The sequence below is a fragment of the Eretmochelys imbricata genome, chromosome 10, assembly GCF_965152235.1.
Source record: "Eretmochelys imbricata isolate rEreImb1 chromosome 10, rEreImb1.hap1, whole genome shotgun sequence".
Taxonomy (NCBI): domain Eukaryota; kingdom Metazoa; phylum Chordata; order Testudines; family Cheloniidae; genus Eretmochelys; species Eretmochelys imbricata.
In genome coordinates this window covers 63,243,527-63,387,705 of record NC_135581.1, presented here as the reverse complement: position 1 = coordinate 63,387,705, position 144,179 = coordinate 63,243,527, and the positions used below count along the sequence as shown (strand labels likewise).

At 39.6% G+C, this 144,179-nt stretch overlaps 1 protein-coding gene across 3 annotated transcripts; it reads left to right on the top strand.

The window, feature by feature from the left end:
- Window positions 1-36,682: 36,682 nt before the first annotated feature.
- DMXL2 (Dmx like 2) lies at window positions 36,683-141,555 on the top strand. Of its 3 annotated transcripts, XM_077829277.1 has the most exons (45): window positions 36,683-36,907; window positions 49,780-49,905; window positions 53,792-53,863; window positions 54,728-54,806; window positions 59,252-59,411; window positions 63,213-63,279; window positions 65,472-65,650; window positions 67,400-67,583; window positions 69,319-69,493; window positions 71,515-71,751; window positions 77,571-77,848; window positions 78,054-78,750; window positions 81,282-81,403; window positions 84,310-84,399; window positions 86,209-86,326; window positions 91,297-91,416; window positions 92,143-92,370; window positions 92,995-94,677; window positions 95,032-95,142; window positions 96,850-97,019; window positions 103,261-103,358; window positions 105,195-105,360; window positions 105,933-106,197; window positions 107,486-108,594; window positions 109,188-109,379; window positions 111,079-111,155; window positions 112,033-112,163; window positions 113,037-113,285; window positions 116,769-116,950; window positions 117,432-117,565; window positions 118,723-118,808; window positions 119,250-119,451; window positions 123,336-123,453; window positions 124,309-124,371; window positions 124,773-124,859; window positions 124,951-125,072; window positions 126,448-126,586; window positions 127,724-127,784; window positions 127,907-128,034; window positions 133,186-133,263; window positions 133,969-134,060; window positions 135,527-135,579; window positions 137,712-137,929; window positions 138,994-139,075; window positions 140,065-140,247. In XM_077829277.1, the coding sequence occupies exons 1-45, from the start codon at window positions 36,821-36,823 to the stop codon at window positions 140,103-140,105; spliced, it is 9,156 nt and encodes a 3,051-aa protein (XP_077685403.1). In that variant the 5' UTR covers window positions 36,683-36,820; the 3' UTR covers window positions 140,106-140,247. The 3 variants fall into 3 exon arrangements, 2 of the variants coding, with proteins under 2 accessions (XP_077685403.1, XP_077685402.1); XM_077829276.1 differs by lacking the exon at window positions 138,994-139,075 and having other exon boundaries at window positions 140,065-141,555; XR_013347409.1 differs by lacking the exons at window positions 116,769-116,950; window positions 119,250-119,451; window positions 123,336-123,453; ... (10 more) ...; window positions 138,994-139,075; window positions 140,065-140,247.
- The last annotated feature ends 2,624 nt before the right edge of the window (window positions 141,556-144,179 follow it).

Genomic DNA, 144,179 nt, shown 5'->3' with positions numbered 1-144,179 from the left:
AGAGCACCTGAAAACCACTGCACTGTAGTCCCAACTCAGCCAAGCCCTGTAAGAACATGCTTAAGTCCCTCCCTAAATTAACAAATCACTTAAGCATGTGTTAAAATGTAAGCACTTGCTCAAGTTCCATTGATGCCTAAAGTTAAGCATATGTTTAAGCACTTTGGTAAATAGGTATGGAAAACTGAGCTGGGCCCTTACAAAAGAACAGCAGTTATGCCGAAATGTGTCTCCATGCCATACAGTTTATGAAGTTCAGCTCACTGAGACCTTTTTCTTCATATGCAGTACACTGTATTCTGCATTCTTAGAATCATAGAATATCAGGGTTGGAAGGGACCTCAGGAGGTCATCTAGTCCAACCCCCTGCTCAAAGCAGGACCAATCCCCAACTAAATCATCCCAGCCAGGGCTTTGTCAAGCCTGACCTTAAAAACTTCTAAGGAAGGAGATTCCACCACCTCCCTAGGTAACGCATTCCAGTGTTTCACCACCCTCCTAGTGAAAAAGTTTTTCCTAATAAGAGTTCTTATCAAAGACTGCCTTGTTTTAGCAATGTGTAAGTTTTTTATTTTACAGCTTTTATGTAAGGATTATTGTGATAATAACTAGACATGCAATGTTATCACAGATCTCCCTTAAAGCATATTTCATTGTAGCTTAATTTGAATTAAGGAACAGCTATCACTGCAATCGATGAAAAGTGCAACTCATTAGACCAGATTATTATGGATGTTAAAAAACAACAACAAAAAACTATAAAACAACCTCTCAACTATTTGATTAAGGTTCAAAGAAAATTACCAAAACAATGATTACTGGTAACAAAAGTGGCAGAGATATATATTGCCATTTCATATGAGCATCAGTGAGGAGTAATATATCTTTTAATTTAAGTCATTCAAAATAATCTTCACGTAGCCTTTTGCACATAGCCTTGCACCACCTAATGCTGCAAACTTGTAGCTCATTACATTTCTCCATCTGTTGGAGAATCTCTCATACTACACAATTCAAAGATGCATAAAGATGATGAAGTATGATTGCAACACACTTTCCTGACTGCTCCTGCTGTGAGGTCAGGACTTTTTAACCTAACCATAGTTGAATGCTTTTATAATGAATGTTGCACTGTCTCAACAGTTTATTAAATTGCTCGTTGGATTGGAGCTTCATTTTTGCAGGTGATTTACAAAATGAAGTCAAGGGATTATAACGGTTACAAGTTGAAATCTCTGAATTGATCCTAATTTTCTAAAGAAGTCAGTTTCGAATGTGTATGCTTCAGATACGTTTTCACGGAGTGCCACATATTTCCCTCCGCTTTATTACGGATGCAATTCTAAAAGATCTCCTGTTTCCTAAATGGGGGGAGAAGGGAAAAGGGGGTCGGGGAAAAGGGATTATCTGCAATTGCTTTGGAAGAACTTCCCAGTTTAGATGACCAATTCTGATTTCTTTTGATACCTGAATGCAGTTAATGCTATCAGAGATACTGAAATTAATGTTCAGGGGTGCACTGATAGCTAGAGCTAGTCGTGAGTACGTTGAATGATGGAGCTAATATTGAGCGAGCTATATGATAGGATTAAGGGCAATAACTGGTGGAATTAGCTGCTTTCTAGCAATATTGCACAGTTTGGGGAGCACACTAATAAAACACATAGACAGTAGAAATCTATCAGTAACATTGCAAAGAAATGACACATAAGAGAGTATGAAAAGGTTGGGCATATACCGATCCAGAGAGAAAGGAGAGTTTTTAGCCACATGGACTATGGTGCTGGACATGTTTACTTCTTAAAACTAATAGACTGTGAAATTATCGACTGATGAATTTGGGTTGGATGCTGATTATGACTTCGACATCTACCCAGTGCTTCTATGGACCAAGACACAGCACCACACTCCAACTATCTTTTCTTTAATTCCTGCTTGCACACCAAAGCAAGTATGCTCATCTTATGCCAAGAACATTTCAAAAGCAAAACATAAATCTGACAGCAAACATTTTCTTACACTCAGTGACCAGCACACAATGGCCACATTATGGGTGGGGGCTGATAGTTTTGGTTTTTTACTTCAGTCATTTTGATTGAAAGACATCATCACTGTTCTCTTCAGACAGAGATTCAAACTGTAATTGATTGTGGCAAAAAAATGGGAACTGTTACTTGAAAATTATACAATAATTTAAAGTGTTATGAAATAGAATGGCAGCACTGTAAAAAATCTAGAGAATTGCTGTCTGAATTAAAGAGGCTCAAATCAGGGATCTCTTGCACTGTGTCCCTTGCTGGGGAAATTATACATTATCTTTGCAACTCTACAGTACTTTATTTAAATTCTGCCGTTTGCCACCTGTATGTGACTGCTATTCAGCCAACTGAGAAAAGGGGCACCATCTGTCAAGCTTGTTGCTGGGAGGTTAAAAGGGCAGGAGCACTTTTTGCTGCAACTTTTCCACTCCTGTGGCCCTGAGAGCAGAAGTCTTTCTGGAACGATACAAACATATATTCCAGAGTCAATTTTTCACTGTGAAGGTCACAGGTCTTTGTTGGGAGCTGGTAAAGAATTCAAGCAGGATAAAGCACAAGTGTTCTTGAAGGTCCAAACAGTATATATCTTGAACAGTGCTACCCACTCAGAAATGCTAATCCAGGTCAAATGTACTTTGAGGACCAATTGCACTGCTGACCTAAGTCGGCTCAACTCTATTGACATCAAAACCAGCCAATCTATTGGTATCAATAGAGTTTCAGAGTTTATGGCAGAGGTGAATTTGGTTCTAGGTGAGAGCAACATCAGTAACGTGATTGGTTGCATGTAAGCACTTCAGGTTGCTGCCAGCTCTCCACCTATTGAAGGGCTTTGAATTTTAGTTGTTGTTTTTTTAACATAGCTATTTACGTTTTTTACGTGACTTCAGTGCTAGCAGCAAGGAACCAAATTGACAGCTCTAGGAAGTGAAGTCCTCTCTTTGCACACTAAAAAGTTACAGCATGGACATTGGTGGAGCTGTGTGGGAAGGCTTGCACCACAAACCTGGAAGGACCACCTGTAGAGTGCAGCCTCCATGCATAGTCACCCATTGACCTCTCTGCTGAAAGCCGTTTAGTGCTAAGCATGGCAGTTTGTATGAGGACACCTGTCCACATAAGACCACTGCATGATAACGTTAGCCTATTCTTGCAACATGCTGATAATGTCAAATGATTTTTTTGTAAAGCAGTATCAGTTCGTAGTGAGTGAAAGTCATCCCTGTAAAGAAAGCTGGCCCACGCAAGGACAATTCACCATGTAAGTCCCACTTAAATTCTATTTTTGTAGGCTTTAGTTGGAGATAGGTGGTGAACGGGACTTGTATGGGCCCTTTGTCCAGTGGCCAATTTCACCCAATATGATTTAGGTACCAAATATACTGGATAGAATATAAATTCTTCTGAAGTTGAAAGAAAAGTGAAACAATGTCTTTGCCATAGCTGCTTACTGATGCTGCTCAAACACTTAAGAATAAAGTTTAATGAAGTCTTTGTTACTTAATGACAACAAATACATGGATTCAAGGATTTACCTGATCCAGCAGAAAAACCCAGTCTGGTATCATGCTAACTTAAATGCTGGAGAAGACTTTAAAGTTACATATATATAATGGGGATGACGTCAACAGAAATGGGCTGGAGAAGCCAAGTCAAGGAGGATGTAAATTCAAAGTATAGTATTGTCCATGTGGTCTTGCATGAATGCCATCTGAGTACTATGATCAGCAGCCCAACCAATAGGAAGGCAAAATATCAGACAATGATGACCTATTGTACTGGCCACAGGGTACTCCTGTGTAACTGTGCTCGGGTTTAGTTTCTTTTTTTTTATTTCAAAAATATAAGTAAAAATTAAAAAAAAAAAAAAAACAAAGTTGGATATTTTCTGTTGCCTGATGTAATCCCAAATCTTTGCTGAAGTTTCTTTTCAAAGCCATCACATTTTACTAACGAACTATTAGAATTATTGCAGCTTTGTTCAAGTTAAGATGTTGTGTAGGGAATCAGAGCTCATTAAACATTTTAAGTACCTGGGTGCTATGAATCAGAGAACTACTGTACATTTCTGGCTAGAATACAGATAAAATCCAATGTGAGAACAAACAAGGAATCTCACTGCAGTATTTGTGACAAAGAAGCTGATTTCTATGAGGTGTCTAGACTCCCCCGTTAAAAATAGTTTAATAGAAAAAGTCTCTCAGCAATATTGATCAATCCATTTTTCAACAAGGAAAAGCAAACTTCTTCAAACTATCAGTATTGGGCTCTTTGCCTTTACATGTTAAGTCCTACATTCTTTCATTTCAATGCCATTCTTTAAGAAAGGCCATCTAGCTTCAGTGGAACGTTCGGGGAGAAGCAGAGTCTGGCCCCTGTGAGATTCTGTATTGTGTTTCATCCTGACCTGGTGGTATTACCTCTAGGCATGAGTGGGAGGAGGGCACCTCAGTCTCCATGCTCAGTTGTGGTGGTTGGCCTCTGCTGAGACTGCCAAGAAGAGAGACCACTAGTGTCTGCTGGATAGCGATTCCCTAGAGCAATATCTCTATTTCTCAGAGGCCATCAGTTATTAACTAACTCTTTCCTGACCAGTTTTAAGCTATATCTAGGCTCTTTATTCTGGACAGTGAGATTCCTTTTAATAGCAGATCTCATTAATAAGCTTGCCATTCCAGTAATTAATACTTGATGCAAATATCTTATGTCAAGTTACAATTTCCATTGAAGTCACTATTGGAGTGTGATGGGGTGAAACCCCATCATGGGCTGGAAAGAGTTAATAGCCAATTATTTATAGCACAGGTGCAACAGATGTTGCTTCTCAGATAGAGGGAAGGGAGGCATCAGGTGACAATATAATGAACACCTGGACCTCATGAAAGGGGAGAGACTTCAGCTTGAAGGGAGGAACAATGGAGAGCAGAAGAAGTCTGCAAGAGAACAGATGCCCAAAGAATCAGTGTTCAATACAGGTCGGAGAGAGGAGAGGATTCTGGAGTATTAGAAAAAAGAGACTGAAGACTAGAGCCTAGAGGGAGGGCTGATTTGTTGAGACATTTTGGACATTAGTTCCAGTAGAAGATTTCATATATATGAATACTTTTTCTACTACTTGGTCCTATAATCCTGAGTTTAACATTTAAAAAAAAAAACTATCCCACTCATATGCAGTTTGGAATTTAATACGGTATTTTGTAAATTTGAACATTTGCTCACAACTCTCCCACCTCCACGCTTTACATTATGTTGCATGTGGATTTTGAGAGAGAGATCGGTGAAAAGAAATATCACCATCCCTAAAAGTGACTGTTACGTTTGCAGCTTCCATTCATCTAGAGCTGGTATTATTTGTAACAAATGTTGTGATTAATTGAATCCTTTCTTCTGTTCATGAATTGTTCTTGCTGATCTTTATGAATGTATTTCCAATTCATAATTGTTCAATAAACAGTTGATACAAATATACTTCAGCACTGGTTATTCGAGAACTGCATGCTTTTCATTTTTCACTTTTGTTTTTCAGTGGCGTGATTGGTCACATAAATCACATATTATGTTTACATTCCCTGACTGGACAAATGGATCATTTTTAAATAGGAGAATGATAAATAGCAAATAACCAAAATGAGCCTGGTGCACAAATTCTCTTTTTCATATGCAAATAGCAATATTCAAATAGCCATTCCCTAAACATCTATATGAACCAAAGCTCGTGTGAGTTGTTTGTGGATAACAAATAAAAAACTGTTCAGAATTCAAATGAACTTTCACAACTAGTGTGGTTTGGTCCTATTGATGGATGTGGTGTTACACAGTGGCAGCTGGCTTTATTTACAACCTCATTTTCACATGTTGACAACTTTCTGAAACATTCACTCCGCGACTGAAATTTTCCAGGCTTCACCTTTTGAAAAGTAAGATTAAAATAGCTTATGTCATTTTTCCCAGTGCAAAGAAATTCCAACTATACTTTAATTTCTTATTTTTCTAAGCAGGGCTGCAGCAAAAATGGGTACTTGGAAACTGAATATGTGTTAGCGCAGCATGGTCCTCACTGAGGGCTAGTGCCTTTGCTTAGTTCATAGTAAAAAATAGTTTAAAAAAAAAAAGTTCTGAATTTTCATTAGGCATCTGTTAAGATTTTTAATGGAGTCTTATGAGTCTTGGTGACCTTATTAGGTTCCCATGAACTCCCCACCAACAGTGCTGAAAAGTGTTTCCGTGTAGAAAGGTGAGTTAGGTGGAGGAACACCTACCTGCCCCAGTTACTGTACTGCTGCGGGGCTCATGAGTCCAGGCATGGGGCTGCAGTGTGCATGTGCGGAGGCAGAAACATGGGCACCAAGGGAACTTTACTGCAAAAATGTAGACTCCAGCCAGGTTTGGCAGCAGCTAAGCAGGGATGTTGTGGGTCAGAGTGGGAGCCTGATTCTAGGATTCAGGCACCTAAAATCAGTCCTTTTGTGACTCTAGCCCTGTGTGTTACAGTGTCTTTTTGTTCTGTGGTTGCACAGTGCTAGCACAATGGGACCCTGGTCTGTGAATGGGGCTGTACTACTATTTATTATAGGGCTGGGCAGGACATGGTTTTCCTATCCCATGAACATTATTCAATTCAGAGAGAATGAAAAAAAGAGAGTCAAAACCTCCAAAATTTTGGCAACGTGAAAAGATTTGTTTGGGTCAATTGCAATGTTACATTTGATTTTAGCCCTCTTAATATTTCCCCTTTATGATATGCTTACATTTTGAAATGAAGAGTCATTTGGAACTGGAAAAACAGCATTGTTTTAAAAACATTTACATAATTTCAAAACTTACTTTTCAATGTTTTCTTGAGTCAAAAAATGCATTGAAATGGATCCTTCCCTGCAAAAAGTTTTGATTTGGATGAAGCACCATTTTCCAATGGAAAACCTGTTTTGTCAGAACAATCCTCGCCCTACTCTAACGCCTAACACACTGGGCTCCTACTCCTGTTTGTTTATCCAGCTTTACAGCTTCACCCAACATAAATGCTTGATACGCTTTGTACTTTAAACTACACGTGTTACACAAGCCACTCTTGCTTAAGGGATACTTTCACTGAACTAATAAACCCCTGAACAGAACTCCCGCCCCAAAAGTGTATCACAAGAAGCTGTCATAGATGCTGACAGATCATTGGACAATCACAAAACTCTATAAATTGCTGAGCTAAGTTAATAAGAACAGATCCTGTTGCATTCCTTGAACATGTTGCCCTTAACACAAATTAAAAATGCAGACTCTGTTTACTCCTCCATAAGTAACTATCAGTCGGACACCTTGTTTCTCAGCATTATTTTTCTTATTCAATCTTGACTGGCACTGTCAGGGCATAGCAATCTGCAGTGCAATCTCCATGCTCATGATTAAATACCTCCTTGTGGTGTTATTCATTTCACTGGCAGATATGATAGATATATTCCTTAGTTAAAGGGATGCATCTGAAAAAAACATGGTATCTGAATATTTCAGCTCATGCCGTGACAAAATAGGACAGATATAAGAAAATCAATCCCACACCAGCCTCATTCTGATTTCATGGATTCTCTTCTGCATTCATAAGTGAGGGGAACAGGCAATCTGATTGGAAATACTGCCTGTCCTAAATTGATTAGTATTACCCAGAAACGGACAGTGCAGATTGTAATGACTACTTGCTGATGCAACAAACTTCGAGGGCAGAGTGCTTATTTTCAGGTTTATGCACTGGTTTGCCATTTCACTTGCTGTTCAATTCCAAGGCACAGACTGGAGTTAACAACGCCATCTACTGTGAAGCTGTGATTGATATAAGGGCAACCATACCCTGCCAAATTACCCTGAACATCTGAAATTACAGCAATCTTGTCTAAGACCAGAAACATGGAAATGCTTTAATTCATTGAACTAAACTAATATTTTGGGAGGTTGGGCAATTCTCTGAGCAGGCCTCTACATGGGACATTGAAACAAGATCACAAAAATCACAGACACACCCTTTATGCTTTGCTTCCAGTGAAAGGGCTGCCAGGAATTGCTGGGTTTTAAGTTAAGTTACATCTTTGAGTGAAGCCCTATAGTCTTTCCACAGGCGAATGACATCAGTAGGAATTTTTCCCAAGCAAGGACTGAGAGCCATGTTTTCTCTGCACAAAGCCCTAGCAAGTGGGTTTTATGCAGAAGACTGAAGAGAGGATTGGCAGGGGGCATAGGAGATCAGGTGTAAGTGTATGAGAGAGAGATTTCTAGGGGGAAGGGCATTGTTCAGGCTTTCAATACATGTATATCTCTTTGGTACTTATCACTGTAGTATCTGAGCATCTCAGAATTTTTAACATATTTATCTTCACAACACCCTGTGAGATAGGGAAGTGCTATTATGCCCATTCTACAGATGGGAATGGACACAGAGATTAAGGGTGGGATCCATGAAGGTACTGAGGCACCCAAACCCCAGACTCAGGCACCTAAGATGTTTAAGTCCCTGTCTTGGCTCCATCATGATCCACAGAACTTCTGCTGTAGGTGCCTAAACTCACTGGGCCCCTGAGTTTCTCCAGAGTAAAAGTTTCCTCAGTGCCTATGTTCCTGCCTCTGAGCACACACACAACTCCCTCGCTCTAGGCAGCCGGATGCCCACCTCCTGTCTAAGTCCCAGAGTGATTCACAAACCAGGGGAAGACAGGCATTTGGCCGCCTAAGTTGCATGCAGGGCCTGATCCAGTAGGCGTGCTCAGAGGGCACCTACCAGATTGAGTCCCATTCAGAATCTGGCCAGAGGAGGAAGAAGTGGTGTTGGTGGTGCCCACCTTACAACTGTTTCGTTAGTGGTTAGAGCACTCACCTGGGATGTGGAAGATGCAGGTTCAATTCCCCCTTGACTGAGGGAAGAACGGATTTGAAGTGGGGGTTTCCCACCTTTAGACTATCCCATAGCTCAGTGGGGCTCCATCAGTCTCACCTAATGAAGCAGTTGCACTCTGGATTGGAGCAGGAGGAGTGGACCCAGGGGCTCCCATGCCAGCAGCTGGGTGCCCTAATCACAGGACTACAGAGTCATTCCCTTTTTCCTCTCTCTCCAGACCAAAAATTGTTTAAGTAATTATCCACAAAGCAACAGTGGTTGACTCTAGGCAGCTCCAGTTCATGGACTGCTAAGCAGAGTTGGCTCCTCTCAGGAGCCAGGATTTAGGGGTCTATCAACCCTGCTCTTGTCAGCACCTCCCACTGGCTAACTTAGACATGCTGTCTTTTGTGATCACATTCTTAGGTGCCTCTCTCTCCCCAGTCATTGTACAGGGAACCTCGGCACCTAACAGCTTTGTGGATCGCAATGTTGTTCTTGTGATTTTCCAGTGCCATGATGCTAAGCATTTCAACATCTAAGACCTGTCATGGATCCCACCATATGTGATTTGCCCAATGTTACACAGGACGTCTGTAACAAAGCAGGGAACTGAACCTGAATCCAAATCTAGCACCCTAACTCCTGGACCATTCTCCCTCACATAATGTAATGCTAGATCCACTGGCCACTCCATGCCCTGTCCCAGCTCTCCCTTCCTTCTCCTCTTATTTGCCACAGAAGGTCACTACAGAGCACAACACCATGCTGCAGCTGGGATACGGATTGCCCCTGCATATCCTTTTCACAGCCTGCCAGCCATGCACTTGCACTTAGGGCCTTATGCACACTTGCTGGAGATGGAGATAGGATTTGGCCCTGAATCAGACTGAAGAATTTGACCATGTATTTTTCTGACACATGCACGTTGCTCAAGCTTCTGGCCAAACAACTCTTAAAAGCACAATTATCAAAAAATCACATTGTTCCTGTGATTTTCTAGGTGCCCAAAAGCTGGGCACCGTGATGCTAAGCATTTCAACATCTAAGACCCTTCGTGGATCCCAGCCTAAGTGACTTGCCCAACGTTAGGCAGTCAGCCACGGGGGGGTGGGGGGGAGGGGTGTGTGAAGGGGGATCATACAATTCCAGAGGTCCTAGATAACCATGGGAGTGCCCAGTCTTGTGAAATGTTAAACCCCACATTCTTGTGATTTATGCTGATCCATTATACCAGTACCAGCCACTCAGGCAACAACTTCTCTAATGCTCATAAACTTACCACTAGGTGGGTGGTAGGACTTGACATTCCCAACAAGCCTCCGTCAGGCTTGCAAGGAAGCACAAATCAGAAGAAAATACACTGTACAACAGAACTATTAACCAAGGGTGAAATTCAGCCCTCCCTGCATGAAGCTGGAGTAAGGGCTTCTTGGGGGAAACAAAGGAAGTGTTGGATAGAATATCTGTTGCAAGGGGGTTCCTAGATCTGCGGGAACGTGGATCCAGTGACTTACCCCTTAGTCCTGCATTCTCACACCTGGTGCATATGGAGTGCAAACAGCCTATTATGGCTGCTCTGCACACAGTCCTCTGCACAGTAAAACATCGGGGCTCAAGTGGTGTGGCCAGAGAGCCTTGAGTAAGCCCTGTGATTTGATGAATTCCATCCAATAATCTAAACAACAACAAAATAACGAAGAGCCAAATCTTGCAGTCCGTATCCAGACAAAACTCCCATTGACTTCACAGGGAGATCTGACTATGTATAAGGACTGCAGGGTTTGACCTGATAAAATTATAAAACAACATTTAGCACTTATCTTCAAAGTAATTTGCAAACGTTAACTAATTAACATGAAATTTGTTCAAAATAAGGAACTAATTCGCTTATTTGTTTACAAGACCAGGGAGTCAATATTGTAGCCAAACTGGTATTAATGAGAGTGAGAGAGATTTGGGGGGGAAAAGAGGGAGGAGAGGGGAAAGGAAGGAAATTACAAAAGAAATCAAAATACTACAATCAGCCTTTTCCCTAGAACTATCTGAGCCAGAGCAGAAAAAAATAAATTATATGCCAATTCACACTTTAAAATGCTACAGTGTAAGAGAAAAATCAAGAGAACAAATGAAGAACATCAACAAAGAAATGAAGAACATCAGTTAGATCACAAGAAAAGCACTTTCCCCATTGTCATTAATTCTAAGACAAACAGAGGAACCGGGAGCTGTTCCAAAACAGTATTTTAGAGTACATTTTTCTTCATTCACTTTAATTAAGCTTGTTCTGACTTGTGAGTCTAAAGAACTAGGAGAATATGTGCCTTACAAAGCCAGTTTGACCTCATGCAGGGTTTCCCAATGTGTTCTTTCATCTCCAATTTTAATAAGAATACAAATCCTAGAATAAATTCCAGGAAAATGTATCTCTGACCATAATCCAAGGTGGCCACTGGATGTCACTGCTGTTCCACACAAAAGATGCAACCCTAGCAGCAGGTTATTAATTCTTTTCTATATATTTTCAGATGAAAGCATTTCTGTACGTTTTTGGCACTCTCAAAGTTTACAATAAATGTCCCCCTAATTTAAGGCCAGTATGAAATGTAAACAGATTAATAAATGTGAGTCCTGAATGTCAAGAGCTCACTGTGTTTCCCCAAGAATCAATACCATGTCTGCCCCAGTTCTGACTGAATGGGATTCGATTTGGCATTCAAGGAAATCTTGCCAAAGAGTAACAATACATGAAAGCAACTGTTTCCATGCAGTCATTCTGAGAACAGACTAACCTAATTAACTGGTGTCAAATGGAACAAAAACCCAATATGCTCTTGTGATAAAAATCAAGAGAATCTTTGTTATCATTTTTGTCAGTGATACTAAAATCCAAAACGTTGACAAGAACTTTTCAATGTGCTTTGTCTATGCATCTGGTTGATATGTAAGTAGAATTTAGAGGCAGGAGTCGATAAACCAGTTCTTTCTTTCTCCAGTAAATTAACTTCCTGTGAACAATATTCTACTTCAGCTTCGGTAACTCAAATGGCTGAAAAGGATTCTTTCCTTAGGTTTTGGGCAGGGTATTGTCAACAACTACAGTCTTCACATGACTGCGTAAAAGGAGATTTACAAACAATATCCAATTCTTCTAAAACTAGACTATTAAAGCACAACCTAAATTTTATATATATAAATAAATGTTATATAATATATATATATATATATATATAATATAAATTTTTATATATAATGTGTGTGTGTGTGTATATATATATATATATATATATAACAGATATAAATATAAGCAAACAGATATAAAGTAACCCCACCTCAGGCCTCCACCCAGATACCCAAGTCATTTATGATGAGGATTAGTGAAAAATCTTATTCATCATATAAAAAAGTTCTACCAATCCCAAAGGATCAGACATATTACTTCTCAGGTTAATGATATTCCAGATCTTACCCAAATACAAGCTTACAGCCAATTCTTATTAACCAAAATAAAATTTATTAAAAAGGAAGAGAGACAGAGTATAAGTTAAAAGATCAGTATACATACAGACATAACTACAATCTTGAGCTTCAGATTCATAGCAGAGATGGTGAGCTTTGTAGATGCAAAGAGTTCTTTCAGAAATAGTTCATAGGTTATAGTCCAATGGTTGTATTCAGGGAGGGCCAGTCAGAACTGGGATCTCAGGCCTTGTGGCTTAGGCTTCCCCTGCATGAAACCTCAAGCGGATCTGAGATGACAGGATCAGGAACCAAGCCATTTTTTATACAGTTTCAGGCCTTCTTTGACAGCTCAGAGTCCCTTGGTGAACAATAGACACTCATGGTAACTTGAAGTGGACCCATTTCCTAAGCATCACCAGTAATTATTCACACAGATCAACATAGGGCAATTGACTGTTTTTCCACCAGTCACAGATGAATTGCTATACATTTCAAAGAGAGATGAATACAGCGATATCCTATGTTCATAGTTCATTTAAATGTTAAGATGTCCCTTTGATCTCTGAATTAACAGAATACAGCATAGGCAGGAACCGTTTGATTACATTGTTAACCTCTACCTATATATATGTAAATACACAAAAGCACAAACATTATCTATCCATGTGTTTTTAAGGGTTGAATTTAAGTAATATATCCTGCAGGATGCTTCACCCTTTCTGGTCATGCGTCACACCTATATTTTCCTATGCAGACTATACCTTTTAATTATTCTCGTATTATAAACCTTACATACATAAATATGGACTACAGCGGATTTGGTCACCTGTAGGCATTTCAGCTAGCGACAGTCAGTCCACACAGCTGCAACTTTGTCCTAACAATGAGTAGAGCTTGTTTTAGCCTGGAGTCTGCTCTCCAGTTTAGTTGGGCAACATAGATGGACACAAACTATGCATTTGCTTTTTCTTCCTTCTTCTCTTTTTCAGCTACCACATCAGACAGCTCTGGGTACCAATACAGTTTCCGCCCCATTCTGCTTTCAGATTGTAAACTTCTAGCAGATGCAGCGAGTGGGGGTGGAGTGGGAAAGGGGTGGGGGTGTAGGCTCTGGGAGGGGATGGGATGGTGCAGAGCTTACCTGGGCTCCGAGGCAGGGCGGGCCAGGGTTCTCCGTGCACTGCTACCCCTAGGCACTGCCCCCGCAGCTTCCTATTGGCCGCAGGAGCACTTGGAGGGAGCAGCACGCATAGACACAGACACAGCCCGACCCCACCTAGGCGCTGCAGGGAGGGGCCAGCAGCCACATGGAGCGAGCAGGCAGGAAGCCGCTCAACTCTGCTACGCTGCCAGTGGTGGGGGAGCGCCCAGGGGCGGAAGGCAGGGCCGAGGGAGAGACCTGGCCTCAAACATTGCTGGAGCCAGGCCCCGGGCCAGGAATATTCTATGGGCAAGGCACCACGGGCCCATAGAACTCACTGCCCATGCTAAGATGATGCAGATTTCGGTAGAGCAGTGCTCCAATCAGCTATTCCTTAACTCCGACCTCACCTCCAGGGTGGAGCTTGGGAGTCACCTGGTTGAAACAGACATGAACAAGCACTCAAAGAGGAAGAAATGGTTATTCACCTTCTCATAACTGTTGTTCTTCGAGATGTGTCATTCACATCCATTCCAATACCCACCGCCTTCCCCTCTGTCGGAGTAGCCAGCCAGAAGAAACTGAAGGGGGATCAGGTCAGCAGAGTCCTATATTGAGTGTCATGAAGGAGCCACTCCAGGGGACTCCACAGCCGACCCCACAGGAGCTGGTAGGGGAAAACTTTCTGATGACCGTGCATGCGGTGAACGCACACCTGATTGGAATGGATGTGAACAACACATCTCGAAGAACGACAATTACGAGAAAGTGAGTAACAGTTTCTTACCACCTATTGTATGCCACAGCAACTGCTCCCCATCCTTAAAAGTTCTAAGTTGCTTTCTTTCTCTATGAACTAGTTTTTCAAGCAGAGTAATATGAACAAAAGTTATTTAGTCATTGCTCCACAGTGACTTTGTGCACTCTTTAAAAATCTGTTTTATTTAGCAAGAAGCCACGTCAGAGTGAGTGAAGCCACTGGTCCTTTGGCCTCATGACTCACACTGCCCCCAAGATATGTATCAAACAAACAGGCTGCTAGTGCAAATCCTCTTGCAGATATTGCTTAACTGCCGATTGGGTTCCTTTCTATATACGCACATAAAGCAGAAGTTGTCAAGATGATTTTCTGGGAAGCTAGAACCAATTTTCAAGAAGTGTAATAGATTGGTTATGTTGACTCCAGGATGAGGAAAGTCTGCCAGTAGTGGAGACCAGTGACTGAGAGGTCTGTTACCATGCCCCCCCACCAGGGAACTCAGAAGCATGTGGCAGTCCCAAATAGATTGCAGAACCGAGCTAGGAGGGGTGAAGGCAGGGCCAAGGTAGATTCTAGATTTTTTTCCAAAACATATTTTAGTGCTGCATTTTCAATGACTAAAATCAGAAGCTGCAGGTGGCCTTTCCGGTATTCCATTATGACATATGAAATGCAGCATCTGCTATGGTGAAGTGACATTCATGTGCGCAGGTTGGCAACTTTCTAGGTGCAAGACCTAACCAACTCCTTTAATTCAGTATTGAAGGAGTAATTGCAAAAAACACCATTTTAATCTAAAAAAATATCATTGAGATCAAAATTAGCTCGGCAATTTAGGGTCTCAAATACTTTCTTAGAATTACTGATAAGAAATGCAATTTTTTTCTGTTTGATATTCTAATTGGTGAGAGGGAGAAGACTCTGTTCTCTTGTTCTTTGGCAATTTTGTTCCTTTTTCACAGTCTTGCTCGGATACGGTTTTCAAGGATAGAGTACAGCCAATGTAATGACACTATTTAAATTACAGTAAAATCTGACTGCAAAGTCCTTGTTTCATACCAATACTGGTACAGCATTTGTTGATAAAGTCCCAAACTTTGTTAAATTTAAAATAGGGGATTTTCTTCATTGCTTGTTCCACCCCAGAGATAATTAAGTCCCTGTTTTCCTTTCCTCTACCACTAATCTAATTTTAGCATCAGCTATCACGTGGTGTGCATTTATATAGGGTCACTCATGTATGCAGTATTGCTGCTTTTCTTTCCCCTATTGCTCTATGACTTTGCTTTATCATCAAGCACCACTTGGCATGCATTCAGCCGAGGAGAGTTGACAGAAAGAAACCAACAACTACAGTCAGGTCAAAATAGTACAGCAATACAAGCAAAATTGTCTGATGAGTTTTCTCCCAAAGTGGGATACTACATCATGTGACTATAACCTTGTAACAAGGGGATGGGCCAGATCCTCTGCTGATGCAAATTGATGTAGCTTCGTTAAAGTCACTGAAGCTATACTTATTTATACCAGCCGAGATCTGGCCCAATATACTTCCAGGATAGGGGCCTTTCTAAATATACTAATAATGACTGTTCTAAAGAAAGGTGTTCTGGGATCAGATTAAGGATCCTTATAGCTGACAGCGCTTTGGAGTCTATCAACTCCCCCAAAACAATAGGCAAAGATTTCAGTAACAAGCATCCACAGAAGCAAGGCTTGAACTGTTCCATGGAAAGGCATGGTAGTGACACTGAGAATCTGAAGCTCTAAGGTTTCATTTACAGTGACAGTTTAGATTTGGATACATAATTCTCATGTTGAGGAAGCTAGAGGTTTTAACCAGCTCTTGTGATCATGGGGGAAGTGAATGACTTCTGAAAATATTCCTGAATGGGTTCCTTTGATTATAGAAGCAGATAATTTGACACTAGCCAGAGTGATGTTAAGGTTGCCCTGTGCCGTTTTTCAATTTGTTGGTTTTTCCCCCTCAACTTCTCTCTGAAGATATTTTCTTTGGTCTGTAATAGATTTTTACATCTGAAAAACTCCAGTTGTGCCTCTTTGGACATCTGTTCTGGCAGTATGTGTCTTTTGTGGCATGCAACATACCTTGAGGATGCTTAGTCATTCCCCCGCCCCTTCCTGGCTTCTAGAAGAATATTCCATGAGGAAGGATAACAAAGGATTTGAGGATATTCCTTCTAACTGGCCATGGGAGACAGATGTGAACTTGGGGGCACTAAATGGAAATTGAAACTGAATGGTAAATCGGTGTTCATTAGTTAAGAAATGGTGAGAATGAGGGAATAAAATGATGTTAAATTCACATTACCTCGGGCACCATAGGAGGAGAGCTTTGGAACACAGCGTGGCTTTCTTCAGCAGTTTGTGCTCCAGAGGAATCATCCCCACAGCGGGATCCAAGGCCTTCATAGCACCTGGTGTAAAGGGGCCAGAGAGGGTAAGGATCTCACCTCTGACTCATTTTGACCCTCTGTAAAATGTAGAGCTTGTTGTTTTCTCCCCCCAACAACAACAAAAAGGGAGTGGCGGAGAAAAGTATTGTGAAAGGTTTTCATTTAATTTTTTGACCAATATAGAGATGCGGGGGGGAGAGAGAGAGAAAATGAGCTTAAAAAAATATGGAAAGTTTTCTTTATCCCATGTAAAAATTTTGAAGTTTCAGAAAATGTTGACCAATTCTAATGAAAAGGGAAAATCGGACTTTCCTACCTCCCTGAGATAAACCTGCACACCAACTTTGCACTTGGGGAACAAATGCAGAGGCAGAAAATCAGGCCATTAGAGTTCCAATTTTCTTTACATCTAGCCTTGCAGCCAACAGGTAATTTTACCATTGACCACTCTGCATGAAGGATTAAGCTGTCTTAACTGCCCTGATCATCTTTTTATATCATGAGTCATAGGACTTCCATGTAGTTAAAACCTTATGGGAGGGGCTCTCAAACTTCTCCATTGTGTGAACAGCATCTTGATGATATTATTCCATGGACACCACTCCTATCTGCAAACACAGAGACCACCTCTTCCCCGATCGCATTCACATGAGACCCATAGGGCAACTGCAGCCATTGCTTACACATGCATAAGTAACACTAGAAATGTATTTCTGTATTTTTAGCTGCCTTTAGTACAGTAAGTGTTTTGCCCTTTCTGAAAAAAATAGTCACAGTCTGCATTGGCTCATAATTTCATCGCCCACTCCCATCTGTTCTTTATCTCAGCTGAAAACAAGGACAACCAACGCAATACAACCACTCCACTCTCTGGGGGCTGCTCTGTGGTCAACAGACTCACTCTGATTTTGGAACTGGTGTCGTATGGAGTCCAGGCTTTTCTCAATGTGCTGGAGATGTATGTTGACAAACTTGACTTGCCAAATTTAAGCCACATTTTTCTCCAGTATTAGTGCATTGTGTTGACCGTGAATTATAATTCTCTTACCACGCTTTGTTCTATATTGGATAAAGGTTGCAACTTTTATCCCTTAAAGAGGGAAATAAAGCTGGTTAGAAATTTTCCAAATGGATTTTTTTGGGGAGTTGGAAAATGCCAACTTGCCAAAAATCAAAGCATTCTGTGGGAATGTGGTAATTTTAGGGGAATTCTGATAGAAAGTAGGCCGGGTTCTGGCAGAAACGTGCATGATTACCTGCCAGCTTGCCTACCTGGGTCCCTGGCTGCTTGGGAGCCTGGACTTCCGGGCCCCCGGGCTTCCTTGGTCCCTCAGCAGCCTTCTAGGCAGACTGCCCAGGAGCCAGAGTTCCCAGCTCTTCAGCAGTTCCAGCCTTCAGAGTCCCCAAGCTCCCTACCTGGTAGGCCGCCAGGGCTCCAGGCAGCTCAGAGAATCTCAGAAACATTTCCAAAAGGTTGAAGTGAAATATCACCATTCCCATCACATTCCCTCAGAATTTCAGTTTCTTGCCAGCTCTAGAAATGAACTTGAGTGGCTCATATTATCAACAGTTGCACAGATGGAGTTTCTATCCTAGATGTATGAGTAACTATATATCAACTTGAATTTATATATACTGCAATAAGTGATTCTATAGCTACACTGCGTTTAGCAATTTGTAATGCTGGAGCATTTCTTCCAAGCAAGAACCAGCCTAATCTTCACCCTGGCTCCAACAGCTCCAGTGCTCCATCGTGCTACTGGCGAAGCGTGAGAACAATGCAGCCACACACCTGCCAGTCCCCAGCAGGTTCCCCTCCTCCCAGACCTACTAGGGGCAGTTGTAGTATCAACTACACCAGCCAGCAACATAGAACATTTGTCATCACTATTGTGATGGGTTAGACCCCCCTTTTGGAGTGCCTCTGGATGTGCTGGTGTCCAGTGCTTTGGAGCTGTGCTCCGGCTCCATTCCAGCTCCAGGCAAAAACCTGCAGCTCCACTGCTCCGGAGCTGCTGCAGCTCTAGGCTCCGCTCCAAAGCCCTGCTGGGGTCCCACTGAGCCCATCGGTCCTACCAGCCTGGGTTTCCCTTGCACTGGGTTGCCGTGCCAGGCTCTCAAGCCCCTTTCCAGCACACACCCAGGCAAGGCCATACCCAGCTGCAGACAGACTGAAATCAGCTCTGTGTAGGAGGATTCAGCTAGGGGAAAGACCAGCACTCCGGTGCACACATCATCCATAGTGTAAATCCCAAAATAATATTGTCTTGCGCTGTATAGAGAGATCTGTTCAAAACAAGCTCATAAAAAAAACCCAAAACAAAACACACTCCCTCCCTCAATGGGGAGGATGATATGCACAGCTTCTCGTCCCCACCCCCGGCTAGTATGAATTGCACAAACTGGGTTTTAGAACAAACTAGAAAAGTTTATTAACTACAAAAGGTAAATGTTAAGTGATTATAAGGGATAGTAAACAGAACAAAGCAGATTACTGAGCAAATAAAATAAAACATGCAACCTAAGCTTAATTCATTAAACAGGTTACAAAATGTAATTTCTCACCCTAAATATTGTTTTAGGCAGGTTGCAGAGTTTCTGCAGCTTAGAATTCCAGTTACTTTTCTTTACAGACTAGACCCCTTTCTTAGCCTGGGCTGAGCCCTGGCCTTTTCCCCAGTTTAGTTCCTCTGTCTCTTCAGGTGCTTTCAGAGTCTTCCTTCTTGGGCAGGGAGGCAATGGAGAAGAGCCTTATTTGACTTACTTCCCAGCCTTAAATAGAATGTATATAAGGCAGGAATCCTTTTTCCAGTGGAAAAATACCAGCAGTGTCCAAGGTGGTACTCCATACCAGGTGACATCACCTGACCCTGCAGGGTCAAAGCAACATCCCAGGAAATTTCTCAGGAAGGCAGCAGATTAGTATCTTTCAAGTTTTTTCATTCTCCCTAGTGGCCCATTGAGGCTGATTGCCTACTGTCTGATGGGCGTTTCCCAGATACAAACACTTTTGCAATTGATAGAGTTTATATTGCCAACTTAAGATACAGCAACGATACATGCATACAAATATGATAATCACATTCAGTAAATCATAACCTTCCAATGATACCTCACAACCCACCTTGGATAAAATATATCTTAGTTATGCCATATTCATATCATAACAATATTTCTAGGAAGAATATGAGGTGTAACGTCACAACTATCTCCTTGCCAAGTGGAGAGTTGAGGATTTAAAGCATTATTAAATTCACAGATCTCAAGTCATGTTGGGAACAGACAAAATGGGAGGTGTTTTGAGCAGCAGAGTGCCATGATTGACTACAGATCCAACACAAATGTTACCTTTTAATATGGTTCAGTGATGCAGTATCTTTGCAATAGATAGAATAAGGGTTGTGTAGTGGATGCTGAACATGAGACTCTCTGCACATTGGATCATTGTTTTCATCATCACATCAAATGTCATTGTTTTGGGGATAGTTCATGTTTAAGTTCAATTTCCCATAGCTTTTCAAATCCACAGCATACAACATACTGATAGCTGAGTACCTTGAGACTGATGGCCCCAGTGTAACTAGATTGTCACATAACCTTGGTTTTAATTAGTAAGCTCAGGCAGCTCTGGAATTAATAAGTGCTTTTAAAAACCAAGTTATTTGGCTAGATAAAAATTATGGCAAAGACCCATGAATGACAAAGTGTAGTTGTTTTGATTGTATCACTTAATCTGATAATTCCTGTGTGTTCCCACAAGAATCAGGAGATAGACTTTTTGTTAATCAGGACTAAATGGCTATGCTGAAACAAGGCCATTTTGCTAGGTAATCATTTAATTATGGCACTGCCGTATGATCCAAAAAGAGAGACAGCTTGCCCTGCTGTTTTAATTACTGGTGTTATTAGATATACTCTCTGGGAATATAATCTTTAATAAAAAACAACAAACAAAAGCCTGCTTTCTCAGCAGCTAGAGGGTAACTGGATGTTTACACAGAAATGGGCACCTTCACTTAAAAGGTGTTAATATTCATGAGAATTTCAAAATAATGGACTCTGATCAAGTCTTTGTTCAAAAGAAATAAATATCTAGAATAAACCAAATTCTCTGCAAGCTTTAATGGAAACAGAATTACACTACAAGCTTCTCTTTTCAGTGCAGCAGTTCTTTGTGAACAGATGGCGGCAGATCTGTGTGATGCAGTGGGCAGGGTTTCCATATCATGTTTCTGGCAAATATGATCAGTGTTTAACTCATATTACACACACACACACTCTATATGTACACACCTATGCATTTCGGTATTACTGGTCTGATTTTCAGAGATGCTGAGCGCACACCGCTCCAATTAATTCAACTTTAGTTGTGAGTGCTTGGTAAGTCTGAAAATCTGGCCACATATATTCATAGTATGCCTCTTCTTGACTACACACTGTCCAACTGGCTTCCTAACTTTTCTTTTATTATAGCAGAAATAAGTATAAAACAATAGCTCTTATGCAATACTTTTCATCCACAGATCTCAAGGCATTTTACATAGGAAAGTAAAGGGCTTATCTACATGGAGACTTTGGCTTCTGTTTTCCATCTGTTAAATTGGGATCTGATACTTAGAGGGAGTCTACACAGAGATTTAATGTGCCTCAAGCTGTGGTGTCAATCTACAGCCAGCTAGCCACACAATGACTGGTTGTGTGGACCTGTATACGCAGAACTTTTAGTGTGCAATAACAGGGTCCACACAGGCAGTCAGGATTCACAACACACATTAAGTCTCCATGTGGACACCAAGTATCATCATCATCCCAATTTAACAGATGGAAAACTGAATCTCAGAAAAGTCAAGTGACTTGCCTGTGGTCATTCAGCAAGCCAACAGCACTCAGAGAGTGAAATTCTGGCCCCACTGAACTCAATAGCTAGAACTCCCTTTGACTTCAATAGGGCCAGGATGTCACCCTCAATTTCTGGTTCAAATTAAAGATTTTAAATAGATTAGCCAGTGTGCATTTTCCATAAATCCAGTATGTTTAACATGAATAAGGGCAATATTTGCTCCATTTCTCATATCCTTTTTGTGCACATAGCAAGTGCATGTTTCTTTTAACTGTATCTTTATTACAATCTCAAAACTGGGAGCCAGATGAGAACAAAGAGTTCTCTGCCATCCCTGAATAATCCTGCAGAATAATTGTGTCTTTGCAATACTAGAAAGATGCACACAAAATTTCACTTCATCTTGCAGTGCAGAATTTCAGTTAGGCTGGCAGAATTTGATAACATCTAACATGCATCTCACCGAAATGCTAGGCTTGGGAATCAGCATGCCATACCTTTCACTACACTAGGAGGCTCCACATGTCATCAAATGCTGCAGACCTCTCGCATTTTGTTTAAGGAATTCCCAGTCAGTTGCACTCTCCGATGTGTAGTGTTCTGAGACCGTTAGATATGAAAAACAATGTTTTAATGTATTGTGTAATAGTCACTTTCATGGTCTAGAACTTTGATAACTTATTACATACATAACAATAAATGTCACAAATTAATAAACTATGCATGAGACAGAGAACACATTCTATTAATTGATTGAGGAACTGAAAGCTCCTGGAGAATATCACAAGCGGCGGGACAGCATCCTTGACCTTACTTCTGAGGAACCTCTCATGCACGGTTTAGTCTAGCAAATGAATATATGGACAACACTTCGTTCATCAAATATGTTCCTGATACATCAGCTTCAGGCAAAGGTAGGCAAATGACTGATGCATAGGAACTCTAAAACCGCCAATTAATGTCCCTCTTTGTCCATTGTTGCAAAGGCTGAAAAGCTCTTCTGTTGAGCGGATATTAAAACAAAGCACAAAGTCTCCTGCAGGCTCACTGTGGCAGGTGGGGCTCACTAACCCTCCCTGGTGGTCTAGGACAAGTGGAAGTTCCTCTCCCAGAGATGAGCAGGAGGTAGGACGGGGGCAGTCCTGGATGGGGTACAGCTGACACGACGGAGGAAGCATAAGCTGAGGTTTCAGAGTAACAGCCGTGTTAGTCTGTATTCGCAAAAAGAAAAGGAGTACTTGTGGCACCTTAGAGACTAACCAATTTATTTGAGCATAAGCTGAGGGTTATGCTATGCTACTGTTAACGAGTTACCAATAAAGCCAGACTCCAGGAAGAATGCAAGTCTGAACACTAACTCAGACTGAGACCACGACAGGATGGGGTGGTGACTCAGCCCATTCATAGCAATAAAAAAAGCAAAGATGGGCACACTGTTTCCTTCCCTTGTACAGTCACATTTGAAAAAGTAAGCCTCTCCCTTTATTACTTAAGCTATTATTAATCATTATACATATTGCAGTTGCACATAGGAACCCCCAATTACAGACTGGGGCCATTGTGCTAGGTCCTATACTAGGGGTGGGCAAACTATGGGGGCCGCATCCGGCCCTCCAGACATTTTAATTCTGCCCTCAAGCTCCCGCTGGGGGAGCTTGGCCCAGGATGGCGCTCCAGCCGGGGAGCGGGGTAGCGGGCTTTCCCCATTCTGCCTGGCTCCCAGAAGCAGTGGCATGTCCCTCCTCTAGCTCCTATGCATAGAGGCAGCCAGGGGGCTCCACACACTGCCCCTGCCCCAAGCACCACCCCCGCAGCTCCCATTGGCCGGGAACTGTGGCCAATGGGAGCTGCAGGAGCGGTGCCTAAAGACAGGGCAGTGCGCCTCCGCATAGGAGCTGGAGGGGGGACATGCCTCTGCTTCTGGGAGATGCTTGAGGAAAGTGCCCCCCACAGCCTGCATCCCTGACCCCCTCCTGCACCCCAACCTCCTGTTCCACCCTAGAGCCCGCACCCCCAGCAGGTGCCCTCATCCCCTCCTGCACCCCAACCCCCAATTTCATGAGCATTCATGGCCCGCCATACAATTTCCATACCCAGATGTGGTCCTCAGGCCAAAAAGTTTGCCCACCCCTGTCCTATACAAAAGAACTATCCATTCCCGGAGGAGCAACTTATGTCAACTACTTATCTCTGCACTGTGTAATTTCACTACTGAAGTATTCCTGGTGATTTCAAAGCCTCCAAAAATTTGTAAAATGAGAGGCAGCTCAAGCTAACTTTCCAGTACTTTCATTAAATACAAACGTAGCTCATTACTCCAAAAGTTGGTTGGTGGTCATCCACATATTGCCAGTGTTTGTTGTAATAAAGGTTATTACTAGAGCTGGTCAAAAATTTTCCAGTGGAACAATTTTCCCATCAGAAAATGCTGACAACTGACATTTTCCTTGGAAACAAGTTGATTCCATTGAAACTTTCAACTGAAACCTGGCCAGCCAGCCCGACTCCCTGAGATCACCATCTCCTTGGCAGCCTGGCTTACTGGGCACCTGACCCAGAAGTTTTAGAAAAATTCCATTCTAGTTCCTCTGAAATGCGTTTGGGCTTTTTTTTTTTTTAAATTTTCCATTAAGCTCAAAGTTTTGCATTTCTGACTTTTCTTTCCAGTTTGGAATGAATATTCTCAGAAATGCACATTTTCTGTGGGAGGAAAACTCTGATTCATGCACAGCTCTAGTTCTTTCTAAATTTATGCACAGTTCCATTAAAAAAAAAAAAGAGCTTCCATCATACTTTTAAAAATACATCTATTTGGTCATTAGCTAGCATTAGTAATGGGTTCATATTGATTTCTCATACAGAGGCATATTTGTGAGAGGGGACATTGAAATGGATTAATAGAATAGTCAAATTATTCATATTTGCACTGACAGACCCACCGGACCTGTACATGTAAAGTGTTTGTTTCATCAGGAATTCATTAGTTATTAACTCGCTAAAGTTATCCTCCTCGCAGAAAGGCAGTCTGCTTCTTCCACAGAAGCAAAGAACTGACCCCTCAAATGCCACTGAAGCCGCACAGCATGATTAACCGTTTTCTACACTGGAGCTACCGATGTTTTGATTCTTGAATGTTGGCAGGGCCGGAGGGTTAGCACTTCAGTACTTTCACATTAGCAGAGTTAACAATTAGTCCCTCAAAGAATTACCAAAATGAATCAATCTTCTGGCTCAGCAGTTGGCACACAGCATTACTGGTCAGTTAAAAAAATACTGATGTATACTACACATCCTGTGTGCATTACTGGTCACCCCAACTCAGAAACAATACTGAAGAATCAGAGAGGGTTCAGAGAAGGGCAAGGAGAATGAGTTGAGGGGATGGGGAAAAAAAACTCATAAAAAAGAGGGATTGAAACAATTTACATTGCTTAGGGAACATAAGAGAAGCATATAAACTAATGATTGATCTGCAGAAGGTAGATCAGCAGCATCTGCTGTCCCCTTACATGTGGTGTGAGGGAAATTCAATGAAACCAAAAGGCAGCAAATTCAAAATGAATTGAAAACAAACAAACAAACAAACCACAACACTTTCACACAATGAATAACTAGACCATGGAACTCATTGTTACAAGACATCCTTGAGGGCCAAGAATTTACCAAGATTTAAATAGAAATTGGATGTTTATATGAACAAGAATATCCAGAGTTATAATAGTGAACACAAAAAAAAGTATTGGAAAGAATATAAAACCTAATGCTTCAGGGTTTAAACCAAACTAACTACAGTACTAGGGATTAGGAGGAAGCCTTTGTTGGGGGTGTTTATATGTTTACTGGGGGGATTTCTTGTACTTCTGAGCTACTAGCACCGACCTCTACTCCACAATCCTCTCTCTGACAGACAGATCCCAGGTCTGATCCAGTCTGGCAATTCCTATGTTCCACTGTCCAGGAGATGATTCTGAGCCAGCTGCCGGAGTAAGGTTATACCCAGGTAGGGATAAGAAAGGGCATTTTGTTTGACACACACACAAATCCTCACAAGTGCAAGATTGTGTGTGGTCTAACTTTCCAGCCTTTGCTGTTTTTTTAAAATCCTACTTCAAACATGATGACTGAAGAACAAAGAGAAAGGGGGAGGAGGAGGAGGAAAGAATATTTAACACGAGTTAAACAGTATTGTAGAAGTTTTTGTTTAATGAGAGCAAATATTTTTGAAGTGTTGCAAAGCATGTGAGAAACAAATGTAAATATTTGGTAAATGTTGAAGAACACATAATGATCCATTTTTTGGAAATGAAAATAATGGACTCAATCCATAAATACTTTCATACTGGATCTACATCTGTAGCTCACAAAGTGGTAGCAAAAATTAAAGCTAGAGCATAAAACAGGGCTCAGATTTTTTTTTTTTTTTAAATACACTGACAACAGCTTAACGAGCACAGGGCAAAGTTTTCAGAAGTGGCTAAGTAACTGCACGCTCTTAGGGCTTGTCTTTACTTACCAGGGGATCAACACATGTCGATTGATCCCCTGAGGGTTGATTTAGCAGGTCCTGTGAAGACCCACTAAATTGACTGCCGATCGCTCTCCCGTCGACTCCGGTACTTCACCAGAATGAGATGCATAAGGTAAGTTGATCGGAGAGTTTCTGTCAACCTTGCCCTTAGGGGGCTAAGTCACTTTGAAAGGTCACTTAGGGCAGGTCTACACTATGGGGCTAAGTCTACCTAAGTTACGCAACTCCAGCTATGTGAATAACGTAGCTGGAGTAGATGTACCTGAGGTTGACTTATTGTGGTGTCTATACTACTCTGGGTTGACGGGAGAAACTCTCTGATCGACTTCCCTTACTGGGGGATCGACAGGTGAAGCATAAGGTGAGACAAGACCTAAGTCTCATTGACTTTCAATGAGATTTAGGTTCCTAGATGACTAAAATCACTTTTGAAAGTGGTTATGCCTCCAAAGTCATTAGTTGCTTTGTGTGATTTTTAAAGTGTCTAGGTGCCTAAGAAGTTAGGCACCTAAAAACTTTTGAAAGTGCCTCAAAGGAACTATCTACATCTTCGACACCTAAATACCTTCAAAAATGGGCCCATAACTGCTTTTGAAAGTTTTACACCCAGATTTAAAATGCCTAGTTTTTGTCTAAGCTACAAATTCCGCTGTTGCCATCATCAGCAGATCTCCAACAGTGATGAATTGCAGGTCCTAATTTCCTTATACAAGTCCTAGTGTTTGCTGGGTGCCCATTGACTGTTTAGCTAATTTATTCATGGTATAATTTCATGCAAGTGGTACCTGTATATCTAATTAAAATTAGATAAAAAACAAGGGAAGGGGGATGCAGTTACGCTAGTCACGATAAATCACCTGTGAGGAAGATCTACATTATGGGCTAGAGGAGCCCTTTCCCTCTGGGATACCTCCTCCAAAGGAAAATGCCACTGGTTCTGCTTCCCGAATGCAGAGTAGCATTGCCAACTGCAAGTGTTGAAAAATAGAGAGTCAGGGTTCCCTAAAAAAAAAAAAAAAGTCATTAGACAGAGAGTTAAAGTCAGGAGATAAAAATAAATGTGGGTTTTTTGGGGTCTTTTCAGCCTTTTGAACTTGGAGGGTTCACATTTTCAAACTTTTCTCTGCAACCATGAGAAATAAAAACTTTTTTCTTTAAATGAAAGCAGAGATTCTCATGTAATCACAGGACCTCATGAGCTACAGGAAAAACACCAAATATTGCAAGACTTGATAAAATCATTGAGCTGGCAATACAGCTTGATTAGTGCAATCCAAGGCATTCAGCACCCAAAAAGTCAGCTGAATAGGGCAGTAGTACTCAAACTTTTTTTCCCCGTGGACCACTTGAAAATTGCTGAGGGTCTCGGCGAACCATTTTAATGATTTTTCCAAATGTTGTCTGTACCGTTAGCTAACTATTGTAAAGCGCTTTGGATAAAAGTGCTATATTAAAAAAAACCCTAATAATAATAATAAAAAAATGTTGTTCTAGAAATAAAAGCACACAACTCATATTTTAATATCAGTGTCTTACTTTTCTAATGCGATTGATGTGCCCTCTCTCCCCCGCCACGGCAGTCCCCAGGATGGGGCTGGGAAGGCAGGTATGGGGGGTCTCTTCCCCACCACAGAGCTGAGGCTGGGAAGGAGGGCTGTCTCTCCCCAGCTGCTGCAGCCCTGGAGCTGGGGAACATTGTCTCTTTCTCTGACTGCCGCAGCCCTGCATGTCCCAAATTGCCCCCACCCCCTCTTCTCACCCCACTGCCCCCTCCCACCTACCCCTTATTCCCACCCCCAAGGCCACCACCCCACCTTACATGTGCATCTTCTCCAGGGTCCAGGCACCTAATTAGTGGAGCCACAACTGTGCAGTGTCACTAATTAGGTGGGTGGCCCTTCATTTGCTCATGTGCAGCCGCCCAGGCATGCACCCTAGAGGGAATTATCCACAGACCACCTGAATGGAACTTGCGGACCACTGGTGGTCCACGGACAACAGTTTGAGAACTTCTGGCCTAGGGCACTGCCCTCTCTTTGTAACAATTAGTGTCTGGAGGCTGGCACCAGGCAAATCCCTGCTCCTCCTGTAAAATAAAGTGTCTGTCCTGCATATGAGCGTAGTCTCCATGTCATACTTGCTAGGATTCCACTCAGCCTACAGGGCTAATTCTCCAAAGCCTTGTGCTTTGTGCAGTCATTTACACCTGTGCAAAGGAGGAGTAAAGATGATATTTTGTTCTGACCCACCATGCACTGGTGTACATCCATAGTAGGTACAAGGCAAGGAGACCAAGCTGAATATGTGCGGTGCACTTTGCATTCCTCTTATGACATACTCTGGCTAATGTGAAAAAACTCTGAGCTCCAGAAGAAGCAATACGGGACTGGTTACTTCCAATCCAATTTCTTCAGTCATATCATAGGGGACCTCCCTCACTACAGACTAGAATTTCATTTGGACTGTAGAATTTCATTTGCAAATTCACTGGACTGTAATGGAGATATTCCACATTTACACCAGTGCAAATGAGATCAGGATCTAACAATTCTGTGGCAAACAAAGTTTTAAAACCAAGTAATTTGAGAGCTATTTGAAAAGCAGAAACAAGTTTATTCATCAATTTCACCTTTCTAGTGTTTGTCCTCAGCTGAAATGTTAGCCCAGAGTATCTGGCTTCTTATAAGTCTTTGAAAATCGGGGCTTGTGACACAACTGCTTCCTCAACAATCACTACAGTGTTGCTACAGTTACGCTTATAATAGGGCTATCGGGATTGAATATCTAGCCTAGGCCTGAAAACACTGTCATAGTAAGTTGATGACAGGGAGGCTCCTTCTGGTCTCCTTTAGTTCTTGGACATAAGCCTAAGCTATAAATAAACCTGTGTAACAGTTTCTTTATCTCCTAAGGACAGAAGATGCCTGCCTTTCAGAGCTGTAGAATTTAAATCCTTACTACAGCAATGATGAGACAGTTTCATTTTACCCCTTTTAAAAACATACATTCAGTATTTCTTTTAAAAAGATCTTTTTAGGGTCAATTCTTGAAACATTTCCCCCTGTACGTCTAATGTCTCCAAGTCACAGAGTCCCATATGAAATTAAATTATATGCAGAGATTCATTTGTCAGTGAATTATTACTATTTATAACAATGTCATTCCATTAAGTCATAATTCAGAATAGCCAGTCAAGAAAACATAAAAGCAATTTTACTCCGAATCTCTTCACTTATACATCCACTCTATCACATGCATGTATTTCCAGGTTCAAAGTGCTTGACAAAGTTGGATAAGATGAGATGAACAGTGGTCCCAACAAGTACAAAGTAGGATTCTTCCATTTGTGGTTAGACACAGGGGAAATAAAATGAACATTGGTATTAAAACAGTGGCTCTTGCTATTGCACATGGCTCTCTCAGAATCTGTTTGTTTAAAAGTGCACACTCTTTCAGTTTCACTACATTTATGTGCAACACAAGCATGCAATCCAGATAAAGAACACACAGGATCAATCCAGGCAGTAGCATAGGATTAAAAATTAACTAGTCCTATCAAGGTCCAAGGTATTGCTGCATAACACGAAGACTCCAGAATTAGGTTTACTTTGGCCTTGCTCTCTTACCACGCAGATATAGTTACAGCTGGGGAATCACTAAACATCACTAAATGTTAGTGATGTGAGAGAGACAAGGTGGGTGAGGTAATATCTTTGGCTGGACCAACTTCTGTCTTGTCCACCAACCGAAGTTGGTCCAGCCAAAGGTATTACCTCACCCACCTTGTCTCTCTAATATCTTGAGACTGACATGGTTACATCACTGCATACTAATTAGTGATGTCATTCCTTGAAAACACTCCATTGTGGAGTGGCCAAGTGCTGAGATGTTCCATGTGCATTTATGAGAATGAAAGAATATCATCTTCTGCCCAGGAAAATGAAAGCCTCAAGTTCTATGGTGAGGTTGATGTGTGGAGAAAACAAGTGGCACTGGTGGCAACCTACAGGTCCCTCCTTAACTGCACAGAAGGGAAAACACTTTAGTAAATGAAATAGTAATTAAAGCACATTATGCAAACATTCTTTGGATTAAGTGCCTTAAATCCTTTGAGAGAGGAGAACAACCAGTTAGTGCTAAAGATTTAAGCACCCACACCATCCTTCAGTGATGTTTAACTATATGTAATAAAAGAGGGTGAGATAAGGATGAATGCCCACCCAGATTCCTTTGTTTTAACATAGATCTCATAGAACCAATGTTCCCACCCTCCTCAGCTTATTTAATAAAAAACAAGTATCTGCCTCTAAGAATTGAGCATGACATCAAAACCCAACATAGTTTTTTAAATTCTCATAACAATTAGCTTTCTTGCTTTGAAATGAGGAAACTAACATCTAAGGCTATTTACATTATACTACATTTATTTCAAGTGATCAGAAGTATTTCACCAAATACACAGTACAGACTACTGAAAAAAAATGCATGAAAGGTAGGAAATAACCTGAACAGCAAAGTTTTCAGGAGTGTGAAACAAATAACTGTCCCTGCAGGTGTGTATCCTCCTAAGATCGGGGCTGGGTCTTCCTTGGTGAACAGAGAACACTGGCAACACAGAGCAATTATAAAATAACCTTAAAAGGTTGCTTTGACGGCCATCTTTGGTTCTCTGTGTGTACAATGTCTTGCACAACAGGGTCTTGGTTCATGATTTGGGGTCCTCAGTACTACCACAATGCAAATAATTAATTAGAAGAATATCACTGAAGTCAATTTTTGTTTCATTCCCTGCACATTCAGAGATAAAGGGCTAAAATAATTACTGGTGTATCTTCATTGAAGTCAGCTGGGTAACAGCAGTAATGAATGTGGCCCAGAATACTTGTGAATAATTTAAAACATGACAATATCTTGGAAGAATTGTGAACCACAACAAACCTGTAGAATCCTAAGCAGTCTGTCATTTACCTCTTTAAAATAACAGATCTACGCATTTTAGAACAGAGGCATATTCTATTTTTACATGGAAAGGAAAACTGTAGTATAATACCTCAGTTAATTAAATACATATTTGCTAAAGACTGTGTCCATAGTTTCTAGATTTTTTCTGAACAGGTTATGGAAATACCTGTCACTGCTTCACTGTCTTCTTACTGTAGTGATAATTGCTCTCTTTGTGAAAGCTTCTGTTTAAGGGATACTTCCCAGAAGCTCAGGACTAGTGATGTACTGTAGGACACAGTGAATGCAGCTGTCATTTGAATGCATGATGGGACAGAATACTTTCGTGGTTAACAAAGTAAGTTCGCATTTTTTAAAATAAACTTTTTGGGGATTAAGTGGAGTTCCAGAGGAAAGGTCACTAATAATCAATAATAGCACAAAAGTGCTGATAGCCTCTATTTCTTCTCTAGAAGTGAGAGAAGATTATCTTCTGAATCCTGATAAAAGATAAGCAAAACTGGACAAGTAATAACTCAAAAAGGAGGAGTCTGACTGGGAATTGTAACAAAATATACTCTTGGAAACTACTATTGGCAACTAGAATCATGTATTCACTAAGGGAAGGATTTTCAAAAGCATCAACATTGCCCTCTGTTCCTATCAAAATCAATTGACAAATGGTTTTCCTTTAAACATGGGCTTGGCTTCAATAGGAGCAGAGTTAGGCCAACAGTGAGTGCTTCTGAAATCTTGCTGCTACCTTTACTCGGGTGATTAATATTTACTCATGCAAGAAATCTTATCACCCGAGTAAAGGTAGCAGCAAGATTTCAAAAGCACTCACTGTTGGCCTAACTCTGCTCCTATTGACGTTAAAATAGTCTTAATCCAGACTGTAAAACTGGGACCTGACTGTTTAGTGAAGGACAGGCATGCAATGCTCAAAAGCATTTAAACTGTGACAGAAGGGTGGAATGGGGTGAGGAGAAGAGAACATTTTATTTGCAGGTGAAGATACAGAGCAGTCAACAATCTAGATAGACATACTAAAGAATCTGAACATTCCATAGACACATTCACTATATTTCTAGAATAGTTCAGAGTACAGTACTATATAAGTCACCCTAATCCTTGCATAAGCCTTTGAAGTATAGTAAAACTCAGTGCAGTGCTGAAGCCTCTGCAGTATATTTTGGTTTCTTCCTGAATAGGATTTTAACTGTCAGCTACAGTTCTTTTTTCTTCCAACTGGTAATTAGGCCAGGATCCTCCAAGATTAAAGATAAATCCTACAAAACACAAACAGGCACAACAGAAGGACACCTACAGAGATTGACCAGAATCAACCCCTTCCAGATTTCCAAAAGTATTAAGCATAAATGTTCTTAGGATATTAGGTTTAAACCTATTTATAACACAGAGTGTTGGGCTTGTGTATTCTTTCTCAATAAAGATGCAAGATGTTTGGGAGCCATAAATAGATTAATGGAGTCTCAAAGATTTTTGTTTAGGAGTGGACAGCAATATCCATTATCCCCAAGAACATTAAGATGCTAAACTCAGTGGCTGCTCTAACATGAACTAACTGAAACCTTAGGGACATTTCTCAGCTGGTGGCTGCCAGAGTGCATCATACTCCAGCCCCTCCCGTTCAACTCCAGAAGCTGCAAGGTGGGAGGTGTACAGTTGACACTGTGCCGAAGGATATGACGCCCCTGCAGGGATCTTACTGGCAGTTTCCATTCACTTTGTACCACTCATGGGAATGGCACAAGGCAGAGAATCTGTTCCACAATGAGTAGACTAGATTAGAGCTGATTAGGGAGTGGAGGAGAAATTGATCAAGTTGGGAAGAATAAAGATCTTCAGAAAGATGCAAGTCTGCATTATTTAGATGTTTTATTATAACTTTAAAAGCACAAAATAATCACTTGAGTTACTATATATAAATTGGCAGCAGTGGAGTGGCAAAGGACACTGCTCAGAGTTTAGGCTAGTGGCAGAATACTAGCCGAAAGAGACTGTTTTTCAGTCAGGATCTGAATGTTTCAGTCCCTAGATACTTGTGAAAGATTTCTTGTTCATAGAAGAAACTGACACATCTGTACTCTTCCACAGTTACATGCATTTTTGTTTTACTGCAAGGTAACCTAGTTGAAAACAGCACAATACTCCCATCTGTGATTGACCTCACCTAGTTTATCAAGTCTAAAAAGGACTGACCTGAACAAACAGCCTCAAATCAGGATTCCAGAGGAGAAATACCTTAAAGTAGCTGAAAGTCTAGTGGTTTTTTCTCTTTGGATTGTCTTGGAGAAACCACTAGTTATCTTTTCAATCTGGCAGGACATATTTTGTGGATTATTTCAGCCTTATCATTATCCAACTTGGTGGAGGATAGTTTTGAATCATCTATCAAAATCTTGTATATGACAGAAATTACAGAGTAAAGTTCCCAGGAAGGCAAAGATTCAAAGGGGTTCTAGAGTAAGGCTTATTTTACCTTGACTTTTGAGATAATAGAAACTTCTTTAGAAAGCAGAGGAAGGGGTCAGGAACCAGAATGGGTTTTTTTTTTTTTTTAAGTGCCTTTCAAAAAGATGTCATCTAAAAGGATATGTGAAAACTTCAAAAAGATCAAACATTCTCAAGAGTCTGTTTCTCACCATGTTGGCCAATATAACATTTTGAGAGAAGATGAAGCAAAAGTTACATAAGAATGGCCATACTGGGTCAGACCAAAAATCCATCTAGCCTAGTACCCTGATGTCTCTCTCACATTTGGCTTGCGAGCAAGAATTACTGGCAGCCTTAGTATAATAAATAAATTAATAAGTAAGTTGACTAATAGAAGACTGGGCTCCAAACCAAAACTCTCACTGCCTGCATCCAATTGGATAGGATAGTATGACTAACTCTGGAGGTGCTCTCTTAAATTGAAGGATGTTTTCCATCAAAAGCTGCAACTTCTGGCTTTGCTGAATTTCTAGTGTTTTCTGTAGGTTATACTGTTTACATATAATTCCACTTAATGCCATGGCTAAAGTGGTAATTATCCATTCAAGGGTCAGATCCTCATTGGTGTCAGATGACATAGTTCCATTGACTAACAGGTAGAAACACCAGGTAACACCACCAGAGAATCTGGCCCCAAAGATCTAATTTATTTCATAGAATATCAGGGTTGGAAGGGACCTCAGGAGGTCATCTAGTCCAACCCCCTGCTCAAAGCAGGACCAATCCCCAACTAAATCATCCCGGCCAGAGCTTTGTCAAGCCTGATTAGCACTTACCTAAAATGAAGTGCATCAATGTTAATGGCATATATACAGTGGGAGAGTGCCTCAATCAGAGGAAGTACGAATACAACAATGATAGAATCATCTCTGCACCACTGGTAGCAATTGTACATTTGGATAGCATGCTAGGATAGCCAGAGTAGTTATCACACCAAATGTATCCAGCATAGATAAGGGCATGATCCCATTTCCTTTGAAATCTGACAGAACTTTCCTTGACTTCACTAGCAGTAGACTTGGGTCCTGAATACTTGAAGTGCCAAGAGTGATTAATGACAATATTTTTCAATCTGAATTTGCTTTGCTAGAAAGTCACTGGAAACATGAGCTTGATTTATCTATATATTAATATGATTAAGGTTATATGTTCAATTAGGGCAAATAAAATCTTTTTAGAGGAAGCAACAAAGTGCAAGGGTGCAATCCTGAAGTCTTTACTCAGAAAAACGCACATTTACTTATATAGGAATTTTATAAGCACCTCAGGATTGAACAATAATATGGTGGTAAAAAATGTCTGAGCTTTGACTACACTACAGCTCCCACTGTTGTTATCAACGGCTGAGTTGTACTGGCAGTGTAGTGCTGATCTATTTTTGTTGAGTGTAAAAACAACCTTGTAGTGTTTCCTTAAATCTTGGTGGATTATGTAGTGGTTATTTCCCTAAACAGTTTATAGATCTTCGGTGATTATTTTTCCTCTTCTAAGACACAGCATTCTTGACATTCTTACGGTTGTTTCAACATTGACTACTCTGCAAAGTCTTTTGTAAAAAAGACCATCCTCTCAGTCATTACAAATACACTGAATAGAAACATACCTACTAGAGCCTAAGATACCAGTGGAATTCTTGTCTCCGATACCTCGCTGAAATTAATGCAAAACTATTCTTTCTTGTTTAATACAAATTGATTCCCCTCTGATACTCAAAAAAATGCCTCCCCAAAACATTTTCCTCCCTAGTTCCAGTTAATAGAACGATACAGTTTGAGCACTTAAAAGTGAATCATGGAACCCTCTATCCCCCGCTATAGCTACACCATTTTACATGTTTCTCACTGACACAGAAAGCAATGATAATCTTTCCTACTACCACGGGCCCCATTCTTGAGGTCAATAATAGCTAGTTACAATTAAACCACTGAAGGATTAAATGCATGCTGCACATAAGTATTGGAAATCTGAAACTGCTGCTCAGTTTTTCCACACACTCTGTGTAGGTATTCCCACCCCAGGGGTTGAGCACAAACGAGTGCCAATGCACAGATTCCAAGGGACAGTGCAAGGCGCTCACGTCCCATGTGCTCAGTTTCCAGAGGACTGCATACACCTGTGGGGGAAGCTGAGAAGGATGGGGTGGTGCTTGGTGGAAGCAAATTCCCCAAGGCACTATGCACAATATATTTTGGGGGCATCAAAAGCTATATAAGACTTACAGTAGTGCAAATAAACAAGAGACCACAAGCACCTTAAAATCAAAGCTCTGCCCAGGACAGGGCATCACAGTGCGTTTGAGGTTTTAGCTCATGCCCCTTTGTTAAAACCCCCTTTACTAATTCAGCAGCAGATTGTCTCACTTTTCTTCCAGGCTCATGCAGTTTTTCCTTTTAATAAAAAGAAATGGAGTACTTGTGGCACCTTAGAGACTAACCAATTTATTAGAGCATGAGCTTTCGTGAGCTACAGCTCACTTCATCAGTATGCATCTGATGAAGTGAGCTGTAGCTCACGAAAGCTCATGCTCTAATAAATTGGTTAGTCTCTAAGGTGCCACAAGTACTCCATTTCTTTTTGCGAATACAGACTAACACGGCTGTTACTCTGAAACCTTTCCTTTTAATGGAGTCTCAGCACTTCTGATAATTTGCAAAAATATTTTTCTACCACCACTTCCTACTATTTTGAACACTGGGGTGGGGGCGGGGAGCTCAGGCCGTGGTTGCACAGATGTTGCTCCCTAACTCTGCCACTGCCGTTGCAGCCCTACTTTAGGGACCCTGGTGAGAGCCGCTCCATCTGCCCTGGGAGCCAGCAGAGCCTCCACTCCATCCCCTGGGGGCCGGTGCGTGCGTACGAGTGTGCGCGCGCGCACGCGCTCCGACACCCTGCGGAACTCGCTCGGGATCCCAGGCCGCGCCCCGCTGAAGAGGGGAGATCCCCGGCACACGGCCAGCAGAGGGCCTGGTGCACACGCCGCGCGCAGTGCCACGCACACACCTGGGGTGCGGTCCCACGCACTCTGCTGCTCCCCCCACCCAGCGCGCACGCGCGCCGCGGCCCTGTACGCCCACGCCCACCGGCGAGTGCACCGCGCGCGCGCGCGCCAGCTCACCTGGTTCGCGCGCCCCACGGATCACCATTGGCTGCGCTCGCGCGAGCCGGTGACTTCCCGTTCGGTGCGGCGGGAGGGAGGGAACACGGAGCCATCCGGGTCCTGCTCGGTGCTGGCAGCCGCCGCGCCGCGCCGCACTGCCGGCCCCGGGGAGCTTGGCCGGCCGGCCGTCCCCGCCGCAGCCTGTAGGTCTGCGGGGCCGCCATGCATCTGCACCAGGTGCTCACCGGGGCCGTCAACCCCGGGGACAACTGCTACTCGGTGGGCAGCGTCGGGGACACCCCCTTCACGGTGAGGGCGGCGCGGGGGATAGTGGGGCGGGGGTGGCGGGATTGCTGGGAGGGGTTTAGGTGGGGGTAATGAAGGGTGGGGCAGTGGGATGGGATAATGAAGGGTGAGGCAATTAGCTGGGGGTAATGAAGGGTGCGGGTAATTATAGCTGGGGCAGTGGGATGGGATAATGAAGGGTGAGACAATTAGCTGGGGGTAATGAAGGGTGCGGGTAATTATAGCTGGGGCAGTGGGATGGGATAATGAAGGGTGAGACAATTAGCTGGGGGTAATGAAGTGGGCGGGTAATTATAGCTGGGGCAGTGGTGCAGATTAGGTGCATGGTGGTGGGTAGTTATGCTCTCATGGTAGGCTGGGAAACTCATAGTGAGATGCTCCAGTACAGAAAGTGAGTGGGGAGAGAGGGGAAATAACCCATCCATTCAGTCCTTTGGTGTCTGTTTCCCGTGCAACAATCCCTTAGCGCCCACTTGGGGAAGCAAGGGAGGGAGGGATCTGCTGTTTTACTCTCCCAGAACACAGCAGCAGACTGGGGCTGGGATTCAAGGATGCATTTGTCACCTCTAGCTAGTGTTGAGGGCCCACCTGACATTGTGAAAATGAAAGAGGGAGGGAGACCAATCAACTACATGTCCCTGATTTTGTGTTCAAGGAATAAAATAGCTAATAGTATGACTATTTGCGATGAAAAGGAAGATTCAGTTGGAACAATCTTCTTAAATACCCAATCTGCTGTTGGAGAGCAATTGGTCTTCTGTCACTATGAGGCATTGAAAAATTAAATATTTATTCCTTTACTAAAAGCTTCCCTTAATATAAGTGAAAACAGATAAGACACATTTGAAACACTTTGTTAGAGCCTAGTAATTTATATTTTGAGTCTATTTATTTACCATCCATGGGCCTCTCTTTCCCCCATTTTAATGTAAACTTAATTGTCACTGATTTGGGTTATGATGTGACTCTATCTGATTTCAATGAGGGATCAGCTTCTGCAGTGTTTAGCACAATATAATTTAATCAGTGTTTTACTATTTGAGGGGGAATTGTCTTACTAGGTTTTGTGATAACCTTTACCAGCCATCATTCCAGGCCTGAACTAGTTCTTAGCTAAGTGATATAAAGCATCATTTTTATTCTAAAATAACTGTGGGCAGACTAATAGGACATTTTAAACCCTGCTTGGTCTTATCATAACTGTTTTTAATAACAGATGGTTAAAAAGCTACAAGATACAAAGAGAACTAAGACTGAACATTTTCCCTCTTGTGCTGCTATGCAGGGCTATTGACATCTAAGGGCATTGTATGGCTGCTGTTACTTTTGACAGTCATATAAAATCATATTATAGTGTTCTTTCCATTATAATGTCCTGGAGAGTCAGTTTATAACATGCTGTCATTGTGATAAAATTTATTTTTGGTAATACCTGTTAGTTTTACAACACTCACAACGAATTATATCCTTTTGCAGCTTAAGCAATACAGTATTAGGTTATGTCGATTTTCCAAGAATACCAAATACCAAATTTGTTTTAGGCAAATGCAAAATTATATGGTTCACTTTAATTGTAGAATTACATGTAAAGAACCTGAGCCTCTCCTCTGGCTATTGTCTGCAACTTTATTATGTTAAATTAAAAAGGAACTAGCAGGTGATATGTAAGAGAAAACGTATCTCATGATCTTGCTCTGTTGTAACTCTCTGCTTCCCATTCTGTCTTATTTCACTCTTGGCGTATTATTTCTTGTTGTTTTAAGCCCTGAGCCTGCAATAAGCTTTGTGCAAGCATAAAGGTCTTCCTGTGCAGAACTCATTCCAGGCTCAGGGCCTATGGCAGACCTGTTAATGTTGATTTCTTTTGTTAAGCACCATACACACCTATAGTGCTGTATTATTATAGGTAGGGCCTTACCAAATTCACAGCTGTGAAAAATGCATCATGGACCATGAAATCTGATCTCCCCCGTGAAATCTGGCATGCAGTCATGGGCTCCTACCCTGTACAGGGCTCTAGCTGCTATTCCTGTAAATTAGGTCGACATAATTTTGTAGCATAGACATGACCCATGAGTTCCCATTTTAGCTCTTCTGCTGGCTGGTTCTAATAATTCTATGTACCTCATAGCTCCTGATGAAGGAGCTAGTAACAGATGAGGTAACAGGAGAGGTTGGACAGTTACTCCTGCTGGAATTCTGTGCCACTGTGCAATGCAGAATTTGTTCAGAATTCATGTTCTCCACAGAATTTTATTTTTCCCCACACAATTTGTGATTTCCACCAAAATGCTTCTTTTATGGTTTTCCGTGTTTCAGATGTATTAGTTAGGTGTACACGTAATGTCTTTGCGCACACAAGAGTACTCTTCACCCTGAATTCCACTCTGTGCGTGTCTGACCCTAGTTGCACTGCCCTTTCTTTTATTTCCTGCCAGCCTGAAACCACCCCCCCTCCACTTTCATCTATTGCTGCAGCCTTTTCCCAGCACTCTTACCGGCGCCTTGCATGGGTGCGTGCATATGACTTCCAGAGAAGGAGTGTTGGCTGGTGAACCATGTACGCAACCCAACCCACACAAACCCATACTACACTCTACCCTGGGTTTCCCTTCCCCCTGCTAACCACCCTCTACCCTACAGCTAAACTACCGCTAACTCACCAACTCCCCTTCTGCTACAGTGGCGTGACCCAAAAATCTTACAATACACACAGAAGGTTGAACTTGGGTAAGACATGGCAGACAGACACAAAACAGTTCTTAAGGACACTAGTGCCCTCTTAAGCCAAGTCATTACAATATTTTTGTATAATGACTTTGTTTAAATGAAATGTTTTCATTTAATGATTAAAAGATGTCTGCAGACAGTCTGAAACAGAGGAGAGGTGGGAACAGCCTGCTGGCCCACAACTTGTCCCCCCACCAGAGCATACAGATCAAGCAGTGCACTGAGAATTAGTCCTGGGTTACGGGAAAGAATGTCTCCCCTCCTGCCCCTTGACCAACCCCAACATGCTTGGTACTCCTACTCCACTCGTGGAGATAAGAGTAGCCTCTACTCTGTTTGTGATCCTTCCAATTAGGAGGGGAGTTGGCTAGTGGAACCCCTGTCCCCAAATACCTGTTGTATAGTGGTATTCAGAGAGTACCAGTGCAGCTGAGCTCAACAGGTGCTGGGGTAGTGGCTTCCTTGCATAGCCTGCTGAAATCCTGCTTCACATCATCATGTACAGTACAACTGCGGTGGTCCTGCTACAAGAGGCTTCCCCCATCCACACTTCCCATGAAAAAAGGGGCTCTCATATTTGTGTGAACTCTTCTATTCATCTCATGGGGTTGTGAATTCTGAAGTCTGTCTCTTACTCCTCAAACTTCTATATGTATGAGGCCTGTTTACCCAATAATCCTTTGTAGTGTATAGCTATACCAGCAAACCCTCCAAGTGGAGATGCAGCTTGTACCAAGAGTCCTTTTACTTGTATAGCTTGTATCAATTTCCCAAACATGGACTTTTTCCAGTATAACTGTATCTTCACCAGGGCTTTTACTAGCATAGGTTGTCAATTAGTCATGTTCCCCCCCCCACATTCCTAATCCAACATAGCTATGCCAGCAAAGCTTTTAAGTGTAAACCAGGCTTCAAAATACTGGGAAAGTGTCCCATTAATTTGCACCCTCAATTTTGCACAAGCTTCAGACACTGTTGGCAAGTAGATTAAATCTTCTGGCTGCTGTCTAACTGGTCTATAATTCCCTGTGTTATCCTTATTTCCCTTTTATAAAATGGCACTATATCTGCTCCTTTCCCCATTCCTCTAGAATCTCTTGTCTTCCGTGAGTTTTCAAAGATAATCGCTAATGGCTCAGATATCTCCTCAGTCAGCTCCTTGAGTATTCTAGGATGTATTTCATCAGGCCATGGTGACTTATTTTATCTTTCCAGAAACCCTCACTTCTAGACCAGGATATGAGCCCAAACATGTCAAAAACAATTCACTGAAATTTAAATTTTTCAGAAACGTACGTTTTAATACAGCTTTTGTCAAGTTCAGATTGGAATTTCTGGTAAAAAATGAGAGAGAGAGAGAGAGAGATATCATGGGCACTCTGCCTGATTCAGACTATAGTCGCTCTCCTGTTGGCACTGTTTCACTCTGTATAGATAAATATTCATTGGGTCAGAACAAACAAGACACTGGCACTATAGGAAGGTAGTTAGGAAACACTCCTGAGATGTGAAAAATTCAGGTTCAAGTCCCTGCTGGACCTTATTTGGAGCAGTTACTTGAACTTGGGTATTTCCAGCTCAGGTGAGTACCCTCACCAATGGGCTGCTGGCTTTTCTGGGGTAGGTGTCTCTCCAGCTCATATTTCTTCAAGAAATTTTAAAAAGGTCTAATTTTCATTCCTCAGAATGAAAAACAGATTTCAAAACCTAGAAAATATTTGTAAAACAGAATTTGTTTTCTGGCTAGCTGTATTATCGAGAGGATAAGCTTTCATAATAAACAATGAGATGACGACACTTCTGAAAAAATAATAGTTTATCAACTCTGGATATTTAAATTGCAGAACCTAACAGTAAGGCAGCTGAGAGGAAGCGGTTTATGAATGAACACATATACCCTATTCCCTTCCTAATATCTAAGAATGGAGGTAATGGATTAACTGTTTTTAAGTAATTAACTCTTAGTTTGGGTCAGAAATCCTGCTCTGCCAGGGTCAAGTTTGCTGCTATTGAACTCAATTATAGTTCTGTCATCATTCACTTCCATACATTCAGGTCTTGGCCCTTAGCAAGAACATTGGCAAACTGCAGCTTGTTAGTGGCTTGTGGATCTTGAAAGTCATCCTTGCTTCTAAATGGAGTAGCAATTGCCAGAGTTTTCTTTGGAAGATATCAGTGAGACTAGAAATAAAACTGATGTTAGTTTCCTTTTGTGTTTTCTGACACTGTTTGAGGTTTCTTTACTGCTCTCATCATTGTGGATCCGAGCACCTTGTTTTCCCCAGTATTTGTTTTTCATTTTTGTATCCTTTATAGATTTCTCCTCTCTGTCCCTGATGCCACCCTAGTGTATTTTTATTCTGTTCCCAATAGCAATATACTACTGTATTCAAGCTCCTGTGTTGTTGCCACTGCTCTTAGCCAAGGAGGCTTAAACATGACTGACTCAAAGGAGAGACAGTCAACTGTGCTCCTAAATAAGAGGGAGAGGGTACTATTAAATATTACAGGACACTTCCTCTTCTGCAGAGTGAGCTGCTTCTAAGTAATCCAACTCAAGGAGCAAAAGGCCAGAATTAGTTAAAATCTCAGTTGATTGATGGATTTTTTGGGGGGTTGTATTAAGTATAACTAGACTATATTTTAGGAATTTCTAACAGTCAATGTATTGAATGTAGCACAAAATTCAGATATACTTGTGCTCAGATATATGGAATGTGTCTTGCAGTCCAGAAAAGTATGTAACGCTTATTTGAGTGAAAGCTTTTTAATTTTTCAGGTACACCAGCTAAGAAGGGAAGATTGCTTTAAAAGCAAAGGCAGATTTGCTTGATGCTGGGATTTTAATAACAATTGGTGTTAAGTTTACATGTGCTTTAAGAAAGTGTTTTTCAAAACCCAAAAATTGCCGCAAACCAAGTAAAAATGCACCTCATCAAAACCAAGAAAAACAAAGTACTGGCCCCTAAAGAGTTTACAGTATAAGGCCCTGATCCTGCAGTTTAAAGCCCAACTTCAAAAGGGTCATTTAAAAACCAAGGGCCCTCTGCAGATGCAGGTGTCCATCCATGCGGTCATTTGTAGTACTGTTGCCGAAGAAGGGAAGGAGAGAAAAGGGGTGAGAAGATAAGTAACTCAGTAAGAGGTCTTCAACTTGTCAATTCTGTTCAAAAACTGTTTTTGCTTACCTTCCCCTTTCTCCCTACTTCGTCAAAGCATGATGAAATACAATACATCTAGCCCAAAAATATTAGCTTGTTGGCACAGGAAATGAAATAGTGAGAGAGGAAGGCATTTTAAAAAAAAGGAGGTATTTACTTTGGTTAGAATTACAGAGTATGATGGGAGTGCGAGATAATACAAGAGCCAGAAAATCTTAACAAAATGTATAAATGCTGTTAGAGCTACAATAAGCATAATTAAATTAAAATTGAGAAATCTTTACCTAAAGATGCACAGGAACATGGTTTGTATAATACTCTTCACTTGGTTAGGGTTGGTGTAGTGGTACATCAGAACACAGCTTGACTTTCAGATCCCAGGTTAAATTAGCAGAGCTGGCAGTTAGAAAAAACAAACATCCTTGTACATGTAAATAGCAGATTTGAGATGAAGGGCATTGGGAGTACTGCCTGGGAACTCTTCAATGCCAATTTTACAGACTCAAACAGCAGTTTAAGACAAATTCCCTGAAGACATAATTTAAAGGTTGATCATTGGAATGAATTCTAACTGAGCACGGACAAGCCTCTCTCAATATTTTTGTTGTCTAGTAATGTACCAGCACTTCCAAGCAATGAGGCTTCTACCACTTACTTGAAAAGATCAAAACTGTATTGGAAAAAGCACTAGAAAAGGAAGTGCTTCTTTTATTCTTCCTACACTTCCTAACAGGAAGTGTTCTACTCTGTTTTTTCTCCATCCTTCTGCCTGCTGTTTGGGTAAGGGTATGTCTTCTCATCTAGCCCTGTCCAGCCTCTTTTTATGATATCCTCTCAATAAATAGCTCCAGTGTCACTACTTTCTGCTCCTTATAGCTTTGGTAAAACTGCAGTAGACGCACACGAGTTGTGTGCTATTGACTCAGGAACACAACACTATAAGTTTACATTTGGAAGGTTTCAGAGTAACAGCTGTGTTAGTCTGTATTCGCAAAAAGAAAAGGAGTACTTGTGGCACCTTAGAGACTAACCAATTTATTTGAGCATAAGCTTTCATGAGCTACAGCTCACTTCATCGGATGCATACTGTGGAAAATACAGAAAATGTTTTTATACACACAAACCATGAAAAAATGGGTGTTTATCACTACAAAAGGTTTTCTCTCCCCCCCACGCTCCTGGAAATGTGCTGGAAATGGCCCACCTTGATTATCATACACATTGTAAGGAGAGTGATCACTTTAGATAAGCTATTACCAGCAGTAGGGTGGGGGGAGAGAAAACCTTTTGTAGTGATAAACACCCATTTTTTCATGGTTTGTGTGTATAAAAACATTTTCTGTATTTTCCACAGTATGCATCTGATGAAGTGAGCTGTAGCTCATGAAAGCTTATGCTCAAATAAATTGGTTAGTCTCTAAGGTGCTACAAGTACTCCTTTTATTTGGAAGGTTATTGTCATGGGGTCACCACCTCCCAAGCAGCTTCTCTGGCCACTGGTCTGTTCTTTCCCAACCAAGGTATGGTCTAACTCCCAATCTTCCCAACTTGGCATTTTATTTTTTCCAATCAGAGGTATGGGACACAGAACATTCTCCCCACACGTTGGGCTTTGTACAGCTTTATATGCTCTCAAAACAAACAGCCTTTTGCCCACGTGGGCTTGCTACTGTGTTATTCAGGACCCCAATCAGTCTTTCATCTTTGTTCTTACCTCTCTTCCATGGAACCCTTGCAGGAGCCTTCACTATCTCCTGCAATTCCTTCTCCATCCTGTCTTTCAGGGGCTCCTGCAGGAGCCTTTGCTCTCCCTGTGGTTTCTTCTCTCTAGCCTTTCCTGGGTTCCTGCCAGAGTCTTTGCAGGATCACTACTAGCGTTTCCTCTCTATTGAACTTTGCTGCTGGCCTTTAGAGAGGCCAGCTATCCCTCATTGGGCCCGATGAGGTGGTGACTAATTAGTCACAGGTCGCAACAATTACTTTGTAAAGTTTTGAAAATGTACTTTTTGTGCATGTAATTGTATGCCTACTTTGCATATCTAATTATTGCAAAAGGATGCAAATTGGACATTTTTGTGCACCAGTGGATATTTAGCGCCATGTATTTAACCACATCTCTAGTTTGTGTACACAGTTGCAACAGATATACTTACAAAGCAGGAGAGAAGTTGCATGCACAAAAATGTATGCAGACCTTGGTTCTAAGTTTCCTGTAGCTTCACTCATGACATTTTAAATAATTAATACAATTTTTAAGGGTCCAAATTTCTTAGCTAATTAAGAGTCTAGCTTTGTATTTAGGCTAGCAAAACCTACTCATTACCATTTCTGGCTCTTCAAATGTATTGGGTAATTTTCTTGGTTATCTAATGTGCCATTGGCCATCCATTGATATAACAAGTTGTAGATGCACTATCTGGCAACTTGAAGGGAAAGGAGGAGGGAGGCAGGAGTATTCTTTGTTTTGAAATAGAGACAATGGGGAATATATGTCCTTGTATTTTGGTAGCAGAAGGTCTTCTACAGACAGTGGGTCAAATCTTGGCTTCATGGAAGTTAGTGGCAAAACTTCCTGTAATGGTTAGTGTTAGCTAACCAGTGACCCCTCTTAAGTCTCTTTTTGGTGAGGTCTAAGGTTTTACCTCGCTGGGGTGGAAGCCCACAATTCTCCCACTTGCAGACCTGATCCCCAGGGTACGGTACCTCTATTTAAAGTCTATTTTTCCTCACCAGGTTCAACTGGGTTTGGCATCTTCAAGTCTTTTCAAGAATTTTCCTTTCAGGTGCTGTAACCAGGAAGTAAATGTAGTGACTTGTTACAGCTTCTTCAAAACAAAAGTAAATTGTAGTTAACAGGAACATAATTTCAGAGAAGATGGTTAAACAACAAAAGGCCTTCATGCATATGTCTTACCTTAACATATACCTCGAAGTTTGGCTGACCCAACAATCCCAAATACTTTTACTTCTTGGGGCCAGAGTTTGAGTCTGCTTCCGTGCAGACATTACCTCTGTTCATGTTCATTAGGGACTGTGCTTTTAACAGTTTCCAAGTCTTTTGTTTCAGATTTCCCCATCTGAAGACCCTCTTCCAGCCTGGTTACTGGCCTTGACATCTGTATTGTCCCCTTAACTTGACCACCAGTACTTATCTATGGCCATTGTCTGCATTTCTGCAGACATGAGATGAACTCCAGAATCTTCACATTCTTTGCAGTCCCATTGGTGGCAGTGGGGCCATAATTTAATCTGCTTTGAACACCATGAGAACTAACTTGAAATTCATCAGTTGTTGAATTCTAATATGAAAGAAGCAAGAGGAAAGTTAACTTGATAAAACAGTTTAAATCTGGGCTGTAAAATAAGCTATGTTTATAAAGATACAGCTTCAAAAGATACATGTGTAAATACAGACAAATGGTTAGAAAATAACTGATAAGGGCTAGGGCATTGCTAATTTTAAACAAATTGGCTAGATACTGTAGTGGAGTCAATAGCAAACTTTTTTATTTTCAGAAAATAAAAGAAAATGGAACTTGTGGTTAGTTCATGTTTATAAAAGCTATTTAGTTTAAGTGGATGTGAAGAACTGACATTGTGTGACACAGATGCTACGATATGGGTGTTAAGTATAACAGATCATTCAGAGTGACTAGGGCTCACCGGAACACCATAACAGGTAAAAAGCTGGCAGACATAAATATAGTCATTTCCTACCAGAGACAAGCAAGCCATTGTCTGATAACGTTTTCTTGGACAGACCATATGGTATGTGCGTTTTGTACTATAGAAGATGCAATATATTATACATGATCCCTGAAGTAAGCTTTTGTTTGTTGTTTTACACTCTGCTAATAAAGTATACTTATTAGAACCCAGAAAATCCCAAATGTGAGATATTTGGAGTATGTAATCAATAGAAGCTTCACTTTTTAAATAGTAAAAAAAATCTATTCAGTAATAAATAAATCTGAATAAAAAACAATTGTTGGCCTGAGAATCCTTATACATTAAAAAAAATTAAAGGGAGAAATCAATTCAGAATTTAATTCTTGAGGTAATTATTTTGCAGTATTTGTTTTTACTCCATTTTTTTTAATCTAAGGAAATTTACAGCTTTTCAATTAGCTATCCTTTTGTCTGTTCTCCCCCCCACCCCCAACTGTAACGTTCTGAAAAGAATGGAGATCAGCTATACTTTTTAGTGTCTGTTTTTGTTTAAAAATCAGCAGCAGTAGAATTATGTAATGAAGGGTACATTTCATGCCTGTCTTTAGGCACTACTTTCATTTCTAAAAAGAACTGTGGGAAGTCCTATCTACAGTGACCACATTGCCATTTTAGAAACAGAGCACAAATATTTGAATATGGTCTTAGAGGGAAATGGTAAACAATTAATGGAAGCTTCTTTTAAAAAATCATGCAGGAGAAGAATATCATTATTTTCCCTTGAAAACAGAATAGAAAATTCTCCATTTAATAAGATGAACTTTATCCATTTTATATTAGACTTAATTTATACACAGGTATCTGTATTTCACACATACAATACAAAGCTATATAATTCACAGGTGAGAAGGCACTTCCATTTCTCTTACTGACACATTCTGATAATTCACAGGCATGATATCAGGCACATTCTTCTGATAAGAAGCATTCTGGAGCTAGTCCTGCTGGAGAAGTAAAAGACTGATGTAAAATTAAAGACACATTTTGAATTGAGAGAATGTGGGATGGTCTGTAATTTCATCCTAAGGAGTTTGGTGACCACACAAGAGAAAAACTCAAGTGGCTGTTTGTAGTTTGACATCACCAAATCCCTTGATAGAATTGCAATTATACAATTCACAATTAGTTGTTTATGATCATGCATAGCCTATAAAGGGGCCATATTAAATTGTTGAATGCAAATCACTTGTCTATTTTGCCAGTTCTACTTATACAATGTAATCTGTTTATAAAACAATGAACATTGGTTATGAAATGATGTAGCAAGGTACAGAATATTATAGTTCAGTATTCTTGCACTTTTTCTTTTTTTACATCTTTAGTATAGAAGATGCAAAATCATTGGCATAATTGCCAGACAGGAAGTGGTGTATGTATGTCCCTGTTTGGAAACTAAAAATATATTGCTGTTGCTTGTTACTATAGTTGCAGTGAGAAAGGAATTAAGAGGTTTCTATACTATGTTCAGTTCTAATATTTTATTCAGATGCATGTTTAGTTAGTAAACAGGAAGAAAGCAAGAAAGATGTGGAATACTATTAGTTTAATTTACATTTATCATATAGTGTGACTTCATTGGTTGGGTCTGAGAAAGTACTGTTTTAAAAAGTCTGCAGGACTTGATACTGCTTCCATTGAAGTCAGTGGCAAAACTCCCATTGAATTATGTGGTGCAGAATCAGAGCGTAATTGAGCCATCCCAGATGATCCCATCCTACTGAGCTGTACTCAGTTGTAGGTCTGATGGCTCTGATTTACATCTGGCTTTTTTTGCCCACAACCTACTGGACATTCCTGCAGCTGAGGATTACTGAGGTGTAGGCATACCCCAACCACCTCCCTTTCCTCTTCCATGGTTTCTGCACCAGTGTGAAGGGGTTGCATAATAAGTTACTGTGGCTGTACACAACTTTGGCTGAGAGAATATTCAGTGGGCTGGTTGAGCCAGCTGGATCAGCACAAAGCAGCTGTAGTAGGGGTGAGGAGCAAACTGTTACTCCTGGGCGAATTCCGCACCACTGCGCACATGCAGAATTTATGTCCCCCACAGATTTTTGTTTTCCTGCAGAAAAATGACTTTGATGGGGAAGCAAGGGGAAGCCACGAGAGTGGTCATGCGACCCTCCCCACCAGCATGTTTCAGGTGCCCAGGGCAGCTGGCAGAGAGGTAAATAGCTGTGGGTCAGGGGATGGGACTGGGGAACTGGCAGGACTGCATAGCATCCAGGGCCATGTCAGACCCACCCCCAGATTTCTCCCCTAGCTGTAGGAAGCTCTGCAAACTTCCTCCCCCCTCCTTCCCATGCTTACTGCACCCATCACTTCTCAGCTGCAGGGGGAGGGATCCCTGTACAGGGAGCTGCTCCCCCATCCACCTAACCCCCATGCATCCAGACCCTCTCATGCCCTCCCGCCAAGCATCACTCCCCCTCGCACCCAGAATCCCCCATCCCCCCGATGAGCCCAACTCTCCCTGCACCTGGACCACCCCAGTGAGCCACCCGCACCTGGATCCCCACCCTACTGAGCCCCCTACACCCAGACCTGCCTGCCAAGTTCTATTCCTCCATACCCAGACCCCCCCCCACTGAGCCCCAACCACCTTCACTTGGACCTCCCTGCAGAGTCCCATTACTGTTGCACCCAGAACCCTCCAACAAGCCCCTGTGCATCCAGATCCCCCACTGAGCCTCCCGCACCAAGATTGCCCTACATAGAACTCTCTCAACCCACACCTGGATCTCTCCTCCAAATTTGGATCCTGCGTTGCTGAGCCTGCCTGCCCCCACAGGCTGCACCTGGCACAGAGAGGAAGGGCCCTGGTGTGTTTCCGGGGCAGGCCCGGCCCTTGCACTGTGTCAGGGTTGGGTGAAGCCTCACCGCCGAGTCCGTGTCCCAGAGGGAACTGCACAGTGATCTCCCACCTCTCTGCAACCAGTGGCCTGTGCTCCCCAATGCCATGCTGGAGCCTCCCCATTTATTTTACAAATAAAATTTTTAGAATTTTAAAATATTGTGTGCAGAATTTTTAATTTTTTGGTTCAGAATTTAACTTTTTGGTGCAGAATGCTCTCAGGAGTAAACTGTGTGTGTTAAGCTAATGTAATTTACTAGTGTGAATAGAGGTAGAGATTTAAGTGTGTATTCATGATCATAATGCACTTTGAAAAAAAGTAATAATTCTAAAACTAATTTACTAAAATGTAACCATTGTGGATTAACATTAGATTATATATTTATTTAAAACTATTACAGGCATATGGCTCAGGCTGTGATATTGTTATTCTGGCAAACGACTTTGAATGTGTGCAGATTATTCCTGGTGCTAAGCATGGAAACATCCAAGTCAGCTGTGTGGAGTGCTCCCAGCAACAAGGCAGGGTAAGGTCTTTAATGAGTCTGAATAAAGTTTTAAAAATGAAATGTATAAACAGACACTGTTTGACATGTTGATGCTGTTGCTGAGATGGTAATTTCATGCTAGGGACCTATTTTTGGATACATACAACTTTCTAAATAAGTCTTTTTTGGTTAAAAGTAATGATTCTTGTTTTAGCCCAAAGTGTTTTATTTTTGAAAGTTTGATAAAACTGAATTTGGCCCATTTTCAGCTACCTGAATATGTTTCTATTTAAATTTTTTTTCCACTATTTAAAAGTAGAAAAAGCTCTTCATGTTCAGATAATTTATGCCACTTTTAAAAATTTTCATTTGTATGTGTCTGAATATCAGCAAAGGATGCATCAACAGCTAATTCTGAAAGCCACATGCTTTTCTTCGTAGCAAAAAGGTTCAGACCCCATTTTGTAAGGGGTCTCATAAAATGTGAAGAAGTACAGCAAACTTTTCTGAATACAATGTATTCTGGGATGAAGACCATACTCTCTCATTTGCTTGCAGATGGTTCTTGGATACTTTAGACATCAACTAAAAACTTTATATTTTGCTGCATCAAAATGTGTTTCTTTCAACAGCAAGTTAAATGTTACTTAAAACAGAATTAAATGGATTCTAGTTTTCTGTAGTAGTTTACACTACTTTTGTTTTGCAGGGTAACATATAGTATTCCTCTTCTCCTACCTCCCAACACATTATTATTCTGATTATGCCCCTTTTTGGAGTTTGCAGATTTTCTCCATAGAACCAACTTGATGCTGTAAATTGGCATGTCAGTAGATAGTTTTTGTCAAAAGTGGCTGTATTTTTTGGTGCTCAAATCATGAGACCATGTGGCTCAAGGAATTGAAAACGATTAAAAGTAGAATACTGTGTATGCAAGTAATTTTTCCATTAATATTCATTTGCATTGAATACAGTTTCATTTATTTCAGCGTATATAATCACATTCATTTCTCAAACAACACTGAAAAAAAGAACATTTATAAATAATTTCAGTAAATGTGGTTGCAGTGCACCAGATATGTGTATGTCAGCCCTGCTTATGACAGACTACTGCCAAAGAAGCACATTCTAGTAAAAGTTTAGAAATCTAATACAAGAGATCAGAAGCACTTCTCTTGGAAGTGTGCAGTTAAAATAGCATATGCTTTGAAACATTAAAAGAATCACCATGGCTTAGGTTCCCTTTTAATGGCATAGTTTATAATCAGTTGTACTACATTTAAACTATGTACTATTACTGGCTATGCCTCCTGTACTGTCTAAAGTGGCTAAAAGAAAAGCCACATTTCTAGTCAAGGAACAATGAAACCATTTACGCCTGTGTTCTGGGAAGTGGTGCAAGTGTGTGTTTTTTTTAAAAGTACCTAGAAATGCTTAATATGTGTACTAGCATAGTGAATAAATGATGATGATAGTGATAAATGTGCAGACCCAATGTAATTTCCAACAGAGTTACAACTGAGTATTGATCAAGTTTTATGTGGACACAACTGACCATATTACAAATTTGGTTGTAATATAGACAGACAAGGCCTTAGGCCAGGGGTGGGCAAACTTTTTGGTCCGAGGGCCACATCTGGATATGGAAATTGTATGGTGGGCCATGAATGCTCCCAAAACTGGGGTTGGGGTGTAGGAGGGAGTGAGGGCTCTGGCTGGGGGTGCAGACTCTGAGGTGGGGCCAGAAATGAGGAATTCAGGGTGAGGGAGGGGGCTCCAGCTGGGGCAGGGGGTTGGTGTGCAGTCAGGGGTAGGGTGTGAGGTGAGGTCTCCAGCTGGAAATGCAGGCTCTGGGGTGGTGCTGGGGATGAGGGATTTGGGGTACAGGAAGGTGCTCCAGGCTGGGACGAGCTGTTCGGAGGGTGATTAGGGCTGGGGTAGGGGGTTGGGGCACGGGGGTGCTGGCTCTGGCTGGGGGTGCGGGCTCTGGGGTGGGGCCAGAAATGAGGAGTTCAGGTTGTGGGAGGGGGCTCCGGGATGGGGTATGGGGTTGGGGTGTGATGGGAGAGTTGGGGGTGCCAGCTGGGGGTGCTGGCTCTGGGGTGGCGCTGGGGATGAGGTGCTTTGTGTGCAGGAGGGTGCTCCGGGGTTGGGATCAAAGGGTTCGGAGGATCAGGCTGGGGCAGGTCGTTGGGGCACAGGAGGGGCTCGGGTGCAGGCTCTGGGCAGTGCTTACCTCAAGCAGTTCCCAGAAGCAGTAGCATGTCCCCCCTCCAGCTCCTACGCAGAGGCATGGCCAGGCAGCTCTGGGCGCTGCCCTTGGCCTCAGTTCCCAGGCAATGGGAGCTGCGGGGGCAGCGTGCAGAGCCCCCTGGCTGCCCCTCAATGTAGGAGCCAGAGGAGGGACATGCTCCCAGAAGCAGCAGCTGCGTGGAGCTGCACAGAGCGGCCCCCGACCCTAGTTCCTGACTGGAACATGGGAGCGGGGCAAGCCCCAGACCCTGCTCCCCAGCGGAAGCTCGAGGGCCAGATTAAATTGCCTGGCAAGTCAGATGTGACCCGCAGGCCGTTGCCACCCCTGCCTTAGGCAGTGTTGCAGGACAGTTACTGTTAGGGAGTCCCTGACATTGCAGCTCCACTAGAGCCACAGTACCAAGGGGAAGGAAAGATTAAGAATGTTTTTCTGGTGGCCCTGAAATCCATGTGGATCCTGCAGTATTCTAGGTCCATGGGGTTTGAACTCCTTGCTGCCTCTTCTGTGTGCTTTGAGGCAGTGGTTCTCAACCAGGGGTACCTGTACCTCCTGGGGGTACACATCTTTCAGGGGGTATATTATCTAGATATTTGCCTGGTTTTACAATAGGCTACATAAAAAGCACTAACAAAGTCAGTACAAACTAAAATTTCATACAGACAGACAGTGACTTGTGTATATTGCTCTATGTAGTATACACTGAAATATAAGTACAATAGTTATATTCCAATTGATTTATTTTATAGTTGGATGGTAAAAATGAGAAAGTATGCGATTTTTCAGTAGTGTGCTGTGACACTTTTGTATTTTTATGTCTGATTTTGTAGTTTAAGTGAGATGAAACTTTGGGGTTTGATAGGAGTTTTTAGGAAAATGGGTTAAAACTTGCAGATTTCTGTGCAGGAGAGACTAGAGTCCTAAATTGGAAGTATTTAAACAACTCCTAATGTATCTTCTTAAGTAAAATTTAGACTTTAAAAAAACAGTCCAGCCATTTTTGAAGTGCAGATAAGCACAATGATCAGACATATTCCCAACCAAAAAGTCTTTTGCAGATGTTGTTCTTCTGTGAAAGAAATAGATTGGAGAAACTAGGGAGTCCTACTTGAAGTATGCTAATAAGTTTCCAATAGTATGTTCAGTATTCTGTTTCCATATACCAGGCTTTTCCTCAAAATTGACTGAACCTAGCAGCAAAAGAATAACATTTGCTCCTGTATTCTTGTATTTAATATTTAGTGATAGGAAATGGAACTTGGAATCACACTGAGGACCCAAACATTGATTATTAATTTACTAGTTTTCTGTGAAGTAGAGCAAGAGCAGAAAGAGCAAAGGCAGCAGCTTTCCATTGTGCATTAACAGTAGCTACTCTGAAGTAATAGCAGATTAACAGGAGTTAGCACATGTCCTTTTGTACTCAGGGTCTCTCGTTTACTTTAGATCTTTAACATGGGATTACTCAAAACAAACAAATTATGTATTTTTCAATGTTTTTTAAAAGCAATCAATTATACATACAACACCACTAAGTAATGCTTGTATGAATGTTGCTTTCCTTTAGCACCTACACTTATAAGTTATTGAAAATTCAGTGAGTATCTGAATTCTAGAGAGTTCTATTATACTTTTTTCCTGAGTTTAACATTTTACTCATTCAATCTGTTCCAGATTGCAGCATCATATGGAAATGCTATTTGTATTTTTGAACCTCTTGGTATAAATTCTCACAAAAGAAATTGTGTAAGTATGTATTACATGATTAAACTATGTCTTGTTTTGTTGGAGCAGATAAAAATATGCCTACCACTTGTTAAAGCCCCATTAGAATGGAACAGGGGAGATTAACTGAGGAATGTGTTAGTTAGAAACACATAGTTCAGAAAATTGTATAGTGAGAAATCAGAATTAATTTTATTCTAAACAATGCTATCTAGCAAATATTCCTTAAAATAAAAAGCTCTCATTTGAAAATGAAGGTTAGAAAATATAATTTTCCTTAGTTTTCACCTATTCTGTAGGAGTATTTTATTTAGTGAAACATGGCTGATTCTTTTGTTTATATTCCTCCTTCCCTAATCAGGGATATGGTATTTAGCGAGTCCATAGTATTTTGGATAATGCTAGTACATACTTGTTTGGAACGTCATACCAAGATGGTGAATGTTCAGTTTTCTGCTGATAAAAGAATTTTAGTGCTGCATTTATTCATTATAAATCAGTTGAATGCAATTATTAAATACTTCGGCAAAGAGTCCTGTGGCACCTTATAGACTAACAAACGTATTGGAGCAGGAGCTTTCGTGGGTGAATACCCACTTCGTCGGATGCAAGTGGGTATTCACCCACGAAAGCTCATGCTCCAATACGTCTGTTAGTCTGGATCTGTAAAAGCGGCAAAGAGTCCTGTGGCACCTTATACACTAACATGGCTACCCCGCTGAAGTTATTAAATATTTGATTCAGCAATCTAAATTTATTTAGAATTGAATTACTAGGAATCTGAAACTTACATTTGTAACTTCATATAGAAAGTAAAAAATGCTGTTAATTTATTGCTTTGTTGCTGTTAACTAACCCTTTATTCCTGCTGTTTTTATACCACAGCAACTGAAGTGTCAGTGGCTTAAATCGGGGCAGTTTTTCCTTAGTTCTATGACTTACAATTTAGCATGGGATCCTCAAGGTAATGTGACATTGATTAGCGTTTGTTCAAAATTTATAACTGTAGAATGATTCTAGTTTCAAATAATTTTTATTTAAATGAAATTGGAGTGTGAATATGTATGTATTAGATAAGCAATTCTCAAACTGTGGTAGGGACACTACATGTGGTACGTAGGTTGATATAAACTTGAGTATCACACTAAAAATCCACTGCAGTTACCATTTATGAAGATGCTATGCCAAGTACTTTCGAGGTTTAGATGTAGTATGCTAGGTCTTAGTTTAGGAACTGCACTCTTAGGTAGCTAACTGATATAAATATATCACTAATGCTAAGATAGTTAGAATGTTATGATTAGCATATATTCTGATAGGAAAACTATGTATGTTATGTTTTAAAATTTCTAACATTATGTCACACTTGGAATTTGACCGGTTATTGAACTGTGTGTAGTATTCACTCTTAAACATAGTGCATTACTGTGACATTCCCCTCTGGTGTTATCTGGACCAGTGATCTGCTAGGTCACTCAAATCCTTGACTCTGGGAGCCAGCCTTACCCTGCTCTGCTGTGAGAAACCCCACTCCTGGGCTGTTCACACACAGCCTCTGGCATGTAAGCTGCTCCTTGGATTGTGCAACCAAATGACACTAGCCAATACCCCTGGTCCCAGACACAACCCTAGGAACCTCCTTCTTGCAGTGTCCAGTTATGCCTGCTGGATGCTGAAAGCTTATGAATTCATCAACTTAACAAAAATTGATATGTACCAGGCTTGTTCTCCCAAGGGGAGTCTCTGATATGCTTCAAACCAAACACAGTGCTTCAGGTAGCATAAACAAACAGATTAACAACAAAGATCAATTTTAAGTGATTATAAGTCAAAAAATAACCGGTCAAATGAAATAAAACACATTCTAAGCTGATCTTAACACTTTCAGTGCCCTTACAAAACTTAAATGCTTCTCAGCACAGGCCGGGTGGTTGCTCTTCAGCCAGGCTCTTCCCTTTTGATCAGTACTTCAGTTGCTTGGTGTAGTGTCCGTAGATGTAGGTGGAAGAGGGAGCATGGCAAATGTCTCTCCCTTTTATCTTGTTCTTTCTTCCCTCCGGGCTTTGCCCCTCCCCCCTTTCAGAGTCTGGTGATTACCTCATTGCAGTTCCAAACTGACCAAAGGAAGGGGCGTGACCCCCTCAAGAATCCAACAGATTCTTTTGTTGCTGCCTAGGCCAGCATCCTTTGTTCCTGTGAGACTGGGTTTGTCCCATACATGCCCTGATGAGGTGTGAACTTCCTCTCAGCTCTTGGAGAGTTTGTGCCTGGGCTTATTTTAAGCCATAAGTCTACGTTTTCAGCCTCATAACTACATACATGAAATTATAACCTATAACCTTACTGTAACAACAGTGCTCAGTGCATCATGAGCCTTCCGAAGACACCCAACATGACAAACTTTGCATTGGATACCACACAATCATTTTACAAGGATGAACATGGGGGTACTGGATGCTCCCTCAAGGTACGGAGCGTCATAATTACTTGAGAAAACTATTTTTAAAATGTCCATCTTAACAAAGGGGTACATTTTCCTGTTTTGTCAGTTCCACGTCTCAAAGCAAGACATTACCATTTTCCTCCTGAAGGATGTTGTAAGTGCCACATGTTTTGAGTGGCAAAAAGGAAAAGCTATTGATGGGAAATAGTTAAATAAATGGAAAGTACGACTTCACAAGGTTAAAAATATTTCTACTATGGATCTGTGCTACAGCTGTGAACAGCAGAGGAGAATGTGTACCATCTGATTTTATAGTGATCAAAGAAACTTAAGTTCGTTTGTACAAAGATACAGATTAGTGTGTCAGGGTTGATGAAGTACGAGTTTGCTCTAAAGTGACTAAGAACAGGAGAGTGAGTGGAAAATGGATTAAGGGGTGATCAGCGTGTTCGTAATAGAAGAAAGACATGAACAATTTTGAGGGAACTGGCAAAATCAGTTGTGCCCAAGACCAGGCAGTCGTCCTAAACTAAATTTAGGATTGGGTTATGCCTCTAATCCCCTCCGTAGGCTATTAACAAGGAAACCCAAGGTCCTACCCTGGCACACCACATTGGGGCACTCAAGAACCCACTAGTGTATGGGTTGAGAGAGACACCCCTTACAAGCCTATCAGTGTGAAAACAGTCTGTATCTCTTCCTGAGAAAATAAGTCACATTCCAGCCAGACATTTATGAATCCTTGCTGGTTGGCTTGATGATAGCTTTGGGGAGGCAGGAATCACCCTTTTTTCTTCCTTTCTCAACTACATCAGCATGAGAAGACATGATCCCCCACCTAATTATGCTTAGATACCCAAGCGTTAAGTATCTTAAAAATACCAATGTTAAACAAAATATTTGAAGTGTATCTAACACTCTTGCAAGGACTCTTTCACCCTATGAAGTGCAGCAAACAATTGAAGCTAAGAATGCGGGTCCAAGAGACCATATCAGTACCTGTGAACTCAAGTCTTTTCTTCAAGCATTGCCTACACAGCTCCACATTTTTCGCTCCACATTTTTCACTCCACATCTTAGCAGGAGCCATCTAGAAAGCTTAGATCTTTGAGGTTGGGCACATGCTTCCTTGTGGTACTTGAACATTCAGACCTGAAGGTATATAAGACACAATGACTCTATCCCTCAGTTCCTTCCAGCCACCAGAGTGTACCTAGTCAGAAAATAGGCATATAGACACACATAATACAACTACAAATACAACTTATGTCCTTTTCATGGCAAGTGGATCTTCTCAGTTATTTTCTCATTATCTCTACAAATGAAAGTAGCTAATTACCAGGTTCTTGTGGCCAGATATGATTATTTTAAATGGGGCAAATTCCAGTGGCTTCTGTATAGACAAAAAAAATTGCAAAGTGGTCATCTGGAAGACTAAATAGGAGACAGCAGATGTGAGTACTTCAGCCCCTCCAGCTTTCAACAGACATTTTTCTATGGGCTGTAATTTAGTAATGTAGTAAGTTTTTTTAAAAATCAAGAGGTCTAGTTTTCTCCTTCACAATTGGGCTTGTTGGTATGGATGTGTACAACACATTAGAATGGATTGCTGGAAAAGTTTCTTCTTTCCCTGTAAAATGGGTTCTGTGAGAGTACCCCTAGTAATTGATATGCCTGACTGGTTATTGATATTAACCAGTCTGTTAGCATGTTAATTCTTGGACAGTCACTTTCCTGTTGCCTACGTATGCCTATAAGCAATGACTTCTTGTACTGGGAGATTTTTTTCCCCCCTGCAGTTCTTTGACTGTCAAATGGACAAATTACCTGTGGAGAAAGGACAACTAACTAATATTTATACTAGAGACTAACCAATTTATTTGAGCATGAGCTTTCGTGAGCTACAGCTCACTTCATCAGATAATAAATAATATATTTATTATAATATTATAATATAATAATATTTATTATCATCAATAAATTCAGCTCATGCTCAAATAAATTGGTTAGTCTCTAAGGTGCCACAAGTACTCCATTTCTTTTTGCGAATACAGACTAACACGGCTGTTACTCTGAAACCTAATATTTATACTCTATTTCATACTCTAATAGAAACCCATTTTACAGGAAGGCAGAAGTTCCTTTTGAAGTTAAGTTTTAAAGAGAAGTTTGATCCTCTGACATTCTGGAAAAATCCAAGAACTACCCATATTTGAGACTAAACTTGTCTGTTTAATCTCCCTTTTTTGTTTTCTTCAACTTGCACACTGAAAAATTTAAGAGGGAGATTTGTAAATTTTTGTTTCTAATACAATGGTGATATTTGTGAAATTCTGCATGTCTTTCATCTTCTTCTGGTTGTGGAATTGAGAATTTTTTCTGCCAAAAACTCTAATAGCCTACAAAATTTTCTAATGGATGGACTGAATAACAAGGCCTTATCACAGACAGTAACAAAACATGTTTTAATTTAAATAGCTCCAAATAGTGTGTTGGCTTACTGATATACAGGGAAATAAATCTGGGTATCGGAAGAACAAATGTTTATCATCTGCCATTACAAATGTTTAAGTAAACGTTTGCAAGTTTAAATGTAGTATGACTCAGTAGCTGTGTCTTTTGGAAATATGAAATCAGTATAGTTATAAAATTATTGGTTTATTTTTAATTCAGATGGTTTAATATCCAAAACAATATCAATTATTTTCATATTACTGTATTCATAATAGCAGGAAAAAAGCACTCTTGCTTAAAATAAAATCTAAAAAATTTAATAAAACCAACTGGAGCTGAGTGTGCCATGTCTGAATAATCTACTGTAATCAAAATGGACTTCATAAAGTTGTGTTCCTAGGCTATTTTTAATTACTTGTCAAGATCGGATACGCTACATAATCTTCCAATATAAATGCATCCAGAGTTCCTCATTCTGTTCTACAACTTCAATTAGTATTACTCACTTTTAGGTAACAAGCTCCTGACAGCAACTGACAACTTGCAGTTGTGGGCCCCTCCATGTAGTGACATTCTAGAAGAAGAGGAAGAAGAGGATGATCCTGACAGTCAGATCAAAGATGATAAAGTTCTCCCTGTTCTGAATGACTGGAAATGTGTCTGGCAGTGCAAGTAAGTGAATCTGTAATCTAAGATGTGTTAACTAGATGTAAAAGACTGCATTTTAAATGTGTGCAATTAAAAGCATTTCAATATTTAGAGACCTGCGCAGATACAAAATTTTTATCTGTGGATATAAAGCGGATATCCGTGGTATCGCAGGGCTCTAGCAACAACAAGCGAGACCAGCAGGGCCATAGCCAGCAACTGGGTCAGGAACCGCAGCGGCAAAAGCAGCAGCATGTCGGGTTGCAGGAGCCAGCGCCCAGCCCAGGCAGCTCCTCCAATGTGGCTGAACCGCCCGCAGCCCTGCCCACTGGGGCAAGCACCAGGCTCACTGGCAGCTGTCCCTGGTCATGCTAGTGTGTGCAAGCGGCTTGCATGCCCCCAGACAGGAGACGCAATCACCATTAGTGATTAATAATGCTAGTTTTGAATATCATGATTGAATAAGTGAGGAGAGCAAAAAAACCCAGAATTGAAAGAAGAAAAACAGGAAGGGGAAAAAGAATGGAGTTAGAAGGAAAGGGTGTGTGTGTGGGGGGGGAAGAGAGGACAAAAAAAGTAGAGAGGCACTTAAGCCAAGATATGGTGCAAGGGGACCTAGGTAGGATGCTAATATGGTAATTTAAGATGAAGGGGACTCTAACCAAAAAAGAGCAGGGAACCACTGAGCAATGGAATTTCTTCAGTTTACAGAATTACAAAGGAGTTTCAGATATATATTTCAGAAGGATATACACGTTCAAATACCCAGAAAAAATATTATATATTGACGGACTGAATCATTTAATGCAATTAGAGGGGGAGAACTATCATCAGAATTTTAGTGTGTTAAAAGAAATGCATCATTATAACCTATTAACTTTTCCTGATTTATAATTTTATAATTATATAAGGTATAATCAGACAAATATTCTTTCCATGTGAGCCCCACCCTATCCAGATGACAATCACCCAACTGAAGAGAGATTTACCTTTAAAGACATTTTCAACCAGTCGAATTGTTTGTTTGAATAATGTTGAATTTTTTTTTCCTTTAAAGAATAAGTAGCTGTATGATATTTCCTCTTCAGCTCCCATTCTAGCAGAACTTTGTGTTGCTTTCTATGAAGGAGCTGAACTCACCCCTGCAGCACCTCCTGCTGGTCATTGGGAATTAGCTCTTTTCCAGCCTGGAGCGCTCTTTGCAGGCCAGTGACCCGCACAGCTCTGGCCCCCCGTGTCCCTCACAGACCCTGGGCCCCTTTCTTTGGGGTTCTGCCCCTGGCAGTACTCCCACACTCTGCCTCTGGGGTTCCCCTTCCTGGGGTACCCCCAACCCACTATCCCCACCTTGCCTCAGTCTGGGCTACTGCTAGTCATCACCAAGCCCCTGCTCCCTGGAGTAGACTGCTGTGTAAAGGCCACTCATCATAGGCAAGGGGGTTTAGACCTGTTACCTTCCTCTACCTCCCAGTACCTATATGGGCCTCGGACCAGACCCTACAGCCTGGAGAGTTGCCAGCTTCAAGCGCCCCTGCTCAGCCTGCTCCTTCCACAGCACAGCGCCCCCCTCAGTACCCTGGCAAGCAGGCCCTGCTCTCTCCCAGCTTGGAGAGAGACTCCTTGGGCCTCTGTCACAGCCTTTTATACAGGCCAGCTGAGGCCTGATTGGGGTGTGGCCCAACTGCAGCTGCTTCCCCAATCAGCCATCCCCAGCCACAGCCCTCTCCAGGGCTGCTTTTAACCCCTTCTATTTTAGGAGCGGGGTAGCCACCCCGCTACACTTTCCCATAAGCATTCCAAAGTCTGTTAGGAAGGATGTGCGTTGCAGCCTGCAGGTCTAATATTCCAACTGCATTTAACAAGGTTTCCTCCATACCCTCAGTTCCTGTTATTCTACTTTTGCCTTTGCTCTCATCTTGACTGTTCATTTAGTGTAATTTACATTTCTGTTTTAATTACTATTGTATTTGTTACATAGATTTTTAAGACCAGAAGGAACTATAATTATCATGTAGTCTGACCTGTTGTATAACAAAGGCCATAGACTTTCACTCAGTAATTACTGTATCCTGTCCATATCTTATGGTTGAGCTAGAGTGTTTTTAGAAAGACATCCAATCTTACTTTATAGACTTCAAGTGATGGAGAATTCACCATGTTCTTTGGTAAATTACAACAGTTAATTACCTCACTGTGAAAAATTTGCACCTTATTTCCAGTTTGAATTTATCTAACTTCTACTTCCAGCCATTGGGTCTTGTTAAGCCTTTCTCCTAGATTAGAGTTAAATTGCAATCAAGTAAACTATTAACCTTTTCTTGGGTAAACTAAATAGACTGACCTTATTAAATCATTGTAAAACAGGTTTTCCAGACCTCAAATCATTCTTGTGGCACTTTTCTGACCCCCCCCCCCCCCCCCCCAGTTTCTCAACATCCTTTTTTAAAGTGTGGACACCAGAGCTGGTCTGCTGTATTCTAGTAATGGATCAATGCCATATATATAGACGTATCCCCTCTGTATGCTTAATTGATATTATACATCCAAAGGTTGCATTTAGTCTTCTTAATCACAATATCCACTGGGAACACATGTTAAGTTGGTTATCCACTATGACCTGTAAGTCCTTTTCAGAGTCTCTATCTGCTGGGATACAGCCCACCATTCTGAAAATGTGACTGACATTCTTTGTTCTTATGTGTGACCGTGCATTCTTGTGTTGTTTGAATGAGCTCAACTCATTCAATTTAGTTGGGGATTGGTCCTGCTTTGAGTAGGGGGTTGGACTAGATGACCTCATGAGGTCCCTTCTAACCCTGATATTCTATGATTCTGTGAACTCAACCAAGCTGTGGATAGAAGCCCCTTCCGTCCTGGCTGAGCATTTTATATCACTCAGGCTTGAATATTCTCAGCTTACTGTTATGGGTCTCTGGCATTGTCAGAAAAATAAGTGATTTGGTAGTTACTACCCCAGAAAGTTTTCAGAGGGTCACCATTCACACAGAGGTCTCTAACTTGTGTGATAACAGATAAATGCTGTTCTAGATAGGAGTGTTCATTTATGCACCTCAGTGTGTCTTGGCTCTGAAAGCGAAAAGAAGCCAGCCTAAGCATCAGTAACTTGGAATTTTGGGCCATAAAATTGCCATCTGAACTTTCCTGCCATGAGAGGTCATTCAAACTATCATGGACTGAGTGGCTGCCATGTTCTAGATGAAACGAGAACTGACCTGTTCTTCAGTCCCAAGTTATAAGGTACTCTGAGGGACTAATACAACCAGAACAATATATGCTTCTGTTCTCTACTTGGCAGACAAGGAAATTTTCCAGGTGGGTGACTTATTCTACCAGTTTTAGGACCAACACAGTTGATTCTTGAAAAATGCTGTGCTAAGCCTTCTCCTTTCCAGATGGGGGTTCCTTGAAATTAGATGTCTTTACTTCTTCAGGCAATGCCAAGTGCCTCACATTTTGTTGAGAAAGAGTCCCAGACTAACTAGGAGATGTTTTTCTTTTGCACTTGGATCAAGAGCTTATGTGCTTTTGCTCTGCAAAAAAACAAGTTATTTTCTGCCCATTCTCTTTTCTCAATGTGTCAGATATTTTTGTGCGAAAATAATCCTAAACTGCTACCGCTGTTTTTAGCTGGATGCAGCACATAATAGCTGAGACACATTGGAATGACTATAAATTATCAAAATGCTTCACTTAAATATTACATAATGATACTTCATTAATTGTATATTTTGGAGCAATAATATTATAAAAATACATACACAGTAGTCAGTCAAGGTTTAAAGCTGAACTGTCTTTCTTCCCTAGGACTGCAGTATCTGTACATCTGATGGAGTGGTCTCCCGATGGTGAATACTTTGCAACAGCTGGAAAGGTAAGAATAAATAATAGCTAGCTAAGTCTTCGGATGTGGATTCATCACAAGCTTTTGATAATTAATATGCAAAAATTATGGACTGCGTGCAATTACGTAGCCATAGTTAAGCAAAACTAATCCCAATATCTAAATAATTACCAAACAGTTTAAAATGTATACTGAAGACTGAGTTTCAACTTCCATTCTTACCTCCATTTCAGTTTCTCTTATCTTTCTCAAACTGCTTTTGGGATTAAATTTTCATGTAACAATACGTTTTTATTTCATCTAAAGTCCTGTCACTTGAGTGATCTTGAGTTTACATTCTGATAGTTCAGCTTTTGTTAGTCATACCGCTAATTCCACTAAGGGAAAAGATGAGTTTGAGGAACTAATTTTTTTATTTACCGCAACCCTTCTCCTTAATGGTTACCTTGAGTCACCGACATGGTGCTTATATTGCTGTTACAGATGTGTGTGTGTGTGTGTGTGTGTGTGTGTTAGATTCACTAGGAATGTGCCCACTGTAGTATTGTGGCTAGGTACTACATCTTAAGATCCTTGTGGTTAGAAAGTGACCAAAAGCTAGGCTTTGAAAGTCTTATTCTTTGCATATCTCCATCTGCTGTGCATATACATTTGTACAGATAAGATTCCCTGACTAGATAATTGTAGCAGATGGTACCAGAAGCCCATTCTCTGTCTCTGCATCAGAAGAGGCTTCCATTTAGGTTGCAACATATAGCTCTATCAGATGTATAGCTGTAATCATAATTCTTAACATTGCTGCCTGCTGAGCATTTTTGTTAGTCCTGCTTGTAGGATCTGTAGTCAAGCAAATCTTGTGCTCTCTTTGTGGGAATTTTATCTTTTAGCTGGGCTGTGAGAGGTCTGTAATAGATTTTTTTTTCTTTTAAACTTGATTTCCTTCCATTTTCTACTCCCTATCTCAGTCAGTCCTGCAACTCAGAGAGCTATTTTCCTACCATTGTGTAATTGTATTTACACTGATAATTATTGGGCACGTAGACATCTCTTAGTGCACACAAATGCAGGTGTATGTCAGTCTAACCTACTGAAAATCTGGTGAAAAGAACCTGAAAAGGGTCAAAAGGGGGGCAAAGGAAGAAATTGGCTTGTAGTTTTATTTCTGGTACTATCTGCTTCAGTCATGAAGCCAGAGATTCTAAACAGCGGCGAGGACAGATTAATGAGGAGAATGAGATAGAAAGAATTCCTAGGAGAATTTAAGATTTGAACAAAGAGTAAGGTAGCATGGAAGAATAATGTTCCATCTATTCAAAAGGCCAAAAAGACTACTGCTAAAATTCTCTGTCATGCTCCTCTTAACACATTTCCATGCCTGCCTCTTCACTGGCTTCCAGTTTCTTATCCCTTCCAATTCATCCACCATGTCCTTACCTTAAAGACACTATGCAAGCTTATCTGTGTTTTCCCAGACCATGCATAAGTAGTCTTTCTTCTGGCTTCCACACTTTTTCCTTCATTCTCTGTAATCATCTCTTTACTGCTCTCTTCATGTTTCTTCCATTGTCATTTTCAGGCCTTCATTCATACTATTCCTATATGTGGCGGTGGTCTTCTGTTTGTGCTACAACTGCTTTCACTGTCCTCCAAATCCGTTTATAAAATTAACATCTAATAGAAATTTTTTCCTTTGTTCTTTCCCCCTCTTACCTTAATTGTGTGCCACATCTTATTTTGTCTGACTTACGGAGTATTTCTTACTAGGAAATGAGCTCTAAATTTATGGTGCTATGTATGTGGGGCCAGATTCATAGTTGGTGTAAATTGGTGACTTACACCAGCTAGATCTTTCTTTCTGCCAGACATTACATCAGTTTCCTGCACTCACACAAATGCTTGATCACAAATAAAAGCTGTCAGTCATTTTTTTGCTCATGCAGTTTTGATATTTGCTGTCCACCATATAGTTGTACTGTTATATAACTTTTGGCAATTTTAAAACATGAACTTTAATCTGCTACTGTAAATTAATTCTCCACACACATTAAAAATATACATTTTTAATAAGTTACCTCTTGGTATTGGTGGTGATGCTATATCAACATTTTAACTTGATTTTAATTAACTACGTCACTAGATGTATACCACCAAGCTAACTTCATCCATACTTTTGGGTTTCCTTTTTGTGACATTTGTATATATGTTTTTGTTTCTTTGCCCAGGATGATTGTCTCTTAAAGGTATGGTATCCAATGACTGGGTGGAAGTCATCTCTTCTACCTCGAGAGAGTGAAGAAAAGAAAAAAAGCTCAGCACTTGTTCACTTTTCCTTTGTTTATTTGGCACATCCTCGAGCAGTGACAGGATTTTCATGGCGTAAAACTAGCAAGTACATGCCCAGGTTAGAAAGTTCCTGTAAGAAATTTTGATCAAAATTTTCAAGTGTGGGTGCTTAAAGTTAGGCTTTTAAATAGGTACATGAATAAAAAACTTCATTTTCAGCAGTTTCTCATTCACTTTTTGGGCCATTTCTAAATTAGACCACGTCCATTATCGTACCTACATCTAAATTTAGGCACCTTAATTTTAGACATCCAAATTTAATAATTTTGGCCCTTGTCTTCATGATAGTTTAAATACACTTACGTATTATACTGAAGATGTAGTGCTTAAGGATGTGCACATATAATTTCAGCTTCTGTTTGTTATGATGGTTATTTAATTCAATAATCTAGTATTTTCCCTACTTCTTTTGGAACGAACACGCATTTTCATTGAATTGTAGGGCCCCAGTTCTGCAAATACTTATATACATATACATCTGTAATTTATTAAAAGGTGACAAGTCCTGAGTTCAAGATACTGTGCTCTCTCTGCACTTTAAACATGTGCCTAGTCCCATTGACTTCATTGGGACTACTTGTATGCTTCAAGATAAGCATGCGTATAAGTAATGGCAGGACTGGAGCATAGGTCACTCTTTAGCAATCCCTTACTACTATTTGAAAAGTATCAACTTTTCTATACATTTCAAATAGTAGCAAACCATGATTGTAGGTTTCCGAATGTTTAGGCAACCACTGTCCGTCACAGAATTGCATACGAATATAAGAAGATTTAATAAAGGGAGCTGAAAAGCTGTCAGGCCAGCTTCTTAGCTGCACCTAATGTTTGTGTGGGGAAAGGAGGGTGTTGCGAAGGCGTTCAAGCCACCTTTTGCTCCACCAGTCCTGGGCCACCTGGGGACCAAAAGGGCACGAAGTAGCCAGAGCTACTTTTTTTTTTTTGGAACCCTTATAAAATTATAAGAAACTATATATAGATTTTAAATGTAGATCTTAAATTACATTTCAAAATATTTTAGAATGATCTTTTTCACTTACTCTCTAGGACCTGAATTCAGGGCCCTAAATATTAAGTTGACATTGCACCCAAGAGGGATGAGGAATATAGCTCCTTGGCTTGTTTTAGAGTGGTCACCATTAAAAAGGTTGCTTTTTTTTTTTATGGTAACTACTGTATGTGTTAGTAATGTCATCAGCTATTACAGAGGGAGCACGGTATTTTGGAGGGTGAAGTTATGCAACGCTTATTATATTGGTGAACATTTACTCAATTTACCTATTGACATCAGTAGTGCTATAAAATCTGATCTAAACTTTAGTACATTAAGTGTAGGAATCACAAGTATAAATCTTTTCTTCAGGAAATGGAAGGAATTCTTCAGGCATTAGAAGGAAAATCCGTGTAAATTGTTAATAATTAACAAACTCCTTTCTAAAGCAGACATGATAGATGTAGTAGCTTACAATTTCATTTTCACTCCTGGAGTGATACAGTATACATGCTCAGACTTTACACAACCCAGCAAACCAGATAATTATAACTGTAACTATAAACTTGCTTATAGTAGTGTTCAGTTAATTCATCTGAGCTGATGTTACTATCAGATGCACTTTTGTTGGTAATCTACAATTTGCCATTAGCTAGCATATTTAAATTGTTACGACTATTATAAACATGTTTCAGTTCCAAAAACCTTCCAAGAAGCAGATCATAACTGCCTAACACTTGTATGTTTTTGTATTTTCAGTTGTGTAACTGTACTTCATTTAGTTACCTGAGGTAATCCTGAAATGTTTATTTTCAGGGGGTCTGTCTGTAACGTGTTACTTACTTCATGCCATGATGGTATCTGTCGGCTGTGGGCAGAGACTTTATTACCGGAAGATAGTCTTCTGGGTGAGCAGATCAGTGAGACTAGCACTTCCAGCAGTAGCAGCAGCCTGTTGCATTCTGGAAGGCAAAAAGACAGAATACAGCATGCTCTAGAGGTACTCTTAAATATTTATGTTGCTAATTATTTTTTATTTCAGTAGTTAAAATTTTGGGTAGGTAAAATTTAAGGGATTTGGAAAACTGAAACCACATGCTGTCTAGCCTCTAGTATACAGTAGATCAGAGTGTAGCAGTCTGAGTTCTTTCACATACTCAGTTTACAACAAATCATTCAAGAAGAAAGAGAATTTATTTTTGCAGACTTGAGAATAAAACCCTTAAGACTCAGATGAAAAATGGAATGAATCTGCTTCCTCCTCAGCTGAGTGTAGAGTTGTTAGGATCACATGATGTTAAATACTGCACAGTAAGTGGTAATTTCATTCTGGTTGGAGAATGAGATTCCATACTTGTGACAACATCCATGGAAACCAAGAATTGAAACATTCTCTTGGACGTATGTAAGGAAAATATTCTTACCCCTTAAGAAGATTAGATATTGGCATATAATTGAGACTTATTCTTAAAAAAATATCAAATTTCCTGTTCATTTGGTTTTCATTGCATTGTTTACTAAGAAGACAGTTTCAGTACAGGGGAGGTTTTTCAGCTCCCTCCAGGTAAAATGTATGCTATCAATACAAACCTTTTCTTTCCATCTCTAAGTGGTTTGGTCTGGTTAATGTCTTTAAAGGGCTGTTCTGCTTTGAAAAATGTCTTTGCAAAGATGGCATTGTGGTGTTTCATGTTTGAGTCTTGGTGGTATCTGTATCAAATTTTTAGTTTAGAGGGAAGAAACTACCAGTTTTGAAAACTCATCCTGGTGTACGAAAATCATACTGGGTTCTTCCCTTCTGGCATATCACCAGTAACAAATATGTAGCAGGACAAATTATGCCCTCAATTGAGCTTTTAGAAGCCATTGTTTTTAAATTATGGCCTCAGTTATATTTGTGCCACTCCTGAAAACTGAAGACTTTTATGAATTAATCAAGACAAGTGTGAAGATTATATACAGTAATATAAAAATAATACAAATCCAAAGTGTGTTACAAAGTATGATACCCCTGGAAGGTCATTGGCTCAAGGTTCCTTTATCACAGTGGTTCTCAACCAGGGGTACACGTACCCATAGGGGTACTCAGAGGTCTTCCAAGGGGTACATCAACTCATCCAGAAATTTGACTAATTTTACAATAGGCTGCATATAAAGCACTAACAAAGTAAGTACAAACTAAAATTTCATTCAGCCAGTGACTTGTTTACTATTCTACATTTTCAGCGGTTCTCAAACAGTGGGTTGCGACCCCAAAGAGGGTTGAGAATTCGTTTTAATGGGTTGCCAGGCCGTGTGGGGCTGAAGCCAAAACATGAGTTTAAGTGGGGTGAAACTTGGGGTACATAAGACAAATCAGACTCCCGAAAGGGGTACAGTAATCTGGAAAGGCTGAGATCCATTGCTTTATCAGACTAATAGCTGTGACAACTTTTGGAATGTCAGCTTTCATACTAAGACATACTTACCCTGCTGGTAGACAAAAGTTGTGACTGCTCTGTCTCTATACAAATGCTATCACAAAATTAATATTTTTTTGATTAGAGCAGAGACTTAAAGGCTTTGAAACGTGACTTTGATCAGAAAAAATGTGCACAGTTTAACAACCTCAACCAATCTGCATGCAGGGTCTTCACATCTTAGGTATTAGGATTTGCATAGATATATTCTCATGATCAACTTCACAATGCGTTGTTTTCTTTTAGATTTAAATATGATTTTTCTTTTTACTTCAGACACTTCATCACTTGAAAAATATGAGAAAAGGACAAAGAAGATCTTCAGTTCTTATTACTCACACAGAATTATTGCCTGATCAACAGGGCTCGCATGAAGTTCAGCGTCATATTTCACATCATGCTAATGCACTCTGTCACTTTCATATAGCAGCAAGCATCAACCCTACCACAGGTGAAAATACTCTTTTTTTTCCCTTTAAATGCCCAATAATAATTTATCCAAAATGGAAATGTTAGGGAGATGGTATTGGCATAGTGCTCATGGTTTGATCTGCTTTCTTGAGTACTGTCCATAGCAAAGATGTCATTTCAGTAGTCTCTAATTATCATAGAGACTTGCAGGACAGACAGCACCTGAATTTCTAATGTAAAAACTAAAACTCTCGCCCCCCTTTTTTTTTTTTTGGGATGAAAAACAAAACGTTTGGGTCATCTTTGTACATAATAAAGAAGCAAAAAAGGCACAAACTCAAGTTTGGTTTGTTCTTGGGTTTGACGGGGAAGGTCCTTTGCAGATCTCTTAATGTTTTGGGGGCAATAAGTGGCACTTAGAGTATGTCCACACTGACACTGGAGTATAATTTCCAGCTCAGGTAGATGTATGTTTGCTAGCTGTGATCGAGCTAGCGTACTAAAAATAGCAGTGTAGATACAGCCATATGGGCAGCAGGACAGACTAGCCGCCCTGTGCACAATCCTGTCTGCAACCCTAGGTACATACTTGGGGGTGGCAAACCTGTCCTGCTGCCTGTGCACCCACGGCTACACTGCAATGTTTAGCACCCTTGTTCAATCAGAGCTAGTGCAGGTATGCCTACCCAAGCTGGGAATTTCACCTCCAGCTCCAGTGTAGACATACCTTTAGGTACGATAATGATAGGTGCTTTGGGAGAAATACGCACAAAGGTTCAGGGACATGCCTGGGAGGCACTGTGGCCTGTCGGGTTTGTCTTTAGCAGTGGAATCAAGTTACATTGGTTCTAGTCTTTAGTTTTACTTCAATTTACTATAGTTTTTGAGCACTTCTGAAGATAGTCATGTCTACTTACAAACACAGCCTAATATAGGTACCCATGGAACATATGCATCCTCCGTGGTGTACGTTGAATGAGAGAGTTCTGTACAAGTCTTTAGTCAGCCACCACTCCCTCCTTCCATCTGGTGATATGTCTTATCCTATTTGTTAAATAGGAGTCTCTTTAACTACACATAATTTTAAAAATAAAGCATTAACAAAACCTTGTGAAATTCCCAAAACAATCTTCTTTTTTTTTAAATTAAAAAAAACCTTCTTTTAATTAAAGAGGTTGTTAACCAATAGCAATGTAGTCACTTATCATATTTACAGAACCCTGGCACTTAAAGGATATAAATAGTTAAGGACATAAATTATACCCTGTTCACATAACAAATAGGTTGCTCTTGTCAAGTATAAAGAAATGCATATTTGATCGCAACACAACAATCTTAACTCTGACCCAAAATACATTATATTCTTACACCCATAATCTCAAACTATAAATACGAAACAAAATACTTTTGAAAAAGAAATAAAAGTTTATATTTATACATTAATGTAGCACATTGAGTCTCAAGTGCAAGTCAGCAATATGTCTATAATTTTACCAATTAATCTACACTTTTTTATTAAACTACATGTACGGCTTTATTCTATTAATTTGAAAGCGCACATAAGTATTATACTGAAAAATTGTCAGTTGATAAATATATTAACTGAATATTTTCCATTTGACACTGTCCCTAAAAGAAACATATAGATATGAAAACAGAGAATAAGTTTTAAGAATAACTTATTATCAGAGTTAGGGCTATGTTATGATTAATATTTGGTAAGAATGTTTGTGGGCAGCATAAGATTTATTACACTTGTCTTTAAATGGTTTGGTTTTATGAATACTTTTATACATAACTACAATGTTTTTCATGTCGAGAACCATAACTTTTGTTGTTGTAACTGGTTTTTGTTTATGGAACAAAGCTAATTTTCTTTCTTCACCTTATAACAACCCATTTCCATTAGTATCTGTAAATTATCCACTGTTTCGTGTGTGTATAACTTGTTTTAGCTTACAGGTATAAATTTACGAAGTTCTGTGTTTTAGGTAGCTAATTTGCGTATATTTATGTTGTGGTTTTGGTGGCGATTTTTTAAATTAAATTTTATTTCCACAGATATTCCATCAGTGTTAGCTGGGACAGCTTTTAATGTAGATGAAGGAAATGGAGGCTTTGTGGTTCATTGGCTGAATAATAAAGAATTTAATTTTACATCCTCAATTGAAGTATTTATGAGGCATTTAAGAAAACTTGCTGAACAACAACCAGAACAAGATGCTGATGATGCTGATGGTGAAGAGGAGGAGGAAATGGAGGAGAAAGAGAGAGGCTTACATATGAAACTAGATCATGGTTGGTAATCCAGGTTATTATTTTATAACGTCTATATTAAAATTACTCTGGCGAACATAGTACATATGATGTCACACATCACAAATATAGGCATTTATAGTTTAGGTTTCATGTGCTGTAGGCTGCAACCGCTAGTGGGCACAATAATCTCCTGCATGAAACAGGTTTAACAGTCTTTCTTTTGGACGGTTGTGAAGACTCTCTCTCCATTTTTTATAGATTATAGTGAAAACCTAGGTTTTATATTAAGGGGTTTATACTGAATATTGTTGTATGTTTGTTTGCATATCGGTGGTTGATTATTCTCTTACATTCATTTAGATTCTCATTGAGGAAATTATGTATTTCAAGTATGCTTTTCTGTTAAAATGTCTACTGGATATTAATGTATAATTATCTCTTTCCTTAGCCTAGAGAAAGTGACATTTGCACACAATAATAAAAGGTTGCTAATTTTGGGTTGTTCCCTTTACTATATGCAAAGGAGAAGATAAGTACAGATTATAGCCAAATGTGGCAGGCAAGCACAAATGAAAGGAAGTTGGTAGTGGTATCCAAAATCTGAACTGGACTGCTTCACATCGGGTCATTAGGGCCATCCCATCTAGTTTCTCGGAATCTCAGCTTTCATAAATAAAATACTAAGGCTATCCCACATATAGTTGTGAAGACAATCTTGAAAATGTGAAGTAAGTGCAGTGCAGTGATGTCTACCAGATGCGCACAGCCTGTAAGAGTATCTCTGGGAGGTGTGAACTGACCCATGTTAAGACCACTGGCGTTAACTCCGATGCCCTGTGGTATTTCATATGTTAATATTGTTCACTGTCCACCACTGATGTAATGGCACAAGATATGTGGAATGATTTATAGTAAATGGATGCCCAGACTACTTAAAGGGACAGTTATACAAAGCCATGGCAAGAGGGATCAGAGAGATGGGCAACTAAAGAGAGGCACCTGAGAAAACTTGTAGCCATGGAAATGAGATGTTTGAGGGCAGTGAGGGGGTGATGTTGCTGGACCAAATGCAGAATGATGTTATCAGAAGTGAGATGAAGGTTTGTGGTATCAGTGAGAAGCTGCAAGAGAGGAAGCTGAGATGGTATAGACGTGTGAAGGATGTATGAAGGGAATTCTGTACAGGAGAGCACTTGAGATTTAAGTTTGTGGGCAGAGAAGGACAGCCAAGAAAATAGTGGATAGACCGTGTACAGCAGGACGGAGTGGATATGGAGTGAGCGTTGGACTGGCAAGTAAGGAAAAGACTGATCTAGTGACCTAACCCCAATTAGCTGGGAAAAGGGGAAGAAGAAAAAGGTTTCACCACTGTCAGAGGACAGGGACAAGCATATTATGAATTTCTGCCTATTGTTTGGAAAGTAACATGGACGAATGATGCTTGAGAACACCACTACTACTTTCCCCCCATGGAGCTAAAAGGTCACCTGGGAAAGGAATGAAGCCAAGCGGTTCATCTGAGCCCCACTGAGGGGGCACATCATCAACTTACCATTCCAGAGCGCCCCCTTGTTAAATGTCACAGCATTTCCGCAACTCTCTTGCTATCCTCTTCAAGGCTTCAGTGGTTGGGTACCAGGGTGAGTGGGCCCTCCAGTCACGCCACACTATAGTTGCACTCCTTTGGGGGTTTCAGTGTCCAAAACAAATCTTGTCCAACAAAATAATGGCAATCAGCACAATGTCTTACACCCCTCCTAGGCTCCTCTTCAGTTTCTCCTCTTCCAGAACAGTAGTGGCTCACAGGGCTTTTTCTGGAGTCTCTCAGCAAAATTAAAACAAACAATGAAATGAAATGAAAATACAAACTAAGCAACTTCTGCCTCTCCCAGTTGAGCTTTTAGTCAGTTTTCAGCCTTGTCTGTATGTACAGCAGCACAGCTGTACTGATACATCTGCGCAGCTGCAGCGTGTGTGGTGTACACACTCTGTGCTGAAGGGAGAGCAAACTCTGCGAGTGGCAAAAGCTACATCGGTGGGAGAAGGTCTCCCGCTAACATAGCGCTGCGCACACAAGTGCTTATGTCAGCATAATTTGTCACTTGGGCTTGGTTTATATCCACCCCTGAGTGACAAAAATTATGCTGGCATAAGCTGTAGTGTAGACATAGCCTTAGGTTCTCCCCAGTTCTGTCCTTCTGCAAAACACCAAGCAACAGGGCTCCCTCCCCAGCATCTTGCCCCTTTTTCAAGGCCCACCACAGGAGATAACTCTGCTCTTTAGCTTATCTCACAGTTCTTCTTCTTCTACCTGTTTTTTGTCAGGCCTTCCTGCAGAGAGGGGACTCCAAACCACATCTTTCCTAAATTCTCCCTTCCAACCGAATTGCTGAACTCCTTCCTTTTAACTGCTCCCTGAACCTGGCACAGCTGTTAGGTGTAACAAGGTGGGGCTAATAAGCTCTCAGGCGTCAATTGCCACCTTTTTGGCATTTGAAGTTGATACACCCCATCACATGCAGCCAATTCTGTCAGACCCAGCAGTGCATGCAAGCCACACACCCCATTCAGACCAACCCACTCAGAGTTGGGAGGGTCAGTTCACTTCTTGGCTCTTCCATTTGCTGTAGGCCATATGCAGGCTCAGACAGACATCACTAGGTCAGTTATACACAGTTCACTTTTTCAGCCATTCTTTGCAACAATGAAGGCTTGAAACATATTTTTTTTAAAAAAACAAACCCTGAGATTCTGATGACATCACATGACTCAGCTAGCTGGGACCTGTCAAGGTTCCTCCTCCACTCTGAACTCTAGGGTACACATGTGGGGACCTGCATTAAAACCTCCTAAGCTTACTTTTACCAGCTTAGGTTAAAACTTCCCCAAGGTACAAATTAATTTTACCCTTTGCCCTTGGAATTTCCACTGCCACCACCAAACTTTAACTGGGTTTACTGGGAAACATAGTTTGGACACGTCTTTCCCCCCAAAATCCTCCCAACCCTTGCACCCCACTTCCTGGGGAAGGTTTGGTAAAAATCCTCACCAATTTGCATAGGTGACCACAGACCCAAACCCTTGGATCTTAGAACAGTGAAAAAGCATTCAGTTTTCTTACAAGAAGACTTTTAATAGAAGTAAAGGAATCACCTCTGTAAAATCAGGATGATAGATACTTTACAGGGTAATTAGATTCAAAACATAGAGAATCCCTCTAGGCAAAACCTTAAGTTACAAAAAAGACACACAGACAGGGATAGTCATTCTATTCAGCACAGTTCTTTTCTCAGCCGTTTAAAGAAATCATAATCTAACACATACCTAGCTAGATTACTTACTAAAAGTTCTAAGACTCCATTCCTGTTCTGTCCCTGGCAAAAGCAGCATACCGACAGACACAGACCCTTTGTTTCTCTCCCTCCTCGCAGCTTTTGAAAGTATCTTGTCTCCTCATTGGTCATTTTGGTCAGGTGCCAGCGAGGTTATCTTTAGCTTCTTAACCCTTTACAGGTGAGAGGATTTTTCCTCTGGTCAGGAGGGATTTTAAAGGGGTTTACCCTTCCCTTTATATTTATGACAGGACCCTATGCTGATGATCTGGGTTTTAATATGGCCCTGTCTGTGGATGCATTTTTGAACCTCACTGAGGGGACATTGAGCTTGAGGAACCCAGCAGAGAAGGCATGGTCATATCTTGAGTATCTGCACAATCTACTGTGAGAAGTGTCTCGTGGGCAGAATTTAGCCGAGTGCCAGTTTCTTTTTTCGAGTTCAAGTCCTGAGCCATTTCAAGCATACGGCATTGTTTTCCCCAAGACAATGAAAGCCCTTACACTCAGGTTATGTACAGTTGAGGTTTTGCATAATTTCTGGAGTATGGGGTTGAGATTGGGCACCACCCTTTAGACACCAATTGCCACTGTCAAACCAGAGGATTTTCTAGTGGGAAAAAATCTGATTGTTTTTAATGCCGCGCAGAGTAGCATTAAATTGGGCTCTGCCATCTTTTGCCCCCCACTTTCACTTGGGAGCTGCCTGGTGCCCTGTCTTTAGGGTTGGCAGAATTTGATTTTGCCTTTTTATATATGATTTCAATTGATAATATCAATGTTTATTTTAAGGTCTTTTTTAGATTTTTGTGAATTTACATGTTCACAGTTGTGGGAAATTATGTGTTTGTGTGCCAGAAAATTATTTAATGACAGTAGGTGTTCAACACACAACAGAACATACCAATAACGTACCTATCTGGGATGGACATAGAAAAGGTCTGATATTTCACATATCATGACAGCACTGTAAGTACAACAGGCGGAACAGACAAAGACATTAAAGCCAAAATATCAAAAGCCAGATGTGCCTTTGTAACTCTAAAGGCAGTCTGGAAACAGAAATCTTGCCCTCCAAACTAAACTTCAAATATTTAACACCATTATAAACTCGGTCTTACTATGTGGCACTGAAACTAGGAGACTTGACCTTACTATCTAAACTTTAAATTTTCACAAACACCTGTCTTAGACAAATCCTCATGATCAGATGGCCAATAAAAATCACAAATGAAGAACTCTGGGGAGGACAAAACAAACTGACAGGATAGGAAATTATGGAGTGAAAATGGAGATGTCCACGGTACACATAGAGGAAAGACCTGAATAATATAACAAGACAGGCATTGGACTGCAACTCCCAGGGCAAGAGGCAACAAGGTAGATCCAGGATCACGTGGAAAGACACAATAGCTATTAAAATGATATGGGAAGAAGCTAAGACTGCAGCAGGAGACCGGCAAAGGTGGAAGTCTGTGGTGAAGACCCTATGTTCCACATGGAATAGAGACATGAGAGACAGGTTGAGATTCAAAAAATTAAAGCTACCTAAATGGTGTCACTGTTCCAGGTCTGTTAATGCTCGTGTTACAATATGTTTTATGCACATTAAGGTGGGACTCTCATAAGTTCTCAAGCAGCATTTTTCTTTCTTTGCCTATCGAAATTTCTGTTAGTTTCAATGGAAATATTTTTTCATTGGTTTGGGGGGGAATGGTGAAATTGATGTTTACTGACGTTTACCAGTTAGTCTTTAGACCTTCTTATGCTTTTCATCACTATTCTAAATGAATGAAGACTGCACTGTGCATTTATACTGTAGTTTAACTTAGAGACGTAATAAGAATGTGTATTTTTGTCAGGCACACTGTGAATTAAGGCAGGAGCCATTATTAGTTTGGTCAGTATCTTTAATTTAGTTGTCTGGTGCTACTTCCATTTATTTAAAATTTCAAAAGAAGTATATTTTTTTAGCTACACAAGCTAAAGGGGGAAAATCACCTGGGAAACTCTAAAACCAAAAATCTTTGTTTCAAAAACCAAGTAAGGTTAACTCATGACAACAGCCTGACCTATCACGTAATTTATAAAAAAAAAAAAAAAAAAAAAAAAAAAAAATCCAGGTCCTTAAACACAAGGAAATAAGTAGTTAAGGGCATCACAATTCTTACAGTATGCACACAGTACCTTTTCCCTATCAACTGTAAAACACCACACATTTCATGACAATCCCCTTATCTGAAAGGATCATATTAATTTGGGACGAGTGTGTGTGGGGGTTTTGTAGATGATGATTTTGTCATTAGTGCCTAGGAAACTCTGTCATAAACCATTACCCTGTTGTGCTAGGCATTGTACAAAGAGCAAAAAGACAGTTTCTACCTCCAAAAGGCTTAGTGTGATAAGCATTGTTATTTAGCACCTTAATTGATTTTTTTTTTTAAATAAAGTTTTTTGTTTTGCTTATAAATTATGGCAAGGAAATTTCTGCTGTAGTATAAGACAGTTTGTGTTTATCTGTTTCAGAATTATCTATCGATAGAGAATCTGAGACAGGAACAGCTACAGGCTCTTCAGAACATGAAGATGGAGAAAGAGAGGGGAGCCCCAAAACATCTCCATCAGCCAGCCCACGTATGCCACTTCCTACGGTTTTGTTAGATCGGAAAATTGAAATGCTTCTTACTGAATGGAACAGGAATCCAGATATGCTTTTTACTATCCACCCCATTGATGGTACCTTTTTAGTGTGGCATGTGAAATATTTGGATGAGTACAATCCAGGAATATTTAGACAAGTTCAGGTACGGTACTGGAAAACGTAATTATTCTTATTTTAACAGATATTCACTGTATACTTGTTATTGAAACATATGTAAATATAAATTTAATCTGTAAAACAAATATAATATAAAACAGCAAAAACATTAACATTTATGGTGGGCTTGTGTTTAAAATGTTATATTTTAACTAAACTTTTCATTATTTTGGGCTTTTTTTTTTTTTTAGATTTCATTTTCTTCTCGGATTCCTGTTGCATTTCCATCAGGAGATGCCAGCTCCCTTAGTAAAAACATCATGATGTATGCTTGCACTACCTCTACAAAAGATGTCATTAGTGCTGTGCATCAGAAGACAGCTAACATTCCAGATAGCACTCTAGGAATTAATGGACCAAGCTCTTCCCAGGGTAACCCAAATGTGAATATAATGGCTCCTATCGTGATGATGGTTTCCAAACATATAGATGGATCCCTAAACCAGTGGGCAGTTACTTTTGCTGATAAATCTGCTTTTACCACTGTGCTTACTGTATCACATAAATTTAGGTACTGTGGTCACCGATTTCATCTCAATGACCTGGCTTGCCATTCTGTTTTACCTTTGTTATTAACATCTTCTCATCATAATGCTCTATTAACTCCTGAATCAGATCATCCATGGGACGCTGATAGATTAAGCAAAATAATGGATCCTATTAAACATTTAAAAGGTTCTTCTAGGCAACATCTTAGAAATGCAGCAACTTGTACGTTCCATGACCCAAATGCAATCTACAGTGAGCTGATTCTGTGGCGTGTAGACCCCATTGGACCTTTGTCATACACTGGAGGAGTATCTGAATTGGCTCGAATTAACTCGCTTCATACGTCTGCCTTCTCTAATGTGGCCTGGCTTCCAACTCTTATTCCCAGCTATTGTCTTGGTGAGTGTGTTGTACTTTTTTTTACATAACAATTGCATGTAATCTGTTCAAACAAAATATTTATAATTTATTTTAGTCATGTATCGTAATTATTTCATTATTCTAGGCATTATCTGTTTTGTTATACATTATATAATTTCATTATCCTTCCTTGTTTTTTTCAAGAAACTCCCATTGCTTTGAACACCTCATTAAATGAAAACTAATTTTTTTGGTTAATTTTTTGACTTGTATTATCTAAGCATACCTTGTACTAAAATAGGAAACTTAAAATGTTGTATAGGTAGTAACACATTGTTAGAACAGTTGGTGTAATATCTTCCACTGTCCTTTGGAAAAAGATTATCTTTATTGTGAAATAGCTCAAAACTTTGGGCTTTGAGTGGAATGAATTCACGAAAGAGATGAGACCGGATCTGTCCAGCTTCTGGGAGCTTCCTTCAAAGAGCTGACTTCAACTAACACTAACTTTTTTGATTTAAGAATATAGTTGCAAAATTGATTTACTATATACTCCAGCAATCAATTTGTTTTAAATCATCACTTTTATAATATATAGGTATGGATAGGATTTTTGTCATGGTAAAATTATGCATAATTCATGGCACAGCCAAAGTAAAATATAGATAATTTCACACTGTGGTCACAGCAACAAAAAATTGTCAGCTACCACACATTAACAGTTTGTTCTTTTGCTTTGATCTAGTTGCATTTCAAAAAGAACTAAATAACAAACTGTTAACATGCACAGGGTTCTCACAAAGAATTTGTTTCAGAGTAGCAGCTGTGTTAGTCTGTAGTCGCAAAAAGAAGGTGCCACAAGTACTCCTTTTCTTTTTTAAAGAATTTGTTGGATTTGATCAGCTGCTGTGCATTAACAGTTCATTAGTTTGCTCAGATATAGCCTTCTGAAATGGGACTAGATCAAAGCGAACTAACAAACTATGAATGTGCTGTGACAGGGTCCATATAAATAGCAAAATGTCTGACAGTAGCAACATCTGTGTTATAATTGTATCCTTTTATATAGGGAATATTTTTAAACTGACACTTAAACCTGCTCAACCCTTCCATAAACTACTTAATGTCCTCTATGTTGGGAGCTTTCATATATAACAGACTTCTTTCCACCTTTTTCTGTTTTAAAGAAGCCTGTTTCTAAAGCTGAATAAGTTTTAATAATCAGGTACATTGACTTTTTAATGCTGAAGACATAAGGTTTTGGAGGGGACAGAGGATTGATGTGGGAGGGGACACCATTATGGTAGGTCATAGTTTTGTGCTATGACACTAGAGCATCAGGTTTAATAAATTCTTTAATTCTTGGATTTAATTTTAGTGTTTTCTAATATTACTACCAAGAAAATCTTCCGTATAAAATTTTTAAGCCTTTTCAGTCACTCAATTTTTACCTTCCAAAATACCATAAACAACTTTACCATGCCATATCTGTGCTGGAAAGTTTCATCTGCATAGCAAATGTATAGTATTTAACTATATAATTATTAAATTCAATAACCGTGTTCAGACTAAGCTTGAAAATGCTAAACACTAATTAAAGATAAATTAAATTACTGAATCACAACACTGATATGCGTAAGCATATTTCTTAAAACTGTAATTAAGGAATATTGGCTCTGAGTTTTGTTTTTTTTTTTCTTTCTCATCTTCCCAGACCTTAAAAATGAACTGCAAAGCAAACAACAAACGCTTCCTCCATATTTTTGCTAGAGAAGTCAAGAAAAAGAGTTTTTCAAGACTTGGAGTTAAATAGATTTTAACAAAAACAACAAGCCCTTCCCCAAATGTTTAATGCTCTGATTAAATATCCCTTCCTGATCAAGTTTCAGTCTTCTGTGCTGCCATAATCTCATTAAGTTCTTCAGTCCTTTTAAGGCATTCTGCAGCCAAAAAGAGCTGAGTCATTAGAAAAGATATTTCTAATGTAGGAAACTAAGCAGAAAAATAATTCAAAAACAGAAACTAAATCCATTGCATCAGACCTATTTTATACATCTTAGAGAAGCCAAAAGGACACAAACCATTACAGGTCACTTGAATGTATACATTTGTACTGTGTGCATAATTTCTCCTCTTCCCCTGTATTGCTACTTTTAACATTAGGAGTTTATATTTTTCCAGTTCATTTTCCAGGAAGGATATTATTCAGCTGGATATGGTACCTGCTGGTCTTTGCTCACTTGCAAAGATTTGTTTATAAACATTCATTTATATGTTAATTCTGCTCCTGGATTTTGTGTCTACTTAGATTGTTTTGTATAACTAAAATTTATCATAAAATGTAAATTAAGACATGAGATTACTTCAGTATTACATTATTATATTTAACTTACACATTTTCATGACATTTGCCAATATTTCAACAATACTAGTCTGATCATTAAATATAGTTTCATGCAATAAAATAGATTCTAATTGGCTACATAATGTCACTTCAGCCAATAATTGAGGGGAAAATGGTATCATAATCTGTTTATATGCTAAAATTTGTATTTGGTGTTTTGATTCAGGTACATACTGCAATTCTGCTAGTGCTTGCTTTGTAGCATCTGATGGCAAAAATCTGAGGCTTTATCAAGCAGTGGTAGATGCACGAAAACTTCTAGATGAATTGTCTGACCCTGAATGTTCTGTAAGTTTACATACAGTTTATTTGAGACTTGAAATGCAAAAGGCAAAAGTTTAACGTATTAGTTTTGTTCCAAAAGCTTCACTTTTCTCATAGCTGCCAAATTTTGTGCAGGTCCATGTGATGTCATGTAATTTTTACTTAGTTTGCATGTGTCCATAATCATTAGTTTTGAAAACACTGGATTTAGTATTAGTGAAAGGCTAAGACTAGATTTCTGCGACCGGGTTCCCCAAACAGTAGCAGCAGATGTGCCTTATGCCTAAAGAGAGAGGCAAAGGCATGTGCCAAGCCAGCAACTTGGGAGAATCTAAGGGAAAATGAGCTTTCAGAGGAGAGCAGAGTGGGGTTGTTGGGCAGGACAGAACCTGAAAAGGGGAAGAGGGAGTGCTAAGGGTCACCATTGGCTTCCCTAGGGCCCCCCCCCTCCCCCCCCCCCCCGCACCTCCAGCTCTTGACCTGTCCTGCACTTCCACTGGCTTCTGTCATCCCCATTCTGTCCCCTTATTAGCCCCTGTCCTTCCCTTAGCTCCTGCTCCTCTTTAGCTTCCTCTGGTAGTCCTGTCCCCACTTCCCCTCTTTTCCCACTAGCTCATTACACCCCTTCTCTTCACTCCTGCTTCCCTCTCAATAGCTCTTGATTCCCCACTATCCCCCGAACCTCCCCTGCTGGGGCATTGACACTGCTATAGCACCCACTGCCTTCTTTCTGCTGCATGCCACGTGCCTGGGAATGGCAGGGAGAGAGGCTGTATGGCGGTCAACCCGCACTGTAGACAAAGCCCTGTCCTTTCCTGAAGCTCTACTGGATGTGTAATATTGCGACTTGGCTGTGGGAATGCAGAAGGGGCACCCTGCATGCTTGAACAGTTCGTTTTATTGAAATCCTATGTGGCAATGAAAACTTTTTCCCTATTGATATACAAAGGAGGATATGGACACTCTTGTAAGTTGTAATTGTGGGGGAGGGGCGTGAGGGAGAAGGGTGGTGTATTGAAACTCCAAGACTAAAATCCCCTGCCCAAAATCAGAAAAACTTTACAAACTGCACCCCGGTTCTCCAATCAATGTGCTAGTATGGACAATTGCTGCCACGTCACATGCCATTGACTGGGGTTCTGTGCATGGTCAGGGGTCCATACTAATGTGCCTATTTTCAGGATTTGAAGCCTAAATATTAAGGGAGTGGGTTAGCGGTGTCCCACCCCAGCACATACAGTCCTACCACTTAGAATTGCCAACCGTCCAGGATTGTCCTAGAGTCTCCAGGAATTAGACTAATCTTTAATTAAGGTGGCCATAAAATGAAATCTCCAGGAATATATCCAGCCAAAACTGGCAACCGTACTGCCACCTGCAGGATTCACTAGAAGAAAAGGAGTACTTGTGGCAGCTTAGAGACTAGCCAATTTATTTGAGCATAAGCTTTCGTGAACTACAGCTCACTTCATTGGATGCAACCGATGAAGTGAGCTGTAGCTCACGAAAGCTTATGCTCAGATAAATTGGTTAGTCTCTAAGGTGCCACAAGTACTCCTTTTTCTTTTTGCGAATACAGACTAACACAGCTGTTACTCTGAAAAAGGATTCACTAGGTCTTTCCCCAAACACAGTCTCACCACCTACAGGATTCACTGGATGTCTCATTGCTACACTGGGGTTGCTACTGCTGCATCAACATATACCTATCCCCTGGCTTCTCTAATTTTTCTGCAGAGACACTGGACTCCAGAATATTCTCTGGGGTTTGGTTCAAACCCCAAAGAATGAACATCCTCTTCTCTATCCGAGTCACATCCCCCAACTTTAATACTATAAACAGGCTCTTCCCTATCCTGCTTGCCAAACCCTCTGTTTAGCCTCAGTGGTGTTTTCTGCTACACAGACTACACCAGGGGTGGCCAACCTGTGGCTCCAGAGCCACATGCGGCTCTTCAGAAGTTTAATGTGCGGCTCCTTGTATAGGCACTGACTCCGGGGCTGGAGCTACAGGCTCCGACTTTCCAATGTGCTGGGGGGTGCTCATTGCTCAACCCTCGGCTCTGCCACCAGCTCTACCCCACTCCACCCCCTCCCACGCCCTCCCCTGAGCCTGCCGTGCCCTCACACCTCCCCCTCCCTCCCCGAGCCTCCTGAATGCCACGAAACAACTGATTGGCTGCTGGTGGGTGGGAGGTGCTGGGAAGGGGGGGGGAGCTGAGGGGAGGCTGCTGATGTATTACTGTGGCTCTTGGCAGTGTACATTGGTAAATTCTGGCTCCTTCTCAGGCTCAGGTTGGCTGCCCCTGGACTACATGCTAACACAATTTCTGTGATACTTGTCCTAACTGCATATCTCTCCTTGCCTTTGAGAGGTATAAGACAGGTTAGATCTGAAAACAATACCATTCACAGCCTTTTCTTCTCTTTACATGCCTCTAATGTAGATCCCTCCTTTCCATCTACCCAAGTTTAGGTTGTGCATAGAACAGAGTCATTTATGAAAAACAGGCCTTGCAGTAGATTACTGTTTTTCTGCACCGTGACAAAATCTGAAATTAAGCAGGAATGAAGCAATGGATTGGACAGCATTGTGTTTAAAAAAACATGACAACTCATTATAAAAATGGGCATAATCAAAGAAGAAATCCTTGAACAATGAACACAAAGTATCCATAAAAATTAATGTACCAAGAAGTGTTAAGGCATACACATGGATAGATCTAGTACAACAATGTTAATTTCATGCTTAATGCTGCATTATTCATAAATATCAAAATGAAACCAGTAAGAAAAGCATGACTATTTGTGCCAACAAGGAAAATTAGAAGCATACAACTACTGTACATGATTATATTTTCAGCTAATTGGGATTGCTGCTTTTTGAATGAATAATGTACTAATCATTATGTCCTTTTGCTCTGTTTCAGAAACTCATTGGGGAAGTGTTTAACATTGTGAGCCAACAATCTACTGCTCGACCAGGATGCATTATTGAACTTGATGCAATAACAAACCAAGTAAATAACTGGCTGACCATTAATGGTGGCATATAGAAGTGTTTAATGGTTTTGGCTGATAATTAACCTAATCTACTGAAAAGATAAAATATTTTTTCAAAGTAATGCTAATTAACAGGTAAAACAGAGGACCTTTCTCTCCAATCCTAATAAGCCCATTAAAGATTACTTTCTTTCTGTTTCCACATGATTAAATTATCTTGAGAGAACATCTCCTTTTAATCTTAACATGTTAACGTGAATATACCACATTTCCAAGAAAAGTTAAAGGTATACTACATTTTTCGTGTATATTGATTATGTAGCTACAGTGTTTTATGTAGGTCTAAAATAGCTTATGTTTAAAATAAAAGTAATATCTCAATGTAATTTTTGAATTTTTCTAAGTTTTTAGTAATAACCAAATGCTTATTTCCTTGACACTTTTAAAAAAAATTGAGAAGGATTTTCTATTACTGCTACTCCAAAATCTTTTAAGAATACCACCCTTTGAGATAATTTACTTACAGCTATAATGTTCTAGCTGGGGTGGTGCCAATCCCTAATGAGACTAATCAATCAAATGTTGTTTTTTTCTTTGCCTGTGTAATTAAAGGAAATCTGAAAATCTGTCTGTTTTTGTAGAGAATTTGTAACAGAATTTCAAGGAATTAACCTGGGCTAATCGGGTTTCATTTTTTCCCATTAATGACTGTTTGCTAATTTAGCAGTATGTTGAACACTTTAGCCATTCAACTCTCCTTAGTTAATGGGAACTGTGTAATTAAACTTATCCTGTAACATTTATTCCTAGACATACATTTTAGTAAAAATGGAATTAAGATTAAGAACAAAAAAAAAAAAAAAAACAACCACCGTTAGAATACCAGGGAATTCAGAGTTTAACCTTAACTTAAAATTAACCCAAACATTCAAAATTGTAGACATGCATAGCAAAGGTTACCCATATGATTAACTCTGCCTTTATAGAACAGACCAAACAAACCTGTCTATCCATAAATTTTATCTTATCCTGAGTATAATCATTAGAATGCCTTGGTCTTAATTGTACTTTTTATCATGATTGCACCAACTCCTGTGCTCTTTACAGCAGTGTCCCATCCAGCAAAAAAGATGTATTTTACCAATTCCTGATTAGACTACAGCGTAATGAAGGAAGTCTTTTGGAACTCTTTAGTAAGATTCCATATCTTCACAGGGGTTTTGTAGTTTTTGTTGTTATATTACTGATCTGTAACTTGAACTTCAATTGTGTGGGGGGAAGGTTTGAGAATTTTCTGTCACTTGCCAGTGACCTTCCTTCTCTGGGGTGGTATTGCAGAAGCATCTATTGCTGGTTGGAGAGCATAGCATTGAATGTGTCTGGAAGGAGGAAAATCTGATTTCTTCCTGTCTTAACAGCCTTTCCTAACAATTTGTTTACTACATTCTGAAGGCTGTCTTCCCAAGGAAGAGAGAGCTAGAAATTTAACGTCTTAAAGAAAATAATCTTAGGTCTCCACCAGTCAATTGGCATCCATTAAAAATTTGACAGCGCATAAAGGATCTTTCTGGTAGTGCTAATTTGCCAGTTGACTTTCACAAATGTCATTTGGGCTAGAAAATTAGTCTAGCATAGTAGATCTCACAATGATTATTTGTTTTTCCACATCTTTTAAGTATATAAATGTCCTGCCATTACTTATTAAAGAATGGCAGTGGGTAACTTTGGTCTATAACAATACTAACGGAAAAGGAATTATACTAGTATTGAAAGATGTTTTGTATAACTAGTTTGAAATTGTAACTACTGTTCTACAATGTTTCCAGTGTGGCTCAAATACACAGTTGCTTCATGTCTTTCAAGAAGACTTCATTTTGGGGTACAAACCACATAAGGAAGATGTGGAAGGGAAGGAAACAGAAACATTTTTCAAACCATCACAAGGTACAGTATAAAAATAGTAAGCAATATGAAGTAGGTGTCTAAAGTGTTCATGAAGAACACTGAAACATCGCATGCATAAATTGAACAGATTTATTTTTAAATATAGGCTCTTTAAGGTGCAATACAACATAGGTAGCATGTATTTTAAACAATTATTTATACTATAGTAACATTAAATGTGTTCTGATTTGCACAAAATAGAACCATTTCCAATTTGCATAAAATGAGTTGTACACTCCAGTTCATTTGTTCAGTTTTTTATCATTTGTATGAAAATAGAACAGGTTCTGATGTCATACATGAACTTGTTTATATAGAATATTTTAAGGGTACATTTTGTATTTAATTTGTAAAAGGGAATGGTAAAAAGCTAAGAATTAGCAATAATTAGTTCTGGCTCATAGGATGAGTGTTTCTGACTTGCCAGCTATTTCTCTAGAACATGACTGAAGAGTTTGCTAGTAAAAAATAAAAAGGGAGGGGGGAATAGACTATAAGGCCCAGCAGAGATGTTTAAAGGGGGTACTGTGAAGGCAAAAAAGCCTGAAAATTAGATTTACTGGTTGTGTTTTGGGATGCATTAAGATCACTCCATCTCCTTGCACCCAGGTATAGGAGAAGTAAAACAAGTACAATATTGAAATATTCTGAAAATCCCCTTTGGGTGTTCAACACCTAACAATATTCTTAGTAAAAATCAATTCTCTATAACCTCTGTAAGGTACAAAAAGTTATAAAATCCTGAAAAGAATTGACTGTGAAATTTTAAAAATTATAGCCTCTGTTGTTTGGTGGAGATAGCGTAGGTACTACGTACATGTCCATCTTTCAAACAGTTTAATAAAGCACAGAAAGGCCAAGTGTTTTTGTCGTTTGGATTGACAAAGAGAACTTTAGTGGAAAATAACTTTCAAGCTACCAAAACCTGAATATGGGGAACAGTGTTTGACACAGATTCAGAATAGAGCATTGTGATGGCATATGTACCCCACCCTGGCCTTGAAAGGAATAAAGTGGCCTGAAAATCCAGTTAACTTATTGAGCTATACCTGATAGAACTCTGTTACCTGGCTTGGCTGGAGAGCCAGGTCATGCCAATGGCCAAAGAAGGCATGGGAAAACTGAAGCACGGCTTTATGTGGTGCTGCAACAGCTACCAGGGGTTTGCCACGTGGGAGCTCATCCAGGATCTACAGCTACTCCCTCTGAAAAGGGAAGAACAACAGAAAATGGAGGAAGTAGTTCACATGTTGGTGGGAACAGCAGGATCAGACCCAGTCTCTCTTCCTTCAGCTACTGCAAGAACAGCAAAATTAGTGGGAAATAGTTCAGCTGCAGCAGGAGCATTTGCTGCAGTGTGTGGAGAAATGAACCTCAGGAAATCAAGCATCTCTTGGGGAAGAAGGTCCCAGCAGGTCAGTCCCAGGCTTTAGAAACTGGGGGCCAGACAATGACCCAGAGGTTCTTTTATGTACTTTTAAACAGGTAGCTCGTGCAGCAGGACAATCATTCTGGGTGGCCTCATTTCTGTCAGGAGAGGCCCAAATGGCACACAAGGCCCTATCTAATGAACAAGCAAAATCATATCTTATGGGACTGACACCTGAAGCCTATTGACACTGTTTTACAATGGAACAGTTCCCCCCAAGAAGCATGGTCCAGGGGGTGTTCAGTCGTTCTGAGACATGGCATCATGCTGTGCCCAGAGATGAGTTCTCTAGAGAGAATTTTGGAACACATCATCTTATAACAATGTCTGCAGGTTCTACAAGCTGGGGCCCAAAGTTGGGTCTGGCAGTTTCATCTAGTTTACAGCAGCACTGTAGTGGAAAGAAGAGAGGCCTCTTTGGAAGCAGATGATCTGAATGGTGGGCCAGATCAAGATCACCACCCCAAAAAAGGTAGGAAGAAGTCAAACCCTGATCTTTAGAGGCTGGAGAAAACACACTAGGAGGAAGAGTCCTGGGCAGACCTACGTTCACATTCGACCCCCTTTCCAGTCATTTCTTCAGATCAACAGGAGTATCCTGGGCGATAGCCAGGGAAACCCGGACAGGTGTTTCAGATGTGGCCATCCCTGATAGAGTGTGACGACGATGACGATGATGATATAAAAGTTTGTAGTTTGGGTGGCTCCTTAGGTGGGATCAGATGCCACCATATGTGGCGTCCATCAAGTAGGGGAAATAGGGAGAGAAGGGCCTGATAGACTCAGGTTTCCAGGCAAATTCTTATTAGGGGAAACGGTCTTCTATCTATCTGGCAAGATAGACCAGCACATTCCAGTCCACGTATCTCATGTGCGTGGTTAGAGTAGAGCATACCCAATGGCATTGGTGGAGCTGGAGATACAGAGCCAGTGTGGCCAAGTGAGAGTCGGAATGTTGAGGTGCCTTCTGTGGCCTGTGATCCTGGGCAGAGACTGACAAAGTTTCACAGCCCTGATGGAGTATGGAATGGTGCCTGAGCCAGCAGCGGAGAAACCTACCCATGTTCCGGAACTACGCTCAGGGTTACTTGGGTCTTATGGGCACACATAAGAGGATTGGAAGGACTTGTTACATCATCTGGAGACCACTGAGAGAACTAAAGAGGAAACTGAGAGATCTTCACAGCTTGCAGGAATAATTACAGGAAGCTCAATGGGACTTGGCTGAAGTATGTACCTCCCAGTAGAAAATAAGATGGGTAGAAAAATTAGAACAGGACAGGGTTCAGATAAAAGTGGAGTTGGAGCACAAAAAGCAACAGAACTGTCTCTGCTTCAGGTGACAAAAAATGCCACAAAGCAAGGGCCCAAAGTTGAGCCAGAACAATATACTATGGAGATGCAGACCATCCCCTCCCTTCCTCCGGTAGAAGCCATCAAAACCCCCTCTGCAGTAGAGAAGCAGCAGATGGAGTAAATGATAACAGCAGCAAGGCTGCAAGAAAAGCTGATGAAGGTGGATCAGGCTTTGCAGGAGGCCTATTGAGAATAGGCAAACCTAGAAAAGGAAAAAGGGAGTTAGAATTCCAGATGGAGCTCCTGACGTAGAGGATATGAGAGGTTCATTGGACAGCTGGCTGGGAGCCCTCTGGGCTGGGGAAAAAGATTTATTGACATTATGGTATAACAAGGGTGAGAAGCTGGACAAGGTCAACACATTCCTGCCCCTACTGTGGCAAGACCCTAGCAACTGGGTGGGATCCTGTCCTGAGTGGGAGGGTAGGTGCTAGGGTATATACCCCCCAAAGGTGATAGAAGGGCTAAAGTGGCTTGAGAAGCCAGTTAACCTATTGGGCTGCTCCTGGAGGGCTGTTCGGCATAACTGTGATCAAATGCAGCTAGGGAGGGGGCTAGGTCTTCATTAAGGAAGGAGCAAAGGGCTGCTGTGAGAGGACCTCGGGAAGATGCCCAGGAGAGAGGTAGCTTGGAGCTTGCTTTCTTGGGCTGAGGGCTAAAAGAAGCCTGGGAGTCTGAGCCTTGAGTTGGAAGTCTGACTAGAGATGGGCTATCCAGAGACTGCAGCTGGCCTGAAAGCCTGGTTAGGGGGAATAGGACAGCCACCAAGCAGTGGGAGAGAAACTTAAGAGCTTGGGTTGGTGTTGGGATGGTTTGAAGCTGGGGCTGGCCTGCAAAGGCAGCGGCTACCAGTTGAGCCCAGCCGGCCTGAAAATTCTTTTGTTTTGCTATGTTCTGCTGGACTTTAAGAGCAGGACTGTGAGGTTCTGCAAAATGTTGGGACTCTCTTACCTGGCATGGCTGGAAGCTGAAACAGGCCAAAGGAGGCCTGCGGGAAGCTCAGGTACGGCTATCATAATGCCACAAACAGTTGTGGGTGTGGTGCAACAGTTGGTTTGCCACAAGGACACACAAATAAAACTGCAGAAAAATTTACATTGCAGAGCATTAATTTCTTCAATGAAAATAAAATTCTCCTGCAGTCAAACTTTTTGATCATTCCAGTTTTGTGGTTAAGCAAACAGTGGTGTTCACCCTTGACATCAGTGTCCTCCTGGAAGCCCCACTGAAGTCAAGGGGGGTTTTGCTATTGACTCCAATGGAGCAGGGTTTCACTCAGTGTTTCAAAAAGGTCAGGGGGCCAAAATCAGTACATTGGGGAGCTCTTTGCCTTGTTTTGTTCCCTTTGTGCCTCTCAAGTAGCACGAACAGAGCAGAAGCCATCTGCAAGCCCTGCTGAAGAGTCCCCTGGCGGTGAACAGTTGGCACATCTACCTCCTATGTCTCCCTTGTCGCTAACCATGATGCAGGAGAAGGAGTGGGGAGTAGAAATGGATGCATTCTGTTCCTCCTTTCCCCAGCTGGGATATGGACCTTTGGTGAACATAACCAGCTGGTGAAAGTAAGAGTAACCCCCAGGCTTCTTTAATTTGTGTTTGGGTGGGGCTTGGCCAGAGAATCAGAAGACCCTTTGGGAAGAACTCATAGAATATCAGAGTTGGAAGGGACCTCAGGAGGTCATCTAGTCCAACCCCCTGCTCAAAGCAGGACCAATCCCCAATTTTTGCCCCAGATCCCTAAATGGCCCCCTCAAAGATTGAACTCACAACCCTGGGTTTAGCAGGATAATGCTCAAACCACTGAGCTGTCCCTCCCTCTTGTTCATCACTTCCTGCTCCACTCCCACCTTGAGTGGCATCAACTTTAATCTTTTTTGGTAATCTTTGATATTGTTATCCTGACATACACTTCAAACCAAGAAGAATGTATTTCTTACATAAAATGAGGGTGCAATATATAACCTTGCTAAAAACCACTTTTTTTTGTGATGTGTATATTTTTAGTTTTTGTATTCTTATAAATAAATAAACAACCAAAGCAACATTTTGGAAAACTTAAAAAGACACCCTCTCCCCCAATCACATAGTTCTTTAGGTATCAGAGGTTTTCACAAAAATTGTTTATTATTTAAACCATTTTTATTGAACCATTAACTTCATAATTATGTGTTCGGTTTAAATAACAGGGTATCGTCCACCACCTTTCTCAGAAAAATTCTATCTTGTAGTAATTGAAAAAGATAGGAATGGCTGCTCAGTTCTTCACATGTGGCATCTTCATCTTAAATCTGTGCAAGCATGTTTAGGTGAGTGATTGTATTTTCTCAGAGATGGACATGTATTTACCTTAAATGTTGCACAATTGATTTTAAGCTAGTTAGTTTTTTTAAAAATAGATTTCCTCATTAGTAAACAGATGAGCAGCATCCAAGCAATTAGTTCAGTTTTACTAAATTTTTAGATTTTCACTTTAAATTCTGGAGGACATTTAAGTAACGTTAGTGGAAGTTATCAGATGACTTTCTGTTACACAATAACTTCAATTTTTATATTATATTTATATGTATAAAACATAGAGGACCACTATACTTGCACAGCTCAATTTCAGTTATATCACAGTGTTGGTCAGATGGTTGAATTCTACTACAAATAAAGCACTGGAAATTTTAGACTAACTTGTGAGATCAATGGAAAAGTTTGATGCAGCTGAAAGACTGCTGCTTACCGAAGTTTTAAGGAAAATTAAATCTACTCTGTGCCAGTCATAAAATAGCATTTTTGTAACGGGGACAAGTGACTTTTTCAAGCATGTTTTATCTTAAAAATGTAAATGTTTGAGAAAGTTATGATCATGTAAAAACAAGGACTAATAATCTAAACTATTTCCAAGTAGAACAAGAGCAACCCAGAAGTATGCTATGTGCCTGTTCTATGTGACTAATGCACTCCTAAGAAAACAATTTTGTCTATAGGATATCTAAAAGTTGGCTGTACACACAATTTATAATACCGTTTCTAATGCTTCTTTCAAGCAAAAAAACCTGAAGTTACTTCATCAGAGAATCAACTTTGTGTACCTGAACCAAAGACTGTGGAGTCTTCTCCAGATACCTCACCTGGCTCAACTCCTATGCCACGTTCTTCATCAATTGCTAATCTTCAGACTGCCAGTAAACTCATTCTGAGTTCTAGACTTGTATATAGCTATCCACTTGATCTTCCAACTGGTGTAGAAGTAATAAGAGCAACCCCTTCAGCAGGTAAAACCATATTGTTCTATGCAGTCTCCCAAGTTTTGGCAACAAATTGACTTCTAGTTAGTAGTAAGTACTGTGTTGTACAACCTCATTTTGCCGAACTTCTGGTTAACTGACATATATGTCCTTCCACGATAAACTATGTTCTGAATTTGAGGATCTGCACTCTTGGTCTCCTAACCCCAGTAGATTAGAGAGAGTGGCAGTTGACCTTTTCAAAAGACTACATTAGTTTTTATGACCTCTTTAATACTAATTTATAAAACTGTTTGTTAAAGTTGGGTTAGTCAATAGGTCAAATTTCCAGCTTTACCCAAATACTGTTTTCCCCCCTGATAGTTTCAAATGTTCCCCAGCACCTTCAGAAGACTGGAATAGTACATGCTGTGTGAATGTCTGAAAGAACGAGGAAAGCACCGTCTAGTGGTCTAGCATAATGTTTAAGTCCCGTAATTGCTTTGGTATCATTTCACCCCATATGTAACCAAATTAAGAAAATCCCAATAATTTGAAAATCTGTCCTAATATTCCTAATCTAAACCACAGCAAATAGTAATGGTATATTTTATTCATGCATCTATTATATTTTATATTACTAATAGTGAATTCTGTTTGGTCTTACTTTAGGTCACCTGAGCTCATCATCAATATACCCAGTATGCCTTGCGCCTTATTTGGTAGTAACATCCTGTTCAGACAACAAAGTGCGGTTCTGGAGATGCACTGTAGAGATGGATCTAAATAGTGGAAAAGAAGTGAGGGAGACATATCATTGGAGAAAATGGCCTTTAATGAATGATGAGGGGGAAAACAACAGCAGTACAGTATGCATAATAGGAAGGCCAGTTGCTGTTAGCTGTTCTTACACAGGACGTCTTGCTGTGGCATACAAACAACCTTTACAGCATAACGGTTTTGTTTCCAAAGAATTTTCTATGCATGTTTGTATATTTGAATGTGAGTCTACAGGAGGATCAGAATGGGTTTTGGAACAGACAGTTCATCTGGATGACTTAGTTAAGGTTGGGAGTGTACTTGATTCAAGGGTCAGTGTAGATAGTAATTTGTTTGTATATAGTAAATCAGATGTATTTTTAAACAAGGACAAATACCTTATGCCCAATATCAAGCATTTGGTACATTTGGATTGGGTATCAAAAGAAGATGGCTCACATATACTTACAGTTGGGGTGGGTGCCAATATATTTATGTATGGACGACTTTCAGGAATTGTGACCGAGCAAACAAACAGTAAGGATGGAGTAGCTATTATTACTTTACCACTAGGTGGTAGCATAAAACAAGGTATAAAGTCAAAATGGGTACTGCTGAGATCTATTGACTTGGTGTCTTCTGTAGATGGCACTCCTTCATTGCCAGTTTCTCTCTCTTGGGTACGAGATGGTATACTGGTAGTGGGAATGGACTGTGAAATGCATGTGTATGCACAATGGAAACATGCTGTCAAATTTGGTGATGGCGAAAGTGATGTTTTTACTGCTGAAGACTCAGCAACTCAAGATCCATTAAAAACGAGTTTGCTAGCAAAGAAGACCAGTGTAATTGATGGAGCAGGTGTTGTAGATGATGTCTTTGGCACTCCAACTGTAATTCAAGATGGAGGCCTCTTTGAAGCTGCTCATGTCCTTTCCCCTACACTTCCACAGTATCATCCAACCCAGCTGTTAGAATTGATGGACTTAGGTAAAGTTCGCCGAGCTAAAGCCATTCTGTCCCATTTAGTTAAATGTATTGCAGGAGAAGTTGCAATAGTTAGAGATGCAGAAGCTGGGGAAGGTGGTGGACCTAAACGTCATCTTTCTCGTACCATTAGCGTAAGCGGTAGTACTGCAAAGGACACAATCGCTGCTGGAAAAGATGGTACTCGAGACTATACTGAGATAGATTCTATTCCACCACTGCCATTGTATGCGTTGCTTGCTGCTGATCAAGATACTACATACAAAATTTCTGAAGAAACTTCTAAAGTACCTAAAGGATTTGAAGATCACACTAAAAGAAAAACAGAGGATCAATACTCAAATTTATTCCAGATGCAGCCTGTTACAACTGATGATTTCATTGATTTTGAGATGGAAAAGAGAGAGAGTAAATCCAAAGTAATTAACCTCTCTCAATACGGGCCATCTTACTTTGGCCGAGAACACGCTAGTGTCCTCTCAAGTCATCTGATGCACTCAAGTTTGCCAGGCCTCACTCGCTTGGAGCAGATGTTTCTGGTTGCTTTGGCAGACACTGTGGCTACAACAAGCACTGAACTTGATGAGAACAGAGATAAGACTTACTCAGGTTAGTAGTGAGTGTGAATTCTAATTAACGCCCATGTATTTCAACTGATAAAAATAGAATTATGCATAATGACTAATCATAGTGTTTAGGTGAACTTAGTACTCCTAAAAAGGTGTTGGATTAACAGAGCTGGTATCTAAAACCATCGATTCGACAAGATACAGCAGAAGCAATGGTAGGGTAGGCTTTCCCCTCATGCTCTTGCTCAGTGTGCCTCAATCCTGATCTGTTAGTAAGTAGAGGGATGAATTCAATCTCCATATCTATTCAGTTCTTGACCCCTTTATGAAAATATCAGTGGGGTGTAAATTGTATGTGTTCACAAGTACTCCAATCAATATTTTTATTTTGCAGGCAGAGACACATTAGATGAATGTGGCTTGCGGTATTTGTTGGCTATGCGCTTGCATACATGCCTTCTGACATCACTACCACCTTTATATCGAGGTCAGCTGCTTCATCAAGGTAAGCCTTGCAATGTTTTATGTTCGTATGAGCAGACAGAAAATGTTTCAGCATTATCTTCAATATCTGTATTATCCCATTTAGGAATTTTTATGATGTGTGTTCACTTAAGCCATGATCCTGCAAAGACTTACGCATATGTTTACCTTCATCCACTGTGAATAGGACCATTGACTTCATAAGTTCTTTGATACAGTCCATGACCAGGGTAATTGAAGGAGACCTATAGAAAAGTCATGAGTTGGAAAGTGTGGAAAGAGATTATGGCTTGTCTGTTGAAGTTTGGGTATTTTCCCCAACAAAATTAAGTTGTTTTTTTTAAATCTCCTTTGCAGAAGAAATAAAAATAAGACTGTTTATTTTTCCTAAGCTATAATTTGTAATTTTCATCCCAGCTATCTGCTTCCTGATTGAAGCAGGGGCTGAGTGATGCTGTTCTGAATCTGGGGTAGGAGAGCAGGCAGCACCTGAGGAGCAGACAGATTCCCAGCCTCTGAAGGGACTTGTGACAACAGGGTGTTTTCCCTTTGTCTCTGCTTCTCACCCTAGTATTCCAGCATGTGTGGGAAAGGAATGTTGAAAGCACTAAGCCTGCTGCATTGAGCACCAAAATCTTCAGGCTGCAGTTGGAGTCAGGAGCAGGAAGTAATGGTGTTTCGAACACAGTTTGCCATCAGTCATTTCAAGAGCTTGAGAAGTGGGTCAGGCAGCATATTTCCCAATATCCTTTGGCTGTGTTGCTGTACCGCACATTTCCCTTCCTGGCTTTTCGGTCCCGACAGTGGCATGTGTATGCTCACTTCTCTCCGCAAACTTGGCAGATACGTTGAGAGAAATGTAGCAAGTGGAGCCAGTGATCAAGGGGAGCTGCTACTGAGGGAGAGTCAGCAGGAATTTAGGCCTCTTGGGTTAGGACACGCTATTCCTTTTGACTCTTAAAGCAGCAAGCTTGTGTCTTCTTCCTTGTATCACACCTGCCCTCATAGCTGCTTGTAAGCTTTGCGGTGTACACGCAATAGCCTTTAGACTCTGCCCATTGCAGTTGCCTCCCAAATTAGTGCCTTGTGGGGGGAGAAAGAGGGGCAGAAATAAAGCCTTATCTCAGGTGAGTTCCCAGCAGAGCTGAGTTCACTGCCTGTTTGCTCCCTGGGCATTGCTTTGCAGTCCTGCATCACACTACTACCCTTCAAAGCCCTGCAGCAACCAGAAAGTTCAGGCAAAGTCTGGAAAATAAGAATTGGATTATGAATTAAATGCTTTAAAGAAAAAGAAAGATACTTGTTAGAATCTTTTGGGGATTTACTGAAATAATTGCAGTCTACAATCACTACATTTACTGACATAATACAATTTTGTACACACATAGCAGTGTGTGTTCAAAGCAGGACCCTCTCTATCTGGAGTGTGCACCACCATTAGTAACCTGGTCAGCAGCACCACTTCCTCCTGTTGGGAATGACCTGTCTAAGAGCACCCCACTCCTCATCTGGGAATCCCACCTCTGTTTTGCTAATTTGCATTCATGATTTAAAAAAGGAGAAAATTTGCCCCAGGATGCAAGATTGTAAACACTTTATCATAAGTACAAATTTAGACTCAATGATAAATTCATGTGATGTGGCCCATATGCAGTCTCCCTCCTATTTTTATTTGTTTATTAACAACCTTTTATTTGCTGAATATTAATTGTCCCATGTCACTATTTAGGTGTATCTACCTGCCATTTTGCCTGGGCTTTTCATTCTGAGGCTGAGGAAGAGTTGATCAACATGATTCCTGCTATCCAGAGAGGAGATCCACAGTGGTCGGAACTAAGAGCAATGGGTATAGGTTGGTGGGTCAGGAATATTAACACACTCCGAAGGTGCATTGAGAAGGTAGTTTGAATCACTTACGTTAAAACTTTCCTATGTTTTGTATAATTTAAGAAATAAATTATAGCAAGATATCCATTCAGAACAGAAATCCATGATGAAAGTTAGTGTTAAGATCTTCAGCATGTGTTACATCTTTTGTCAGTAACTGAAAAGATGCATTGAAAAAGTACTTTAAGGTCAACAATAAGTTAAAAGAAGTTGCTGATTTTTCTCTTTTTAGAAAATACTTTTTTCTTAATCTTTTTCTTAAATCTATAAAACAGTGATTTTTTTAATCTCAAACAAAAGGCAAAACTTGCATTACCTTCAGTAGGATCAGAATGTTACCCATTGAATCTCCCAGCTTTGTAACTTAAGTCCCTGATCCTAGAATTAGATCCATGTGGACAGATCCTTGGGTCTAAATGAAAACCCACTCACAACATTAAATGGTATGTGATATGGTAGCGAATAAATAGTTGTAAATTCTAATGGAGCACCAGTGGAGCCCAAGATCATAGATTCACAGAAGCGTAGGGCTGATAGGAACCTCATGACATAATAATAATAAAAACACAAGAATGGCCATACTGGGTCAGACCAAAGGTCCATCTAACCCAGTATCCTGTCTTCTGACAGTGGCCAATGGCAGGTGCCCCAAAGGGAATGAACAGACAGGTTATCATCAAGTGATCCATGCCCTGTCACCCAATCCCAGCTTCTGGCAAACAGAGGCTAGGGCCACCATCCCTGCTAATAGCTATTGATGGACCTATCCTCCATGAACTTGCCTAGTTCTTTTATAGCCCCTGTTATAGTCTTGGCCTTCACAACATCCTCTGGCAAGGAGTTCCACAGGTTGACTGTGCGTTGTGTGAAAAAACACTTCCTTTTGTTTGTTTTAAATCTGCTGCCTATTAATTTCATTTGGTGACCCTTAGTTCTTGTGTTATGAGAGAGTAAAAACACTTCCTTATTTACTTTCTCCACACCAGTCATGATTTTATAGACCTCTATCATATCCCCCCTTTGTCGTCTCTTTTCCAAGCTGAAAAGTCCCAGTCTTATTAATCTCTCAGGTGGCAGCCTTTTCTGAACCTTTTCCAATTTCAGTATATCTTTTTTGAGATGGGGCAACCACATCTGCATGCAGTATTAAAGATATGGGCATACCATGGATTTATATAGAGGCAATATGATATTTTCAGTCTTATTATCTATCCCTTTCTTAATGATTCCCAACATTCTGTTTGCTTTTTTGACTGCCACTGCACATTGAGTGGATGTTTTCAGAGAACTATCCACAATGACTCCAAGATAGCTTTCTTAAGTGGTAACAGCTAATTTAGAACCCATCATTTTATATGTATAGTTGGGATTACACTTTTCCAATGTGCATTACTTTGCATTTATCAGCATTGAATTTCATCTGCCATGTTGTTGCCCAGTCACCCAGTTTTGAGAGATCCTTTTGTAGCTCTTTGCAGTCTACCGGGGACTTGACTATCTTGAGTAATTTTGTATCATCTGCAAATTTTGCCATCTCACTCTTTACCCCTTTTTCCAGATCATTTATGAATATGTTGAATAGGACTGGGCCCAGTACAGACCCCTGGGGGACACAACTATTTACCTCTCTCCATTCTGAAAACTGACCATTTATTCTTACCCTTTGTTTCCTATCTTTTAACCAGTTACCAATCCATAAGAGGACCTTCTCTCTTATCCCATGACAGCTTACCTTGCTTAATAGCCTTTGATGAGGCTTGTCAAATGCTTTCTGAAAATCTAACTACACTATATCCACTGGATCTCCCTTATCCACATGTTCGTTGAACCCTTCAAAGAATTCTAGTAGATTCGTGAAGCAGGATTTCCCTTTACAAAAACCATGTTGACTCTTCCCCAATAAATTATATTCATCTAAGTGTCTGACAGTTTTGTTCATTATTATAGTTTCAACCAGTTTGCCCCTAACTGAAGATAGGCTTACCAGCCTGTAATAGCGGGGATCACCGATGGAGCCCTTTTTAAAAATTGGTGTCACATTAGCTATCCTCCAGTCATTTGGTACAGAAGCTGATTTAAGTGATAGGTTACAAACTATAGCTAGTAGTTCTGCAATTTCACATTTGAGTTCCTTCAGGACTCTTGGGTGAATACCATCTGGTACTGGTGATTTATTACTGTTTAGTTTATCAGTTTGTTCCAAAACCTCCTCTAATGACACCTCAATCTGGGACAGTTCCTCAGATTTCAGAGTAGCAGCCATGTTAGGCTGTATCTGCAAAAAGAACAGGAATACTTGTGGCACCTTAGAGACTAACGAATTTATTTGAGCATAAGCTTTCGTGAGCTACAGCTCACTTCATTGGATGCATGCAGTGGAAAATACAGTGGGGAGATGATCAGGTAAGGTGAGCTATTACCAGCAGGAGAGGAAAAAACCCTTTTGTAGTGATAATCAAGATGGGTCATTTCCAGCAGTTGACAAGAACGTGTGAGGAACGGTAGGGGGGGAAATAAACATGGGGAAATAGTTTTACTTTGTGTAATGACACATCCACTCCCAGTCTTTATTCAAGCCTAATTTAATGGTGTCCAGTTTGCAAATTAATTCCAATTCAGCAGTCTCTCGCTGGAGTCTGTTTTAGACTTTTTTTGTTGTAATATTGTGACTTTTAGGTCTGTAATCGAGTGACCAGGGAGATTAAAGTGTTTTCCAACTGGTTTTTGAATGTTATAATTCTTGACGTCTGATTTGTGTCCATTTATTCTTTTACGTAGAGACTGTCCAGTTTGGCCAGTGTACGTGGCAGAGGGGCATTGCTGGCACATGGCATATATCACATTGGTAGATGTGCAGGTGAACGAGCCTCTGATAGCATGGCTGATGTGATTAAGCCCTATGATGGTGTCCCCTGAATAGATGAGTGGGCACAGTTGGTAATGGGCTTTGTTGCAAGGATAGGTTCCTGGGTTAAGTGGTTCTGTTGTGTGGTATGTGGTTGCTAGTGAGTATTTGCTTCAGGCTGGGGGGCTGTCTGTAAACAAGGACTGGCCTGTCTCCCAAGATCTGAGCGTGTGATGGGTCGTCCTTCAGGATAGGTTGTAGATCCTTGATGATGCGCTGGAGAGGTTTTAGTTGGGGGCTGAAGGTGATGGCTAGTGGCGTTCTGTTACTTTCTTCATTGGGCCTGTCCTGTAGTAGGTGACTTCTGGGCACTCTCCTGGCTCTGTCCATCTGTTTCTTCGCTTCAGCAGCTAGGATTGTAGTTGTAAGAGTGCTTGATAGAGATCTTGTAGGTGTTTGCCTCTGTCTGAGGGGTTGGAGCAAATGTGATTTTTATCGTAGAGCTTGGCTGTAGACAATGGATTGTGTGATGTGGTCTGGATGAAAGCTAGAGGCATGTAGGTAAGTATAGCGGTCAGTAGGTTTCCGGTATAGGGTGGTGGTTATGTGACCATCACTTATTAGCACTGTAGTGTCCAGGAAGTGGATCTCTTGTGTGGACTGGACCAGGCTGAGGTTGATGGTGGGATGGAAATTGTTGAAATCATGATGGAATTCCTCAAGGGCTTCTTTTCCATGGGTCCAGATGATGCAGATGTCATCAATGTAGTGCGAGTAGGGGCATTAGGGGACGAGAGCTGAGGAAGCATTGATTATTACTACAAAAGGTTTTTTCTTCTCTCCTGCTGGTAATAGCTCATCTTAACTGATGACTCCTGTTACAGTGTGTATGATAACACCCATTGTTTCATGTTCTGTGTGTGTGTGTGTGTGTGTGTGTGTGTGTGTGTATATATATCTTCCTACTGTATTTTCCACTGCGTGCACCCGATGAAGTAGGTTTTAGCTCACGCAAGCTTATGCTCAAATAAATTTGTTTATCTCTAAGGTGCCACAAGTTCTCCTGTTCTTTTTCCTCAGATTTGTCACCTAAAAAGAATGGCTCAGCTTTGGGAATCTCCCTCACATCCTCAGCCATGGAGACCGATGCAGAGAATTCATTTAGTTTCTCTGCAATGGCCTTATTGTCCTTGAGTGCTCCTTTAGCATCTCGATCGTCTAGTGGCCCCGCTGGTTGTTTAGCAGGCTTCCTGCTTTCCAAAGTAATAGCAATTTTTTTTTGTCTTTGGCTAGCTGTTCTTCAAATTCTTTTTTGGCTTTCCTAATTATATTTTTACACTTCATTTGCCAGTTTATGCTACTTTCTATTTTCCTCACTAGGATTTATCTTCTACTTTTTAAAGGATGCCTTTTTGCCTCTCACTGCTTCTTTTACTTTGTTGTTTAGCCACGGTAGCACTTTTTTGGTTCTCTTACTGTGTTTTTTAATTGGGTTATATGTTTAAGTTGAGCCTCTATTATGGGGTCTTTAAAAAGTTTCCATGCAGCTTTCAGGGATTTCACTTTCGGCACTGTATCTTTTGATTTCTGTTTCACTCACTATCTCATATTTGCGTAGTCCCCCTTTCTGCAATTAAATGCTACAGAGTTGGGCTGCTGTAGTGTTTTCCCCACCACAGGGATGTTAAATTTAATTATATTATAGTCACTATTACCAAGTGGTCCAGCTATATTCACCTCTTGGACCTGATCCTGTGCTCCACTTAGGACCAAATCAAGAATTGCCTCTCCTCTTGTGCGTTTCAGAACTAGCTGCTCCAAGAAGCAGTCATTTAAGGTGTCAAGAACCTTTATCTCTGTATCCCGTCCTGAGGTGACATGTACACAGTCAATATAGGGATAGTTGAAATCCCCCATTATTACTGAGTTTTTTATTTTTATAGCCTCTCTAATCTTCCTGAGCATTTCACAGTATCACCATCCTTGTCAGGTGGTCACTAATATATCCCTACTGCTATATTTTTATTATTCAAGCATGAAATTACTATTCATAGAGATTCTGTGGTACAGTTTGGTTCATTTAAGATTTTTACTGCATTTGAGTCTACTCTTTCTTTCACATAGAGTGCCACTCACACACCAGCACAACCTGTTCTGTCCTTCTGATATATTTTGTAGCTTGGTAGTACTGTGTCGCATTGATTATCCTCATTCACCAAATTTCTGTGATGCCTGTTATATTTAATACGAGGCACTCTTGTTCACCCATCTTATTATTTAGACTTCTGGCATTTGTATTTAAGCACTTTAAAAGCTTGTCACTTTTTAAGCTGTCTGTCATTACATGATGTAATTGAATGGGACTTTTTTTTCTGACTGTTTCTCATCAGATACTACCTGTATTTTATCATCTTCCATCTTCTCCTCCTTACTATGACATAGAGAATCTCCATTAATAGATCCTCCCCTAAGGGATGTCTCTGTCCAAACCACATGCTCCTCTGCACCTGTCGGCTTTCCCCCAGCCCTTAGTTAAAATTTAAAAGGTCATAGAGCAGTTTTTAAAGTGCCAGAAATCTGGTTCCATTTTGGTTTAGGTGGAGCCCATTCTTCCTATATAGGCTCCCCCTTTCCCAAAAGTTTCCCCAGTTCCTAATAAATCTAAACCCCTCCCCCCTACACCATCGTCTCATCCACGCATTAAGACCCTGCAGTTCTGCCTGTCTAACTGGCCCTGTATGTGGAACTGGAAGCATTTCATAGAATGCTCCGATAAAGGTCCTGGACTTCAATCTCTTACCTTGCAGCCTAAATTTGGCCTCCAGGACCTCTCTCCTATCCTTCCCTATGTCACTGGTACCTACATATACCACGACCACCGTCTCCTAGCTGTCTCAAGATAACTGCAACCTTCACACCAGGCAGGCAAGTCACCATGCAGTTCTCCTGGTCATCGCAAACCCAGCTATCTATGTTTCTAGTGATAGAATCATCCATTACTAATCGTTTCTTCCTAATAACTGGAGTTCCCTCCCTCAGAGAGTTATCCTCAATGGAAGAGGATACCACAACATGAATTGCCAAATGAAAAGTATTTCATCAGGATTGAGGGATGAAAGATTTTTATTTGCCTTTCTGTAACTTCCCGTTATGTTTTTAAATATATGCATCAGTATTATATTTTCCAAAGGCCTTAAGAAAAACTAATGTTCACAGTGTTATCTGCTCCCAAACAGTATAAATAGTGTCTTCTGCAAAATATTCAGAAGGCACTTTTATAGCTTTATAGAAACACACACACACACACACACACTCTCCATGCTGTCCTTTCCAGCAGAGTTTGTGTATTTTTTAACTGAAGGCAGCTTTTTTGCAATAATTCTGTTCGCTCTCCATTTACTACTGTAGGTTGCAAAAGCTTCATTTCAAAGGAACAATGATGCCTTGGATGCTGCAATTTTTTACCTTGCTATGAAGAAAAAAGCAGTGGTGTGGGGTCTGTTTAGGTGAGTTCCGTTAGCCTTTGACTTTAAAAGTAGTAAGAATAAAACTAATAGTGTAAAGAAGAACTCTTTTTCAACTTATTATTTCAACTTATCTTGGATCAAAAGATTAAAAGATATAATTTAAGTAGGGTTGTCAGTTAATTGCAGTTAACTCACACGATTAACTCAAAAAATTAATCATGATTAATCGCACTTAAATAATAGAATACCTTTTGAAATTTATTAAATATTTTTGGATGTTCTTTACATTTTTCAATATTGATTTCAATTACAACACAGAATACAAAGTGCACCGTGATGACTTTATATTATTAGATTACAAATATATGCACTGTACAAATGATAAACAAAAAAATAGTATTTTTCAGTTCACCTCATACAAGTACTGAAGTACAATCTCTATCATGAAAGTATAACTTACAAATGCAGATTTTTTTTGGTTACATAACTGCACTCAAAACCAAAACTATGTAAAACTTTAGCTCCTACAAGTCCATTAAGTCCTATGTCTTATTCTGCCAATCAAAGACAAACAAGTTTGTTTACACTGACAGGGGATACTGCTGCCTACTTCTTATTTACAGTGTCACCTGAAAGTGAAAACAGTTTACTCTTTTTAAAAAACATCTTTTTACATGATGTTCGCATGGCACTTTTGCAGCCGGCGTTGCAAGGTATTTACAAGCCAGATGTGCTAAACATTTGTATGCCCCTTCATGCTTTGGCCACCATTTCAGAGGACATGCTTCCATGCTGATGATGCCTGTTTTAAAAAAATGTGTCAATTAAATTTGTGACTGTACTCCTTGTGGGGAGAATTGTATGTCTCCTGCTCTGTTTTACCCGCATTCTGCATATATTTCAAGTTATAGTGGTCTCAGATGGTGATCCAGCACATGTTCATTTTAAGAACACTTTCACAGTAGATTTGACAAAACGCAAAGAAGGTACGATGTGAGATTTCTAAAAATAGCTACAGCACTCGACCCAAGGTTTTAAGAATCTGAAGTGCCGTCCAAAATCTGAGAGGGACGAGGTGTGGAGCATGCTTTTCGAAGTCTTAAGAGCAACACTGTGATGTGGAAACTACAGAGCCCAAACCACCAAAAAAGAAAATCAGTCTTCTGCTGGTGGTGTCTGACTCAGATGATGAAAATGAACACGTGTCAGTCCACGCTGCTTTGGATAGTTATCGAGCAGAACCTATAGGCAGCATGGATGCATGTCCTCTGGAATGGTGGCTGAAGCATGAAGGGACTTATGAATTTTTAGTGCATCTGGCACGTAAATATCTTGTAATGGCAGCTACAACAGTTCCATGCAAACACCTGTTCTCACTTTCAGGTGACATTGTAAACAAGAAGCAGGCAGCATTATCTCCTGCAAATTGTACCAACCTTGTTTGTCTGAGCGATTGGCTGACCAAGAGGAAGGGCTGAGTGGACTTGTAGACTCTAAAGTTTTACATAGTTTTATTTTTGAATACAGTTTTTTGTACACAATTCTACATTTGTCAGTTCAACTTTCATGGTAAAGAGATTGCACTACAGTACTTGTAATGAGGTGAATTGAAAAATACCATTTTGTTTTTTACAGTGCAAGTATTGTAATAAAAAATATAAATTGAGCACTTTACTTTGTATTCTGTATAGTAATTGAAATCAGTATATTTGAAAATTTGGAAACATCCAAAAATATTTAAAGTAAAATGGTATTCTATTGTTAACAGCGCGATTAATCATGATTAATTTTTGTAATCACTTGACAGCCCAAAATTTAAGTTATAACTAAGTACTCTGTGTTGAGTTTTTTGTTTGTTTGTTTGTTTTAACACAGGTCTCAGTATGATGAAAAGATGACCACATTTTTCAGCCACAATTTCAGTGAAGATAGGTGGCGCAAAGCAGCTTTGAAAAATGCTTTTGCTTTGTTGGGAAAACAACGCTTTGAACAGTCTGCTGCTTTTTTCTTACTAGCTGGTTCCCTGAAAGATGCTATAGAGGTATATAAAGTACTGTTGAGTTTCAGAACTGAACTTGAGAATTACACTGATGAACATTGTTGTTTGTTAATCATTTCACAAAAGCTGTGGCAAAGAAAATTGTACAATGGAGCAATGAAAAGTCAGGGTTATGCAACGTTATTGCTGCCTGTGTGTGTGTGTGTACATATTACAGGAGTCTTTATTACATGATATCAGATATAATTCTTCATACGGTTCAGTACCAAAAAACCTCCAAAAAACTAATGTTCATGTAATTAAGGCTGAAAATTTGTGCGTAAGCCTGAAGAAAAAAAATCTTCTATTCGATTATTGATACATTGATACACTACTAAATAAACCAGAATTTTATAAAAATCTGAAAAAAAATCAGCACATTTCTGACCAAACAGAGGGAGAAAATATATTTGGATACAGGTTTCTGACCCCAAAATTTGATGTACCTTTTAAACTTTTTACATGATGGGAAAATTACTCTTTATTCTAAATGTGGGTGGTTATTTAATTCATTCATTCTTTGAGAGAGAGGCTTTCCTAATTCAGCAGCTTTCTTGTCATGCTTTATGCCACAGGTGTGTCTTGAAAAAATGGAAGATATTCAGCTGGCGATTGTTATTGCTCGTTTATATGAATCAGAATTTGAGACCTCCCTCACTTATACATCCATTCTTTATGAAAAAATTTTGGGTTGCCAGAAAGATGGAACTGGATTCAGATGTACTAAATTGCATCCTGATCCCTTCCTGCGAAGTCTTGCCTACTGGATAATGAAAAACTACACTAGAGCACTTGACACTTTATTGGAACAAACACCTAAGGAAGATGATGAAAATCCAGGTAGGGGAAATATCAGTGTTGTAATTTTCAGATATATTTTAGCATTAGGATTTATAGATCTTTCCATAATTAAATATAATAATTAAGCATTTAGAAGTAAAAACAGATCCTTAAATATGAAAAAGGCAGCAAAAATAGTTAAAGTAGCTGGTACTGTCGTTGTAATTCATTAATGCAATAATTCTCGGTTAGAAACCTTTACAAAAGGTTTCAACAAACAGAAGCTAGTATCTGTTAAAAATCTGCTTAATTCTCCATTGTGTTGTAGTTATATGAAGTGTGCAATAGCTACAGTGTACAGTTACCATAAGCTTATTAGAGTATAATTATTTCATTTTTACAAATGCTTCTTGTTGCGGTTCATGAATGAGTGATACCTGTGATCTCTGTCTCTCTGTGGGTACTTCCTTCAAGTGATAGGCCTACACCTGCACTAATCAGAATGGAATCCTGAGATTCACCCACCTTTTGGCTGGACCTCCAGGGTACAGCATCCCGTTTCCCCAACCTGAGCACTACTGTTCTGGATCTCTGCAGAACTGAACCTTTAGGCCACGTCTCACGGACAGCGCTGCAGTGGCACAGCTGTGCTGCTACAGTGTGTCCAGTGAAGTGGCTCTATACCAATGGGAGAGAGATTTCCTGTCAGCATAAAAAAAAAATATCACCTCTCCCGCCAACATAGGCCTTTGTGTGTACAGTGCTATGTCGATGTAACTCATGTTGCTTAGGGAGTGGAATATTCACACTTTAATACAAGAAAGCTGATTTTTTTTTTTTTAAAGAGTAACATATATAACTCAATTTACAATTTTTTTTTGTCAGTAAACATTGGGCTCATTCCTAGGATCCACCAGGCAATCTTTGTAAGACCAGAAAGGGTGGAAACAAAGGTGCCACTTTACATCCCCTACCCTTATCCTGGGGACAGGTTCAATCTACATTGCCGGTTAGAGCATCCTTGAGACTGCTCTAATTTGTGCCCAGCTATAGTAACTTTCAGGCAGCTGTTTCTGTAGCCAAGCCAGCTTTCCTCTATTTGAGTTGCCTGAGTGCCATAAAGCAGAAGAAACAGAGGCCAGTATCTGACAACTTTTTATTCTTTCCATAATGAGTTCATGTTATCACTTTTCTTGTGGGATGTGATTACTTTTTATTTTTACAAATATGCTAGACTGTTTTGGTAAGGTTTTGTAAAGTGGCAATTGCAGGGGTGCAAAACAACCTTAAAATAATACTCATTTGTAGATATGTTTCAGTAGAAGTCATATTTGTTTAATTCCTCTAGTTATCATCAAGTCCTGCAATCCTGTGGTGTTTAGTTTTTACAACTACCTTCGGACCCACCCTTTGCTCATCCGAAGATATTTCAGCTCACCAGAAGGGACTCTGGCTACTTTAGGCATAAAAACTGAGAAAAGTTTTGTTGATAAAATTAATCTTATAGAGAGAAAATTATTCTTCACCACTGCAAATGCTCATTTTAAAGTGGGATGCCCTGTTTTAGCTCTTGAAGTTCTTTCCAAAATTCCAAAAATAAGTACAAAGTCCAGCATTTCTACCGAGAGAGATCAATCCAGTTCAAGTCCTACTAGAAAAACTGATGTGATTCTAGAGTCAAACATTGAGAGTGATGGTGCTGAAAGTAGTAATATAGACTGGTCAAAGCCATTTTCAGCTTCATCTGCCTTGGAAAGTAGCACTGGTTCTTCAGCACAATTTGATTGGAGTCAGCCAGCAGTAAAATTCGATGAGGAGTCTCTTACTCTTGACTGGGGTGAAGACAAAGATGGCTCAGGGGAAGAGAAAGATGATGTTGGTTTAACAATGAAAGGTTCGAAATTGGACTCTAAAAATGGAAAACTAGATGAGAAGAGTGCACACACTAATGTACTGCAGACACCTCAAGGGGAGGACTCTGATGCAGGTGACACTGAGGTTGATGTAATTGCCGAACAACTGAAGTTCAGAGCCTGTTTGAAGATCCTAATGACCGAACTGAGGACTTTGGCTACAGGGTATGAGGTAGACGGAGGGAAGCTTAGATTTCAACTGTACAATTGGCTGGAAAAAGAAATTGCTGCTATGCATGAAATATGTAACCATGAAGCAGGTAGCAAAGACTATTGTGAAACGTATAGTAAAGTAGATGGTGACAGACTTGATCATGAAGAAATTGTGGATAAGCCAGATATTGGCTCATATGAACGTCACCAGATAGAAAGACGTAGGTTGCAGGCGAAACGAGAGCATGCTGAAAGACGAAAGTGGTGGCTGCAAAAGAATCAAGCTCTCCTGAGAGTTTTCCTAAGTTACTGTAGCCTTCATGGGGCACAAGGTGGTGGTCTAGCATCTGTAAGAATGGAGCTCAAGTTTTTGTTGCAAGAGTCTCAGCAGGTAAGACAATCTTTTAAATGACTTTAAATTGAGATTAGTTCATTTTAAGTAGTTTAGGAATTTTAGTAGTCTTGCAACCCCAGCTTATCAGACTGATTTTTGTCAAATCACTCACCCTAACAAGGTCGGGCCAGGGTAGTACTTAGATGCGATATTTCTAGGGTACTGCAGTCGGGTTGGTAAGTCAGTACATGGTACTCTTCTCTCTAAGACTATAAAGTTCTAACTTCTCAGGTGGAATTAGGGGGCACAGTCTGGTATTTTGGGATGCTGCTTTTGCATAAATCTTAAATCTGGATCCTGGCCATCTATGATTATTAAAGATCCTATTTCATTATTTTCAAGTTTAGAGTGTACTAAGGCACCTACCAGCATAGCATTTAAGCTGGTATCCAAGTGTTAAGACTCAGTATTCTATGCACATTCCAGTTTTGGTAATTACATTTTGTCCACCTATGTGGTTTCAGTTGGAATTTGGCAAGATCTAATACCCCCAACTCTTGCAAATAATGCCATGAGACTACAAGTGATTGGGCTTGATTTGTGTTCTCAGCTATGTGACCATTTTACCTACTGTATTTTCTTTTAAACAGGAAACTACAGTAAAGCAACTTCAGTCTCCCCTTCCATTACCCACAACGCTACCACTGCTTTCTGCAAGTATTGCTTCAACAAAAACTGTAATAGCTAACCCTGTGCTGTACTTAAATAACCACATCCATGACATTCTTTACACCATAGTGCAGATGAAATTTCCACCCCATCCTAATGTCGAAGATGTAAAGGTAAGACAAAAGACGTTACTCATAAGTGATGACTCTTAAGTTGAACAATACAGGTGGACACAAGAAAAATCAAACTCACTTTTAAACTTTGTGGCGATATATTTGTTCTCCTGTAATCTGGGTAAATGTTGATATCTTGACACTTGGCTGTTTCCCTCCCATCCATTCACTAGTGCAAAAGCCTTTTAACCCAAAGCATGAGTGACCAAAAAGCCAATCCTAAATCTGGACCTTTGCTACATCATTGAATCCCAGTGTTTATGTTGATCAATAAAATAACTTGTTGCAGAACTGACCACCAACAATGCCTGGGGTGGAATTAAATGACAATTATATAGTGTAGTAGGTCTTAAAATGTATTCTGACTTGAAAGTGCATCCTCTTAGCTCAGGTATAAACCCTGGGCCTGATAAAATTGCCATAAATTGAATTGTTGATTTACACACACTGAAAATCTGGCCCCTTATTCTGAGCTGAAGAAACTCTGAAGCTAAAGGCCAATGTGTTCAGAGTAAGTAAACACAGATGACAAAAGTCCCAAAGTGTTTAATAGACAAAGACGTGGTTTACTGGTGAGTTAACAGGAGTTACTTTCAGATTTTTATTCTGCAAATTTTAATTCAATATTGACATTTAAATGAAAAAAAATAAAACACTGGAAAATCGAATGGGTTGTCAAATTGTTGAAAGACCATTTAAAAAAAAAACCAACCTTTCTGGCATTTCCCTCTCCAGCTGATCATCTCTCATTCTCTCCATCATTTTCCTCCTTTCTCTCCATTTAGCTCCCTTCCTCATGCCTTCCTTTCTGCACTACAGCTCAGCCAGTCTTTTCCCCGATAATAACTGATGTTTTTGCATGCATTTTATTTCAAAACTGAATTGAGAAAGGAAAGATGGTATTTTCCAACCAATAGTATAACGGTTATTCTGAGGGCAAGAGGAATGATGGAAGGGGAGATGGAAATAAGTTAAAGGTTTTTTAAATAAAATAAAACCTCCAGCACTTTAACAGCACCATTTTCTTTGCTTTTTGGACTCCATTTTTAATTCTTTTATGTAAATATTGGAAGATTTCTGCCTCCACTAATGGCAACGAGAAGCCAAAGTATTGTCCTTGCTGGCAGACAGCTAGAAAATTAGGCGAGAAAACTGTTAGAGAAGGGTGATTGTAGTTGAGAGTACAGATGTACATATGCACACAGTATAGTTATTTCAGAATTGCAAAATAACCATACAGTGATTATACAGCTCTTTGTACTCTTGGCTAACGGCTATTACTAGCCAGTCAGAGTATAGGGATTTATTTTACAGATATTGAGAAATAATCATTGTATATCATTGATATAGATCAGAAGCCTAGAACCAATCAGAATGGTCAGGATATTGCATAACAGAAAATTGCAGTTATTTACTTTGCACTCACTGATGGTGGTAATTCTATTTCAGTGTTAATTATTTTGACATTTATTTAATTACAACATCAGTCTTAGGCACGTTGGGGAGAATGAATAAAATAAAATCACAACTAACAATTCCTTTCTTCATGTGACGTATAACTAGTTAACTCAACATTTGTGTTTAACATTCAGATTTTCTCATTAGTCAGTCTCAATTAGTTCACTGTGATTTTAAGAAAAAATTGCAATTTCCTACAACTTTTCATATAAAATTTAATATTGGCTGGTTTTTTTTTTAGGTGCATACACTTCATTCATTAGCAGCTTCACTTTCTGCGTCTATTTACCAAGCTTTATGTGACAGCCACAGCTACAGGTAAAAACTGAGCTCTTCTTACAGTTACGTTTAAAATGTATGTTTGGTTTTCATGTAAGAGTAAACTTTCACATTTGTAAATAAATGCATAAAGAACTAACATTTTGAAATAAGCACATGTATACTTGTGTGTATACACAGCCAGGCCTAAGTTCAATGTGCACTCATGTATATAGTGCAATTAATGCACTATGAAGAAATTGTGATGTGAATGAAGCTACAGTTACGTTCTCGTAACATTTTCAAAAACTATATGGGTGCCTTCCATTTGCCCAGACAGTTCTACATGAATTAAATTTAATACCAAAAATTGTTTAGTAGATTTTATGGCACAGAATAAAAAATAAAAAATCTCTAGTTACTCAATCTATGATTGAGGCTCTGTGAGGCTCTATTAGAAGGAAAACACTAAAAAGGCAATTTTCCACAGTGGACACATTGATATATAGGAGCAATTTCTTCTTGTACCTGACAGATGAGCAAGTTTCAGATAGATAGTTATATGGCCATCTCTGAAAAGATTAGAGAATAAATACACCTACAGATGTGAGGGCATTTTGCAATTTTCACAACACATTTTCTGATTACTAAAATCTTTGAAAGTGAATCTTTTTCTCTTGCCCAAAAACAGACAGACTGGAATGTAAAACATTGCATGCGGACTAAGATTTTTAGCACTAAAAGTTAACTTTTTTTACATTGTAAAAATATAATGACTTTACTCTTCTAAAACCGCTCCTACATGCTATACAGAATTTCAAATGTATTTTCTGAAAAATTAAAGACTCAAATGAAAATAACTTGCCATATATACTATACTTCATTACAAGAATATTCTAAAATCCTTTCTCATTAGAAAAAATTGATTTGTGTTTAGCAGTCAAACGGAAACAAATCAGTTTACAGGAATGGTTTATCAAGGACTGCTTTTGAGTGATCGACGCAGGCTGAGGACAGAAAGCATTGAAGAACATGCAACACCAAATTCAACTCCTGCTCAATGGCCTGGTGAGAAAAAACTAAGTTATTTTTCACAACAGCATGCCAAGAACACTTTTTCAGATGTCCCCACACAATCTGTTTCTCACTTAATTTCTTGATTTTTTTTCTTGTGACTCAGAACATGCAGTGACATCTACAACTGCGCACCGGGCTTAATGTTCAAGCCAACAAAAATATTAATAGCATACATTAGTCAGCTGAAGATGCAGATATTATCAGATATGCTTCCCTTATAGAAAAATCTATTTTGCATTCTTGCTTCTTTTTAAATCTTGGGTGAACTCCATTAGCATTTAACCACCAGATCCATCTAGTCTGACCTCTTGTATATCACAGGCCACCAACACCATCCAGCACCCACACACTAAACCCAAAAAATTAAGTTAGATCAAAGTATTACAGCCCACTGGAGATTAGATCATTATCTGCCACAAGCAGAGAGGAGGGACCGGGATGCACCAGTGCCCAAGGCCCCTGCAATAGCAGAGATATGCTTAAGTGAGATATACACAGATAATCCTGGCAAGTGACCCACAGGCACATGCTACAGAGGAAGATGAAAAAAAACCCAGGGTCAATGCCACACTGACCTGGGAGAAGATTTCTTCCTGACCTCACATCCTGAACATCTGAGCAAGACCCATTCAGCCACACACCTGAGACAGAGAATGCTTTCAGGAAAAGGTCTGTCTTGGAAAGGAAAATCATCAAGAAACAAATTTTATAATCTATTCAGAAATAAGGGTAATAAATTTAATTTAGATCAAAGTACTAAATGGCCACTCATAGAATTCTTTGTTTATGAAATGAATATAAGAAAAATGCTTTTCGTACTTCTGCAAACTTCTTAGTTACATATTTTCTTTTTTATTCTTGCAGGTGTGAGCTCACTTATAAATCTCTTAAATTCAGCCCAGGATGAGGACCAACCAAAGTTAAACATTTTACTCTGTGAAGCCGTTGTAGCTGTTTACCTAAGTCTCCTGATACATGCCCTTGCTACTAATTCTTGCAATGAATTGTTTCGGCTAGCAGCCCATCCCCTGAACGGTCGAATGTGGGCTGCTGTCTTTGGGGGAGGAGTGAAACTTGTTGTGAAACCCCGAAGACAATCTGAAAATATTCCAGGTACTTTTTGTGTTGATTCAATTTCAGACCAATAATGTGCATTTGTATAATTTTGGGGAAAGAGAAGAATTTAATTTTCTTCTTTTAGGTTCAGGAATATTGTTTAAAAATAAACTTTTAAATTCATCATGTTTGATAGTATGTGTCTGATATCATCAGTTCTTAACCTCCTCCCAGGGTAAAGGTATTTTTAGGACTTGCATAATCATACTGAAGGAATTAATGGGAATCTTAGAATTCTTGATCAGTATGGATTGGCAAGAATATAACTTTTAGCCAAGATTATTTAATTTAGAAGAGGGGGGAAAAAAGATGGTTAGCTCTTAGAGGTCGGCATTGTCTTCATATATTCCACATAGCACATTGTGGGTCGTTAAATGAGATACAAATATTAGAGTTATTGACTTAATGAAAAAAGCAGTTGAGCAATTGGCATAGTAAAGTCTAAACTCTTTACTGCTCTCTGGCATATTTGTTATCCTTTTGTCTGCATGAAAAATGGTAAGTTTGATGAGACAGGGTTTCAAATCTCCCAAAACTTAATTTTAACTCTTCTAGCTGATTTTATCTATAAACTTACAGGACTCCTAATACAGCCTTCTAGGGAAAAGTCATTCGTGGCTAATGGTTTTCAGCCAGTTATCACTGCTAGTCCAGAGCATATTAAAGGCTCGCCAGTATCTGCAGCTCTGTTTACCATCATTACTGGTCATCAGGTGTGTGTCCTAGTCTGTTCAGTTTTCTAGCTATTACATATGAGGTTTGAGTGTCTGCTTGGCTTAAGTAAGGACACCTGATCATTGATTTAAAACTGAACATACTGAAACAGTCATCCAATTTTCCTTCATTTAGAGCTAAGCAAGAATGAGCCAAATAAGGAATTATTTATGCTCATGAATGAAGCAGTTCTCAGCTGTAGAATAAAATTTTATTCTACATAGCGCTTTTGCTTTTTGGAGTGTCCAAAATCCTTGTATAGAGTATGAGATACTGGTTTTGTGACAAATGGCAGATGCACTCGTTTAGCATTAACTCAGACACCACCTTTGTCCTTGTGCAGTGGATCCTCTAGCTCCCCCATCCCCAGCCTCTGCCCTGCATGCGTGATGGATTCAGAAGTAGACACTTGATCTGATTTTTGAACAAGAAGAGAACACATAATTTGTCGTTCATAAAGGTTCTGAGTACTCTCAGAGCTGTAACATGGATAGTTTCCATTTGTTGGAGCACTAAAAGATAGTTATTAATATCTGTGTTGAGGAAATACCATGGGGCCACATTGTGCTAAACACTGCACATAATTATCATGAAAAGTCAGTACCTACCTCAAAGATCATACAGTTTAAGTAGATTGTAGATATGAGTCCCAGGTATGAGGTAATACGTGCTACAGTATGCATACTATTCTGATGAATTTGTGGTTGTGTGTCTCAGCTAGTAATTGGGGAAATATCATTAGTTTTATTTTGGCAAACACTGCCCCTTACTCATCTAAACTCTTCTCCAGCTTTTAATTAATTGCTAATTCATTTTGAGAAAATTAAAGGAATGAAAAATATATGTAAGTGAAGTTGAATTAAGCAGAAAGTCACTTTATGTGTGTGACATCAATTTTAAAACTGCTCTGATATAAATTATATAAACGTTAAATCTAGCTTTATAAAATTTTAATGGCACAATGGACACATATGGCAAATAAACCCAGTCTGAGGATATTGGCAAGCAGTCTACACATTTTATTTTTATTTATATTCTGTACTGAATTAAACAGTTTAAAGGGTTTGTTTAAAAGAAGAGTCTTAACTAATTAAGGTAGAACCTCAGTTTTGAAGCTTTTGTAGTTGAATTTTAAAAATGTTTTATATTGCACAAGTTAGGCTCTTAATAAATCATGGAAAACAACCATGTAACTTAAAATTTCACCTTTCAACTGGTAGATATTTTACTATTGGTAAAATATAACAAGAACTACTAGAGTTGGAGCTAGACTCTACTGGAACTCTAAAGGTGATCACTTTTGATGGTGGACTTTGGCTGCCACTTTGGATACATACTTGTAATTATCCTCCCAAGTAGATGCACTTTTCCTTGAAAATCATTCTCTTTCTAAAACTACACTGGAACAGTCAGTGAATAATCAGTCTCCTACTCTACCTAATTCTGGTAAAACAAAATGCTCAGACGGCAAGACAGAAAATAAAATACTGTTAACAAGTGGGTGCTACTCATCACACCAAATAACCTTGCCAAATAGCACTGCAGTTGCTGCTGTCTGTGACAAAGAATATTTACCCCAGAAGGTTGGTGAGCAGCTTATATGCGGATTGCTGTGTATTTTCCAGTAGAAATGTTTTAAAAAAATGTTGACATAAGGCATGAATTTTAAAAACAACTGGGATTGTCTTTCCTTTGTAACTGAGTTTCATGTTTACTATTAAATTGTGGAAGAAGTAACTCTGAAAAGTAATTTGAATTCAGACATTTTGGGTGAAACTTTTCTGATCAGTATTTTTATTCTCTACTAGTTTTTGAAGCTTGCTAGTAACTCAAGTTTTGCAGTGATTACATATTTTAAATTGATTTTTTTATTGGATTAAATAATAAAAAGTCTATGTTGGGTAGGGAAATGCGGTAATGATCTTATTTATACTGCTTAACTTTTGCAATAGCTAGAAAAATATTCCTAGTTGTATAGTCAAAGGCTTTCATTCAAGATAGATTCTGTTTTCTTTAAACCTACTAGCTGCTGCTGCAGTTTCTGATGTTTCAAAGGACAGTAATGAAGGTTTGTAAAGATTTGCAGTGTAGATGGATGTTAGTGTGCTTTAAAAGAGGAGAGTGTTTTTAAATCGCTATCTTTATAATGAAGTAAGTGTAAATCTTCAGTTATGCCTATCCAAAACAGCTCATTTTCAAAGTCCACATTCATATTGTGTTTGATTACATTAAAAAAATGTTAAAATCAGTCCTCCCCCATAGATTTTCCTAAAATGCCAGGGTAAATCGTCTGGATTTCCTTGTTTACATTTCTGAAAATGTCAAACAAAAACATGGATTTTTCTAAAGGAGAAAACATTCTCAATATGGTTTCAAGCAGGAATTGTAATATCTCTTTTAAAACCTGTAGCTCCTGAAAACTTATAAGTTTTCAGGAGCTACAGGTTTTAAAAGAGATATTACAATTTGTTTTCCTAATGCATGTGGCAAAAGAATAGTAACTCTACTTGGATTTATTGTAGTTGGACTATTTATAGGATTACACTTACTTTATTTACAGACACATTTAAGGAATAGTACCTGAAATGTAGTTTAGCTTTGAATTTGTTTTAAACCTACCAGATTTTGTTATCCAAACACCTTAACCAAAATTCATGGTTTTGGTGACTTCATTTAAATTCTAAAATTAATCCATTTCTAAAAATAAATTATGGATAGCATTTGTTTCTTACTATGGTTTTAGCTATCTAAATTCTTTCAATTTAGCACCTCCCGTTCCTTCAGAAGAAATGGATAAGCATCGTCGTCGATTTAATATGAGAATGCTTGTACCAGGGAGACCCGTAAAAGATAGTGTTGTACCTCCACCTGTGCCTGCAGAAAGGCCTTCTTACAAAGAAAAATTCATTCCTCCAGAACTCAGCATGTGGGACTATTTTATGGCAAAGGTAGGGCAGTCTGGGTTGAACATAGTGATATCACAAGAATGCTGACTTTTAAAATTTGAAAATATAAAATTAAATACTTTGTACAGAACACATGCACTTTTTTTCCTGTTCTAAAGGACAAAAAAATAAAATTTCAAGAAGTGTTTTCATTAATGTGCCTCACAACCTGTAAAAAAAAAAAAAAGTTTGCAGGTTGCTTTCCCCCCAGAAAAGATGAAACAGTTACATATCTGCTATATAACTTCCAAAATATCAATCCAGCACTCTTCTGCCAAGCAAAAAATAGTGGAAATAAGCATTTTGATCCTTGCTACACACTTATTTTTGAAGGGAACATCTAACTTACAATTTAGGTATATTAATAGATTTACATATCAAGCTGCTCTGTTTCACTACTAAGTTATTTAAGTGACATCTTCAATGTTTAAAATATTGACAACTCTGAAGAGTTATTATAACAGGTTTTTGTCTTACATTGCAGCCATTTCTTCCTTTATCAGATAGTGGTGTTATATATGATTCTGATGAAAGCATTCACAGTGATGAAGAGGACGATGATGGTGCTTTCCTTTCTGACACACAGATCCAGGAACACAAAAATGCCAATTCTTACAGGTTAGTGGAAACTATACCATAGTTAAAAAACAAACTTACTTATGAACGTGTTTTGTGTTCAGCTTTTTGTCCAAAGCGAAAGATGATATCATTGGGCCTCTTTTCTGCTGTGAGGTATATTTTACAGTATCTATTTATTTAACAGCTATGGGTTTGCAGAGGCATTACTGAGATAAGAAACTTGCCTGAATAATCTTAAATTACTGACACTGATGTGCAAAAAGGAAATAATTCACCTTGACTTTAAGTTCCGATTGAGTTTGCAAGTATAGCAGCTAGGTTTTTTTTCCCTTTTGCATTCACCTGAGCAAATAAACTGAGCAAATTGTATTTCAGTCATTGAGACACAATGAACATCCCTTGATGCCAGGTTTAGCGTTACTTTTCAGAGTAGAGACCAATTTTAAGTGTAATTTGAATTTTCTGTGTTAATTTCCTTTTTTATGTGGATTAGAAAGAACACTTTAAAAAAATGTCACAAGCATAGGATGGCATAAATTAATGAGTCACATCCATTATGAAGGTGGATGAAAATAAAAGGTCTTCCACCTACATTGTATCATGTCTTTTCAAATCCAGTAGACTATAAATGGAACTATTTCATTGTACTATGAGAGTGGAAAAAAAAATCTTTGATTTATATCATAAATGATTCCTTTTCATTCATTTTGATGGATTCATTTTGATGTCATGGAAAGTTTTGTAATATGGACTTTCATTGGCATTGCCATGAGATTAATATTTGATTCCTGACTTTACATATGCTTCCCTCTTTCACACCCAGGGATCTATGTCCAGGTGCCCTCTGCTAGAGGGAAGAGGATGATGATCTGGGGGTTTGGAAAAGAGGGAGGGGAATCTTCTGGGCTCCAAGGAGAGAGACTTAACATGTTTAAGATATAAGGATCTTACCTTGCATTGCAGTATGGAAAACTCACTCAGTAAGCACTATTCATTATTTTAGCAGGTGATTGGACTAGATGACCTCCTGAGGTCTCTTCCAAACCTAATCTTCTGTGATTTGTTATAAATACCTTTCTCATATATCTGCATGGTTTGGTGAGAGAAGCTAAACTGTGTCCTGCAGATAACTGAATTCTGCAGATAACTGAATTTAAATTGTACTTTACAAAATGGAAACTGTTCTTTTTCTACAGCTGGTCTCTCATACATTTGGTGATAGTAAAACTAGCTCTGTACAACATAAAGAACTTTTTTCCCATTGCTGGTTTGGAATTCTTTGGTGAGTTAAATTCTGACTTCTATTTTACTTTGCTCTATATGTGAGTTAGTAAAGTATTGGCATTTATATATGAAAAGTTGTTTTGCACAATTGGTAACAGATGGAATTGTGTTTTATTTCAGGTTTTTTAAGTGCACTCATCCAATATTTTTTTTATCTTTTTCTGTAAGTTCTGTGGAAGCGCACACATCTTCCCTATGCTTATTAAACGTAAGCAGTAGAATACTATGTCAGATGATGGTTGTGAATTTTTTTTGTTTGTTTTTAGTTTTACTTAGTTGTTTTTGATATCTGAATAAATTCTGCCCTGGGCTGCTATATTCTTAAAAAAAAAAAAAAAAAAATCATAATATTGTGTCTGCATTTTACTGCAGGATTCGTTTATTGCTATTAATAGTATAGGGGTTTTATATTGGTACTAAACCTTTGTGTTCACTTTAGATCTGCCTGTGACATCACCATTGGGTATAGCTGTGATTAAAAATTTGGAAAACTGGGAACAGATCCTTCAAGAGAGAGTGGATCAGTTTGAAGGCCCACCACCGAACTACATCAATACCTATCCCAGTGACATTGGAGTGGGAGCTGGATCAGCTGTTCTCCGCAACAAAGCAATGCTTGAACCTGAAAACACACCATTCAAGTAAGAAAAGCTTTCAATAAACTGCTATCCAGACTTTATTATAACTTGATATATGCACCTTTTGTGCAGAAACAGTCAACTATCTAGTGGATTTTTTTAGTTAAAAGAAAACTGAGTTGGCTAAGCCAAATAAAACCTAATCTACAGTGGCTTTACAGTTGTACCTTAATGAATGCAGCATAATACGGTGCCTATCTTTACTGATGATTGTTTAATTGTTACAAATACTGTTACAAATACAGTGGTATTCAGGTGCTTAAGTCCTTTTATTAATCTTTGGATAACTTCTTCCCACTGTTTTACTTGCATTTTTATTCTACACATACTTTATTTATTTCTGCTTTTTCATGCACTATTTAATAGAACAATTGTGTAGTTGATACTGCTACAGATTTTTGTTCACAATTTCCTTTCTACTGTTACAAACATGCATTAAGGGCCACTTATTCAAAAATGTGAAGCTTCAGATTTCATTTTGGTTCTTAGGTGATCTGATTAAATCCTTATAGGCCAGCAGTAGACCCACCGATTTGGTTGACTTAATGTACCTTCTCTACACACATGCTCATTTGAAGGCTTATTATGTGTACTTTAAGACAAAGTTTGATGTGGAACTGTCAAGTGGTGCCACTGCCACAGCAAAGGGGATAAACAGTGATACCATCAACATGATAAAATGACCACTAGGAAATGCATACATTTCTGTGTATTTCAAGACATAATATTGTATTTCTTTGTGACCTGAAAGCATCACAACAAAAAAAATCACTAAAATGTAGGAGCACTGATGACATTCTAGTCAACATCATTATCATAGTCTTGTTCATCATTATGATATTTGTCGAGAGCGTGTGGGTTACCAGTCTTCATTGCCTTGGTGCGCACACAATTCTGTGCAGGGAAGATAGTTCTGACTACAGACAGTTGATTGATTGTTCAGGTTTCAGAGTAACAGCCGTGTTAGTCTGTATTCGCAAATAGAAAAGGAGTACTTGTGGCACCTTAGAGACTAACCAATTTATTTGAACATAAGCTTTCGTGAGCTACAGCTCACTTCATCGGATGCATTGTTCAGTGATCTCTACTGGTAAAGGCACAAATAAGGTCTTGTAGAAGTTCAGATGACACTGGGCACCCTATAAAATTAAAGCAAGTAGTTCATCATGCACAGTTTTACATCCATATTACAATAGTGATCCAATATCCTGTTTGCCTATGAGTGAAGGCATCCAAATCTTTGTTTGCCAAGATGCTCTTCAAAACTGGAATGAACATACCTCGCTGGAGTCTTTCTACTTCAGGTTTTGCAGCACTAGTGATGAATCCCCTCAGCTCATCAAAATTGATGCAGAATCCATGAAAGTGTAGTATGTCAATTAAATTGAGACACACAAAATCAAGGTATAGCTGTGCAGCAAAGCTTGTGTGTGGTGGTATGATCATTTTGGAACTGTTTAATACTCTTCACTCCACAGTTGAGAGGCACCTTCTTTGAATCTGTTCTGAATGAGGATTCTCATTGCTGGCTGAATTGTATGCTTCTTTATGTATCAAGGAAAGGACAAACTCCTGCCCCATTTAGGGCACAAAAGTAGTTGACCTCTGTAAACTACAATCACCTTGCTTTGAATAATAATCTGAGGTTTTTATTTTGGCAAAGGATTGAAGTGGCATTATACAAAATCACTTGTTCATTTGAAAGCAGTTAAACAGGCTCACTCAAGAGAAGTAGATCCAAAAAACGTTTATAGATGACTTAATTCCTACTACAGATTACTTGCAGTTTGGATAGCATTAGCTGCTATTGCACTGCATAGAACAATGGTAGGCTTGCCTTGTCCATACTGCGCATGGAATGAAATTGCAGAATCATAGTGTTTTTCTAATCTTGCCTGGAATAGTTTACAGTTTCCACATCTGAGGTAAGTAGGACTTTATATCTTTGCATTAGATCGTTGTCTGTCTCTTCAATCAGCTGATAAAATGCAATTTCATAAGGTGGCTGTTGCAGTGTAACAAGGTGGTTTTTCTTTAAAATTAATTTTACTCAAGTAGGAAGAAAGCAATAAAGTCTATCATTCAACATACCTAAAGATGAAGTTTTTCACAAATATTCTGCGCAACATGTCATCATCTCCTCCTTGAAGTGCTGCCCCCTTTAGATTGGTTGCTCTCTCAAATGTTTCTATTTTATGAAGTTTCTAGTCTTCCTTATGTTTTTCTCAAGCAAACAATATCAATGGGACCAGTCTCTAGAAGATGTGCTTCCTCTGGTAGCTATAGAAGCAGGTGAACATGATGCACTTCGATCAGATTCAGAGTGTTTTCTTTCCTGGGTTCTATACAACTCTGACATGTCCCAAATTCAACTTGTGTATTTCTGGAAGCAATTCCTGTGATAGAGTATTGGTGGCACCTCTTCTAAAATAGAAAACTCATCTAGTAGCTGCCAATATAATTAATCTCTCCTGGCTTCTGCTGCAAACACCACAGAATTCTGTCCAGCACTGGTAGTTTTTAACAGTTTTGTGTTCTTTTGATTTTCTTTTCCCAAACTATGAAAAACGTGTTTGTGTCGAGTCTGTCTCTTTGATGTAAGCTTTAAGGGCTTGTATCCTCCCACATACTGTAACTTTAGTGGTAATGGTAAAATTCCCAAAGTATATTGTTAGCATTTCCACCACCATCATTATTTTTCAGTTTATACAAGTGTATAGACTTGTGCTAAAATAGATATGAATTAGATCTATACGTTGGCAATTTAATACTATTTTTGTTTAGTGAGCATTTTGATTGCTTGAACCCCCAATATGAAGCTGTGTACTGCCATCTCTAATACTGACTTGTGCATAGGGTCACTGAATTAAAAAGCTAGTTTTTAGACTATAGCCAAGGCTAGTACTGTATGCATAGGCAATTACAAATTAAAACCTTCTACCAGGCAGATTAGATGCTACATTATATATTCAAAAACATACAAATGAAAAAAACATTAAGAATCCACGTATACTTATTTATATCTATTACAGTCAGTTATGAGATACTTTGACAATTAAGAATATGCAATATGAAAACATTTCATTTTAGTATATTGCAAATGATATTTGCCATTTGTCACATGCTAAATAGCTCCATCATTTTTGAAAAAAATACTTGCTCATGAAAAACCAATAAAAATCTTACATTGCCATTTGATAGCTTTGACCAGTAAACACCACATTAAAGTGTTTAACTTAAATAGTAAAAACTGTAGTCATAGTAATTTGCAGTGTTTATGGAACTGCAAAAAAGGACACACTCATTTTGAATACTGTTGTTTCACAGGCTTATTTACAGTCTTGCAGCAGAATTTGACAGCTCCACATCGTACCTCATTTAAATGTATATAAAATAAGGCTTCAAATGATATATGATGTGTGTGCACGTGAGGAGGGCGCGTACATTACACTCCAAAAATATGGCCCATTTTGGAGAATTGCCAAACACCTTTTGAATATTAGAAGAAATATGTAAAAGCATTTTACATGATTTATTTGTGTCATCCTGGTGCCACAATTGTAATATATGAGTAACTTCAGCACAGTGTAAATATATTAGTGTATGTGAATCAAGGAAACAAGTTCTGGCCCACAATCCCTTTGAATTCAGTAGCTCTGTGTAATGTGGTATCACAGAGGAAGTCCAGGAAAGTTTTTATTTCTTATGACTTGTCTTGGATAGAACACAGAGCCTACAAATCCATCATTTTGTTTCACACTGAATTGCATCTAAAATGGTTTGGAGTCTCTTCACATTTTTGTCCACATTTAATTATATTATGACCATGATGAATTTTATATTGAAAATTATATTTAAAAAAAAAACAAAAACATTTTTTCTTTCAGATCAAGGGATTATTCATCACTTCCAGTTAAAAGACTATGGCATTTTCTTGTGAAACAAGAACTTCTTCAGGAGACCTTCATAAGATATATATTCACTAAGAAGAGAAAGCAAAGTGAGGTAAACAAAACTAATAATTCAAAGGCTTTTTTACATTTCCTTAATCTTTAAGTGTCTCCATTCTAATTTTTGTTTTAATATTTTCATTTTGGTTGGCATTTCAGTTTCCTGTTTTTCACTTCAGCAATGTTTAATAAACAGCATGCTATCATGGTGATTTTAAAAGTACAAATCAACTAAAAATGTATATTCTTGGACAAGGCATAGCTGAGTTTACAATGCAGTATATATATTTAAAAACATTTTATTTTGCTATAGGATAACAGTAATAAATTAATTGAATATTGTTGAATCTCTGTGGCTTGTCATATATAATATATTTAAACAAAATAATTTCTCATTTCAATATATGTATATATGCATGTGTAATATATACATATACATAATATTATATAGTGATATATAATATTGATTTTTATGACTATCATAATCTCAACTGAAATTAGTTGCAATTAAATTTAAACTTTGATGTGTAAAACTGGAAACAAGTGTACTACTTACTGTCTTAAAACTTCCTGTAAGTATGAAGTTTGTGTGTGTGTTGCTCCTTCTTTTATTTATTGTGTCATACATTTTTTAAAAGAAAAGGATATAAATTTATTTGCAAGTCTAATAAAATTGTGGGATAAGTACTTTTTATACCATACATTTTGTGTTCATCTAGGAGGCATTACATTAAGTGAGTTTGTTTAGATTCCTGTCTTAGTTTCTGTGCCTTTTATAAAAAATTACAAACACATTTGTCATCATTTACTGAGAGGGGTGGCCTTTTAAAGCTAGTTTGGAATGTTTCATTCTTTTTTTATATTTGTTTGTGCATGTGTTTTGTGTTTGTGACTGTGTGGTGTTATGTAGTCTGTAGAAGATCGTGTGGAGCAGGTCAAACAAAACTGCGTAGCAGAAGATCACAAAAACAAGGTAGTATCCCTTCTCCCAAACCTTTAGCACATTCTTAAAAGTTCTGTGGGACTGGCTGTTCTTTTCTAATATGACTGACAGAAGCTAAATGTTCTATGTAGTCTCTGTGTGGCAGACTCTTAATCAGTGCATTAACTTTGGATGTCCTATGATTGGGATAAGTGAACCCCTTGTAAATTGTGTTACTCACACAACTTGTGGGGGGGTTTTAAACTTTAAAATATACAATTTTTGGCTTTTAGAACACCAGTGAGTGCAAAAAGTCTGAAGTTTAGCTTCCTAACCAATGCTGAGGCCACTGAACTTTTCTTGCATGAATTTCTATAGATTTTGCGGTCTGTCCATACCACTACAAAACATTGTTTATACACCAGTTAAAATTACCTGTCAATGTTTTGTAGGTTGAAGCAGATCTCGGCTACCCAGGGGGAAAAGCAAAAATAATTCACAAAGAGTCTGATATGATAATGGCATTTGCAGTTAATAAGGTAAAAGCCAATAACATTACTACTAACTGTGTTTGTGTTGCTCTAAGTTCTTAATTAAAATTAGTGTATGTTATCTGTTTGTACTCTGCAGGCAAACAGTAGTGAAATTGTTTTAGCATCTACACATGATGTGCAAGAACTTGATGTTTCAGCTCTGTTGGCTGCTCAGTCATTTATATGGATTGGGGAAGAATATGACAGAGAATCTAAAAGGTTAGTTTTTCTTTCTTTGCAATTATATTTAAGGTAACTTTTTACTTTGACAGTATAGACACAAGTGCAGATAGTTCACATTTTTGTTGTTGTCAATAATAAAACATACACACTTCTTCCATAGATCTCAAAGCACTTTAAAGGCAGCTAAGTACCATTATCCTCATTTTATAGATGGGGAAATGGAGGCACAAAGTTTTGAGTGACTTGCCCAAGGTCACACAGTTTGTTCAAAGCAGGTCCACTGACAGGGGCAAAGGGGGCAGGCAATTTAAAAAGGCCCAGGGGCCCATGGTGGCCGGAAGCCCTGGGCCCTTTTAAATAGCCCAGGCAGGCCGCAGGGCTTCCAGGTGTGCGCTACTGCTCTGGGTCCCGCACTTTGGGGGGCCCCCGAGGGCTGGTGCGATTGGCCAGCACAGTCAGTCCCAGAAGTGACAGATGTGTCACTTCCGCCTCAGGCCCTGCATCCCTGTAGAGACGGTGCTGGCCCTGAGGCCTGGAATTGCTGTCAGCAGGCCTGTCACAGTGTCAAGATTAACTGCACCTTTGGACTTTCCCCGCTCTTGGTTTTCCTGGAGGGCACCCACTTTCACCCACCCATTTCAGGGTCCCATCTGTCACAGCTCCACGAAGTGGTGACCTACATCTTTCCCCCTGCAAACAGAATATTTAGGCTTGCAGTCCCTTGTGATTTCCCCAGCAGGTCTGACTAGGGTCCAGCATCTGTGGTTAACTTTTTTCTAGGGGCTACAATGGTGTACACCAATTACCAACCACCCTTAAAGCAAAATACATTTATTTTTAGGGTAAAAGCGTTACAGAGAAAACATCTAAACACAATAAGTTCCTATACGCGTGCTAAATGCTTACCAACAGTCACCCATCAGGCTTTGGGGGTCTTAGTAAGCTGAAGTCCTTCCAACCCTTCCACATGGGTTTGGGGCCCCCATTGGACAGAAGGTCTGTCCATTTGCTGAGTCAAAATGAAGGCCCCATGACAATTTAAACTCAATCTTTTTACACCAAAAGACTTTCTCTGACTGCTGGTCTCTGAAAATCCCATTTGAACCAGTATATGCAAGCCTCTCTGGAGGAGTTTACAACCTGAATGATTAATTACCATCCCCCCTCCCCACCACCACCTAGAGGCACTGTGGTAGCCCTCCCCTCTGGAGTTGCATACAGTCCCTGGCCCACAACGATACATAAACCATTTGTAAACTTAATATAATATGATATGATCTCTGAAGATATAGCATGCAGTTGCAATCTGTCACGGCCACTATTTCTTAAAAAAAAAAGATGAACAGCAAAATGTAACAGTAATAAAGTGTTACACTGGTATATATATATATATAATTTTTTTTTTTTACAGTTCAGATGACCTTGACTTCCGTGGTTCTACCACAACACTCACTCAGTCAAGTGCACCATCATTTGGAGTGAATCAGATGCAGCCGTCTTCACCAATGCCATGGTTAGGTAGCGGACAAACTAGCACTGGAGCTGGAGTGGTATGCAGTTTGTTTTGTTCGCTATTTATATAGTTAGTTAATAGAAAGATCTACACTCAGAAGCACGCTTTCATTTTATTTCATTGGATGGTCATAGGATAATCATCAGCTGGCAAAATAATGCCAAACTAATTAAATATTCTTTTACATTAATAATTTTGGGTTGGCATGCCTATAACTTACTTGTTTCATCAATCAATGAATAGTATAAATTATGTTCCCACACTTCTTAGAAAATAAATCTCCAAAAGTTTTTTTTTTCTTGCACAATAGATTAATCTACTGAATTCCTACATGTATTTTGATTGTTTAAATCAGGGGTGGCCAACCTGTGGCTTCAGAGCCACATGCGGCTCTTCAAAAGTTAATATGCAGCTCCTTGTATAGGCACCAACTTTGGGGCTGGAGCTACTAGCGCCAACTTTCCAATGTGCCGGGGGGGTGCTCATTGCTCAACCCCGGCTCTGCCACAGGTTCTTCCCCCACTCCACCCCCTCCCATTCCGTCCCCTGAGCCCGCTGTGCCCTCGCTCCTTCCCCCTCCCCACCTCCTGTATTCCATGAAACAGCTGATTGGGAGGTGCGGGGATGAAGGGGGAGGCACTGATTGGTGGGGCTGCCAGTGCGTGGGAGGGGGCAGGAAAGCTCATGGGGGGGGCTGATGATGTATTACTGTGGCTCTTTGGCAATGTACATTGGTAAATTCTGGCTCCTTCTCAGGCTGACCACCCCTGGTTTAAATTAATACCCTACCGTTATTATCTTTCTCCGTGACAGATCTTTTTTTTTAAATGCCAATTGAAAGGCAATATGTAACTTTTGTTTCAGATCTCAAATCTGAAAAGCATTTAAGTACAGGGTCCTTCAGTGGGACATCCTAAAGTTGAGCGCATGCTTAAGTGCTGTCCTGACTAGGAATCCTTTGCTGAATTCAGTCCTTAGTTGTTGTGTTGCAACTAAAAGTAATTGGATCAGAGTATGGTTAACAATTAACCATCTATAGGTAGAGGACAAAGAGACAGATCATTGTGTAGTAATATATACAATATCCTGAGTTAATTTATGTTTTCCAAACTTGTTCAAAAGTAGTTAATCTTTGAAGTTCACAAATTGAATGTGATATTTCTTTTATATGAAGCTCATTAAAAGAAATCTGAATAATGTCAAGAGAATGGCTTCACATCCAGTCCATCAGTATTGTAAGTAATTTCTATTTAACAATGTGAAAGTGAAAAATGAATTTGTTTTTCAAAACGTAATACAGAATAAATGTTATATTTTCCTATTGATTAATAAATCAACTATATTTCCCTTTCCCCAGATCTCACAGGAGCCCAAGATGGTAGCGTTCGAATGTTTGAATGGACAAGGCCACAGCAGCTGATATGCTTCCGACAAGCTGGCAATGCAAGGGTTACTAGAATGTATTTCAATTCCCAGGGCAATAAGGTTAGTCCTCCCCAAATATGGGTTTTTCTGCCTCTTCTTTTTAAATGAACATTTGATTGTACTGTGGACACCTTAGCCAGTTTTTAAACTAGGGGAGCACAAAAATGTCTAGAGTGTGTTAGAATGTAGAAGAGATTTGGTTCAACACATATAAAATACAGAATACAATCTAGCAAACACAAATTGTTAAAGCTACATGTGGATATTTAAGGTCAGACACTCTTCAAATAGACATTTACTGCTGTATTGAATAAGCAACTTTCACTATTCATATTAATGACCATTGTAGAGACTAACTACTTTGACTAATCCTAGAAATAGTTATTACCATGAGTAATCCAACTTTAAGTCACTGGAGCTACTCACTTAGTAATAATTTTTGTAGAAACAGGTCCTTATTTAGATGCATAAAGCCTCATTTAGCAGGAGCCAAGCTGTCAACCCCTTGCTCTCAGTGGTGAACAATTACTCATCTAAATATGAGTAATGGGTTCAACATGTTGACCTTAAATAGGATTTTGATGAAGGCAACCAATCTGGGAGATGGCCACATTGTCAATGATTGAGTATTACAAAACAAATATGGAATATTATGGCAGCATATATCCTCATAGTACTGTACAGAAACTCGTCCAAAAAAAGAACAAACAAAAACACCCTCTGATTTATACCTCCATGGTAGTCAGTCAAGCTCAATATTGAGGCTATTCCACCTTGCAGTTTAAGTGCAGAGAGACGTTAGCACTAGTATTAAAGTGTTCAATTGAGAATCATAAGATATTTTTAGGAGAGTGGCATAAATACAATTACTAGATTTGTATTTTCTTTTTATAGTGAGCACATTTTGCAAAAGTCTCAGCAGAAAAGCTGTAGTATGATTACAAATATATTTTTGTTATTTCTGTGATATAGAGATGCAGATGGCTCAAACTTTAAAAGTCATTTGGGCTTGATTCAGTAGTGCTGTCTGTCTGCTTTGTGCTGCTCCACTGGAACAAAGAAGCTGTAAACATCCTTTAATTCTCCTCAACCTTGGGGAATCCTACAATGCACAGAGCCACCATTGTGACACATACTTCACTTCCTGTACCGGTCTATGGTGTTAGGATGCCCAGCTACCAGAATGGCTCTGAGGTCCCGTGAGCCACCAGACATTACTTAGAGCAGACTTCGGGCTGCTGTAACTTATATTGGTGGACTCAATCCTTGCCCAGACAGCCCAAGAATTGGAGAGTATAACAGTGGCTTTAAAGTCTTCTTCTCCCCCACTTCCTTGTCACAATCGTCTTGCACAAAGTGTGTGGACCAAGAAATCTGGCTCTCAGTTTTGAAACTATTATAATTTCTGGATTTTCCCCTCATTCTTACTAATAGACATTTTTGTGAAAACTAGGGCCCAGATTCATTCATACTCTCCACTTGCTTTGTGGCACCCTGACAGTGTAAACCACACTTACTTAGCTATTTATTTAAAATAGATTTGCATCTCCAGTGCAAGGTAGCTGTAGTGTGCCAGTGAATCTGGTACATGATTTATTTCTGAAGTGTTCATCTGCTGTGTCTTACTGCTTCAAGTCAAAGTGCTTTTGCTGACGTAACCATTACCAGAGCAACTAATTTTTGATGTTTATGGAAGACTTTGAATAAACATTGAGACAAACTCTCCCCTCTGGTTTATCAGTTTCTGCCTGTGTAATGCCATTGATTCCTGTGGAATCATACTAGCATAAAGCTAGAGAAATTAACAGAAATCAGTTCTGTTTATTTATTTTATAGCTTCTGTACTCTCCTCCCCTGTGTTTCACAGGTAGGAATGAAAACAGGATTTTATTGAAGAATGTGTCTCCTGTTTGTCCTCACACAAAGAAATAATCCCCTCTTTGTGACATTGCAGTTGATTGTTGTGGAAGAGATGATGTTACAGACTGAGGATTAGTATTTCAGGTAGGGAAAGAACATCAAGAGCAGAGGAGCCTCTAGACAGGAGACATATTCTGGATTTCATTCAAATATCTGTACTGATTAAAAAAAAGAGAAAACAGAAGATATACTGGACTAACAGAACTGGTTTTGAAAGTTTTTCCTGTAAGGTGATAGTGATCCTAAGGAATCATTTAATAGAAATTACAAAGTGATGGTAACTGATTGATTATAGACCTAAGTAGAGCTCATTGAGAAAATGTCCCACAAAAATGTTTTGAGATTTCAAAAAAATTCCCATTGTGCATTAGGACAGAACAGAGAACTTTCAACATTTTTCCCAAAAAAACAGAGTGACACCCAACCCAGAACAGCCGGGAGCCTCATGGTTAGGGCACTTAATATGGATGTGGGAGACCCAGTTGCAAGTCCCTGCTCTGAATCAGACTTGCCCCAAGTTGAACCTGGTCTCCCACAACCCAGGTGAGTGTCCTAAACACCATTCTGTTGGCTGTTCTGGAGTGGGTGTCTCTCTGGTGCGGACTAGAAATTCCATTCTGGACCTGAGACATGTTCCTGCAAAAAGTGTCAACAAACTCGGCATTTTTCATTTAAAACAAAAAAAAAAAGAACAGTCAAAGTCACAGTCATCTCTGAAGTGATAATGATTTGCAGGTCAGATAGTTGTGCATTCTTGACTGCCTCATCTGTATGTTCTTCCCACAAATCCATTGCCACTGGGACTACCAATTCCATTGCCAACCTGCAAGCAACTTCCAAAAAGCCGTCACTCTTTTAAGCCACTATACATTTCCTTCTCCATCTCAAAATTCTTCTAAAATTTAATTGGGCTGACATGCAAGATGGGTAGCACTCAGTCTTGGACCAGTGACAGATGGTGGCAGATTTTAGGACAAGGGCTATGTGGGTGAATGACCACAAGGGTGCCCAGTGTGGGTTTTAGGCTAATGGAGAGAGCTGTAGATGTATATTTGGTCCTGGCTGGACAGCTTGAATGGCAGAGGGACAACTTCGAAAAGAAGTTGATGCTAGTGAATAGCTAGAGCTCCTTCCCCTTAGCCTGGACCAAGTCTGGCCAAAGAATCCCCTGCCTGAAAATGGAACTCACTGGAGTCCCTCCAGCTTGTGTGATCTCCCCACAAACATAGGGCTAGGTTAGAAGTCTTGTGTATCCTGAACAATTTCTTTTGAACAGCCTCCAAATTCAACCAAAATCCTTCATTTATTGGACCCATTTATGTTTATTACACACACCAATTTCTGCCTGCTTCCCCTTTCTGAAGTAGGCGGATTCCTCTTCGCCATCGTTTTAATGTAAGATTAAAAAAGAGTAAGTGTTCATTCACGGATTCTTTCCTGCTGGCCATCTTGCAGAAGTTATTCAAACTAGAGTAATTGCCAGCTGGCATCTCCTGTTCTGCTTCCTGGATAAGCTTAAGTCTTTGAAACACCTCACAGTACCAAACAAATATATTAAACTCTCCTGTTCAAAGGAGGAAGGTGCTTGGGGTTGAGCCCACTGTGGAGCCATTTAGGGAATAGGAGTCCTGTCTGGCCCCACCGTACACGGTGGAACTGGGGAGGGGATGGGAGGAGGAAAGTAATGTAAATGGAGCTCCCCTGGAAGCAAGTCTGTGGGGGTGGAGGGGCTCCAGAGGATTAAGCTCAGGAGGGAGGAAGTGACTCAGCAGGGAACAGATGCCCAGTTATAAGAAGGAAGTTGCCAAGCAGTTAAGAGGAATTTGCCAACCCCTCTTTTTTGTTTCCTGCAATAGCCATATCTTCTGATTTTTCAGGACTGGTTCTGTATATTTTACTGTGTATGTGAAGACAAACTAACTTTGTTTGACTTTGATTAACCTTATTACAACCTTAAGTGAATAAAAGTGACTTGCTGTGAATTAGGGATGTTTTGGCATCCCTCTAAGCCAGTTACAGGACAACAAAAAGGGTCATCCCAGAATCCTGGACAAGCCCCACATTTAGGGGCAGCTAGAAACATAAAACCACATCATGGAACTAATGAAGCCTGACTTTACAAGTACAGGGATTTGAATAGTATCAGTGAAATATTTTAAATGTTCTTTAAAACACTGTCTGTGAAGCACATACAGTGTACCAAAGTGTGGTCTCAAGGTGTAATCGCTACTCATTTGTGTTGATCTGCAGAGCTCCCTGCGGCTTTGCCACACACAGTACAGTGCAGTTATTGTATAATCATTCCTAAATCATTTTTATAGGACATCATGAGTGTTTGGTTTTTTTTAATTAAACTTGTTTCATTAGTGTGTTGGGGTATCAGGTCTAACATATGCTGAGGTATTTAAAATTAAAAATTTAAAAATAAAATCTACTTCAAACATATAGGAAATCTTTTTCAAAAGTACCAGAGTCCCCGTCTCAAAAGAGGGCTGCATCGTATAGGAACATTTCAAAGAGACTTAGGGCTTGCCTGTTGGTGTGTGGCAAGCCGGTGTTTGGACATACAGAGCACTAGCTTGCTGCGCACTAAATGGCTGCGTGGACCTTGCCACCGCACACTAGTAGTTCCATAGTGCGCCTTGGCCTAGCGCTGGGACTCGAACCAGACTCCCATGTGAATGTGCTAACAACTTGGCTATAGCTTTATTGTCACACACTCTCTGGCCCAATGAATATTTAAGTATTTATACAAAGAGGAACAGCTTCAACAGGAGAGATTGTGGGACAGGCACCCTAGAATATCCTCTCGCTCAGTGGCAGGGCATTCACCTGAGTGATTGGAAATCTGAGTTGAAGTCCCTATTTCAAATCCAGCAGAGTGGGGATTTGAACCTGTTTGGGTTGCCGGGGGAAAGGCCTCGTTTATGAATCCTTCTAGGGTTTAAGCATGGAGCCACTCAGCAGCATCAGGATGTAGCTGGCTTTTTGCCCGCTCACGGATAGAAGTTTAGGCACCAGTTGAGCAGAGTTTTTGAGGTTCTAAATTTTGGACTTAGGCCTAAAGCCACAAAAGGATTTAGGTGCCTAAGTGCCCAAGTCACTTTTGAAAATGAAACTTAAGAGTCTTGAATCACATAGGTGCCTTTCAGATTTTTACCCACTGTATTTAAATATACATGCAGCTATTTCACCTTCTTGTTAAATATCACAAAGGTGATGAAAAGGTAAGACTGGCCACTGGAGACCTTTTCAGCGGTTTATAGAATAAATGAAATTTTTTTCTTGCAGTGTGGCGTGGCGGATGGAGAGGGATATTTAAGTATTTGGCAAGTCAACCAAATTGTATCTAATCCTAAACCATATCTGGTACGTAATAAAATCATTCTTTCTTTTATAGGAGAAATGTTTAGGAACCAAGACTGAGTGTCTCTTACTTTACAAAGCTTCAAACAGGTCAAAAGCAGGTTCAGATAATGTTCAGATTCTTGATTAATGTTTTTCTCTGCTGTGCTAATTGCAGACTATCAAAACAAGTATAGTGTTTGATGGACACAGCTTTGAAGAATTCATTTCAGGAGTAAACAACAAGCTGTAATGTGATGACAGATGTAACCTAAGCATTGTCCTTGAATTTACTAAGACTGAAATCTATTGTAGTGCACATCAAGCTTTTTAAAAAAAAACAAAAAAACCCCACACTTCACTCTTCTCAATTCTTTGCTGTTAATTATACAGCACACAAAGCCAGCACTTAATTGTGAATTCAAACTGATAAAACATACTGTACTCTGTATTTGTCACAGTTTAATTACATAGTGAATTATTTTTGATTTTTTCTTAATACTAGAATTTCTAATAAAAATTTATTTTTGTTCTCTGCACTTTCAGTGTTGCTTCCTATAGGGATTTTAGTAATGAATCAAAGTAATCAGGGTTTGTATTTAAAGTCCTTGCTAGTGATATGCCATTAGTAGAAATACATATGACTAAATATATTTTAAGTTGTTAGAAACTTTGATGTATAGGTGATAAGATTGCATCTTGGTGATAGTTTTTTGTTTCATTTTATAGAGTTGGCAGTGTCACACTAAAACCACAAGTGACTTTGCGTTCATTACCTCTTCAAGTCTAGTGGCTACATCCGGGCAGTCCAACGATAACAGGTGTGGTAAATTGTGGAAGAAAACAAGTCCTTACTCTGCGTTTGTTAGCAACAAGCCAGAGGCAGTTTATTATGAGCAATTGCAAGGGAAGACTGCGGTTGGACAGGGGTTCCCCCGACCTTAGGCAGACCTTCCCCCTACAAGCAGTAAAAGACAAGTATTTATACCTTCCTGTTACGTACGTCAACGGCTAACGGTTGTCAGTTTGTTTATATAAACTCCCTCCGGACGCTACCTTATCTCAAGGTTTCTGCCTAAAGCAGTATTCCATCCTTATCAGCTAAAAGTAGAGGCAAAAACAGCATTTAAAAGTAGAAGCGAAAACAGCATCTTCTACAACTCTCGTGTTGTTAGGGTTTTTTCTTTCTTAATTTTAATTTTAATTAAAAACATCTACCCTCAGACCCACCTTATTTTCTTTCTTTCTTGCTTCCACAGTATGCAGTCAAAAATAGATAAAAATATCTAGGCTGAGAAGTGAAAGGCTTTCAGCAAAGCTACCTGAAACAGATCTTTGGATCTTGAAGCCAGAATTTTGAAGCCCAGTGTTCTAAACGCTGTTGAATTCCCTTACTAGCTGTATGTGCATGGCTGCCTGCTTGTGTCTCACTCCTTCAGTTACTTTCCTTCTGCAGACTGGTTCCCCTTATTCTGTTGGCTTCTCAAAGTTCCTTATCACTAAGTGCTAAATTATCCTTTTTCCTCCTTTAATTAAATACATATTATTGAGATCTACTGCCTGGAACCAAGGGTTTTTGACTGAGCACCTCTTTTTGTTTTATTATCTCTTCTGGTTTCATTTCTAATGTGGCTGTCTTTATCATTACTCAGTGGTCTCCATACATCCCAACTGCAACTCGTTCTGACGGGTACATTTGTACTGGGTTGGGGAGGAGCTTATTTAGTAAATGCAGGAGGCAATCCTTGTTGTGATATTGAATGGCGTGTATGTTTCCCAGCCTTCCTGTAAGACTAACAACAAGGGCTTGTCTACATGTGCTTTAGTCCACACTAGCGTGTTGTGCACTAACACCTGGTGCACACTAAAAGTTCCCCTGTTTCATATCAATGTAGTCCTGTTTCAGATTGTGCTATGTTGATGTGCACTAGAGAACTCTTAGTGTGCAGGATCAGGGTCCACATGGGCCAGTCAGTGCACAATACGGTAATGCAGACTAAAATTTAAACCTCTCCAGTGCAGACCAAAGCACTGTGTAGAGAAGCCCTTAGCCTTCAAGGAAGGCAGAGTCAAGCATAGTCCCCAATGGGGATTTCAAAGTTTTTCAAAGACTTGAATGACTCAATCAACTGGAGTTAGGCTCTTAACTGTCATTTGTGCTTTTGCATGTCTTCCCCCTGTGACTGCGAAGGTCCTGCACAAGTCCTCCTCATCTTCTAAGTGACCCATACTAGCCCAGGGATCATTTAGCAAGTTGCCATCATGACTTGTTTTGTTTTTCCACCAGAAATGTGTGCTTGTGGGACACTTTGGTATCCCCTGGTAACAGTCTCATTCACGGTAAGTACTGCAGTAAAACATATTTCGGTTTTTTAATGGTTAAAGAAGCAAGTGGGATTTGTGCGTGGATTTTGAGAGGAAAATTTCATATGGGGCTAGACTTAACATCTGTATTACAAGTTAATCAGTGCAATACCAGTACTGCTGAGTGTCTTGAAACAGTAGATTTTATGGCCTCCAACATACTACTTTTGAGTCTACTTTTGTACATACCAAAATGTGTAAAAAAAAAAAAAAAAAAAAAGCATCAGAAAAGGTCACATGCAAGGCCATCTTGTGAAGGTGTTTATAAAGGGTTAAATATTTGAATGCAGCTGTTCGATTTTGGCACCGAATGTTAAAATTTTTTAGTCATCATTAACAACATGTCCATAAGTCTGCATGTAGACCTCTCCTGAAACTGGCAGTTAATTAGAGCTTTCAGCACTGCTTTGAAGCAGGGGAGCTGTATGTTGGTGGTTTTGACTAAGAAGTTACAGGGCCTGTCCCAAAGAGCTTTACAGTCTAATTCAGGCATGCTGCCCACTTAAGTTTAACAAACAAGGTCAAGGATGGACACAAGAGTTACAGGAAAGATTGTGTGGTTGGGAAGTTGTGTGTGTATCTATCTTGACGGTATAGAATGTTCCATGATAGATTTTTTCCTCTTCATGTTAATATAAATTGTGACCAAAGAGGATTTATTTTTGAGGTCTTTGGAGTGAGGGAAGCTGCAAGGATGGGAAAGATTAGATGGAGTGATTACGGTGAAAAGGAGGGAAAGTCTAGCAACAGAGGAGTTGTGATTGTGGGGAAGGAGCAGCATGAGGGAAGGACATGCAGCCAAGAGAAAATGTAATAGTCTGAAAGGGGATTCTGATGTCAGGATATTGCTCCCTGTGCTACTTGATGTTGATCAGCTGAAGAGTGAAGGGCTCAGAGTGGGGCCTTGTTTTAGACCATCATTAGCTCCTCCATTGATGTTCTTATCCACATAACCAGTAAAGGTAACTGCCTTGGACTTGCCCCCTTTTCTTTATTCTGCTTGTTGGGGAATGAAGACCTTTGGGGCTGGAGTCTTTTTATATGCCACATACAGTAGAAAGAGGCTGATAAACTTGACTGTGCCTGATATGGTGAGTGCTTAGCCACCTGCCAGCCATCTTATAACCCAGGCTGGGTCCAAGTTTAGAAAGGAATTATGTTATTGGCTGCCAGACATTGTAGAGTCAGTCTTCTGGTGCCACATTAGCAAGCCAGCTCTGATTGTGAAGGACAGCTCTGAGTATTATGCTCATAGACGCATCTTGGAATACCATGAGTGTATATTGTACAACAAAGCAAATCTAATTTAGCATTTGCGGTTAACCCTGTGTTTTTTTAACAGATGTTTTTGTTTCATGAATGTATTTGCCTCTGTCTAGTACTTTCATCTTTTACTTCAACAACTCAGAATTGAACTTGTGCTTAAATTTTCTTGTCTTAAAACATTTTTTTAATAAGTATGCATGTAGCTAGTAATCACTGCATTTGCTCAAGCAGCTATACATGCGAGTTACAGGCAAATTTTTTAACACATTTAAAAAATATGGGCTGTAAAATGTAGTTAGTTTCTGAACGATGTCACAGAAGTATTGGATCTCAGTTTTAAGAGAAAATGAACGAAGCAGAGGTCCTGTGGAGAAAATAGCGTTTGATCCCATAACTGAAGATTATCATAATGCATGCACACAAGATGGCTGAATTAAGTTTGCACAACCTTTTTTTGGTATTTTCTAATTGAGTGCTCCGCTTTACAACTTCCATATTTTTATTAGAGTTTTTTAATGTAATTTAACATACAGTATGAATTTTATATTTTCTCAATTTTTATAATTTCAACTAGGGATGTGTGTTTAAACTATAAATCAAAATTAACTGATTAAAGGAATAATAGAATCCATCTCACTCTTAGTTCTCCTGGCTCTGCAGCTCTAATGAGTGTAAAGAGTTATTGTTATGCATGTAGCAGATATGACTGTATACACACACCCTCAAAAGGAGCATATCTGTGGAGTAAAAAACTGCCAGTCACCTTTCAGACTAGAACTGTACTTTAAAATTGAAGACTACACAAGACTACAGATCTGTAACAATTTTACAATGTGTCTCAGCCTTCACTTGTCATGATCATGGTGCCACAGTGCTTCAGTATGCACCTAAGCAGCAACTGTTGATTTCTGGAGGCAGAAAAGGATGTGTCTGCATCTTTGACATCAGACAGAGACAAATCCTGCATACCTTCCAAGCGCATGACTCTGCTATTAAGGCTCTTTCGCTAGATCCTTCTGAAGAATACTTTGCAACAGGCTCAGCAGAAGGTAACATGAAGGTAAGATTATTGAAGTGGCTGAATTTTTATATGAATTTTACATGGAGAAAGCACAGTGCATTATGCTGATTTATCTTAATTTATTATGGTCTTCCTTTCTGAATATGTTCTTGTTTTCCTTTGGATTTCTTTTGCCTGCAACAGTGCTATAGTAATTGTTAAAAAACAGCCAGCTTGATCTATAGGGTAGTCACAGTAGCTGTATAACGTCAAATTCTAAATAAGAATTTTAACTAGTTGTATTGGGGTAGTGCCTAGGAACTCCAGTCGTGGGCCAGTACCCAGTTCTGCTTAGACACTGCAAAAGCACACTCCCTGTCCCACAGTGTTTGCAATCTGAATACAAGAGGAAAGACAATAGGTGAATGCAACAGAGAGAGAGCGTGCAGAAGCTTTGCCTTAGCTAAACCATGCTATAGAGGTGCAGTATGTTTTATAGTCAGATAAGACAGGTTTCAGAGTAACAGCCGTATTAGTCTGTATTCGCAAAAAGAAAAGAAGTACTTGTGGCACCTTAGAGACTAACCAATTTATTTGAGCATAAGCTTTTGTGAGCTACAGCTCACTTCATCGGATGCATACTGTGGAAAGTATAGAAGATCTTTTTATACACACAAAGCATGAAAAAATGGGTGTTTACCACTACAAAAGGTTTTCTCTCCGCCCACCCCACTCTCCTGCTGGTAGTAGCTTATCTAAAGTGATCACTCTCCTTACAATGTGTATGATAATCAAGTTGGGCCATTTTCAGCACAAATCCAGGGTTTAACAAGAACGTCTGGGGGTGGGGGGGTTAGGAAAAAACAAGGGGAAATAGGTTACCTTGCATAATGACTTAGCCACTCCCAGTCTCTATTCAAGCCTAAGTTAATTGTATCCAATTTGCAAATGAATTCCAATTCAACAGTCTCTCGCTGGAGTCTGGTTTTGAAGTTTTTTTGTTTTAATATCGCAACTTTCATGTCTGTAATCGCGTGACCAGAGAGATTGAAGTGTTCTCTGACTGATTTATGAATGTTATAAGTCTTGACATCTGATTTGTGTCCATTTATTCTTTTACGTAGAGACTGTCCAGTTTGACCAGTGTACTTGGCAGAGGGGCATTGCTGGCACACGATGGCATATATCACATTGGTGGATGTGCAGGTGAACGAGCCTCTGATAGTGTGGCTGATGTTATTAGGCACTGTGATGGTGTCCCCTGAATAGATATGTGGGCACAGTTGGCAATGGGCTTTGTTGCAAGGATAGGTTCCTGGGTTAGTGGTTCTGTTGTGTGGTATGTGGTTGCTGGTGAGTATTTGCTTCAGGTTGGGGGGCTGTCTGTAGGCAAGGACTAGCCTGTCTCCCAAGATTTGTGAAGAGTGGGGTGAGGGGAGAGAAAACACCTTTTGTAGTGGTAAACACCCGTTTTTCCATGCTTTGTGTGTATAAAAAGATCTTCTATACTTTCCACAGTATGCATCCGATGAAGTGAGCTGTAGCTCATGAAAGCTTATGCTCAAATAAATTGGTTAGTCTCTAAGGTGCCACAAGTACTCCTTTTCTTTTAGTCAGATAAGAGAACCCCTGCCTCCTAATGGCCTAAACCTACATCACTGAGCTTGAGGACTCTCCACACTTTGCAGAACTGGGTCCCAAGTCGGAAACTCATTATGCACCAGTGTTAATGAAATTTAAGCCAGATTCTGTGCCCCTATTCCAGCAGAGGGGAATTCTTAGCTGGCATAAAAGCAGTTTGTATGCCAGACACCCCTCCCATCTCCACCCCCATCATATGGGATAAATCAGAAGTGGGGGCATAGGGTGCGGCATGCAGGTAACAGAGAAGGCCAGGATGAGGTGGAGGAGAGCTCAGCTTCACTACATGAATTCACAGTTGGTGTATGGTCGCTTAAGAGACTATGGACAGCTGTCATCCATTAAAGCAACCCCTAGGCTGCTCTAATTTATGCCAGTAAAAGAGCATCTTGAGAATCCTGGAGCTGTACAACTTTCTCTCTGACCATCCATATTTTCTCTCCCTTCTTCTGTGCTGAATGGGTTTTGATGCAGCAAAGGTTTTGATCCAGAATCTCAATAGAAAGGGCACATTTTAACCTCATTCTGTCTTGTCTGTCATTCTCTTAATATAGGTCTGGGGACTCACAGGCTACGGGTTAATTCATTCCTTTAAAAACGAACATGCCAAACAGTCCATATTCAGAAATATTGGTGCTGGAGTCATGCAGATTGAAACTGTGCAAGACAATCGCATCTTCTCCTGTGGAGCAGATGGCACACTGAAAATGAGAGTTCTACCTAATGCTTTCAACATCCCTGCAGGCATTTTTGACGTTCTGTAGATTTACACTGTTTAGGCCTGTTTTCTATACAGTTCCGTTAAATAGCTACAATGCAGTAATATGCATTAATGAAAGGAATTATCGTACATTGCTTTCAGAGCAATTACTGCAGCATTAAATATTATATGAAACACAAAAAGACTGACTTTTAAAGCAGGGTTCTTGAGCACTGCATACATAGATTGGTGGGAATGGAAATGCATGTTGTGCGTTGTAAAAAACAAAGAATAAAACCCCTTGAAGTCATAGGTAGGTTAGTGCTCAATAACCTACAGCAAGCCTCCCTTAGTAAGTATCTTACACAGATTCTAACAGTAGCTGCAGACATATACAAGCACTGTGGCTAAATAAAGTCAATAAGCAGTGTGTAATGTGATTCAGGTTTTATTTTTCTTCCAGTTCTTGCCACTATGAAGCATGTCTACAACCACTCATTTGAAAAATAGCCTGTTGTAATGAAGGGTATTCAGAGTATGGAAGAATTTGTAGGCCAGGAAAGTGTAATAGATGCAAAAGCTGTGGAACAATGTGCAATGAAGAAAGTACTATGAGATACATGTATCGTTTTATGCTGATATTTTTACCAGGTAGTATTAAATACACAGTTGATACTATACATTGCACATGAACACGTTTTTAAAATGCAGTGTTTTCTTTATTTGCACATTACTTTTTCTTTGATGGCTGTTTTATATTTTGGAGATCTGCCTTTACATTAGAAATGTAATGTGAACATTAAATGTTTGTAGTGAAGAGAAACATGTTTTTAGTTAGCTTTTAGTTTTGAAACTCTTATTTGTCCAGGGAAAACAAAGACTTCCTTAAATGAAGCTATAAAAGAGAATACCAATGTAACATACAATGCCACATTTCAGATAAATGTCAGGCTTTATGTGGCCAGCTAATAAATAGTTGATAAAACTGGTAATTTAAGTTATTACCGCAGCATATTATATAAACTATGCAGAGTTCAGTATTGTTTGCTTGTAATATACTAGCCACTGTTGTCACATTTAGATGTATTTTTCTGTGTAAACAAAAACCATGTTCTTAATAAGATATTGGAATGGATGTCTGTGTATTTAAATGTTAACTAATTGTCCTACTTCTTCAATGAGAATTTTGGTGTCTGTGCTGCAATGTAAAATATAATGGGATAAAATGTACCTTTCTCCAAAGGGGATTTTAATTGCAGGTTGTGAAGTACGGATAAGAAAGAAAAGGAAGTGTCATTTGTTAGTTTTACCTTTAAGTTAAATAAATTCCTTTTATTTCATGGAACAGGTTCCTATGCAGTCTTTTGTCTTGCACTTAAACAGACTTGTTGAAACTTCAGTATCACGATTAGATCTGTAGTCACCATTAGAGCTAAAATTGCCATTGGCAAGAAAAGAGGTTTGCCATCCGACTTCCTCTTGGGTTTCGCTGCTCCCAAGGGGTGCAAGATTAACAGAACTGAAGTTCACTTTCTACAGCACAGGCAGCTGCACTCCACTCTCTTCTTACATCATCCTGCCAGCACAGATTCGGTCACTTGGGTGAATTAATTCGCCTTCCTGCTTGTTCAGTCCTTGGGCTCTCTGATAAGGTTGCCCACAATGGTGTCAATTTTATGGAAACAGTAATTGGTCTGAGACCCCCTAGTTCATTTGACATGCCTCAGATCAGAAAAGTTTCCCTTTCCAGCCTGCATTAAATTTGTCCTAAAGGTGAAAGGTTTCCTAATCCTGCTGCTATTTTTCCTAGCCAGTGTCTCCTCAGTCAGTTTTTAATTACAGTAGTACTAGTAATAAATCCCAGCTCTAAAATGTGAAATTTAAAAGAAGTATTTTATGTAGTCAAAATGAGCAAAACAAAAACATTCTAAATTTGTAGTTTAACAGCCTAAAGCTAAATTAAGTAGATTCAGTATATGTGATTCTTTTTAATATATTGAACTTGCAACTTGAGGATGTTACTCACAAAAATGAATTAAAATATAGTGCAGCAAATGACAATGATATTTAATGCTTCTGATACTGTTTCTGGCAGCAGTTCCTGCTTCATCTAACCACTACATATTTTGAAAAGGGTTAATATAACTCAAAGCAGGTTAATTACGTATCCGGGCACTTGTTACACACAACACTTTCAAATGATATCAAAGCATCTGACTTCAACTTACAATCATCAGAAAATCAAACTTCAGGTGGAAATGCATCCTTAGTACACCTACTTTGTTTTCACTGTCTATGGTTTAGTGATTATGTTCACAGCAAATACACTGAGCAACCTTCCCATTAAGATCACACTTTTTGTTGGGTTGGAGGTGGAAAATGTTATATGCAAGATCCCCCGCTCTATCTCTGGATAATTATTTTTACTATGGTTATGTGAAGATGAACTTTCAGCTGAAACCCATAAAGACGAAGGAACTTTGAGTGAAGTTTAACAACAGATATATGTAGTCTTCATTCAGAAAGATTAAAATGTGCTTTAAACTATAGAGATCTGTTCTTCCCACCATTTGGGAATCAGTCATTGATGCAGTTAAGGAGGAAACATTGTGGTAGCTATGCTGATATAATTGATTAGAAACAGGGGAAGAATGTATTTATATGGAATTGAGATAGCCAGCAATTCATAGGGTGTTATTCGTCAGTAGAAATGCTCATTACTCTGCCCACTTGTATTTATTTTTTATGCTCCCTTTTTAAAAAAAAGTTAGTTGTTTACATAGTCACAATTCAATTCTTAAGAGAGAAAATACAGGAGTACACAGAAAGAACAAGTACTCCAGCTACAGTGCCCTTCACTCTAGTTCACCTTTACCTTGGAAGTCTTTGGTGGGGTCCAACTGTGGTCAGTGAGCTCTGGCCTCCTTAAGCTCCTGAAACAGCTTCCAACAGCTTGAGGTGGTGAAAAATGACCAACAAAAAAAACCCAGAGGGCTGCCCTCCTGTCCTTTTATAAACTACCAGTCTCCTGTGTCATGTGACTACCTGATCACTCTCAACAGGTGAGCATAGACCTCTACCAGGTGATGCCCCTGATAAACTAACTTCTGGTAGAAGTCAGCCTTTTGTCTAGGATCCTCCTATTTAACGAGAACTATCAATATTTAACACTTGTACATTGTTAGCCCTGTGCTACTACCCCCCCCCTTGGGAAACATGGTGGTAAAAGGACATCAGAGAAAGAAAGCAACCAACCCCCACATTCAAAATGGTGTCTGCAGGCTGATACAAACAGATGTTCATAATTTCAACAGAATTCATTTGTTGTCCACAGAAAATTTCCCCAAATCATCACAGAAAGCTGTTGCAAATAAATACCCTACTGTAGAGAGTAAGATATCTTGTAGATGGCACATCACTATTTTGTGATGACTCTAAAAATATGAGTGATACTGAGAACATAACCCATTCAACAATGTTCCTTTGCCTGGTGTTTAATTTGAAAGGTTGGTGCTGACTTCTTTTCAGTGTGTGGGAGTTGAGATGGGCAGGGGCAAATTGCTAGTGAGGGTCACCTGCCTGTGCAGGTGGCTGCATTGATGGGGGAGGTTTCCATCCTGTAATGCATTTTAGGCCAAATTCTCAGTTTAACATAGTATAGGTCTGATAATCATATTCAATGTGCTTTGCTTTTTTTTAATGAGATATGCTCTAGCAGCTGGCCAGTACAGCAGTTCCTGGGAACTGTTGATTTGTTTTTATCAGCTTGTAAAGATACCAATGGATCTGAAGTTAATTAAATTCCTTCACACAGTGCTGCCGAACACATGGAAATTGAAACTCTGGCCTATTTGCCTTAAGCACAAAGGCCTGATTCGCCTCTGCCTTGCACTGTCATTTCTATCCATTTAAAAGTGGGTGTTAAATACTACCATTCTAATGTGGTAACATATTACACCCACTTTGCAC

What these genes read in the sequence shown, in the direction of transcription:
- DMXL2 (XM_077829276.1), top strand. Translation starts at nt 36,821, where the DNA reads ATGCATCTGCACCAGGTGCTCACCGGGGCCGTCAACCCCGGGGACAAC. An exon ending in TTGATGCAATAACAAACCAA is followed by an intron (nt 84,400 to 86,208) that starts GTAAATAACTGG and finishes CAATGTTTCCAG; the next exon opens with TGTGGCTCAAATACACAGTT. An exon ending in AACTCCTGCTCAATGGCCTG is followed by an intron (nt 112,164 to 113,036) that starts GTGAGAAAAAAC and finishes TTATTCTTGCAG; the next exon opens with GTGTGAGCTCACTTATAAAT.